Below are 144,179 nucleotides of genomic sequence, written 5' to 3' on the forward strand. Positions count from 1 at the left end.
TGCCTTTTATCACCACAAACTATGGAAAACGTGTTCGCAATTTTTATGTGCCTTCAACCTTCAATGACTTGCCAGAAACCATATATGGTGTGAACTCTTTAAAAGAACTCAAACAAGTGCTCCAAGATTTCAATTGAACAACACAACTATGCGTGAGTGTGTGTGCGCGTGTATGGTTTTTATTTTTACATATCCATCTATTGCATCACAGTGTAGTTATTGAACCTATGTGTATGTTGTTTTTTTTTCATCATATTTTATTTCATTCGAGAGTAGATACTGTATGATGAGCTTGATACTGTTTGTGTGTGGGGATATTTTGACTATGACCTGTAGGGTGCTGTCCCACAAGCCTTTACTGGCTTTGACAGGCCCGTGCCTCGATTTGAAGAAATATCTACCCAAATAAATTATTATTATTATTATTATTATTATTATTATAAAAATCCTGTTTTCGGCTCACAAGTACTTTGTGCAAAACAGAATAATATTGCATTTTAGTTCGCGTCATTTTTTTATATTCATGTATCTGCATAAAACTAAACACAGAACTATCATGCTCGACGTTGCAAATCCAACATTCCTAACAATCCCCATCTTCCTAAACATCCGTGTGTGTCCTAACACCAGAAACCGGAATCCGTGTGTGTCCTAACACCAGAAACCAGAAACCCAACACCGGAAACCAGAAACCGGAACGCACACTTTCATGCAAAGCTGACGTCAAGTGACTCAAATCGAAAAAACAAGCATATTTACACTATTGCTATCTCTTCTGGTGAAGGCTCAGCAATCGTTGCATTCGTTTTTGCGCACGAAATCGTGAGTCCCAGAGAAAGTAAGAACGCAGTGATTGCTTTTATTTTAGCAATGTAAATACACTTGCAGGCGTGCGCTGATGAAGCCTCAAAATCAAAACTCCCGTAGCGTGATTCGTGACTGCGCCGGCTGCTACCCAACCTCGTTGCACGCAACTTTCTGCAAGCAAACACTAAAATTGCCAGTAAACACACAAAAGCGACATCGATCGAATTATATTGTAGAATATCACCTTATTTAGTCATAACTGTTTCAATAGGCACTACATGTTGTATTTATTTTAAGAAGAAAAAACAAAAGTTTTTTCGTTAGAAAAAAAACTAAATATCAATGTTAAGTCTGGTAACATTGTATTTTTGCCAGATCATTGCCAAATGTTTAGAAAAGTTCGGCAAAAGTTCCACCGAATTTTCTAATTGGCACAAGTTCGGCCCATCAGTAGTAAAACTATGCGACCCAGGGGGGGAGCGTCTGGTTTGCACCCGATTCAAAAACAAGTTGGTACGCCACTGTCTGTCGCAACCCAAGGTTAGTCCTTGCCGCCAAAGGAGTTGAAAAAGGAAATAAGAGAAATGAGAAGAGTGAAAAGAAGAAGACAGGGGTGAAAGAAGGGAGGGGATAGTAGAAGTGGCGACTGACTGAATCATCCTGGTCGGGCCAAGCCAGGACACCCTTCTACGGGAAGCGGGGGCCGAAGTGGTGTATTGCCTCGCCCGGTTGGCCTCGAAGGGTCCAAACCTACCCCGGGCTTGGCTCAACCACCAGGATGCCCTTTTCCCCGGACACGGGAAAGCCACGCACAGCCATACGTGGGCGGGCGAACCCGCGCATGGCTCGGGGTCCGTGGAGATGCCACTCTCCAAACACCTGCTTTCACTGGTGCCCTCTGCGGGGGCCGTAGGGACCAACACAATTGCCATCGCATGTGTTTTACGAGGTATGCGTAATTGAAGAGAAAATGTTGAAGCCGTGCCTCATCAGGTTTTCACATTTAAGTTCCGTGTGCGACCTAAGCTATCCAGATGTTCTAACTTAAGTCATTTCGGAAAAAAAACAAAAAAACACACAAAACAGCCCTTCCCCCACGTCGTTCGCGTTCGTATTTCTATTGTTGATTCATGCGTCTGGAGCGTTGATTTCTGAGAGATGAAAAAAGAAACACATAAAACTGACGATGACGTCATCACGGGATCATGCTTGATTTTTCTTCCTGAGACTATTTCCCTCACATTAAAAAAGCAACGAACGATCGACTGAAAAAAGGCAACTCATTTTTTTTTTATAAGATATGAACAAACTTATACTTCTTGGAGACACCTCTCGACTTCCGCCTCTTCACATCACATGTAAACCTTAAAGAAGAAAAAAAAATCAATCCAAGTACTGTTAGAATTTAATAGTGAAAACACTTACTAAGTGCCTAACTCACTATTATCACAGACGCATTAAGAAAAAAGTTAGAATACAAAACGAGCTGAAGGTATGTGTTACTGTTTGTTAACTTTAATGTGGTGTCGTACTTACCCAAGATGAAAACACTTGCCTAATTCACTATTATCAGAGACTCATTAAGAAAACGTTAGTATACAAAACGCGCTGAAGGCATGTCTTACTGTTTGTTAACTTTAATGTGGTGTCGTACTTACCCAATTGTTCTTTGTACTTGTTGTCAATTCGAGCTGTAAACAACTTAGTCTTCAACCAGCAGTAAACATATGCTGATTCCACGACTTTAAAATGCCGCGAAAAATAGCTGTTGGCAATATATCACTTTTTCGGTAACGAATATGTAACGCATCACTCTAAATCTAAAGATTTCGTGCCACTGAAATATTCCCCAAGACTAAACCTTTAAAAATTTCAGAAATATTAAGCCTGCTAATTGACCAATGCGGGAGTTAGATTAAACATATGGTTGGTGTTAATTACATCATAAAACAACTTCACCTGAACAAAAACCCCTTAAAGGAGCTGTGCAACAATTTCAGTGGTTTGCTTAAATAATTTGGGGGTTGGTGCCTCGACCTTTCCGAAGTAAAGGGCAAAAAGCCGCTTTTGCCTGCATGTCCTAGTTTGTATTTTATAAATAGACAAAGAGTGAGATTTTTGGCACCTCTCAACTCCTTCACCATCTTCCGAATCACGTGCGCTGTGACGTCAGAGGGGGCCGTACGGGGCTCCGGTGAAGCTCTCTCTTTAGAGCCATCAGTGAGCAGCGAGAACTCATCCGCTCCCGACCGCGTGACCGCGCGCTGGCGCAGCGCGAACAATGTGGTGAAAGAACGAAAGTCTTATCTGGGTTCGGCCACCCTCTTCCGGCTCTGTCACCCTTCCACTCCGGCTCCTGGCGGCTGTTCGCGGTAGCAGAGAGAGCAGACGTTTCGTGGACCTAGGATACATAACGCCACTAAAACTCCTTATAATAAAAGTTTTGTCAATGATACCAGATTTTTGACGCATTTATATTTATGTTGGAACAACAAGATTTATAGAAGATTTACCTTTTATCGAGCAGGTGTTTACACAACTTTCCATCTTTCTGCAAGACCCCCATCGACGTCATGCCGCGTGGTTCTCACGGCCGCCGCTAGCGGGAACGCGACAGAACAGCACACGACAAAACAGCACGCGACAAAACAGCACGGTCAAAACAGCACGCGTCAAAACAGCACAGCGTCAAAACAGCACGGCGACAAAACAGCACGCGTCAAAATAGCACGCGTCAAAACAGCACAGCGTCAAAACGGCACAGCGACAGAAGAGCACGTGCCAAAACAGCACGGCGTCAAAAGAGCACAACGACAAAACAGCACGCATGTAAAAAGGCTGTAATAGGTAGCGTTTTATGAAAACAAAACAACGGAAAGAAAAAGGGTTGGACATTGCATGGCATTATTTAACAGCTAGTGGAAAAACAATAAAAAAAAGTACGCTGGCGGCGACGTGATCGCACTCAAGTCAGTGTCCCGAGTGCTGCTGCTGTGTGATTGCTAAATACAAATAAAGTTAGCAGTAGTTACTACTACTTAACTGCGCTGATCCCTGAAGAGATGAGGTAGTTAGAGGGGGTACTTTCGCGCCGATGTTGGTTGCGTTGTCTGTTTTTTTTTTTTTTTTTTTTTTTTTTTTTTTTTGAAGTATCAGGGAAAGAGGAAAAGTTATTTGGAAAAAGATATCCATAAGTTCAAGGTATGAAATGCCTGGTTTGTGGCGGTCCGTTGAGCTTCCGTAGAACTCCTTGTTTCGTAACTACCACCTAAATGTAGAACGTCCCCTTTTTCCCCTCTCCCCCCCCCCCCCCCAAAAGAAAAAGGAATATCGGGAGATGCGTCGATTATACAGATGCATTGATAGAAACGGTAAGATAAGGTGACTTTAATGTGGAGCGTATTCAAGGTGTACCATGGGCACCGATTCTGCGGGGTATATTCGTCGTGAATAAAATCTCGAAACACGCGGCTGAAACTTGCAGGCGAGAAGTACGTTTTGAGTTAAATTCACAGATTATTGCCGGCGAAGGCCTTGAACGTGTGGTAACCGGTGAAGCAGTAACATGCCGCAGCCTCAATGCTGTGGCCTTACACTCCAGCATGGGCTGAACACACCGTTGCCGCACAAGCTTTCTGTTTTTTTTTTTTGTTTAATAACTAATGACAGCACATTGCCGTGCGATTGAATTGTTTAACGTAGACGATATCACCAGCAAACTTGAACGTCAAAATGAGCAAAACTCCTCAAAAAAATTGCGGTGGCTTAGCTTGGCTATGCCAGGATATACGTAGTGTGAGCTTATGCGCACAAAATGAGAGGCGCTATCAAGCGGCTCCGGTGCAGCATCCGACTTGGCTACTGCGCAATAGAGGCACACAGCTGGGCACGCGGTGGCGCCAGTGCGTCTGCCGCGGCTATGACGTCACTCCTCTGGAATGCGCAGACCGGCGAGCCGGGCGCGGCCACCGTTACTAGACCAACTCAGTCATGGAACTTCCCATAGACGCTGTACATTGGAGGAAGTCCAAAACCGTCTCCGATTTTTTTTTTTTTTTTTTTTGCAGCTAGGTGGCGCTGCCGGCGCATGATTCCACTCGTTTTCGACTGCTACTGCTCCGCGGCTGCTTGCGAGTCCCGACTCCCCTCGAGGTTCAGCATGGTTTTTGGTTAGTTTTTGCCCTTTCGCCAGTAAAAATTACAATTTGAGCATGAAAAGCGCTACGACCACTTTGGCATACGCTTTGCATTATTGTAAAATGCTGCTGCCTTAGCTATGCTGACAGCGCGAAGCGTTTCGAACAACCCAAATTCGTCGGCGCCACAATCCGGTGGCTACAATCAGGGCAAGTTTGTACATACTGTAATAGTAGATGTGCCGATGGCTACCAACTGCAGCAGAAACAATTTGAAAGTCGTCTGCTACTGTCAGTAAAAGCGCCACGAACATCCGTAAGGTCAGACGGCCAAATGCAACGGCCATGTACGATCTCTATGGCAACGGCCACAAGCGCGCCGTCAATGATGATGATAGCAAGTATTAATGGGGATCGCGCGCCCTCTAACAGGCGCCACGCAAAAGGACCCCCCTTCGGAGCGGAGTTCCAGAACTGAGTTGGTTCTAATAACGTTGGGCGCGGCGGCTCCGGCGCACCAGCTGTGCGCCGTGTGACGTCACTGCTCCTGCGCATGCGCAGCACGGAGCACGGATCATTATGCGAGCCACGCGAAACTGCTCAACCTCGGCCCCAGTGTAGCTTACGCTACAAACTAGCCAGAATAAGCACCAGCGGGGGCTTCGCCACTGCCCAGGGAACCCTCATGCGCACATCGAGTATACTCCGCACTCCGAACTTGCTTCCAAAAGAACAGATTCAAAGAATTGGCCGTCGACGAGTTGGCTTTCAACAAATTGGCTTAGAACCTCAATTCCTTTACAGTGCATTATTTGAGACGTGCATTTGTTTAACTTCTAACGCTATGTTTAGGGTTCAGCGTTTTGGGGGTAAACCGAATATAACTGGTAAATGTGCGCCGAATTCATTTTTCCAAATTCGGTCTTAACTGAAAAAGTTCAGTATTTTCGAGGGCGTGTGTTTGTGGGGGGGGGGGGGGGGGGGGGGGGGGGAGAGAGAATGTGACTCATAACCAGGGTTTTGTGTTACCCGCCGGTAAAAGTTTCGTCTATTCGGATTTATCTGATAAACTCTGAATTTTGACGTTCCAATCACCTCCCCCCCCCCCCCCTCCACACACACACACACACGCATATATATTTCACAATTATTGGTTTAATCAGTGCATAGAGTAAATGATCCTGGGAAAATGCCACCACACATATCTTTCAAATTTCAGTCAGGACAACAGGTCATTGTACTATCGGGTCAAGACAAAAGTCACTGTTTATGTTTCCGGTTTGGGTCATACTATTTGTGCCTGAGAGGAAGGAGAGGTTGTGTTTGTGTAACCGTGAAAGCTATGTACCATAGAAATTACATAAAGTGGGGAAGAGGACAGTTGAAACTTCTCCATTTCATCCTTTTCCAGTATGTCTCTTGCGGCCGCGCGGTAGGTTGATGGAATAGAATGGAATAAATACAGGCTTCCCAGCAACTACCTCCAGCAGGATATCGATTTTAAGGTATCGACATGTATCGAAATAACACTTGTGTGCCACTTTTGCTCTAGGACAAATTAGTATTGCCAGTAGAAATGGCACCAACATAAAATCCAACTGAAGAAAATATTAATTATTATAATCACGTTTTTTTTTTTTTGTTTTTTTTTGTCCAGCTTACGTTTACATTTAGATATTATTTGTTTCTTTTTAATAAGAAACACTGCGAAATTGAGCTCCGAATTTCGGAGAATTCGGAATCAAACAAAAATAAACTCCGATAAACTACGAATTTTCGGCAAAAAATAAACTGAGAAAGACACACTCCGAACTTGACGAAAACTAATCACCGAAAACACGGAACTCTACTCATTACTGACTTTATGATCATTTTCTTTCAAAGTTTTCAGCTTGTCTGCGACGTCAGTTCAACTTTCAACATAAGCTCCGGGGGCGCAGGGGTCTTCAGGACGAAATCTTGGCTTTTCACCTGATAGGGATTTGCACCGAATTTTTTGTTAAGAGAAGGTAGTTTAATCGTGAAATCAAAAACGGAAATCAAGAGCGTCTGTAAATGCCGCGTATTTTTTAACACCCCTAACTTCCGTTTACTAGAGGAGGGCATAAATACGAGTGTTTTATTGTAATTTCTGCCGTCAGCGCTAATTTATCACCTCTCGCAGTAGTGAAAATGGGGGAAAGCGCACCGAGTACAATGCTTGCTAATTTCTCCATTTTTATATTTGCCTCTCCGACGGAAATGGTACTGAAGCTCATGATCGTCCTGTGTACAAATGCGAGCACACGACGATAATGTCAGATCACGATAAGGCCCCAGTGCGTCTTACAGAACAGGTCGCGTGGCCTGCCAAAGACGGCAACAAATAAGAAGACCAGTACCTGGTACTCACTATATATTTTACACAACCGCTTTTAATTATTGCATTTCGTTAGTGTACTGGTTTTTGTCAATAAACCTAATATAACAGAGAACTTTATGAGTCTTCTAAAATCCACCGCAATAAACCGAAAACTTTTGTTTGGAATAAAAACCGAAAAAAGTGGGGGGATTTCAATTAATACAAACAGAGAACGCCGAACTCTAGTTATATTGTCAATGTCATGTTTTGACGCTGTGCTATTTTGCCGCAGTGCTGTTTTGACGTCGTGCTGTTTTGACGCCGTGCTGTTTTGGCACGTGCTCTTCTGTCGCTGTGCCGTTTTGACGCTGTGCTGTTTTGTCGCGTGCTATTTTGACGCGTGCTGTTTTGTCGCCGTGCTGTTTTGACGCTGTGCTGTTTTGACGCGTGCTGTTTTGACCGTGCTGTTTTGTCGCGTGCTGTTTTGTCGTATGCTGTTATGTCATGGTGCCGCCGCTAGCGGCTGCAGGTCGGGGAATATTCTAATTTTCGCCTCGCGATTACGCGGCCGAATCGCAACATTTCGAAGGAAGGAGGTGTGTTTGCTGTCCTTTGTGACAAGACAAACAATGTCAAAAGTAGAAGATGCCAATTCTTTCAACTTTAAAATCGTTGCACAGCTCCTTTAAGCGTTGAACCGTGACGAGCAGGGCTGCCGCTCATTAGTGCTGACAAGTCACACACAAGGTAGAATGTGTTCTGGGCTAGCGGACGCATGCGTTGTATCCAGACAGTCAGCGGTAACAAGAGAGCTAATGAAGTCATGTGCATGCCTAACCTTTTTTTTTAAATAAAGCGTAACCTAACCCAGATTTTCAGGGCGTTATTTAGCAGAACGTCGGCGCAATTATATGTAACGGGTGAGCACGCAGTCGGTAATAAAGGAGATATATGATTTTTGACAACCTAACATCTAAGAAATCACGAGTTGCAGTGAGACAACCCATAAAAAGGAAAAAGACATCACTGGTTTCAACGAGCAAGAAAAAAAGAATGCTATGTGAACTGTCATGTCTAGGGACATATAGTTACATGGCATATTCGATGTTCGAGCTAATCCAGAATATTGCGTTAGGAAACTTTATGTTTATACGACTCAGCATCCATTTGTTTACTCGGTCATCTACAATTTAGCGGGTAACAAACAGCGCAGGAACACGGAAAGAGTAGAAGACGGAACACAAACACAACGCTGATTTACAACTGAGCTTTAATAGATCTGACAACGCGTATAAATACAAAATTTGTCCGAACCAAACGCAAAGAGGGGGGAAAATATTTAAGGAAAACTACGCGTATTTCTGGAGTCATCTGCGCACACTGCTGCTCTCCAACCTGCAAAGAAACTTGCACAATTTTACCGACAAGGCAAGCGACGGGGCACTTAACACATTTCGACCCCGTTTGTGCGATAGCGCCACTTCTATAATGTCACTCGTGAGCTTATCCCTTTTGTCTACCGATAACCGTTCATCTTTTAAAGGCTGGAGCACATCCGCAGTCACGGCAGTGCACACCAAGATGTCCCGACAACACCTGTGATATATTGTACCTCTGCTCACTTAACCGCTCATTAAGACAGCGTCCTGACTGTCCTATGCATCTGGAGGCGCAAGATGGGGATTAGAAAAAACAACGTCCAAAGCGCCTGTCACAAACTGGTTTTAATGTTCCTTAGTGCACGCGCGCATTTTTTTTTTTTTTTTACATGCAAATTTACTTTCTTGCACATTCTAGAAAGTTTGTCCGGAGCCGAGAAGACCACATGAGCAGCGACTCGACGTCCCGCTTTCTTCAGATTGTCGGTAACCTAGTGTAGGCGCGGTAGTATGGTGATATTTCTGTCATTTTCTGTTAACATGTTCATCGTTCTAGATGCGTCTTCTCTTTACCAGAGTCTCTGGGAGACCAGTTTGGAGGTGCGATGGGTAGCCTGCTGCCATGAATCATATTACCTGATATTTAAAACTGTACTTGACATATTGAAAGCAGAATTCATGTGGTGCATTCTTAAAACAAATGCTGATTATTTCCCTTTCCATCAGCTTACAATGGGCTGAAGAAAACGGTAAGACGGATTTGTTCCCTCTAGGCTCTTGAAGACAGCACATTTGTGAGGGATGACAATGGTGCTGCAGGTCTAGAAGTCTTACGTAACCGTTCACTAGGAATTTGTGCGTGAGAATGAATGGTTCCAAGCATCCACTAAAAGAGGAAGAAGAACGGATATTTTATTATCAGAACGCTTTGAATCACAGTCTAGAAGTACCGAGACGTCATCTACAAAACTAAATATATTCTTTGCCCTGGAACCTTTAGTTTCGTAGATAAATGTCTGTCATAAAACGCGAGGTAGATGTTGTTTAAAGCGGGAGCTAATCAGGAGCCGGTACACGCGCCGTTCCTTTCAATGAAAGTTTCTTCATTCCAACTAAAAAACGTCGACTTCACCTAAAATGTTAAAGGCTATATGAAATCGCTCACCCTTAGACCACAGACATTTTGAGAAGCTACGTATCCGCAGTTGTCGACACGATCTTTAACGCACACTAAAAACTCCGAGTGCGGAATCGAATAGTAGAGATCCTTAATGTATACAGAACAGGCCATAACCCTGTGGTCCTGGCATCGTTTTAGAAAGTCTACATCGGTTCTGAATTTTTCACCTGAAAAGGATTGTCATTAGATAAAACGTTCAGTTCTGTCTGCAAAAATAGTGCCTCCGATCTTTGCTAGGTACCATTTTCCGATTCTATTACGCGTCGCGGACGGTTGTTTTTGTGTGTTTTGGCTGATAAGAATAAATCTAGATTTTGGCCTTTCCCCCCATCAACAGCCAGGGCGCCTTTATCTAGATTCAGCCTTTTGCATAGTTTGCATGCTTCGGTTTTCCCCTTCAACAACATATATGTTCGGTGCTCACTCCATTTCTCGTCCCAACACTTGTCTGAGCGGTTTCCTTGGCTCGACGGCTAACACGAGCACATTGCTTAATTAAGACGTGTTCCATTCGCTTCCAAAGGGAGACGCCTCCCAACTTGTGGACCTTGTTTTTCGTAGCTGCAGGCGGTGTCTTAGGGATGCCTGCTCGAAGCTGAGGCAGTGTTAGATGCAATATGAAGCCAACCGTTCTGTCGATGGTAGGGAGAGCTCACGGCACCGTGATCAACAGCAAGGCGAACGGTCACCAGAGAGCAGACGTGGGTTGTGGACACCCTCGATAAAGTTGTATCTGCCGCAGGCGTTCACTGCGTAGAAATATTTTGTATTTATACGCGCTGTCAGTTCCATTAAAACTGCGGTGTAAGTCAGCGCCTTGATTGTCTTCAGTCGTCTTCTCTGACCGTGTCCCTGTGCTGTTTGTTACCCGTTAAAATAAACTACCATTCGCAAACGCTAATAGACTTCATTCCTAACCCATCGGGCCCTACCCCTTCTCACCTCCTCGCTTCTTTTTATCTGTGACGTCAAAAATTACCAAATTTAGAAGCTTTGAAAGCGTCATTTCTTTAATACTTCATTCGTAAAACATGTTTTTTTTTTTTTTTAACGCAATTCCGAACACACTACGTCCCTTATTTTAGTAACACCGAAAATCGGAGTCCTAAGTGATGTCGCGTCCTCACTTTTCATCCTCGCTCGGAAAACATGGCGGCGCTGACGGAGCTCGGCACATGTAGCACTGAGGATGATCGGTGATTCGGGGAATCTGACGAAGTTCTCGTTTTTAGGTGCCCGAAGAACTCTCAGACTTCTAAAAGTAAATCGTCAAACGGTCAAAACAAAATGGCTTTGTTGTCTGTGTACAGTAGTTTGAATTGTGACTCTTCCGGCGCAGCCTTTCACGCAGAACCGGTGCGACGTGGACCCTCACGTCTCTGACAAGAGTTCTCTGCACGCTCTCTTCGACCTCACACCGTTTCAAGGAATTTTAAATAACTGAAAGGGCCCTAAAATAACTTGAAACCCGAAAGCGACGCGTCGTCTCCTTAGAGCGAAAAGTGGCAGGCACGGATTAGAGCGTGATGGCGGGACGCGGGCGATCACAAAACTTCGGGTCTGCAGGGTTCGGAGGCATGAGAGAGACTTGAGTTGCAAAAGGACTCAATCTTTGATGCCACTGCACTGGCGCGGATTTGGCAGGAACTTCAAAATCGGCGTAGGGAAATTCTTTTACAAATACCTGTTTCCAAAGTTTCGAAATTTGTGAGTAATATCGATGCATCGTTTTCACCCGTTTCGGATAATAAAAAAATATGATTTTCACGTGTCAGAGCCTCTTTACGTACGACAATTTTTCAGACATGAACCAGCTGTCAAAGAATGGCTGTCCCTCTGAGGCCATAAGGATCTTTCTTTTCAGGTATATCCTCTTGTACACACATATAGCTATAGCTGTACGCGCTGGAACTTGGATTAATAAGTCGCATTTAGTCCTTTCGGCACTTCTATTCTCGGGAAAACTTTCCGAGGAAGTTCTACAATAAAGAAAACATATATAGGTGCTTCAATGATGTGTGCATGCAAAGTGAGTCGTGCAACAACTTTGTGCTTTCAGTAAGTACCACTAAGAACGAATCCCTGATATTCGTAACTTGCAGAAACACCAATTAGTTTTCCTCTCCGCGCAATGGCAGACGCAGAAAAAAGAAAAACAGCCGTCCCCTCTCCAACTCGCAATTAGAGCAAGCGGCCACGTGATCTGACGCTAATTATATACGGTCAGTGTTCATCATAATCATGCGCTGTGACTGGCAAAGCATATGGCATGTGCTGAGTTTTATACATAGTAAGAGTTCAGCTCTTGACAGTTGAGCGTGTCATGGTGCGAAGTCGTGATGTCCGGTTACGTCAAAGTACGAATAAAGGTAATACATATTATGACACTATCAAATTATATTGCCTTGACACAGTGAGTCCTGTGACTACGTGACGTGACGTGACGGGTCATGTGACATGGCATTACTTGAAAACACGCCTTGGCATCATGACGTCACGTGACACATGATGAATCTGTGCCACTACTGAAGCGCCACCAAACATCCAGTTTCTCGAACATTTCAACTCTGCATACGTAGATTTGATCAATGCATAGAAATACGAATTCCTTTATTTTCAAATATATATTTCGTGATACCAAGAAAAAACTTAATAAAAAAAATTAAAAAAAAACAGTGAACACCTGTGAACCGGTTACCGTTATAGTTGTTTTCCGGTTAAGCTCCAGTTCAGTTCCAAGATAGCGGCGAAGATTTCTGTATCGGTTCAGTTCTGGTGCGGCTAAAAATAACGGTTCGGTTACGGCTCCTGGTTCGGTTCGCTTCCGGTTCGAGCGCATTTCGCGGGCCGCACCCCTTGTTTCAGAACAAAGCGGCCGTGATTGTAGGCTTGGTCGAGAGCACGGCGGCCGCGGCTGTGTTTGTGCGTCTGCAGCGCAACATGTTGCCCTGTCATTGGCTGGACCATCACTCGTTAGTCATAATCCATTTGAGTTACGACTCTACGTTTTGTTATTTCACTTCAGACTGCTGCGTAACAAAATTAAACTTCCAGGTTTTTTTGGTTTTTTCCCAGAACAAACTACGCTTCATCGAACACTGATTCTCCGCCCAGATGTAGCGCTAAGGGCCCGATTTAAATGTCAAAGTTTCAGGATTAACCGTTTCCTTATTGAAAAGTTGTAACTCCTTTTCTAGAATTTTCAATGTGAAAATGGCAGCCGACGTTGTCTACGAATACATGGAGCTAAATGGTGACACTTACAAAAAAAAAAAAAAAAAAAAAAACAGATCCCGTCTTTTTATTAGAACTTTTAAGAAATCACCTAACTTCTAAATAAGATAACGACTAATTCTCAAATTTTGGCATCTTGTTTAGATTGCTAACGATAATTTTCGGTAGAGGCTCAGCATTAGCTAATCTGTCGTTTATTTTTGCAATATAAAAATGAAAAACGTCGTCAATTTTCTTTGGGACAGATTGCACATCCACTTGAACAAATGGCAAAAAGGAGACGTCAGGGTGAATTTCAATGCTTATGTCTGGAATGAATACCAAAAGAGAGGGTGAATGCTGTCTCCCAACAGTTTAAAAAAACGAGTTGGCGGGACTTAGACTTAGCTGTTGTGACTATCGCCAGCCTATTTTTGGGTAGGTGAGCATGTTCGTTGGGCAAGTCGTAGATGCCGATCTTGCGCTCTTTAAAACTCCATTCGGAATATAAGCTACATTCTTAGAGGAAATGAGTGTTGTTAGAAAATTTAAGAAAGCTAAGTTCAAACTAAGGTTGAGCAAGGTTGTAATTGGTTGTTTACATTTATAACGAGGCAGTTGCACGAGTAATTTTACTAGTTTGAAAGTCCTTTATTAATATGTAAACCTTACTTATTTATCATACTGTCCCCGTCTACTGCCAACACGAGGTATAAATCTCTTTTGCCACCGAAGTTCTTACTCTAAGGAAAGCGCGGGTCGTATATTCATATGTTGAAAAAAGAATCACCAGAATTGTAAACAAATGGAAATTGCATCTGAGAAAGTGTCTAGTCAGAAGCCGCGAGGAAAATCAGACGAAACTACATGGTTCCAATTGGAAGGCATACCATCTGTCCTCAATCTACCATTTGTAGCCTTTCTGTCACAAATAAAGCTTAACTTTGGAGTAATCAGTGGGTCGTGAAAATAGTTCAAGCCTAGACTATCAAGGAAGGAATTGCGCTTGTTGAAAATAAAAGTGCACCCTCCCGTTAATGCACCCTTTTCAGTAACGAGCACCGTCTACGGAGTTGTCTTCGAACTACAAATGAACAGAATACACTGGAAACATGCGGTTGTATTGAACTTAATTGCCTTTTCTGCCCCCAATTCTTGCACTCACACAAAAATGGCCAAAAAAAAAAAAAAAGAAATACGCGAAAAGATAGGTGCTAAATATGTTAGTTGACCGTAAATTTGCCCTGCGAAAATGGCGACAGCGGGAAGCGAAGCCAGGGGAGGGGGTGTAGGCATGCGCAGAAGCTTAGTGGAAAACGGTCAATTCCATCGCCAAAAGAATTCCGAAAAAATATATCCGTATGACTCATAATAAAATGATGTGTCTTTTTTTAGGTAATAAATTGGGCGTTAACTGAAACAATGACCAGAAGTGAATAAGGAATTTTAACAAACAAGCCTTGCATAACGAACAATTCTGTTAGTAATGTATCCACGTCACCGCTCGTACTCTGCTGCGGCCTGAACGAATTTAGCATAACCTTTGGTACTTCCTCCTTTCCTCATCTGACACCTTATGCTTTCGGGAGTTTTACTTGCCCGTTAAAGGGATACTTCAACGAAATTTGAAATACGTCCGTCGTGTTCAAAAATAGGTTTGATAAGATCCACAATATTCGTAAATGACAATCGCTCGTTTGTATTTTGAGCCTGGCGGCTGTATTTTTGGTTATAAACGGCCCCCTCTGGGCAAGCGCTCGCAGAAGGCCCAGCTTAGAGCACGTGACATCCGACGCAGTCATGACGTAGGTCGTCCACCTAATTGATAAAAACATTTTTTTGTAGATCATAAATTGGGCGGTAACTAGCGCCACCCAGCCTAGCTACTTGCAATTACTCTGCTTGACCCTGCCATCTGGTGGCAAGCAATTTAACCTTTTATCACGCTACGCGATAATTTCTGGTTATCGTGCAACAGCGGTTTCGAGTATGTTCTTTTGAGAGCGGCTTTTGGTATCGCGGACTGGTTTACCATTCCTCCGTGATATGCGGTTGACGAATGAATTGACTCGAGGAATAGCAAAGGTAAGACGTAAAGTGCCTGACATAACTGGGTATTCGGTGCCTCCGTTCAGCATCGAAGTGATGATCACGAGAAGACTGAGTAACTGCTTTTGAAACGCAAGTGTCTTTACCTGCGGTAGGAAGCTGACCTCGGAAATAAACACAGTTCTCGGAAAGCTCGTGTTACGCTTTTATTTGGCTCTCCTCTCGTCCCGTACAAGACACGAAGCGGCCCTGTTAAAGGGGTACTCCGGCGATTTCTTCATGGTCCCCGATTTGCTTGAAATTTTGCTAAACTCGCCAAACAACATCGCTAAAGTAGTATTCCAAATATTAGGTAAAATAATTTTTTTTCACGAAGTTATTGAATTTACAATTTTGGTCCTCACCGTGTTTTTCAAACCGAAAGTCTCTACTGGCAACAACAAAATGTGACGTCAGTGGAAGTGCAGTGGTTCACTCTTTGGACCGTAGAATTTGTTTCCAACTGATTCGAAGCAGTTTCATGGTGTCAAATGAATGCTTTGGAAGCTCGCTCCAGAACCCGCTCTTCAGCACGGAACAAATGATTGGCATATTCCATTTTTTAGACTGCTCGCTCGACTGGAAAGCCTGCCCGCCACTGACGTCACGGCACTGAAAAGTGCGGGTATATTTGAATGTTGGTTTTCGCATCATTTTCATTTGCCGATTTGACGATAACTATTATGAATGTCGCGATACTAAATATTATACCGGGAAGGGTAAAGCCTGGGGAGTCAGAAAATATACTTAGTTGAGGTAGCTCAAAAAATCGCCGAGTATCCCTTTGAGCCTTATTGAGCTCAATTTGCTCGACTCGGGGCCGCCATAATGAGTATATGGCGACGGAGGAACTTTGTTCCCCTGCTTAAAGGGCGAAAGCTTCCTCCTTTCTAGAACAACATAAGTTACCAGACCGTTCCTCCCCTTAGGGAGGACTACCGATACCCGTTTTTTCTGAGAGTGTACGCGGGATGAGGAAGAGACTTCGAAGATGGCGGCCGTGGCGGTCGATGCCAGCGCACCTAGAAAATGACGTTATGTGAATAGCACCTAAAGTGAAATTTCTGCAGTAATCGCAACGTGGCGCTAAAGAAAGCAATAAAAGTGTTACGAGTTGGGACACGATCATTATTGATCAAACATTAAAAAAGTCCATCCATTTTTTTTTTTTTGGGGGGGGGGGGGGGGGGAATAAGTGCCTTCTGTACAAAAGCATATTAAAGTAAATTTCAGGCTGTCCGTGAGAAAATTCACATTCGCGTGGATTTAACTCACGGTTTTTAAAAACGGTTAGAAACCAAAGCATTCGTTTTCTAAAGAGTACAGATGTAAGGTGACAATAGTTCAAGGCAATTAAGTTCGCGCTAAGAGCACACGTAAAAGCGACATTGTCTTCCTTACTTCATTATTAAGACATGCCAATCCTATCATTTAGTAGCAGGAAGTAGTTAGAATGGTTTCTTGCGTTGTCAGAATCTCACAACTGGGAGATGTGCGTACGTTGGAAGCTTCTTGACGTGATAGGTTGCGTAGTCTGTGAGCTGCAACTCCTTGTGTATTTCCCTTCGTTTAATGAATGTGGCGTTTCCTAAATGTTAAATGTTGATCACAGCAGTTCATTTTTGGTTTTTTGCTCCTGCCTTATCACCCAACGAACGGTGTGCGAATAGAAACACGAAACCACATTTAAAAATGATAAATCAAAAGAAAAAAAATTAACTGGGAAATAATGGCATAAAAAGAGTTTAAAGTGTACTTCGAGCCACGCTCCTCTCGAGAGAAGTCGTAAAATGAAAACCGACATATTGGTTTTGATTATTTTCTACCTAAAACACAACTCCGCATCTTCTCCTCGCCTAACCGGTATGTATCTCACATACGTTAATGTTGTGTATTTGAGATATAGCGCGTTTTCCCCACTAGAAGGACGGAAACCATTGTAAAGTTCAAGATTATACAGCTGGCAGATTTCAGATAATAATAATAATAATAATCTTTATTTTGGGGTGCCCAAAAACAACCACATTGGTCTTCTTATTGGTGCACCAATACAACAAGCAAAATGAGCAAGCAAGTACATAGGCTCTAGACATTTACTAAAAAAATAAAATGAAATAAAACATCCAAGACAAACATAATGCTAAGGGGCTAGAATAATATCATTTAAATCGCCACGGTACATAGAAACTGAATCAGATATATCAAGGTGGGGTGGAGCGAAGGTATTATATAATGACTGAATCCGTAAGAGAGGTGAGGTGTTACACGGCGAGCGAACATCAAAACATACAAAGTGTCTAGTTACTCGGAATGGAATATGAAAGTTCAGTTTTGCAAGGAGTTGAGCCGAATCAACAGCACCATTCGCAACCTTGTGCAGAAAAATTGAATCACGAACAAGATCGACGAAAGGGTGGCTGGTCGACATCTTTAAATCAACTGATGTTTTTATATGCCCTTGTTTAGTGTCTGGTATAAACAAATTGACACTAAGTTTTGACCAGAAAAAAAGTTGGGGACAGGAAGAGTCGGAAGGCATTGATAGGTGAACAGTTGCGTCAACGCCCACTGATGGAGGCGGCAGGTTTGACAGTGAATAACTAAAATGATAAAATTAGGAAACTTCTAATACTTTTTGGAAACAAACTATGGCTACAGCTTTCTTGTTAGATATAGTAATAATATTTATTTAATTTAAATTTTTTTCTTAAAAAATGCCAAACATGCCTGATCGAACGAAAAATGTCAAACTTTGCAGGCCTGTATCTCATGAAATAATTTAATCCCATCATATATGTTTTGGATAGTATTCTACTTATATACGGCTGATACTTAAAATATACGTATATTAGGTACCTGAGTCAAAAGGGCTGATTTCCATCAGCCCTTTTCACTTGAAGAGGCTAGCTCCCTGTTGAAAAACGCTAAAGGGAGGGAGAGGAAGACTGAATTCGACAAAAACATGAATCGTGGTCACCCCCTATCTTTATCAGGTTTCCCATAACCCAAAACAGGTCGCAGGTCGCTATGGTGTCCCGACTGTGTTCTCTGCCATACAAAAAAATGGGTCAGATACGTGCAAAGGTGGGTGCTATTGCCGAAAGCTGTTAAAAAACCAAGGCACCAAAAGCACGCAGTGCCGTTTGTGGCCTGTGTGTCTGGCGTGGTCTATAAGATCCCCCCGTCTTGTGGCAAGGTGTACGTTGGACAGACGGGCCGATGCCTAAATGATAGACTTAAGGAGCATTCGTATTCACTCAGGGCTACCAGTCGGGGTTTCGCTACCTTTACACTGCAGGGACTGCATGTACCAGCCTAATTTTAGTGAAGCCACTGTTTTGGACAGATATAGAGACAAGGTGACAAGGGAGATGGTCGAGGGCTTTTTTGTCTCAGAACATGGCGGGAGATGCGTCAGCGAATCGTCAGTGGCGCTATCTGACAAAGAGTTCGGGTACCTGCGATCGACTATGACGGGCATTACGTAGCAACTTATTGGACTTATCGCGACATAATATGCTGGTTGGTTCGCACGTTTGTCTGTGTCTACATAATTTTATTCGATTAAGATGATTCTTGTTTTCTTCCTTCCAATCTTGGGTAATGAAGAACAGTTGTTAGTTCAGCGCCGTCGTGTCGTGTTTGTTCCTTTACTATTGGCCGAGTTTCTTTGCTGCTGGTTCTTCCCAAGATGTTCATTTTAAACCAACTAGCCCAACACGTCAAATTGCCGTATCTGAGTGATACGATAGCCGTAATATATTTACCCAAATATGAAAAAAAAAATCAAACGACGAAACATTTCGATGCTCATAAAAGAAAAAACACCAGCTTCGATTTTTTTTTAATTTGAGTACCCTGTCATACTCTATTTCGGAATTTATTTCTATAAAAAAAACAGGCTGCAATATTTGATTGAGAAAGAAGACATAACTTCCCAAAGTAGGGTCCTTTTTCAAAGCCTATACTTAACAGTGTCCTATACGAGAAGTGACTCTGAGTTCGAGTTTCCTGAATCTAACACACATCTTTCATATATTTTTATTCAAATGGGGTCATTAATAACTATATCAATCGTTCACACAGTACAAGAGAGGAGAAACTACCGTGTACAAAAAGCTACCCTATTACGAACTAGTGATCCGAGAAAAGATCCTGCAGCCATCGGCCACTGGGAACTTTGTTTGCCTTATTGTCTAACGACACTATATGCTCCTCTTTCTTTCTCTCTATCTCAGTCTTTCTCTCTGAAATACATCCCTGACGTGTATCTAGAATAAAAACGCAGTAAAGCAGCTCCTTTCTCCGTGACGGTGTTCTGTGGTTAGCAAGAATCATTTCCTCACGAAGATCGCTATTATGGCGCTTTAGTTAATAAAGTATCAGACCACACTCCTCGCTAGTTCTGGCAAAATGGCCGATACAATTTATTTCGCATTTGCCCGCTCGATGTAAAGGATAAGATGGTTCGCTTCAACCAGCAAAATATTGCTTGTTTACTGAGCAGTCGTGAAAGTCGCCATCCCACTCGTTGGCCTCACGCGAGTGAACATTGATTCCTTTTTGGTGCTGATAAGGCGTTATCTGACCGCTACAGTATTTTCAGATAAAGGCCATACATATTTACAGAGAAGTAAAGTATGCATTGGATCTCGGATAGCTCCTCACCTCTGCGATGTAAATTTGGTAGCTTGTGGCAAGATCATTGAAAGCAAACTAAAAGATAGCAGGATCAAGGCCACCTTCCGATATGTGGATGATTTTTTGTTATTCTGTGTAACACTGAAGTGAACGAAGAAGAGGATGGGTGCAAAGCAAAAGTTTTGCCGTGTTTCCAAGAATGTTCTTCCGAATTAGATTTCACATATGAATTACCCGCTGCAAAATCCGCCAGGTTCCTTAACCTGGTGTTTCAGTTGGAAGAAGGCCACGCAGGCTGCAGATATGAGCCGCGCTCGTGCCACGGGTTTCTTCCATACAACTCGGGGAATTCGAAAATTATCAAAAGGAGTGTTTCCACAACTGCTCTTATTTCCACCCTATATAGGTCATGTCACCATCAACTAGAACCAAGTTGTGAAAACCAGATAAGGCGTCTTCGTGAGTCTGGTTATCCGGAGTCTCTCCTGGTGGCCGTTCCTGAAACCATTAGCCAGAAATTGAAATGCCAGCATGCAGGGAATGTGGCTTCATCGGAAGCTACAAATCGAAGAAACTTTGTGGTTATACCCTACACACACAGCGAAAAAGTACACCCCTGAACGTGTAAACCGTTGTCCCAGAGCGGACTCCCCAAATAGTGTTCGTTTTACACGCGAGGCTCGGTGTATTTCGTTTGCACCCGAGGTCTCGTGTAAAATGAACATCTTTGAACGTGTACTTCGTTCAGCGATCACACGTCTAGGGGTGTTTTTTTACAATGGCGGCCGTTTGACGCAAGACGGGTTCTACGAGCGAGGCCCAGCGCTTTACACGGCTTTTCGCCGCAGCAAAAGCGTAGTTTGCAGGTGTTAGTTCGTAGTCGTCCATACGTGCTGAACTACCGCAAGCATTCACCCCCAAGCGCCGACGCCGTATCCATTAAGGCGATTACGCGACAGTGGGAGCGACCATCGACTGCATCCAGCAGCGTGTTTCCCCATCGAGCAGGTCTCGTTCGCGTGGCGGTTCAGCTGATCGCCGAGGCCTCAAGCCGGTTGCATTGTCACCGACGCCGGGTAATTTCCACAGCAGTTATCTTTTCGCGACCACAGACATGAACTTTATTGAAAAAGCCCGTTTGCCGTGAGCGACGACGAATAGCTCCAACACCGACCCGACCCGACCCTACCCGATCGGCGTTACCGACGTCCCGCTCACCTCTTTACCGCGAGCAAAGTTGTACGCGACGTTTCGACGTATCCACTCATATCTAGTGTGTACGCAAATTTTGCGGCTTTCCGGGTACGAATCGGCTACCGAAACGGCCAGCGAACGAAGACGAACTGAATGCCGGCGCTATGCGCTATTTAAACACGCGCTTACTTTTCTACTAGACTGTAGCTATGTGGTGTGGTTCCTTACACATAAATGGACTATGTACAAACAAAGCTAAAATAAAATTGGGCGGCTGCTTGCGCCACCTAGTGAGTATGCGGAAAACTACAAAAAATGAAGAACATTTCGGCATTTGTGGAAGTGACACGCTCGAACACGGACGGCAGCATACCAACACATACATCACAGCACAAACCACAAGATCAACGTACAAGCATCTACATACACAAACAGCGAACAGAGGCACTAGCAACCCGTCACTAATACTCAATTATTACAGAAACCCGCTCGGTATATATAGCAGACTTTTTGTTTCAGACGAAGGTCCGGTGACACCCCCCGTATTTTATATGAACGTAACGATATTACACAATTATTACTTATATAGTACGGCGACATAAATATAATTTGGGAAGGTACATATTTCTCTTAGTCTAGATTATAGCTAAAAGACACCCTATATTTAAAAAAAAAATGTTTCGAGCTAGCCAAAATGTAGCAAAATCTGGTTTCGTCTTCGGAAGTTCGAGCGCTCAAGGCTGGAATGCGCTAGCGAAGTGTGTGCTTGCTTCTGTCAAACTATAATCCATTGTATGACGCTCTCAAAGCTGCTGGCTGCAGCCCCCGTCTTGGTTTAGGGTTTGATTTACACGCGCTCCCGTGGAAATGAAGTTATGCGCGCTCGAGTCGATATTATTGACAGCGTGAAGTATAAACCGAATGTAAACGATTTTGCGAGCGACGAGAAAAGCGACGGCGACCCGCTTCGCTGACGCTCGGTCACTCGCGCGACGACGCAAGCCGCATGAAAGCGGAACGATGTTTTCTAGAAATCCAAAAACCGAGTGACGCAACGAGCGATAGTAAGAAATCTTCGTAATACGTCGCTGACTCGTCGCTGTCGCCGTCGCTCGCTAAATCGCTTTATGCAGTTCAGTAGTAGTAAAAGTGTACCAGTTAGGCCAACTTGTAAACAAACCGTTGCTAGGGGCGTTGCCCGTTGCTAGGGGCGTTGCCCTGTGGGCGGGGCCCGATCCGACCAATCACAGCGCCGCAGGGCGGGGCCTACCCCAATCCGACCAATCACAGAGCAGTGGGGCGGGGCACCTGCCCCCTCTCCCGTCCCAGTGACCAATCGGAGCCCATCGAGGTCCCGCCCTCGAGTCACGTACGTGCTATAGGTGTGAGGTCACGTAGCCAATGTTAACACCTCGTTAAGGATGTTAACACATGCTTAACAAGGTGTTAACAGCCGATGTTATCAGTCACGTACGCGGCGCGTGTCAGAAGTGTGGGAAAGTCACGTACATAGATGTCGTCACCACCACTCACAACCACGTGATTTTCCCCGGGTTCGAGTTGCGTCCGACAGAGGGCGCTCACGTGATCTCACACATGGTTCGACTTGCGTCCGACAGAGGGCGCTCACGTGATTTCACACAGACAAAGACTGCTCTGGAAAGCTATAGATTAAACAAAAGAGTTATTGCCAAAGAAAGCATTTATGACAATTCTAGGGGAAGCTCATTGCTGTTTGAGGCAAGAACGGGTGTTCTGTGAACCAGAACATACAGAGTGAAGTACCAGGAAATGGATACAGTGTGTATTGCTTGTGGAGAGGAGGACGAGACGGCTGAGCACTTGATACTCTACTGTAAAGGGCTTCACCCTATGCCTACCGAAGACAACATAGATTTAATAAAGTCATTGGGTTTTAGAGACAGCGAAGGGAGAGTGGATTTCAAGACTGTAGAGATTACCAAGCAAAGATTAAGTGAATGGTGGCAGAAATCGAGAGAAAACTAGGTATTTTCTTATTCACTGATGGCAAGGGGGTTTCATAGCCTCACTTTCTTTGCACTGCGGAGTGAATATAGATTTCACATTTAAATATTCTAAGCTTAAATTGTAAAACAAAATGGCTAGGTGGCGTAAGCTACCGCCCGATCCAAAGGGCTCAGCCGTATTCATCCATCCATCCATCCATCCACAGGGTTTGAGTTGCGTCCGATAGAGGGCGCTCATGTGATGTCACATGACGGTCACGTGATATTATTTGAATCGCTGCGCGGTAAATGGCTTTTAATCGCTAAAAAAGGCTCTGCGGCGGCTGGGAATCGACCTCGCTACCTTGTGCACAGGAGCCCGACACTCTACCCCCTGAGCTAGAAGCACATTGCTTGACAGAGGGCTTAAAGGGCAACTCCGCTTCTTTTTTAGTAGTGCAAAACTATACAGTTCTCTTTGTTATCATCTACAAAACCCCCATGGCAAATATTACGACGGAATTCCGCCTAGAAGTCCATTAAAATCGCTGTCAAAGTTTGACAAGCACGAATCCGCTGGTTTTGGATGAGACGTGCGGGCCAGACAACACTGCCCGGCTGCATTTCCGCTTCCTCCAAATTCCTCCTCCCGGCACGTCCGCGACGTCATCAAACATGTACAGCTTCTTTTTTTTTTTTTTTCAATTTTGTTTTTTTTCCCGGGGAGAGCACGGGTGGCGCCAGCGCCGTGAAAGACGTGAGTGACGCGCTCGGCCGGCCCGGCGCTCGACTATTGATATTACTGATAAGCCGATCGCCTCGTTGAGCGCGGCTTGTGTTACATCGCATACTTTTGAACACCAAGTAAAAGGAGGAGAGGGAAGCTGCTTTTGTAAGAATTTTGAGTGACAGGTTAATCTTCTATAATCTTCTGGGAGGAGAATAGCGACGCCTGTGATGATCCAGGAGGCACAAAGGAGGATCCTGATAAGAGGGGAGCTCCTTCTTCCCCTTGTATATCACGTGGGTGTACATGCTTAGTGATGCCGAATATACAATGTTGTCCGGCTTTGTCACCGTTTCGGTTTCGTTTTGTGATCATGGGTAGAGTAAAATTACACGAAAAATATTTTATTTTTCGCGAAACAAAGGATTGGGGATTGTTTTTGAGTGCTTCAAAAAGCAAAATCGGCCACTATCTCAAAATTTTTGAAATTAAGCGGAGTTGCCCTTTAACTCGTCTTAGTTGTCCGTGTGTGTGTGCAAACCAGATCACGTGCTTTCCCGCTACCTGGCTTTTGTTGGGTCGATTGAAAAACAGGATACGACATTGCCGCAGGTCATGTGACGATGGTCGTGTAATATTATTTGCATCGCCGGGCTCTAGCGTTGCTCGTCTTCTTATCACGTGATTTCGCGCGATTCAAACGATGTTCGCGGACTCGTAGCCTCATGGCGCCCCCTTAGCTGATGCATTTGGGGTCTTCGACCCGCTAAATTTGGGCATCATGTGACGGTCCCAAATAGCAGCAGCTGGGTCCCGCTAAATGGTTGGGGGTTGAGGTGACGGTAAAATTTTGGAGCTCGCGGATCGTGATATATCTTGGTCCAGCGTAAAGCTTTAAAGTAGCCCTGCTAAAATTTGGGGCGAGGGGGTCACGGTAAAACTTTGAAGTTCACAGGCCGTGCTACATCTTCGCCCCAGCGTAAAGCATTCAAGTGGCCCTGCTAAATATTGGGTTCCAGCTTATGTCAGAAACGCCTCGCGTCCTGGAAATTGACAAGGAGAGAAACGTCAAGTTTGCCGGCTAAAATGGAAGAGCACGAATTTTACCCAATGTTCGCGGGAAATCATTGCACGCGTCCCTGGTTTCGTGGCACGTTCGCGTGCGACGAGATTGGTCAAGAGACAGCATCACCCGGTCTTTACGTTTGAATACGGCACCGAGGTCTTCGTTCGGTGAACACTGGGCTCTTCAAAACCTTCTCGGCGAGCGACTATACCGCCGGAACGACACACACACATTTCCATACTCGTGCGCAAGCAATTTTCCTCTCCCGCTTTGAAGCTCTCCTGCTGCTCCGCCCTGTAACCTGATCTCGAAATAAAGCCACAAAAAGGACACAAAGCGAGGATGGATCTTTTTCTTTTTATTCAATAGGCATATATCTAAGAAATTCTCGAGACACGGAGAAACAAAGGGAGCGCGACAGCTCTTTATACAAGCATCAAACACTCGGCGGGGGGGAAAAACCCTCGCGCTAAATGAAAATCACACAACAAAATGGCTCTTTACACAACCCTCTGTGTGTACACACGCGGACGCATCAGTCTGAAATGATGGAGATCAGAGAAAGCACTTCACTTAGAGGCTCCAATGTCCGAAAGGAAGGGTTGAAACGCCGTCGGTGTCGATGAAGCGCTTGTTGTCAAACGGGTTGAGTCCTATCTTCTCCACGGCAACAGTCTTGTTCTCGCACAACTTACGAGCGATAGTCCGCTGCGTGATCTTGTGCAGAGTTTGTTGCTCGAGAGTTTGAACGTAGAGCTCGTAGGTTAGCTTACGGGACTCGCACCTTTTCACTCCTTTCGCCCTCACATAGTGCTCTCGGGAGGCTAGTTCGAGCGAATAGAGTTTTGGTTTCAGACAAACAAATCCAAGAATGTGATCTTTTGGGAATTCATTTTTGAACACTCCTAGTTTCATTTTGTTTGCGGGAGAAAACAAGGGGTGATCGCCCGGGTACCCAGAAGTATCCAGGTGAGTTTCGGCAAGGGTCGCGAGCTTCGAGTCTACATCCGGGTCGGTGATTTGGAGAATGAACGAGTCCGTGTCGCTGTACGCTGCGCGAGCGTCGGGGAAAACGCGCCTGACCTGCTTGTAGAAAAATTCGTACATGACCAGTTTGGACATCTCTAGGATAGAGAAACCCGCGTACACGGGTTTGTTCAAGTGTAGCGTTCTCTGGGAAAACTGAAAGATCACCACGGTCGGGCTGATTGCCGCAAACTGCCTGAGGTTAGGCTTCTGCAGGTTTTTGAGCACTTCGTCCTCGTTCACGCTAATGACAACGTTATTGTACTGGCGTGGGTTTTCGATTGTCTTGCCATAAATTGAATTCATAATGAGTTTAGATAGGTTCTTTTGAAAAGCATTAGTCGCCTGTTTTCGCAGGTTGTGGTTAAAGTCGATGAAATCTTTAAGGAATGCACTCTGCGAAAACTTTAAAACGCGATGAATGGCCTTTAGCTGTAAGCCCAACTCCAGATACAGATTGAGATTTCGGTAGTGAATGATGTAATTCCGTTTCGGGTAAAAGGTGAGAAGCAGCTTTCGCTCAGACTCTCGCTGGGGTAGGTGAAATTTTTCGACGAGCGCCTTTTGATAGGGTGAGAGCCATTCGAGCGGGACTCCTCGTTTCTCGGGAGCCAGGGGAAAGTCCGCGTGCGAATCGTGTAGCTCCCGAGGATAGTCGAGGTCCACCTCTAAAATGTAACCCTCGGGCGCGTCGTCGGTAACCTGCTGGAAGTGGAGAGCGTCGATTTCCTCGCGGTCTAGCCAGCGAAAATCTGCGCATGGAAGGGCTTGCCGCATGGTGGAAGCGTACAGGCCGTTCACGTCGAGGTCTAAAATTTGAGAAACCGCCGTGTTCGGATCAAAACATGCGGTTCCTGGCACGTTAGCCCTCGTGTTACGAATGGCACATTGAACGATTCCTCCGCGCAGACCAGCTTCGATGAACAGATACACATCCACGTCGTCGAGCAGCTCCAGTTTTACCCCAGTCTGTTTAAGTGCGCAGGCAAGACTGAGCGCGGGCAGGGAAACGTAGTGTAACGGATCGAGCTCGTACGTGTCTAAAGTCCATTTCCTAAAATTTTGGAACACGTCGGCGAGAAGTAGGCAGTCGAGTTTCAGGTAGCAGTCACTGTATTCTCCTAGGCTTTTGAAATTGAATGTTTGAAAGACGGTGTGGGCGTGGCGGTAGTCCTCCTCCGAAATTTGGCTGTCGTTAAGCTTGTTGTAAAATGATTCGCGGGGCGGTAGCTCGGGCTCCCGGTAAGCCTCGAAACTGGTCACATAGTCGTAGGGAAATACGCCTTTCCGCGCCAGAAGCTCAACGTGCAGCGGAAAAGCCTGCTTTAGACAGCACAGGTTTTCTAGTCCCTTGGAACGGAGGTCCTGAACCAGCGCGTCCAAGCTGGCGGGGAGAAAGGCCAGACTGTCGAGAAACCACAGGTTACCCACGTCGAGTCGCTTAAATTGCTGGCAGCTAGTGGCGAGCACTTTAATATCTTTAGACTCGAATAAGTCGAGTTTGGGTAGTATAAAGGCCAGGTCATACGAATGGTTGTGCGCGAGCACTGGAATGACTTTCTTGTTTACTCTCAGATTTAAATTGCATCCCTGACACAACGACTGCCTGTACGATCCGCTAAAGTGATCGTGATCTCTGACTTTTCTCTTTCGATTTCCAAACGATTCGCCACAAATCGCGCAGTGAGAGGCCGACGCGTGAGCCTCTTCGTCCACGCTCACCATAGGCACTTCCTCACTTCGAATCCATTCGCCAATGAGCTTGGACAATTGATTAAGGATGGAAATGAACTTTTCCACGCAGTCCTCGCCCCGGTACAAAAACTGCTCGACGATACGCGAGTCCGTGGATCGGATTACGAGTATGCAAAAGGAACTGGGGACGTGCTTCTCGTAAGCCTGACCCATGTTTTCCGCTTCCAGAATGGCCTCGAAATCGTAGACGCAAAAGTAGGGGAAAGGTTCCATCGCCTGTGGGCTCCGGAAATACAGCGCGTCCCCCTTTGTAGGACACACCATTCGGACTGCCTTCTTTTCCTTACACAGCGATAAATGACTTCCCAGCGCAGTGCGAAAGCGAAAGCCCATCATACACCTTTTACAGCGAAAACGGTGAGTGCGCCTGTTCGCGAAAAGTCCGGCAAAGTTGGTGATTAGAACAAAGTGGTCGTCTATCAGAAGCAAATCCACGTGCTTCTCCCGCTCGCTATCGTTTACTTTGAGCGGGTAGACGAACCTTTGTTCTCGATCATAACCGTACACATTTACGGACACGGAGTTTTTTCTCTCGAAAGCCTGCACGTCTTGCGGAAACGTCACTGGATACGCGGTGGGGAACCAATACTTGCCAAAATGTTCTCGGTAGCAAGAAGCTCTCGATCGTTTAGAGGGTGCGGGATGGAGACCGGCGAGCACAGAAAACACAAAGCACATGTTTTTCTCCGACTCGTTCAGTTGCTCGTTCACATTCACTAGACACCTTCTGCTGGGTAGTTCCGCGGGTAACACAAAACGCGCACAACCGACCGTGGGCGGAATGAAACGTCCCACGGTGATGGTGCAGGTCTGAATGGCGACGACGACAAGCCCAGATCCTCGTTCTTGATACTGTTCGAGGCGAGCAGAGATCTCGGCGCATGCAGTCTGTAGAGCATCGCGAATGCTACCTTCGGCCCAAACCGTGTGGACTAAAGAATGAAAGTAGTGCACGCTGAATTCAAATTCGTCGTCACCGCTGAGACGAGTCATTTCCACGGTTAGCGTGATGAAAAAACGCAATGGCATTTCATAATGCCTAAAAACATTGGCCATTGCGTCGGACTGAAGCCGAAAAAGCGTGGATACATCGTGAGACTCGTCGTCGCGCTCGTGCAAATGCATATCATAACGCACGGTAAAGTTTCGAAAGGCGCACAGTGAGTTCATGAACGGAAGGCAATCTTGCGACGGGATATTGTGAACCTGGGCCAGATGAACTTGTAACGACTCCGCGCTGGAGTACTGCTGCCGCTCTCGCGCATCACACAAGTGGCAGGTTACCATTTTTTTTTTCTCAAGTTGTCCCGAGCGGCTTACAATTTTGTTTTAGTCAGAGCACGAGAAAGTGATGACCGGTGACCGCTCGTCACCACTGGTTTTCTCCATCGTGAGCCCCTTTATCGCCCTCATGCTCTGGAGATCTTCCTCATTCAGTTCGGCAAACCGCTTGGGTAAAAATACTTTTACCACATTGCTCTCCAGCTGCAGAGTCACACAAACGGATGGCCCGTAACGGGTGTCCATTCGCCTCACCTCCAGCACGGGTATCTTGACGTTGCACGGAATGGCGCCCATGCTGACAAACAAAGACGACGACGACGCTCGCAGTGACGACAGCTTGTTCAGGACCCCGTCCATTTTGGGTTGACCGGAGGGCGGCGGTGGCTCGAGGTGGGACGACAGTCTGGAAATAATGACACATTAGTATACGGCGGCCCTACAAAGCTTTTTCTTTTTCAGCATTACCTTTTTCTTCCGGAGAGAAAGCACTGAAGACACTTAGGGGACGATACCTCGGATTATATATACCGAGCGGATTGCGTAATGACGACTCGCTGTGCAAGCAACACGTGCGTAGGAAAAGAAAAAACCGAGCCTGAAAACAAAAGAGCTAGCGAGACAGCGTCAAAACAACGTATTCAACTTGCATATAAGAAAAAATCGCATTCCGAGCTTTCGAGACATGTCCAAACCTGCATATACTTCCTGCTAGACGACTTTGAAGCGAGCGGTCAACTCGGACCTTGGAGAGCCTCCGCTTATTTTTTATTTTCCTTCGTTGCTTAATCACTGTTAATCGCTGCTCGTGTACGCGCTGTCGCTATAAACCGCAGTGTTGCGACGCGTGTTTAAATTAGCATTTATCGCGAAGCTAAAGAGCGCCGCGCGGGAATGTGCTTCGCGCGAGTACTTAGAAACGTGTCTGCGATGCCATTTTTTTCCACTCGTCTACGAGCGTAGCACGCGAGGTCACCGACATGTCTTCGGATCTGGACAAGGTCAGGCGCGTTTTCCCCGACGCTCGCGCAGCGTATAGCGACACGGACTCGTTCATTCTCCAAATCACCGACCCGGATGTAGACTCGAAGCTCGCGACCTTTGCCGAAACTCACCTGGATACTTCTGGGTACCCGGGCGATCACCCCTTGTTTTCTCCCACAAACAAAATGAAACTAGGAGTGTTCAAAAATGAATTCCCAAAAGATCACATTCTTGGATTTGTTTGTCTGAAACCAAAACTCTATTCGCTCGAACTAGCCTCCCGAGAGCACTATGTGAGGGCGAAAGGAGTGAAAAGGTGCGAGTCCCGTAAGCTAACCTACGAGCTCTACGTTCAAACTCTCGAGCAACAAACTCTGCACAAGATCACGCAGCGGACTATCGCTCGTAAGTTGTGCGAGAACAAGACTGTTGCCGTGGAGAAGATAGGACTCAACCCGTTTGACAACAAGCGCTTCATCGACACCGACGGCGTTTCAACTCTTCCCTTCGGACATTGGAGCCTCTAAGTAAAGTGCTTTCTCTGATCTCCATCATTTCAGACTGATGCGTCCGCGTGTGTACACACAGAGGGTTGTGTAAAGAGCCATTTTGTTGTGTGATTTTCATGTAGCGCGAGGGTTTTTCCCCCCGCCGAGTGTTTGATGCTTGTATAAAGAGCTGTCGCGCTCCCTTTGTTTCTCCGTGTCTCGAGAATTTCTTAGATATATGCCTATTGAATAAAAAGAAAAAGATCCATCCTCGCTTTGTGTCCTTTTGTGGCTTTATTTCCAAATCAGGTTACAGGGCGGAGCAGCAGGAGAGCTTTAAAGCGGGAGAGGAAAATTGCTTGCGCACGAGTATGGAAATGTGTGTGTGTCGTTCCGTCGGTATAGTCGCTCGCCGAGAAGGTTTTGAAGAGCCCAGTGTTCACCGAACGAAGACTTCGGTGCCGTATTCAAACGTAAAGACCGGGTGATGCTGTCTCTTGACCAATCTCGTCGCACGCGAACGTGCCACGAAACCAGGGACGCGTGCAATGATTTCCCGCGAACATTGGGTAAAATTCGTGCTCTTCCATTTCAGCCGGCAAACTTGACGTTTCTCTCCTTGTCAATTTCCAGGACGCGAGGCTATTGCTGACATAAGCTGGAACCATGATATTTAGCAGGGCCACTTGAATGCTTTACGCTGGGGCGAAGATGTAGCACGGCCTGTGAACTTCAAAGTTTTACCGTGACCCCAGCTAAACATTTAGCGGCACCCAGCTGGTGCTAAGGGAATCTTCAGATGACGCCCAAATTTAGCGGGTCGAAGCTTTTACCACTAGATGTCAGCAATTTTAGCATTTAACTCTTCAAAGCTCTAACACTAGATGGTGCCTATCAAAAAATTAAAAAAAATCGCTGGGTCCGGCATGGTCTTTGAGCTTCAAGACTTTGCGCTGGCCCGCAAAATTACGCAGGCCCACTTCAAAGCTTTACGTTGGCCCAACAATTAACACGGTCCGCCAGCTTCAAAGTTTTAAAGTGACCTCACCCCCAATGCAGTGGCACCCAGCTGGTGCTAATTGGGACCTTCACACGACGCTAAAAATTTATAGCAGGTCCAAGCTTTTACCACCAGATGGCACTCAATTTTTAACGAGGACCACTTCACAGTTTGAACACTAGATGGCGCCTATTCCCGAAATTCGCTGGGTCTTTACAAAGTTTTACGAGCTCGCCCCAAATTTTAGCAGGGCTACTTTAAAGCTTTACGCTGGACCAAGATATATCACGATCCGCGAGCTCCAAAATTTTACCGTCACCTCAACCCCCTCATTTAGCGGGACCCAGCTGCTGCTATTTGGGACCGTCACATGATGCCCAAATATAGCGGGTCGAAGACCCCAAATGCATCATCTAAGGGGGCGCCATGAGGCTACGAGTCCGCGAACACCGTTTGAATCGCGCGAAATCACGTGATAAGAAGACGAGCAACGCTAGAGCCCGGCGATGCAAATAATATTACACGACCATCGTCACATGACCTGCGGCAATGTCGTATCCTGTTTTTCAATCGTATTACAAAAGCCAGGTAGCAGAAAAGCACGTGATCTGGTTTGCACACACACACGGACAACTAAGACGAGTTAAGCCCTCTGGGAAGCAATGTGCTTCTAGCTCAGGGGGTGGAGTGTCGGGCTCCTGTGCACAAGGTAGCGAGGTCGATTCCCAGCCGCCGCAGAGCCTTTTTTAGCGATTAAAAGCCATTTACCGCGCAGCGATTCAAATAATATCACGTGACCGTCATGTGACATCACATGAGCGCCCTCTATCGGACGCAACTCAAACTCAAATCACGTGAGCGCCCTCTGTCGGACGCAAGTCGAACCATGTGTGAGATCACGTGAGCGCCCTCTGTTGGACGCAACTCGAACCCGGGGAAAATCACGTGGTTGTGAGCGGTGGTGACGACATCTCTGTACGTGACTTTCCCACACTTCTGACACGCGCCGCGTACGTGACTGATAACATCGGCTGTTAACACCTTGTTAAGCATGTGTTAACATCCTTAACGAGGTGTTAACATTGGCTACGTGACCTCACACCTATACCACGTACGTGACTCGAGGGCGGGACCTCGATGGGCTCCGATTGGTCACTGGGATGGGAGAGGGGGCAGGTGCCCCGCCCCACTGCTCTGTGATTGGGTAGGCCCCGCCCTGCTGCGATGTGATTGGTCGGATCGGGCCCCGCCCACAGGGCAACGCCCCTAGCAACGGGCAACGCCCCTAGCAACGGTTTGTTTACAAGTTGGCCTAACTGGTACACTTTTACTACTACTCAGTTCAGCCTTTATACGCACGCTAGTGCCGACCTGCATTACCCGCTGAGCCCAAGCAAGCGATAAGGATATTCAAATATGTCACAACAGTGGCGTGCATTCGCTAAGAAAACATATATCTCAAATTCCTGCAGTTTGACGTCGGGATCCGTTACTTGTTCTGCTGTCACCTTGGCGAAACGGTCACTAAAGAGAAACTAGTCAGTTTGTTTTATCAGAGATTATAAAAACCTTATCTAGCCACTGTTATGCACAAAAGCACTCTGGAATTTCATATAAATAGTTTAGAATAAACTGAACACAATCGGTAACTTAATTTTCCAAGCATAACAATAAAGAAAAAATCTTAAAAAACAATGTATTTTTAAGGTGTTTCAAATAAAAAATAACTGAAAAAGGAGCCTTATTTCAGCTGCACTATCACGCAAATACTTTGGGAAAAAAATATCTATTGAGAAGTAGGTTTTGCAATCTCTAATTTGCTTCTTTCAACTTTCCAGTTACTTTATGCGTACATGCAGATTGTATCCTGACAAATCTAGACAAAATTGTATAAAAAGTAACAGTCTATATAAAATTTATAGCTTAATTAAATTTAAATTTGTTTGATAATGTTCAATCTTAAATATGAGTTTTAAATTTCACATCTATTATTACAAATGATTGAATTACATGCTGCTTGATGCATGCTATGCCGCCCCCCCCCCCCTTTTAAATATATATATCCTGTATATCTGCTGGTTAGTTGTTGTAAACCTCTTAATGTTGTGTTATTTGTTTGTTGTTGTAGGTGTGTGAATGCATATGTTGTACCCCACTCCTACTTGGGCCTTCAATGGCCAGTAGTATCCTCTAAATAAAATTAAAAAAAAACAAGTGAGCAGTAAAAATCTGGAAGACAAAAGTAAACACAGAACCGTGCAAAAAGGCATTCAGTATATGAAACAGATACAGATATGGGCCTCTGGCGGTCCATCGGTTCAGCCTCCACACCGCCTAAAGACGGCAGTGTTGCAATATTGCGAACCAGCGCACAGGTAGACAGTTACCCAAAATCCAAACACAAAAAACTCACATCAGCGCTGTGCGAGTGTATATTTTTGTGTATTTGGATTTTGAGTAACTGGTCTACCTGTGCGCTGGTTCGTAATTATGCCGTACCAACTCGCCCAATATGCCGTATTAATAGTGTTGCAAAATACTTAGATCAACTATAATGCTAATGACTGCAGTGTATAAAAGCAAGCTACTCGTCTGAACGAGCTTGACGGTACGAGAATAAAGAGAATGTTTTCACAATTAAACTCAGAGTCTGTTGTACCGTCTCTTCCGTCCTCAAGATCGAAAGTGCTACCGATTGGTGACCTGGACATCATGATTGACTCCGAGCACCTGCTATCCAGGGGAATGTTCTTCGTGGCCAAGGGCGCGGCAATGGCTCTGCCTTTTCGGACGAAAATGCAGTAGGCACATATTCAACTTTCTCAGCCTCCACATCTGCAGCGCCTCCGCAACCACCTCTGCTCTGTCGCATCTAGCACCGGCATCTCCCAGCAATGGGCTGTGACCACCTTGCTTGCCCCACCGGCTTGGCAAGTGAACATTCATCGACATCTTCACACTGTTCACAAGGCATGTTGCTAGCCGACCAGGGTCTCCTCATCGTTGCCATGTCAGGCATTCGCTCTCAGTTCGGTTCCTCATCTTAGGGGATGTTGCATCGGCCCCGCAGTCGGCCGGCATCCCCCTTTCAGTCCGAGGCTGTACACTCCAAACTGATCGAGCCGGACTGAAAGCACGACAGGGTCGATTTCCCCCGTCTGCTGCCTCATTTCCTGACCTCGGCGTCAACTACCATGCACGGCTTCCAAACGCTCTCTTTCCTGCTCTCTAGTATGTCATCCTGCTTGCGGTACATGTCAACAGCAACGACACCTCTCTGGAGCTGCAATCACTTCAACAAAATCGTGCCATTCCTCACAGTGCAGAGCTGAGGGCGATAGCTCTGCGGCAGTCTATCGGTTCAGCCTTGGCATCGCCAAAGATGACAGTGCTACTCATACTCGTCGCCACGAGCTCAACGACATGAGAATAAACAGAATGTTTTTATTGCTCCGAGTCGGTCGCAGCATCTTTTCCGTCCACAACATCGTATACTCTATAGGTAGTAAGCAAGAGACACACTTCAGATGAAAAGAACAAATGCTCAGATCACACATGCCGCGGGTGTCCAAAATTATCCATCATGTTGAATATTTTTTTTTTTAATTCTAACAGAAGACAAACATCATTATCGCGCAATCAAAATGAATACTTACGAAACACCTAAGTCGCAGTGTAAGTGCTCATCGCTGAGCTGCGGCTGTGGCATATATGTATTTATTTAAAAGTGCACCGATGATAAAACCTTCAGGTTTGGCAACAATACCGAGATTACAACGGTTGTTGTCCATTATAAAATACAAAAGAAATAAAAAATACCGGAAACAATGCAAGGTACAAATCTGCACAACAGGCTTCCGAATTCAACTACTTCGTCGTACTGGAGTTTGTTACAGTAATAACAGCTTTGGATGGGCTGTGAGGACAGCATTCACACTGAACTGGGTGCCTTGGTGACTATCACCAGTGTTGAGGAGTTGCCACTCCAGAGTTGGAACGATTCCGCACTTCCACAACCCTGGAATCGAATGCAAATAAAATGGTGGCAGCACTGGAATGGAATGGGAATGAAATTAGTAGTTACATTTTGCCCAGAATAGAGTAGGAATGGAATAGGCTTTGTTCTAATGCGAGCTGCTTAGATGCCGTCAAAGGGGCTTTCGAAACGGCATTATTGCACTTAGGTAACGGACGGTTTGGTTATCTGGCGGCTTATGTTCCTTCGAGGATGAAAGTGGCAACCCCAGTGAAGCAACCCCAACTGTAGAGTTGTAGGCTGACAAGGGCAATTTACTCGATCTTATTCCAGGGTAAGGGTTTTGTACCTCAGCGTTCCAAAAACTACCCGTGCCCAGCACTTTTCAATCTGTGTTGTCACGTGACACGACCCACCGGAGTAACTCGGATCTATTTGGGTAAGATTTGGAACACAGCCAAAGTGTCGTTCCTGGTGCTGCGAGATGCAACCATAAGGCTGTTGGGACCATGTGTGATTACAGCACCAGTTGCAGGCCACCAGGCAGGGACAATGTCGCACCGCCCGCACTTCGTTAATACACGTGACTCCTCACTTATTATGTATCTCGTAAAAGTGGAGGACATATACGGTTCTTTTGTGGAAAAGATGGGCGACTTAGTTTCCTCTCTGTTATGAGGCTTTTACACCTGGTGGTGCGATCAATATCTGCAGTGCCCCCATACCAATTGCCACTAGTGCTATGTGCGACCAAAGCTCAACTTAGTAAAATCAATGATTGCGGGTAGGGTTTTGAATTTTGCAGTTGTCTACGCATTTCACAACGACAGCTTTACGCCGACGTTATTTTCCGGTAACTTAGTACTAGCTGTCAAGTGCCATTTTCACAATTGGGAGGGATTGAGAGGAATGGAATGCAGCAGTTCAGCCATTCCAGGAGTGGGGATGGGCCCAGTTTTTCCTTTCCAGGAGTTCAAAGGAATGGAATTAGTATTAGAAAATTCCAAGTCTCTGCAATGGAGTTGGGTGGAATGGGGAATCTTTTGTTTGTTTGCACGCCTAGAATGTTTGAGATGACTCGAGAATCTTGTTTGTTCGAGCTCGGAACCTTCTAGATACCTACGGGCTTACAAAAAAAGCTTCGCATGGCTGCTCGAGTCAGTCGTCCTTTTGTCGCAGTCAAAGTATGTGCGGTCTTTGTTACTTTATGTTTCTCGGCACAAGTTCGCTGCATTTAACATTGATCTGAAGTTTTATTAATCAAGTTTGTTTTTGTTCATGACATATTGGTGGATGTGCAGGGTAACGCAGTCTATGCCCATAAAGCGTACCATCTGTGAACACGATAACTCTGAAGATGACGATCGTGAAGGCGACGTCCTTGAAATCATCCGAGGACGACTCCAACCATGACATCAACGACGACCTCAACTATGGCCTCGGAAGCGACCCGGACAATGAACTTGACAAAGCCCCTGGCTACCACACTTAGACGAAAACATCATGACGACTTCTACGCTGATGATGAAACGGACGACAACTCCAAAGACCAAACCCGGCTACAATGTCAACAACCAACCTGACAACGGCCTCGATGACAAACAGTCTTCAACCGTGGTGACGAGACTGATGACGACACTGATGATGACCCAGGCGAAGACTCAAACAATTTCATGGAAGACGATCCCGACTACGGCTTTGACAGTTATCCAAGGACAATCCGGACGATGACTTTAAAGGGCAACTCCGGCCAAAACTCGAAATTAAAGAAATTAGTGGTATCGCTGTAATGACACAAAATACGACCCCAGCCAAAATATTACGTCCGTGGGATGCCGCATTCTCAACTAATGCCGATAATAAAAATGTGAACCGCCGCGAGCCGTTGCACCTTAGCGGTCGGCTAGCGGGTTGCCGATCACTAAAGCAACATTGGGCCGTGACGTCAGTATCGTTCTTCTTTTCCTCCAAGCGTTACGCGGAGTGCGCTTCTTTGAGCCGCTACCACCGCTACTTCGACTTGTGATTGTCATGTTTAGCCATTGCTTTTATCTGTAGCCCGTGTAGCTTCGGTATAGCCTTTTGTTTATTTGCTTGTGAGGACTCAAAGACTGGTTTTAGCGAGCAACTCGTACCGCCCAAGACTGCCCAGCTGTTCCTCGAAGGATGCCGAGTAGAACTGGTAGTGCTGTGGGCTGCTCAAACAACCCGCTGCACAACCCGGAGGTGCCTTTTCACAAGTTTCCAACGTACCAGAAATTGAAGAAGGTGTGGGTAAACGCTGTTCGATGAGTGGACTTTGGCTTTTACGCGCCCAAGGAAAAAAGAATGCAAAAACAGACATGTACAGCCCTAACGCAGCACCCCGTGCCGGAAAGCCTCAAAGCTTCGTGTCTGTTACTGACCTGCAGCGCGAAAGCGAGAGGGCCCCCAGTACTGTACTTCACTGGCAGCGCGTCGTAGAGCAACGCCGCTCCATCCACGGAGCCCCGATGACAATTTAGGCCTAGCGACAGAGTACGGAAGACTGCACACACGGCGACAGCCGCTGAGTACGGTACTGAACGAGTTCACTCGTTTTCCAGTCGCTACCTTTTGGGTATACTAGCGACAAGTACGGCATGGCACACGCACGGCGGCAGCGGCCGCCGAGTACGGCACTGTACGAGTTTACGGGTTTTCCAGTCACTAGCTTTTGGGTATATGCACTAACTCTTCCTACATGTGCTGGATAACTACCACATATACAGAATTAAAATAAAATCAGCTTACCTCCTACCTTTAGACGGCTAGCGTAACAGAAGTAGCTGCTGATCAACCTGCGTACTCGTTGAACGAGAACGATCCTGACGTCACGTTCACATAGCGGCTGATTTCTAGTGCTGCCAGGGCCTCGAGCGGCTAGTTTCGGTTTTGTTGACCGTGCCCAAAACAAAACTTTGAGGCGCCCATATCTTTAAAACTACGCACAATAACGAGGAAAAAATTACACCTTGCAATTCAGGGACGCTGACTGCACTAAAAACAGTCATAATCCCAAAATTGAAAGTATGGTCCGGAGTTGCCCTTTAACGACAACCACGACTACAAACTTGACGACGACCTTGATGATGAACCCGATGACGATACCTACGGCAAGTGTGGTATCTGTCACGAAGACGAACAGGACGACGACGCCTGGTATGTCACTCAACGAACGGAGGAAGTTTGCCAGCTTGGTCGCATTCTGATGCAAGCCACAACTTCCTGACGATGACTGCTACAATCTTTGTCACCACGACGCCCAGTTTCAGCCTGGCTACCCACTGTGAATCTAAACACCAATTCATCGTCGCAGCAAGGAACTGTTAAAGTGGTGCTTCGACCTCAAGGTTATTCGCTGCATGAGACCTAAGTGGTAAGTCGTTGGCCAACGGCACATCAACATTGTCACGCTGCCCTCTGCGACCCGTAGGCGATTCACGTCTTCCGACTCAACTGAACTAGGTATGCTCGGTAGGACTGTGAAAATCTGCTATTTACGAGACTCTGTATTTTGACCTTGTCTTGTTTAAGCTGTTAATTTAATTTTGTGCTGCATAAAGATGATGAGTCTTTCACAAGAGGGGAGTAATGCCACGTGCAAATAGCCGAGTCAGCAGCGTGATCGACTCACATGCCGCTGACCCCGCCAGCGCATGTCCTTCTTTCTTTTGTTTGCGTGACTGGATTGATGAGACGACTCTAAATTTTTTTTGTTCGAGCTCAGAAACTTCTAGATACCCACGCGCTTACAAAAGTACCTTCGCTTGGCTGCTTGAGGCAGTTGTCCTTTCGACACCATCAAAAGTATTTGTTAATTTATGTTTCTCAGCACAAGTTCGGCACATTACACACTGATTTTAAGGTTAGTAAATAAGTATGTTTTTAACCGCGACAATATTTACATGAATTTTGATAATTCAATCTTCTGATATTTCAAACTAAAGTGTGTGGCTTCCAGGGCCCGTTTGCTCAAGCGCTAACCGCGGCTAAAGTTAACCGCAGTACCTAGGAGAGGGATTTTGAAATCACGTGACTGGCTCGGCAGGAATGCAGGGAAACATGGCGGTGCCCCGGTGAGTGAGCGCCGCTCGCTTTGAAACTAATATGTCGTTGTAGCTGCAATATTGGGCGCGTTAGTCGGCAACGAATGGTGCCAGAGGCTTTCGCTTTGCCTTACCTCATTTAAATCGCAAAGCATGAGCATATGACCTCGCCGCATTTTTTAGATAGTCTTTCGATTCTGGCCATTCCTAAGCCTAAATGAACGCGATAAATGTTAGCATGGCAATGTCATTGGAAAGTGGATTGCCTTGACTCAATCGGCCGGGTATTAATAGCACACAAAAGCAGACAGCGTCCCAATAGACCATATTAGACCTTTCTCTAAATTTCCCAAGCACCGAGGTGCATGCTACAAGTGTAGTTACACGCGTTGCACGTGCTGGCGTCTGAAGTAGTAACTGTTCTAAAGCAAAAAGTCTAAAACAAATTTTGTCTTGCACGTGCGTTGGTCAAATATTTATTATGATTATTTACTTCGAATCTTTTATAAGAGGAAGGCCAGTGCGCGCGGACCGCAGAATTATACTTCCAGCGTTCTTCTCGATGCTTGGGTAATTTAGAAAAAGGTCTATAGGGATGCTGTTTGCTTTTGTGTGCAATCAGTACCAGACCGATAGAGTCAAGACAATCCGCTTTCCAAAGATGTTGCTAAGCCGACAATTACCACATTCATTTAGGCTTAGGAATGGCCAGAGTCGAAAGACTATCTAAAAAATGTGGCGAGAGCCTTGCTCATGCTTTGTGATGAAGTGAGGTAAGGCAAAGCGAAAGCCTCCTGCACCATTCGTTGCTGACTAACGCGCCCGGTATTGCAGCTACAACGACATATTAGTTCCAAAGCGTGCGGCGCTCACTCACCGGGGCACCGCCACAGTTCCCCGCATCCCTACCGAGCCAGTCACGTGATTTGAAAATCCCTCTCCTAGGTACTGCGGCTAACTTCAGCCGCGGTTAGCGCTTCGAGCAAACGGGCCCTGGAGTTTGAAATAATGAGAGTCGACTGTAAAACACCATTTTTGCTACCCCGAGTAGCAATTTATTTTAGTGTAATTTCTGGAATCTTTTATTCAGACCGAACACTTCTTTTTCAATAAGCTTGTCGGCATAAAATTTAGACTATTTTTCATAGCCTAAACGTAGCAAGCGTTCAAAACAAATACAACCTAGTGCATCAGATACACAGAAAACACAATATTAGCAAATGCTATTTTTATTGAACACATCTGGAGTTTCTGAAAATAAGCTTCCCACCAGTGAAATTTCTCAAGTTGGATAGCCTTGTTGTAAGTCAGGCACGTTAAAGAGAAGCCTGCCAAAGTTTTCATAGACACCCTTACAAAGTTGTTTCATCCGTACAATAGCGACTTCAAGGTATATGTGTAGAAACTTCCCAAAGTGCAAACATTATGTGAAGAAACTGCATTTCAAAGTTGACGTCCTCGCAACCCCCCCCCCCTATCGGTAGCTGCTCTACCGGCAACAATGAAAAGAGCTATAGAAAGACCGCTGAGGCCACATAACGTAAGACATGGTGTCCAAGATTCGCCATGGACAGCTTTGTTGGTATTTGGACTTGTTTGTGCTCACTCTTTTACCCAGTCTGTCGATTGACAGCTATTAAGATTGCATGATAGGAACTATTTGTGCTGTAGACATAAAAACATGTACATGCTGCCCCCCCCCCCCCCCCCCCCCCCTTTGAATCTGGCAGGCGAGACCACTCGAAAATGTTTGAGAGTAGCTGTGTAGAACTGACATGTTCTAACATTCTGATGACACAATTATTCATATTAAAAGGTATGCTTAACCGAAATTCGAAGCTTGCAAAACAACACTGGGGCGGTAGGCGGGACGCTGCAAAACCCCCAAAACATCACACATAGAGCATTATTTCTAACGGATGGCCGTATTTTTGGAAACATGTGGGATTCAACAAGGCCGACGAGACATGTGATGTCGCGATTCTCATTCCCTCTCCTCTAGGCTTCATCCCCTTAAGCAGGTGAACCGAAGCGGGAATGAGAGAAGCGAGGCCGCTTCCCCTCATTCTAAAGTGTACCAGGAGAAGTATGATGTCACATTTCTTGTTTGATTGTGCTCTTTCCTTTCCAAGAATACGGCCATCCGTTTGAGATATTAATGTATGAGTGATGTTTCGGAGTTTGTAGAGCTCCCATTCAAAGCTTCCGCGGCCTTATTTTATGAAATCCAAATTTTGGTCCAGCACCCTTTTAAACAAGCTTTTTCAAATATTAGCATAATGAACATACAATTGGACAACTTGCTAACTTACAACAGCATCCTCCCGATGATGCCGTACAAAGGTTCTGTCACACGCACCAACCGAGGGGATTGCTACAAGTCCATCCACCCTCAACGTTTAGTCACCTTTGAGCCTGAAGAACTGCTGTATGAGGCCCGTCCAGCCACTGCGCACACAAGGAGAAACACGGGAAATAACACTCAGTGACGAGCAAAGTTTCTGGGCGGAAAGCCCTCCATGACAAATGAGCACTGTTGGGTTACGGCAACGGCGTAATACACAGGTTCTGCTTCTTCGATGCCTACACCGCTGCGGTGGGTGGTCTTAGCTAGTCGTAGCAGATAGTGTCACGTTTGTTGCTCGTACCAAAACACCAAAGCCGTGTAGTATTCTTGTTGCCGAAGTTCATAAGCCTACGTTCCCGGTCTACACACACTACACAAAGCCAGCCACGAGCAAAGCTAGCAAACCCCGTTTCTGCTTCGGCGATAAGCCGCCAGGGCGGTGACACCGCCGCTGAAACTTCTGCCTCAGCTCTTCAAACCAGGGCCCCTCAGTGCACAAGCATGACACTTGCTAGGCTGCTCTGCCTGTACCAAGTGACACGCGCCCGCATGTTCCCTCTCATAATTCTTCTGACTGTACGTGCCCCGTATTGTACACGGCCATACTGTGCACATGGCGAAAGTTCCCTTTTGAAAGTGCCCCACGGTCGGCCTACAATGCTGCGAACACATAGCACATGACCACTATAGGTGACGACACTTGGGACACTTGCCATCCGTCGTTGTGGCGCAAAGTCGCTTTCTTAGTCGTCCTCACAAGGGGCAAGGAAAGGCAGGCACTGCATAAAAAATCAATACATATTATAACACTGGCTGTGGCAAACTAGTTTCAAAGATGATACAGTCATGTCTTCTTAATATGGACATCTCCGTACTATAAAAAGATTTTTTTTCTATAATGTAAGGTGTTTATATGAGAAAATTAAACTTAAAACAAAAATTGGATAACAAGCATAACCAAACAAACAGTTTATTCTGCTAAAAGACAATGAGATGTGAGTTTGCTCTATCGCTTTAGAGCCGTTTAACATGTAGCACGACTGTCGTTTACAAGAACAGATACCCAGGCTGTAAAGTGATGATCGGCTGAATAGCAAAAGATGTTGCACTGTATGCACAAGCCGGATGTAATTGACACTTAGCTGCCGGCAGTTAGGATCCTACAATCTTATGAACGCAGACGGGAATTACATCTGGTGCCTACGGCTGGAATAATGTCTTGCTTCGTAATAGAAAAAGCACAAAAAAAACACAGGATGGAGAAACCGGGTGTCACAAATTCAGGCTTCTCTTCATTTTTTTAAATACTTTTATGATCTTTTTTTTGGACCACTATAAGTGTTGGTACGGTCAAAAAGGGGGAGTGTGGTGCCACTTTTAATCTCAATTCGTCCCGTCGTAGTTCCTTTCTAAGTCCCCAACGAATTTGCTCGTTTGCGGAATGGGTTTTTGTTAACGGGCGACGTAGATCATCCCAGGTCACAGTTTGTGGCTTTGACCTCGCGGACGGAGGGGTGCGTTTGCTGGCTTGCGTATGGTGCCGATTTGACATGCAGGGGCGCCGCCGGGATACAAAGATGTTTACGCTGGCTAGCGCGCTTTTTGAAGGCGGCGGCTTTGCTTAGTCTGCCGCCTGTTGTGTTCTATGTATCGGCGATAATTGATGTTTTTGGACTCGTACGGGGGAATGGATGGGCACATATGTTTGGTTGTCTGAAAAATGTAATAGGTTTTGCCATTTGGGTCGTTGCTGTGTAGCTTTGTTTTTCTTGAAAGTTGACTGACCCGAAAGGCGGGGAAACGGGAGGTTGGTCGGTAGACGAGCCTATAAAAGGGGGTTCGGGAACAAAGAAGGTAGTCCAACCCCAGAGCTGGCCGGGTCGCTGCTCAACGCGGTTACTCCCTGCAGATGAGTCTTGAAACGTGTAAGTTTTGGCTTCTGCCCTGCCTGTCGGGCAAGTGTTTGAGTTTGTTGTGCTGAAGCGTGTGTGGCTGTGTGGTGCGCGGTGTCGACCTCATCAAGCCTCTAATTGGACCGCTGGACTCCGAGACGCCGTTCTTCGGCCGACAACTCCAGACTACGGACTGCTCTGGACTCAGCACCTACCGGAAAGCTAAGCCTGGTTTTCTAGGACTTGTCTACTGCATTCTCTGGCTCTGAAGTACGAATTGTTGAATGTTGGGAAGATTTTTACACAGTGCTACTTTCTGTCGCGACTGTTTTGGGGGATTATCCCATGTGTGTAGCGGTAACGTTCGAGCTCCATCTCGGTTTGCTCTCGTTGTTAGTGTCGGGTTTTCGTCACTGTTTTGTTGGCTTATTCCGGTTTTATGAGCGTCGAGTCTTTTTAGTATTAGTTTCTGGCTCGCAAGGCTCCATAGCTTTGAGCTGGAGTGTTGTTTGTGTTGAGTGCTCTATTGCCGTATACAGCTTAGTTTTTCACTTTATTAAATCTAATCTTTTGTTTGCTTATCCTCCCTGTGTCATCATCTTTCTCTACTGAATATACACCAGGCGTGGACCTAGCGCTAGTCAATGGTCGAACTTAGCTCTCTTGTTCTTTTCCCGTAATTTCTCGTTTATCCTCAGAGTGGATTATTGAATTATTTTTATTAATTTGAACCCCACTCCGTGACGCCGAAACAGATGGGAAAGCACCACAACGTATTAAACTCGTCGAACATTAAATGTTCTTGAATTATGCCTCACCCATGCTTGCTACGTGATGAACCCCAAAGGTTAGTTCAATGCCAATCAATATTAAATGTCTTTAGATGGGCACCTGCTGCCCGATCATGGCCTTTATTGCAAAGCACTGTTCACACATTTGCGAGTCCTGCAGTGCCTTGCGGAATGGTGGGCAATACTTGCCGTTCCGCAAGGCACTGCAAGACAGATCAGGCTCAACTTTTGAATGTCGACGTGCTTACGGAATGCTGCAGCAAACCAGTCATTCGCCGAGGGAAAAAGAAAGGAAGCTGCATGCCTCCGTGTGCTCATTGCCAGTGTTTTCTGCTCTGCTATGTACCCTGCTTGTGTGCTGTGATTTGCAAGCCAGCGCGGGATATATTTCCTTGATTTGTTTGTCTGTTCAGCTGTGCGAGGTTGTGATTGAAACAACCAAGAAGTATAGACCGCCATTCTTTTCATCAAGCTAAGGCTTCGCTCATCCGAACCGGGGACGATGACTGCTGTTGTTTACACGATTTTCGACAGCTATGTGGAGTGGCTTCGTGTTTAAAATTGCAATCCCAAGTGCAAAAAGAAGTTACCGCAGACTAAATTGTTAAAGGTTGATTTCAACTGGCAGGCTCTGGCTACAACCACCTTAATATTCATTCAACATTGTTTGCATTTCTACTTACCCGTGATCGCTTCATTTGCCAAACACGTTAGTGGCCGGTCACCTTACCAATGAAACTAATGTGCTGGTGTCTCCGGCGAAGAATTCCCTCAGGGCTACATGCAATGCACAACCCAGTTTGTAGCCCGTTGTGACTGAAAGCTTTCACACTGGGGAAACGTTGTTGTCACAAACGCAGTCAAAGAATGCGATAGGATTGAGGGAACAGGGGGATTGTCCAAGTTGACTGACTGCATGAGCATATGTTTCTATCGCCACCGTGTTTCCTCCACGCAGGCGACGGAGAAAACGATATAGAGACTCCTCGCGCTTGCCAAGTTTCTCTAAAACGTCGAAATACGAGACACCCAGCAGCGAAGTGTCGATATTGCCGGAGAGAGCGGCGGGACAACGATCAGCGCAGGATCGCGGCTTCGCCACTCTTATGCGACGGTGTCTTCGGTTTCCGCTCTCTGCAGCTTCCACCGGGACGCTAGCCGTGCCTAATTGTGCTAGCTTTGAGCACCACAGTTCATATGGTTCACAGCGCCCGAGCGAAAGCTCGCGCAAAAGAACCGGCGAGCAGTCGAGTCGTTTCCAATCGACGGGATGGCTAAACGCCGGTGGTGTGAATCGGGCTTAACGCCTGAGCCGGCTTGCTCAAAGTAATCTAACGTTCTTGAATGGCATGTAATAAAAATCTGAGACGTGCTACATTCTATACAAACTTGATAAAAAAAATCAAACACTCACCTTCGGCTGCTACGTCCGCCGTACCGCTTCAAGGCAGAAGCAACATGGCGCTCGACGTTTTGGGGTGTTGGGCTGGGGTGTTTTCAGTGTTGCTTACACGCCTAGTCGTGTAAACCGAAACCGAAACACCAATGTTTACTACCCCAAGTAATTTTTTGACGATTTATCACTAGCAGAGCGTGTAAGAATATGCTAACGAGTGAAAATGGGGTGTAAACAGGCGAAATATTACATTTTCGCTAACAGTGTACGTACATGGACTCACGCACAACCTAAAATGACTGCTGGAATTTATGATATTCGGTTGTGTTCTCGTTACCAAACGAGGCGTACTCCATGTGCCGCAGAACTAATGAAAGAACAAATCAAGAAAAGGAACTACGGCCTGTTGCTCACAGGACGCAGTATACCCCGTGCCAAATGGGCGTTGTGTACCACATACCACTTTCCTGTAGCAGGTGCTACATCGGGAAAACTGGGCGGTGTGTGAACGATCGAGCTAGGGAGCACGCGGCTTTTGTTAAAGGAACATTGGCGGGACATCTCTCCACAAACTGCCGCTCCTGCAATTGCACTCCTAATATTAACAACATTACCACTAGAGGGCTACACCGGAACGCATACGCACGCAAAGTAATTGAAGCCCCGGCCATTGAAAAATGTGGTCAAGTGCGCGTGAGCACCCAGTCTACCACGATCCAAACGAAAGAAAGACAACCCTTGAGGTGTGGCATGAGCCACTTGGCATCCTAATAGGTGCAGCACCCGGACATGGGGGATAGGCTTTTATCCCTAGCTGCAGTAGAAAAAAGAAAAGAAGAAGGCGAAGTATTAAAGGAAGCAAGCCGATAGTCAGCGGTGTGTATCTGTTTTCCTGTCTTGGTTTTTCTTATTTGTAACTGTTCAGCTTACCCTATTAATATGTACCAACTAGCTCAAGTCAAACCTGTAGTACGATAATATTAGGCACAAAGGGGCACACCGACAGACAGCAGAATCCCCAAATGCTCGAGCCCCGTCTAAATACAATGGAGCGTAAACACTGTCGCCATGTTAACCTAGAAAAGGTTAACATGGCGACAGTGTTTACGCTCTATATAGCATGGCGTGTGGTATCAGCTAAATCCTTACGCGAGGTGCAAGGAGAGCCCTGAGAACGTGTCTGCTGCCTACGCTCTAAAAAAACATGGAGGACAAAAGTAGCAACGGCTCGTCTCCCTCCCTTCTACTGACGCGCCCCCAAGCGGACACGAGAAGGGAGGAACGAGACATTTTTCTCCTTCTCCAGGCAGGCGGGACAAAGCTTTCGCCCTCTCGACTCATCTTTCGGTTTCGTTTTTTGAGCACGTCGCGGACATTGTTTAATAAATGTTTTTGACTTGACTGAGCTTCAGCGGCAGCGAAGGCCGCCTGTAATTCCGTCTTGTAGTCCAAACGTGCAGAACATTTCGGTTGCACTGACGTTTTTATCACTAATTTTATCAAACGAGCAAACGAAGCCGCTAGAAACAGCGAAGTTCCGGAGCAGTGCCAGCAGCGCTACGTGCACTGGGTAAGATGGCAGTCGCAGGATTGCGGGATCCATGCGGAACTACAGTAGCGGAACCACGCGGAGCTGTGCCGACTCTTTTGATGTTATGGAAATCGCAGGAACTGCATCCAAGACAGGCAGGTTTTGCTGCCGGCTGCCTTCCGTGCTGAGTTCGGTTCTGTTTTCCGATGCCGAGTGTCAACCGGCAATCAATGTGGCTCTGTATTTCTGCGTGTCCGCAACAGCAGCAACATCGTGATGGCAGTGCTGTGCGTCGTGAACAGATGACTGGAATTATCGTCGATGTGACCGTGTGTTCGCGTATTAGTACTGTAACAACACCATGAAATAACGTAAACTGTCGGGCATTGATGCCGCTGGTCGGGCCTTGATCGGAGGGGCGGGGTGTCGGAGTTTGACATTCCGCTTTGCATTAAAGAGTTTAAGACCACTTGAGGAATTAGGCGCAATCGATCGACGTGCGGATAGTCATGTTGGAACGCTGGTCTGAATGGTAAGCTACTATCGTACAGAAAGAAGCCAGTGGGACTGTCGGTTGTCTCCTCCCCGAGATTCGATTGCGCTCTGGGGAAAGGACAGAACAGTACGAAATTATAATAGAAAGTACGTGTATTCAGTGTGGAATGTTAGCATTAAAAAGAAAAGTAGCACGAAATAAAAAAAAATGTTACCCTTTATTTTGCTGTTTAAATATACTGCGGTTCCTGGAGAAACTGCCCTCCAAGTGGCGCGCTGGAATGAGCGCTATAAGTTTTTCAGCACGCCGCGGCGTAGCTCCGTACACTTAACACCTGCCGCAAGTCGCGGCTTTGACTGCATTCCAGTTGATCGAAAAGCAATTTCTCTGCCCGTGAAGCATCATTTCCAGCTGGTTGATTCTCCGTCCTACAGAGATTAATTCAAGACGGCAATTGCAGCCGTGCGCGAACAGCACAAATAGAAAAACAAACACTACAATAGAAATGCAGGCTACGACGTGCCGTGCGGGGAAACAAACTCATGGCTTCGAACCGCATTGGAGCGGCTTGATTTATTGGCTTTCAAATAATTACGGCATGATCGAGCGTTTACTTTTTAATAAGAGATTCATCCGCTGAGCCATTCAGAATACTCCCAGAGGTATGACATTGCTGGCAAAAAAAATCAACACGCTGGGAATATTTTTTATTGCTTACGCAGACACCGAAAATTCCGTACGTTCAAAACGACCAGTATAAAAGACGGAAACGCAGAGCTGGGGTGAAGTCTTCGGGTTTTAGTGTGCCGTTGTATTGATGTTCGTAAGTGCCATGCATGTGTATGCGCTCAATGTATGTCCACCTGATGCTTGTAGTGTGCGTATGTGTGTGCACATGTGTCAGTACAGGTTCCGCACACATTACAGGTACACATTTCGCGGAAAGCTCGTGTTACGCTTTTATTTGCTGCTCCTCTCGTCCCGTACAAGAAACATAGCGTCCTTGTTAAGCCTTATTGAGCTTGATTTGCTCGATTCAGCGCCGCCATAATGAGATGCAGGCGACGGAGGAACTATTTGCTCCCCTGCTTCAGAGACGAAGGTTTCTCCCTTTCCCTATCGATACCCTTTTTTCTAAGAGTGTATAGCACTTCACGAAAGACGAGGTACAATGTTCGCGCCAATGTGCCAACCAGAAGGACGTGATCTTTGTCATGCTCGACGGGGAGAAAACGCTCGTAAAATAGCGCTTCCTGACACGCACAAGCCGAGAGGCCTTTCGTGTATACGAAGGCAAGGATCCTGATTCCGGCGTTAGGCTAACGAAATTTTATTCCTTGCGCCCTAAATAGGTGAAATGTATTCCAAACCAGGAAGTGTGTGTTTGTGTGCGCTGCGCTAATTATTTCCCGTTATAGGCTCTGGAGAAGGGGAACAAGAGGGACAAAGGACAAACATAAATCTCCAAACACAGCTAGGTGACCGTGAGCGACCGAAAAAATCCGCCTGGTCCGGGTATCGAACCCGGGACCTCTCCATTACAAGTGGAGCGCTCTACCAACTGAGCTAACAGAGCGCTCCACTTGTAATGGAGAGGTCCCGGGTTCGATACCCGGACCAGGCGGATTTTTTCGGTCGCTCACCGGTCACCTAGCTGTGTTTGGAGATTTATGTTTGTCCTTTGTCCCTCTTGTTCCCCTTCTCCAGGGATTACCTTCGTCATTCTTGTCCAGCTCGCTTGCACCTTTGCATTTAATTGAATTATAGTTATAGGCTCAACATTCAACACTACGTAAATGAGCTCAGCATTTCTGTGCGACCCACTAACAGGTTTGCGTTTCTAAGTACACTGTGATCACTGCCCAAAAAGCCAGTCTCTTAGACTCGAGGAACTTCATATCCCGGAGGATGAAGAGATTGTGCTTACAACATGGGAGTCCGGCGTCCTTGTGAAAGCGACCTTGGATCGTGAGACTTTACTAACAGTTGTTCAAGTAACGGTTCAAAGTTGGATATTTCAAACCCCTACCCGACAAACACGTAATCTGCGATGAAAAGCAGTGCATGCAACGCAGAAGCATTGCCTTTCATTTTGACTTTCCTGAAAACTGGACCATTTTGCTTCCTGACATAATTCAAGCCTACCATTTGAAAAAAATAAGAGCAAATCACAATATTTCCATGTGTAGTGACGACAAGAAAATCTACAAAGAGCTTCGCTATCATCACTCGGGACCTATGTTACGACGACGCTCACACGCGCTTGGCTCTGAAAAAAGTGAAAGAGTGGGTTGAAGACAACGTTGCGGTACACTCGCACGTGACGTACGTAAGTCACGGGGTCGCCAGTCATTTTAAGAATCGCTAGCAGATTGACCAGTATGCACAGGGCAATGGCCCACTAGCCTAGTGGTTATTTTCTGCATCTGGACATAGGAAAATGCACGCGATGGAGTTGGCGGACTCGTGAAGCACCAGGCCACGCTGAAAAACCTAAGAGAACGTGCAGTAAGCCCAATTTAGACGGCCAGGACAATCGTGAACTTCCTATCCCAGAAACAGAAAGGCGTGCATCTTGTGTATTCGGACGAAAATGATTTTGTTCGGTATCGTAAACAACAACAACTACAACAAAAAGTGGCTGACGGTGCGCGTCTTTCCTGGCATTCAGTCTCGGGACGCGCGGCAGCTGTGAAAGACATCAGCAGAAGGGACCTGTGGCATATGCCAGCACGGACAGACAAATCTGGTTAGAAAAAAAAAACTTTATTAAATGGGTACAGCGGGGAAAGCCTTAAGCTCCGTTCACACTCTTGCAACCGAGTACGACCGACAGAGACGAGACCGGTTTTTAAGCCTTTTGCGACTTCTTACGACCGGATGCGATGCAGCGGAGTTGGTCCTAAGAAATCGCAAGAGGCTTAAAAACCGGACTGGTCTCTCTCGGTCGAAGTCGGTCGCAAGAGTGTGAACGGGCCTTTAGCGTAAAGTGGCGAATTCGATTCCCCAAGGACTGCTCATTTTGAATGCATGGACATCTTAGTTCTCACAGTTTTCTTCGCGGAGTATTTAACCTACTGTTTTACTTGGTGATAGCTTATAATCGTTATCTGATCAACCATACGAGAATCACAAAACGTTATCCTCTCGCAGGATAGAACATCTCGGCTTGCCACGATCCATTCGTACACCGAGAGTATCGAAGCTGCTACATTCAGGCGCGGTCGCACTCTTCACCTGAAATTGTTTGTACCTGGAAATGCATAGCCAACCTAAACCATTTTTATATTATATCTGTATTTTTGTGTGTGGATGTAAAGTAATTTTTTTTATTCTAACTGTAAAATATACCGGAAAGTAAAACTTCACACTCCCTCATCATTTCTCAAATCACTAGTCTTTAATACGATACCTCTTTGTACAGTGTATATATGTAAAACGCTGTAAATAGTTTCTCCCTACTTTTACTGTGTGACCTATTGCTCTAGTTGTCAGTGACCTCATCACAACAAACGATATGAAAGATATGCGTTAGTTTGATGAAGCTGGAACTCAGAGTCACTTCTTGTAAAGGGCACTGCTAAGTGAAGGCTTTGAAAAATGACCCTTCTTTGAAGAGTTATGTCGTCTTTCACAATAAAATAATGCGACATGTTTTTAATACAAATGAATGCCAAAAAAGTACATGACAAGGTACACAAACTAAAAAGAAAAAAATGTCGAAGGTGGTCTTTGTTATATTTGCATCGAAAATTTTCGTGGTTTGATTTTTTCCCTCGTCTCTCTAAATTTATCACGCCTACCGTATCACCGGATATATATATATATATATATATAAAAAGTCAGAGATCCGTACTTGCGGAGTTGCTATGCTCCTAGCATAGCAACTCCGCAAGTACGGATCTCTGACTTATTACATTTTCCCGGTTCATTGTTCTCAAGCTACTCTGCCTCACCTATATATATATATATATATATATACAGGGTGTTTTTTTTTATTCTTACACATTCGGTTAAAAAAAACGTGAAAGTTACAATAATCCGGTTTGTGCAGGTGGGCTATACGGCTTGGCGGAAGTTATGTGGGTGGGTAAACTTTGCGATAAGTTGACTAATTAATTAAAATTTCTTAATTAACTTTTTAATTAGTGGAAATAGACATATGGTTTCAATTAGAAACTTGTATAGATCATCATTGAAAAACACTAAATCAATTATTTTTGGAAGGATATAACGTCGGGGAAGCATTTAACAGCGTTCTGTAAAAACGCTCCATTTGGACGCGTTTCTCGATTTCGGTTTCTTATCGGAGCGCATCACCGCGCCCGCGATTTTGCACCCCAGTGGCTGAGACGCGCAACACACGTGCGCCGCACTTCCCTACGAGGGAGGCGAGGAGGTGGCTTCGCGTCGCGACCGCCGGGGAGCAGGATCGCCGGCGCCTAGATGCGCTCCGATAAGAAACCGAAATCTAGAAATGCGCCCAAATGGAGCGTTTCTACAAAACGCCGTAAAGTGATGCCCTGGCGTTATATCCTGCTAAAAATGGTTGATTTAGGGGTTTTCGATGATGCTCAGCAATTTTCTAATTCAAATCATACGTTTATTTTCAGTAATTAAAAATATTATTAACGAATTTTAATTAATTAGCCGACTTATCGCAAAGATTAGCCGCCCACATAATGTCCGCCTGGCCGTATAACCCACCTGCACAAAACGCATTACTGTAGCTTTCACGTTTTTTTTAAACAAATGTGTAAAAATAAAAAACAACCTTTATATATATATATATATATATATATATATATATATATATATATATATATATATATATATATATATATATATATATATAATAAGTCAGAGATCCGTACTTGCGGAGTTGCTATGCTAGGAGTTTATTGCATGTATTTCGACAGTTTCGCCGAGAGGCTCGGCTTCGTCAGGAGATGGCCATCTCCTGACGAAGTCGAGCCTCTCGGCGAAACTGTCGAAATACATGCAATAAACTCCTAGCATAGCAACTCCGCAAGTACGGATCTCTGACTTATTACATTTTTCCGGTCCATTGTTCTCAAGCTACTCTGCCTCACCAATAAATATATATATATATATATACCCGTTATTATAATTTGAGTGAGCCGACCGCAAGCACTGAAAGTAGACCTTTAGTATACTTGAGTGCACTTCTTGTATACTGATTTTGAACTACTTCTTACCGTGGGCACTACGATTCTACTACATATACTAGTTTTGAGTCCCACCCCTGCCCGTTTCGATCTGGATGAGCATCGTACCGGCGTGCGGTCGTGTATCACTACTGCGTGGTGCACGTTAAAGACCCCAGGCTAGCGGTTGTACTGCACTGGCTAAATTGCTCATCTACAGCGTGTGACTCGTCGCAACTTTAATGGCAGACCAACTACACACTGTATAAACATCCCCACAACCCAATTATTATTATTATTTTACTAGTTTTGTACGGACGAGTATACTTTCAGTCCACAACAATTTTTACTGGAAGTATACTTTAAGTACACTTAAGGTATACAAGCAGTACAAAGACCGCACTGAAAGTATACTTTTAGTATACTTCAGTACACTTCGAGTATACTGATTTTGAACGACTTTTCACTAAGGGAAGCGCTTGAATATCTTTATGCATTCACAATTCCGATCAAACATATTTTTCGTCATTCAAATTGGTTTGCAAAGACATTATTGTTCTATACTTCACTTAAAAAAAGTTAATGCAAGGGTGCAGGCGAGCTCGTTAAGAGCTGAGAGTTTTAACCTTGGTGAGTGGGGTGACTGCTGTCCCCTCCTGTTTCCCCGGTCTGGTTAAAAATGTGAATGCATCCCTTGCTTTCAATTCTGTTTGTGCACTAACGTTTTGCGGAATCATTGTAGCCATAGGGTACTGACAGGATCTCGCCTGTTCAAATTCTGACACTATAGTTCCATGCTTGCAGTTTGTATTACTAAGTTTAGTTCTTCATGAAGAGCCAAGAACATTCATCGAAAAACCATTCTGCTAGTTCTCTGACTTATATACCGGAACTTAATTAAATGTATTGCACTGCTATTCTTTTTCTACAAAGCATAACCTCCTAATGATTGCACATAACCATTACCAATAAGACATGTCTAATTCGTTTCGTTCAGAGAATTGCGGACTTGTTACAACAACGCCAGACTCTGTGATAAGTGAACGCATTTTGAACGGCACAAACGCGATTCCTGGAGCTTGGCCATGGATGGTTGAAATTTTACAAGGAAACAAACACCACTGCGGTGGAGCCCTGATAAGCTCCCGACATGTGCTAACGAGTGCTCACTGTCTAACGTAAGCAATTTTAGATCTATTAGTCGGTAACGTTCTGATAGAATAAATCCCAAAGCGATCTAAAATATTTCCTCTATATATAACACTAGTCAACAGTTTTACGAAGCTCAAGAGAAACAAATTTTCGGTGATCCTTTCCTTGAAAGCACTGTCGTATTTTCCGGACTGTGGTGTGCAGCCGGTTCATATTTCGCGCCTTGTGCCTAGAAGGCGATGTCAGTTGCGAATTTAAACTGCAATCCGCATGTAAGAGATTTGGCAAGCTACGAGACAACCGACTGCGACCCGCTTCGCTGTCGCTCGGTCAGTCGAGCGACGAGGCAAACTGCATGGAAACGACGAGAGCTAGCGGAAAATTTGATCAGCGACTATTCTCGGAATACAAAAGCCAAGCGATCCGACGATTGACTGTGAAGCGCGAGACACATGCGCGTTAAAACTGTCCGATCCGGCGTGCGAACTGTCGGGAAGATGGCTGCTCGGATTCGCCGCACAGGACGGTTCGCGACACATGGTTTCCGACGCGTCGTTGCTTCCAGTTGCGTCGCTCCGCTCAGCTCCGCCCAGTTTCGGGTGTCCCTCTACCAAATTGATGGATGCATGCTAATGGCTATATCTATAACGGGCGGTAGCCCGCGCCACCTAGCCTAGAAAACTAAAATACTTACCTCGCCCTTGTTGGTTTTCTGACTTTAAAACAAACATAATATTTTTATTACATTCTAATAAAGTGTGCGTGTGTGAAGATTTTCCGTGAGGCTACTTTTCTGCTCAACATCACTTAATCGTGAAGGACCGCAGCGGACCTTAGGAGCCATCCCAGCGAAACGAGCACTGCGTACAAATCACGTGACTGCGTACCGCGCGCATGGCTGCGTCTCTCCCGAAGCTCACATGACACTCACATGACATTGGAATGGCTCGTAACGTCCGCTGCTGTCCGTCCTAAGGTGAAACCGAGTATATTCGGGTTTCGAGATCGGTCCCACAAGGCCGGCTGGCTTTGGCGCGCGAAAACAGCAGCTCGTTTTGTTCGCGCGGGAAAACTCGATATGGTTTCCAGTGATGGCGTCCGTTCCCTTCACAACCACGACTCGCGTCGCTTGACGCACCGCGCACCGCAACATCCGCTTCCCATAGCACGTAGCGCCTCCTCGCCCGATCGGTCCGAAAGTCACGTGACAACATGACCTTCGCGCCATCCGTACTCATTGGCTGCGGCCCTCCGAAAATCGGACCGTGCGTGCGGCGATATCTGGCAAGTTGGTCGCATGCCGGCGCCGGACGGAGCCCCCGTCCGACGCTCCGGTGCGACGAAAACCCTCTCCCTCGGACGTCGTTCCGGCGGTTCGCACGTCGGATGGGATGCATTTTCCACGCATGTGTCTCGCGCTTGAGAAAAAGTCGTCGCACGTCGCTGACTCATCGCTGTCGCCACGCTCGTCTCGTCGATCGCTTAATCGCTTACATGCAATTCAGCCCTAAAAGTTCAGGTGTGGGTTAAACATCGGTAGTGAGCTAAACTTCAGTTGTGAGTGAAACGTCTGTTTTGAGATAAGCGACAGTTGTGAGTAAAGCATTTGTCCTCTACGTCTTTAGCTCTTCCTCGGCGTTTCAGTGTTCGTATATTGCGTTGTATACTTACAGACAGAGTTCTTCTAACAGCACACCTTGAATAAACCCTGCTTCATTAGCTCACAGAGGAGCTTATGTTTTAAACAAATTATCAGTGAAAATTTCTGGGATGCACGAAATCCGTCATGTCAAGTCAGAATGAAGGATTTAGAAAAAACGAATCTTTGTGTTGTACACCGCAACTGGAGATACTCTGACCCACGTAAAACTTAAACTTCTGAATGTGTATAGTCCGCGGACTCTAGCTCGGGGTAAACTGTACGGTATAAGAAATGGGGCGCCTTATTTAGAAATTGATCGTTTAAACTTTTTTGGAAATATGTGAACGTGTCGCTTTCGGGGCGCAGGAACACAGTGTTTATTTGTTTCTCCATGCACCCTTACAACATCACCACACACTACGGAGAACGTAAGCATACCGTAATAGACCCCTTTCCAAAGTCCGCGCCATCGCCTGTCCGATATTGCTCGCTCACAAACTCTGAGCGTGTAATGGACAAAAAGACTGCGTCATCGTTCGGCGAGTACTCGGATCCAATCACGCGCTTCGTGTCCCAGCAATGGCGACCGCCAATGTTGCTCGGAGAACTTCTCAAAAAGGTCTATTGTGGTCGGAGACGTGGGCATGCTCTTCAGTCATTACAAGTGGAAAGTCGTTCAGCTCGCCCGGAGGTGGAGCAGAGGGTGGTGGGCGAAGATCTAGGGGTTTGATTTCTGGTTGGCGTGTATATGTGTTTGTTTAACTTTATCTGTTTCAGTACATCGTCTTAATTCTGCTGTCATGGTAACCAAACCGGTTATTTTGACATTTCCTGACCCGGGGTATGTGTGGTCCGCGGTTCAAGATATATATGGTGTGCACACCGCGCGCGCCGCAGCATACAAATAAAGCCCACTCCTCGTCTTGGTTGCATTCGGTGCCCCCAGATGGCTCTTCGATAAGCGGCTAATGAAAGCTAATGGGAGCCCGTCCCGGGCTAGGGTTCCTATGGTTCTTTATGGCAGGTACGCTTCTTAAATTTGCCTCCTGGGTGAGCCACGGCATGTAGAACTTGCAACTTGTGCTACTCGTGTTCCTTAGACATTGCTTCGTCATTGACTCTGGTTTGGCACCTCAACTATGGTGCCTGGAACGCGCGTCTCCGACTGGGTTGTTTACCGCGTACAAAAAGTAGTCCCTCGGGTCCTGCCCAATGACGTCATAGCAGTGTGCTTCTGTCGCCTGTCTCGATCCTGGCGGCGTTCCAGCAGCGGTGGTGTATCTGGCAAGCGCCGCTCCTGCTGCAGGTCCCTCTCAAGCTTGACAGTTCACCGAGGTTTCTGCAGCGAGCAGTTCGGACACCGTGACGAGAGCGACATTCGCGTTCGCTCGTGCATTTTGCCAGCATTTCTACGACCAACCGCCAGGATAGTGACATGCAACAGCACGGCACTCCAGGTTTGTGACATATTTTTTTTTTTATACGAGGACTACTTTTGATGCACGGGCAAGATAGGACGCTAAAGACACCAATCAGAGACGCGTTTCAAACACCATATCTCAAAGGCGTCAATGTCAGTTTTACAAAGGCCATGAAGTGGGCAGATATCTGGCGCGGTGTTCAAGGGAGCGTTCGTCAAGATCAAAGCATGCAGACGCTCTGAGCGGCAAGACCGCACGCCCAGGTGCCATGGGAACGGTACATGTTTAGTCCCTTTCTCTCTTGCTTAGTTGCGCCGCATGGGCGGCGCAACTTAGCAAGAAACTCCAGCAACCTTAACCGATAACACCATCCCGGTCCCTGGTTTCTACGGGCTTAATTCTTGACAAACTCTCTATTTACTATTAGTTTCGAATTCATTTAACTTGTAGACGACAGCCGTTGCTGATTTGAGGCCCGAGCTAGTTCCGAATTGCGGCAGAGACGTCGAGCGTCATCTCAGCTTGCAAACGTCAGAAAGGGTTGCGCGAAGACAGCGCAGTAGAGGTTGGTTGCACTATTTCTCTACGGAGTGCGGTGCCGTCGGGGCCGAGAAGCGCTACGATTGCAAACCGAAACTTAAAAACCCGTCAAAATTGTGCTGTTCTTTAGAAAGCCGTCTAATACCACGCGTGCCTTCTATCATTCTGCAATATGTGGACGTAGTGTTTTTCGATGATGCTCAGCGATATTCTAAATCAAATCATTCCCTTAAACTAAATATTTAAAAAAAATTAAGGGAAAATATTTAACACTTTAATTATCCCGATCTTCAATAATTTTTCTAAATAGGCCGCTGCCCTAGGACCAACACAACACAAGCCTTTTTTTGTTGCGATGCGTAGTTTTCGCAATGTCAAATTTGTCCATCTTTCGTGATAGGGTGTTTCTGCGAAAGCTTTAAAAAAACTAAAAATATGCGGTTTAAAATTAAAAAAAAATACCTGCAGAAACAAAATAGAGGCCTTAGAGGACGTCCAGAACTGCAAAAATATACTAATTCGAGCGATGATTTACTAACATTTAGTAATTAATGGTTTAGTTATTGAAAACAAACATGTGGTTCCACAGAAAAACTTGCCCAGCATCATCGGAAACCACTGAACGAACTTTTTTTACAAAGATATAAAGCAGCTGCGAGGACAGCATTTTACGGCGCTCTGAAAAAATGTTACGTTTACACGCGTTTCTATGCTCCAGCCTCTTATAGAAGCGCACTTTTGCTTTCCGGCCGCGCTCCCCACTGCACTAAGACGCGCAACACACGTGCGCCCTACTTCCCTCCACCCTACAAAAGAGGCGAGGGGGTGGCTTTGCGTAGCGACCACCAGGGACCGTATTCGCCCATATTCGCCTTATCGGGGCGTAAAGATGCGCCCCGAAAAGAAACCGAAACCTACAAACTTAACCAAATTAAGAGGTTTTTTTTTTTTTTTTTTTTTTTTTTTCAGAACGCCGGGAAATGTTGCTCCTGTCTAATATCTTCGAAAAATAGTTGATATAGTGATCTTCGGTAATTCTTAGCAGGTTTCTAGTTAGAACCCTATCTTTATTTTCCCTAATTAAAATGTTCATTATCAAATTATACATAATTAGCTGACTGATTGTTACGATTATCCACCTGTACTATGCCCCCTGGCTGTACAACTCACCTGCACAAAGCGCGCAAGTGCAGGTTACGAGCAAGTAAAGCCAAAAAAAACACCCTGTATAGATTTCGCAGTGATTTCGCTACATGGGCGAACGGACAAATGTCTGAAACTATGTGATTGTGTTATAGAGCATTTCATGCTTTAAAGGTAGAGGCTGCACCATCGGGTCACCCCAGTTATGAAACAAGTATAACTACAAGGTGAAACAAGGAGACGCGAGGCTCTTTATATCGACCGGAAAATTCGGTTTCTTAAAGGGCAACTCCGGTCCATACTTTCGATTTTGGGATTATGACTGTTTTTAGTGCAGTCAGCGTCTCTGAATTGCAAGGTGTAATTTTTTTTCTCCTTATTGTGCATAGTTTTAAAGATATCGACGTTTCAAAGTTTTGCTTGGGGCGCGGCCAACAAAACCGAAACTAGCCGCTCGAGGCCCCGGCAACACTGGGAATCGGCTGCTATGTGAACGTGACGTCAAGATCGTTCTCAATCAACGAGTACGCAGGCCGAGCGGCACCTACCTCTGTTGCGCTAGCCGTCTAAAGATAGGAGGTAAGCTGATTTTGTTTTAATTCTGTATACGTGGTAGTTATCCAGCCCATGTAGCAAGAGCTAGTGCCATTACCCAAAAAGCTAGCGACTGAAAAACCCTTGAACTCGTGCGGTGCCATACTCGGCGGCCGCTGCCGTGCGTGCGTTATGCCGTACTCGTCGCTTGTATACCCAAAAGCTAGCGACTGGAAAACGAGTGAACTCGTTCGCTGCCGTGCTCGGCGGCTGTCGCCGTATTTGCGATCTTCCGTGCTCGTCGCTAGGCCTAAATTGTCATTGGGGCTCCGTGGATGGAGCGGCGTTGCTCTACGCCGCGCTGCCAGTGACGTATAGTACTGGGGGCCCTCTCGCTTTCGCGCTGTTGGTCAGTCCCAGACACGAAGCTTTGAGGCTCTCCGGCGCGGGCCGCGGCGCCCGAACACACGTGTGCTGAACTGTACACGTCTGTTTTTTCGTTCTTTTTTCCTCTCGCGCGTAAAAGCCGATGTCCAAAGTCCACTCGTCGAACAGCGTTCACCCACACATTCTCCAATTTCCGGTCCGTTGGAAACTTGTGAAAAAGCACCTCCGTGTTGCGCAGCGGGTTGTTTGAGCTGCCCACAGCGCTACAAGTTGCACTCGGCATCTTTCGAAGAACAGCTGGGCAGTCTTAGGCACACCGAGTTGCTCGCTAAAACGAGTCTTAGGGTCCTCACAAGCAAATAAACAAAAGTCTATACCGAAGCTACACGGGCTATAGATAAAAGCAAAGACTAAACACGCCAATCACAAGCCGAAGTAGCGGTGGTAGCGTCTCAAAGAAGCGCACTCCGCGCAACGCCCGGACCGGAAGAAAAAAAGAGAACGATACGGACGTCACGGCCCAATGTTGCTTTAGCGATCGGCAACCCGCTGGCCGCCCGCTAAGGAGCAGCGGCTCGCGGCGGGTCGCATTTTTATTATTGGCATTCGTTGAGAATGCGGCGTCCGACGGACGTGATATTTTGGCTGGGGTCGTATTTTGTGTCACTACATTGATACCAGTAATTTATTTCATTTTGAGTTTTGGCCGGAGTTGCCCTTTAACCTATCGCGCTACGACTTTGTGCAGCGTTAACCACAGATGGCGCTTCTTTTTTTTTTTTTGTAAAATTTGCGAAGAGCGAACTTACCTGAGGAAAAAGTAAAGAAAGAAAAAGGCTTAGCTCCTATGGAAACGCAGCGACGCCACCGGTCTGCAAACAACACGGCGCCGTTTCGCACGGGGGACAAGAGATGGCGCAACAACCGCCGCCAACGAACGAGCATACGGCATAAGGGTGGCGATGTGGGTTAGTTGGTTCATACTGACGAAAAGGCAAACAGCACGCAGAAAACGGGGACTAGAGGAAGTGCAGACAGGACAAGGTGGGAGTTGTTTACATTTGCAAGGTGGGAGTTGTTTACACGATTCCACTAACGTGCGGGAAAGCCTACGTCGGGCAGACGGGCAGATGTGTTAATCACAGATTGCGGGAGCATGACTTGTCGTTGCGATCTGTGGTTGGAGCAGTAGGGGGGCATTTGCCATTGCATTGTCATAGTTGTGGGTGCAAACCTATCTTCAGTAAGACTAGTATCATTGGCAATGGTAGGGAAAGAGTGAATAGAGAAATTTTAGAGGCGCATGCAATCATCAAAGCCGGCGCGAACTGCGTAAGCCAAACGTCACTGGGCCTGAGTAGCAAAGAGATGCTTTTTTTGGACACGTGGTGAATTTGTCATGTGACGTGGGCGGAGTTGCTGTTTTCTTTGTTTTTCTTTGTTTTGTTTCCTTGTGATTCAATTTCAGTTGAGAGTCAGCGCTTGTCCTGTCTGCACTTCCTCTAGTCCCCGTTTTCTGCGCGCTGTTTGCCTTTTCGTGAGCATACGGCGCCGAGAGCAGGCCTTTTTCGCAGACGATCTTTTTGACTCAAAAGCGGCGCCCGTTCCGCAGGCGGCGACAGTCGCAGAAACAGTAAAGACAGGCGTGGTAACAGCAATGAACTGCAGCTCCTTGTCTGCAAAAGGGCCGGCTCTCGGCGTCGTCTGCTCGTTCGTTGGCGGCAGTTGGCGTCGCGACCGCTCGCGCCATCTCTTGTCTCCCCTGCGAAACGGCGCCGTGTTGTTTGCAGACCGGTGGCGTCGTTGCGTTTCCATAGGAGCTAAGCCTTTTGCTTTCTTTACTTTTTCCTCGGGTAAGTTGGCTCTTTGCATATTTTACAAAAAAAATGCACCATCTGTGGGCAACGCTGCACAAAGTCGTAGCGCGATAGGTTAAGAAACCAAATTTTCCGGTCGATTTAAAGAGCCTGCCGTCTCCTTGTTTCACCCTGTATATGCAACGTGTAAGTCTTCGGCAGAGCACTATGTAGTATTTTTCAAATGTTTGTACTGAAGCTCTCTTTAGTGAATTATTTCAACCAGGAGGATGCACTAGGTCTCACATCGTGTTCATGTAACGTTGAAGCTCTCGTTAGAGAATTATTTCAACCAGGAAGATGCACTAGGTCTCACATCGTGTTCATGTAACGTTCCTTTAAAGTAGAAAGTAAGCTCAGGTATAGTAATGTCACGTATAATTAAATTACAGCAACGAACCCAAGAAATTATTTACAGTTTTGCTCGGGAGCTATTCAAGCCGCAATAAAGGGGGAGGAGGAAGGAAGCAAAACATTAAGACCATCTGCATGTACTCTCAATTTGTGAACGGCGAATTCCAGGCAAGTGACCGCATGAATGCTCTAAAGAAGACTTTACATTACCAGGATGTTGTGAATGCAAATATTATTATTCAAGCTTGATTAAATTAAGTGAACTGCTGAGTTACTAATTCTCCATAAAAAAAGAACTTTGTAATAAATATCCATATGATCTGGCTCTTTCAGCATATACTATGTATTGGTTTCAGTTTCACTTCATTTCTCGACTACATCACATACATTATGTACTTTCGGGGAAGTCAATGTGCTGATGCTATATATTATTATAAAATACTTTTGAGCTGTTACAGCTAAAGGGACGGTTAAATATTCCAGTTTCCTAACAGCTCAAACAGTTTTCAAGAGGCTATAGTATACAATAATTCAAACCTGTATTGATATTCGAATGCCTCATTTCGAGAAGGGATGCTCAATCGAGTTCGGTGGGCCATATATTAAAGCATTTAATATCTGTGCTGCAACGCGAGACGATAATGCCAGTTCTATGAGTGACTATGAGTAACCTGTATTAACCAGGTGGCGCTGGAAGTCTTTCCTCGAAGCATCATCTCCCGCCAATATTTTTATGCTCTTTCGTGTGGTAAGAGATTAACCGCCCCTCGGCGACACCGGTATCCTGAAGCATTTAGTGTGCCTGAATTTGAAGTGCTTCAAACTGGTTAAAATCTGTCACGTGATTTGTGTTATGAGTTACGTTCAGCAGTACAAGGAGCAAGAAGTTGACGAGAGCGTTCTTGCTCTTCGCCCGCGATCTTGCTCTTCGCATTGAAAACGCTGACGTGCAACGAACCTGCACAGGAATTGTCCGCCACTAAACTGAGAGCGTTCTCCATGGTTCAAGTTCCTCCCTTTCTCAAATCTATGTTTTCTGGAAGATCTTATTCTGAAAGCAAAGCGACGAATTTACTTTGGTTTTACGGCAGCTGGGGCTCTGTTTGGACATTCTTATCTCTATTGTGCCACTTACTAAATTCTTGGAACGCGGCGCAAATTCCATTGGCTGGTTTCCACACTTGCGTATGACTGCACCCAAGTGTTTTAAACAACATTGTGCACCCAATTGTGGTCGCGTACGACGAAAGAACACAATTACCAGTGACATCATCAATTGGGTATCCCTGAACATTTAAAATGTTCGCACATTTTCTTTCCCTGTACATTTTTTTTTGTTTCACCATGTACTTAAGAAACGTTTAATGATGCTATTAACGACCATAACCAATATATGGGAGAATCAATTGATATCGCAAATATTGAGAAACATTCAGACTAGTTAAATGCAGTTTTAATGCTACCTCAGTAATGGCGCCAGAGTACAAGGCAGCGTGTTATCTCGTTACACGGGAGCGCAAGTCTGCAACACGCCCTTGGTTGTAGAAAAACAAAACTCAAGGATGTGTACCAGCCTTGTGACGAAACTTTTGTGAGGGGAGCCCACAATTATAATCGATCACCAAATTTTTACTGCGCCCACTACACTATGACGATATCACCAATCCCAATAAAAGCCAGCAGCCTTCACATATAACAAAAAGCTAATATTACAATCTAATTTATTGGGTAAAAATCATGAAAACACTTTCATGACGGCTAAAATATGAAGAAGCGTTTGACACAAATAAACACTTGTGACTTTTTAATTACGTAGGCTCAGAACTTGTTAGAATAACCTATCCATTAATGAATCCATCCACTAATTAACATTGACGTTCAAATTAATTACGGCTTACAATTACGGCTCATCGCAGTTCGGTTTCAGAAATAACTTTTCCACTGAAACTGCACTTCTTTATCAAAAAGAGTATATTATGGAAAATTTTGAGAACAAAAAATTTGTTTTGGGGGTCTTTTTAGACTTTACAAAGGCGTTTGACTGCCTTAGTCATGTGGTTTTACTTAAAAAGCTTGAAGCGTATGGCATTCGCGGACAAGCTTTACTACTTTTACAGTCCTACCTAGAATATCGCCAACAGTATGTATATGTAAACGGTTATTCATCCACTGTAAGGCTCATCACGTCAGGGGTCCCTCAGGGGAGCAAATTGGGACCTTTTCTATTTAATTTATACATTAATGATATCGTTAACGTAAATATGCACGCAAAATTAGTGATGTACGCGGATAATACGAGCGTATTTGTTTCTTCCGATACTGGCGACGATTTAATCGATATGGCAAATCTCACCATATCAAAAATAAAAAGTTGGGAAGATAGCAACTCCTTGAAAATCAATATTCATAACACAAAAACTGTGATTTTTCGTCCAAAAAACAAGCCTGTGGTGCTGTCTAAAGTGCTCACTTTTAGCTCTACTTCAATCGAAATTGTTAGTTGTTTTAAAACTCTTGGAGTCATTTTTAGTGAGGGTATGTCTTGGGATGGCCATATAAATTATCTTATCCCAAAGTTAGCTCGAGTAGTGGGAATTATAAATTGATACAGATCTGTGTTACCAACAAATGTTAAATTATTGCTTTATAAATCATCGTTTTTCTCCCACTTAGCTTATTGCCACCTTGTTTGGGGAACGTGAAAATTTACCAATATTGAAAAACTCTTTATGTTCCAAAAGAAAATATTGAGATATAAATGTAACGCGCCACGCGACTTCCATACCGCTGATTTATTTAAGAACTTTCAAATAATCACTATTCACAAGTTATATCAGTATCGGCTTTCTACTAGTTATAAAAGTGAAAAAATAAGAGGTACACTTTTGGAAAACATTGCGTCGCTGAGGAAAACTTCTCCTCTGTATCTTACCCGTAACCCTGAGAAATGGAAGATAGTCACGCAGCGAACAAATTATGGCTCTCAAATGTTAAGCTCCACACTCCCCGCATTTGTTAAACAGCCTTAACAGCAATAACATTGATCTAGAAAGTCTAACCTTTAGAGTCTTGCGCTTATTATATCCTTGTACGTGATCCTTTTCTTTCTTAACATTTGCAAAAGGTGCTTTTAGCTTTGTGTACTGAATTCTAACATCATTGCCTCTAGCACGCTATTATGTTGCTTTTTGTTTGTTTTCCCGCATGGTTCCTGCTGTCCATTGTAGGGGCCCAGGGACTCGTCAAGCTGCTTACTGCAGCTTTTTTTTCTTGGGCCCCACCATCATTAAGAATAGAAATAAAGAAAAAACGAAAAAAAAACAATTATTCTGTCAAAAGTGGTCTGGGAAAGGGCTTGACAACCCTTCCCTAGGGTTGCCAAGCTAAACATCAATAACCTAATTACTGGCTAGAATTTTTTTCGTCCGGCACCAAGAGTGATAGCGCACCTAGACTTGTTGCCGAACGTAAATAATTTATTTTGTGTGCGCAGCTTGCAAAGAGAGAGAATCTGACGTACAGCTGAAATTAATATCACGCGTGTGCTTGCTAAAACGTATTGCCTTCATGTGGAAAACTATTCTGAGTACATTGTGTTATGATTATTTTAATATTTTCAGTATAACTTTGTTTCGTACTTCACAGTTCTCAATTGCTCAAATAGCGCTTGGTAGCTGTCAACTTGACGGCACTAAAAAAGTATATACATCTTTTTTATTTGTTTTTATCCTCTACTCCCAACATCGTCCCGTGGCATTTAAATCAATGCGGCACTAAAAAGAACAATAATTGTGTTTCTTTATTAAACCATATGCGGTTCTTTCATACTTAGGGCTATAAACGAATTCCCGAAAATGTTTTTCCCTTATTGCATTTATACATTCATAATTACGAAGTTTTATCCTCCTCCAGAATAGACCAATGAACGCTGTTATTATTCTGAATGCCACCGAATAGGTCATGCAAAGGGCTAATAATTGAATCATATTGTTGATTCTATCGCAAGATACTAATCTGAAAGAATATATTATTGTTCCCACTCAAATCAGAATTATAAAAAACCTCCCGTACCTTTCTTCTTTTAGAAAGACATTGCCATTATAACACTGGAAAGACCTGTGAAATGTTCAGAAACCATTAAAACAGTTTGTCTGCCCGACATCAATGACAATCCAGATTGTGACGTTCCCATGTATGTTGCTGGATGGGGATACACTGAACGTAAGAGCGACTAATAAAGTTGTCATTCAAAACACCCAAGGCTAATATTGCAAAAAAACGGAACGTATATTTTAAAAGTTTCTGTCTATCCACATCGAGTTAAGCTGCTGGCGTGTACCGCAAGTTCCGAAAAAACGCCCACCCAAAATGAAGAGATATATGATGAAAAACATGTGGGTGGGCTATCTTTGGGGATACCACAGCAAAACTTTAAAACGAATAAACGTTAAACACCCTGGAACCGACTGCAAACTAGGTGACGCGGGAACTGACAGCGCAGTCCGCGGACACGGCGAATTCGCATTTCACGATGCGATAAACACGCACAAATATGCTACGGACTCCTCTGCCACGGGAAGGCACCCCCACAGCCTGAGGACGCAGCAGACAAGTGTTTAAAAGTGGGAAGGACCCGCAGAAATCCTCCGATAACTCGCACGTCGCGGGAACGAGTACTGCAAATAGCGTACGCAGCACAATCAATTTTTACGGTGCAATAAACACGCGGTAACCCGCTACAAATTTGTCTGTAACGGGAACCAATATCACGCGAGCAGATCGCGGAAAAAAATACGGGAATCCACGACAAATTGGTATGCTACAGGATCGCGAACGCAACAAAATCGTATTTCACAATAAAAAATACAAGCGGGACCAACTCGCGTGGAATCAAGATCGCGCGCGCACATCCAGGACAAAAACGCGAGAATCCGCTACAAAGTTTATGTCACGGAAACGGATACTGGAGATTGCGGACGCAGGAGATTTTTATTTCATGGTGTAACTTACACGCCGGAAGAACTCGTGTGTTAGGGAGCCGATATCGCGCGTGCAGATCGCGGAAGAAAAAACGCGGGAACACGGTACGAGCTCGCCTGTCGGAAATGCCGGTACAGGAATTTGCGCGGTTGATGGGATTCCCGTAAGACAGCGCGTGATGTCCGACGGGAATCGGGTGGTGGGCGATGATTCGGAGTTTTATATTACAGATAATTATACAGAAAATGGGACAGGCGATCTCTCGGGGGCGTGCGCTCTCTTGGAAATTTACGGTTGCTATAATTAAAGGAAGGAAATCACAAATAGTTGATGCCACCTCGGGTATTTGCTGGGGTTGCCGTTTTACTCATGAAAAAAACAGAACCTTCATTTTTGGGACCTTGGTTGTTTTATATCCTTACTAATGAACTCGAAAATGATGTATTTCTTAAACGTGCGATTATATGCCCATGACTGGGTAGTTTAGTGAAATATTGGCATTTATTCAAAATACACCATTATGCGAGGTGACCTTTATCGTATTCTCAGTTGGTGTAATAACTGGAACATGGAGGAGGAAGTTTAAAAGTGCCACCATGTACGGTTTAACAGATAACACCTTCCACTCCTTTGATCTAAATATACTGCGCGGCCCAAGAAGCGGTCAGGCTCTTTAAATCAACCGCGAAATTCGGTTTCTTAACCTATCGCGCTACGATTTTGTGCAGCGTTGCCCACAAATGCTGCATTTCTTTCTCTTTTTTTTTTTTTTTTTTGTAAAATTTGCAAAGAGCGAACTTACCTGAGGAAGACGTAAAGAAAGTAAAAAGCTTAGCTCCTAAGGAAACGCAGCGAAGCAACAACACGGCGCCGATTCGCACGGGAGACGAGAGATGCGGTCGCAACGCCAAGTGCTGCCAACGAACGAGCATAGGGCGTCGACAGCCGGCGTCTTTAGGAGACGATCTTTCCGACCCGAAAGCGAAGCGAGCCTTTCTAATATCAGTTGCCAATGCATTATTTCATCAATCCTTACTAATAAAACATAGTGAATGGACTCATAACTGATTTAAAAAAAGATCTGTTTAGTTATTTGGACCGTTTTTGTTTTTTTTGTTTTTTTTTGTGGTACTTAAGTCGTCTGCTTTGCAGTTCCTTATTGTTACTGCGCCTGTGTTTGGTTCTGCGACTGTTACCGCCTGCGGAACGTGCGCCGCTTTTGAGTCGAAAAGATCGCCTGCTAAAGACGCAGGCTCTCGGCGCCGTATGCTCGTTCGTCGGCGGCAGTTGGCGTCGCGACCGCTTGCGCCATCTCTTGTCTCCCACGCGAAACGGCACCATATCGTTTCAAGACCGGGTGCTTCGCTGCGTTTCAAAAGGAGTTCAGCCTTTTTCTCTCTACTTTTCCTCAGGTAAGATCGCTCTTCGCAAAATTTAAGCCATAAAAAATGCACCACCTGTGGGCAACGCTGCACCGAATCGTGGCGAGCTAGGTTATGAAACCGAATTTTGCGCTCGATTTAAAGAGCCTGGCCGCTCCTTAGGTCACCCAGTATAACAAATGAACTTGCACCTCTAAGTGACCGAATGTAGTCTTTTGGCGTATATTCCACTGAAAATCTTTCATGACGAACCGACCTAGGATTAACACAGTGCTCAAAAAAGCTCCACTCTTGTTTTTTGCGTTTTTTTTATATACGTCTACTACGAGAGCATCAGTAGATTTCTGTTACGCCAGGGTATTTTTGTTTTCAAAACTGTCTTTTGCTAATACTCAAACAAAACGAAAATCGACAAGAGTAGGTTTGGAACGATATTACGTGTTACCCTGCGATGGACTAGGTTCCGAAGTCCGTCGTGTGGAGCACTACCTGAGAAAAGTGGGCATTCACATTGCAAAAAAATGCTCAAGAGAAATTCCACCGCGCAGTGTACGAAGAGCAGTAATTTTACGCAAACGATTGTCTGTTTTGGTAGGCCGCTCTTTTGTATAGGTGAAGTAAAGCTAGACGGTATTTAGTCTCATAATCATTCATGCCATATTTCGTAAACATGTCAATTGTTTGGAGAAGTTGGAGGGCACGCAGGCGACACTAACATTAAGTCGCTTAGCTAATCGAATCCAATCTGTTTGTACGAAACCAGACCCGTATCTGCCTTCCGCACGTGGTCCACACATACGCTCTCCCATGTTGAACACTCGATTCGGCTCATCTTCATTTCTTGATGGCCACTGGTTTTGAACCCAGGATTTCTTCGCCCCATCTCATCAAGATGGTATTTAGGCCCTTCAGTAGTCTTTCACAAGTAGCAAGCAGACGGAGCCGCTGCCAGGGCTCGATAAGCAGACGAGAAACTCGCCTCCGCATGATGCGTCTTGGCGCACTGATGCGAACGACGGAGCAAATATACAGCGTGGTTTCTAAGAGGCTTGTTATTGCACCCGGCGGCCTGTAGCACTGGGCTTTAGTCCATTGCAGGATGATACGGAGCATAGTCATACATTATTTCGCAAATGTCCGATCAAACTTGGAATTTTAAAGTTGAACGTTCTACCTAATTGATGCTTCAAGCAATTCTTTTATCGACTAATAGTTCAAAAAAAGAAATCGGATTTACAGTTACATGGCGTGAATGATTTCTAATTTTTTGTTTGCTTTACTTGTTAAACGTACCTAAATACTGCTCGTTTTTTCCATGCTTTGCAGGGTAACATGCGGTTTGCTTTTCCCTGATACTCCAGTTTGTTCATGCTTCTATTTTCGTGTGTTTGTTGGATATGCCTTTCTTCCAAAGTTTTAATATATTGTAACGATTCCTGTGATGATGCCCTTTGGGCGCTGCAGTATACCCCTGTATAAACACATTAGACTACACCTAATTAACAGTCAGAGTAAGTTTATTGCATGAAATTACGACACAGCTGTGTATTTGGGATACAACAGCATATTACATTTTTCAGACGTTACTAAAAGCGCTTTTCCCGTACACTGTTACGCTTCCACCGAGAGACAATCAAATTATAATTTTAATGCACACATGAAATCTGCATATAAAAGACATTGTTTCTTTGAAGGGACATTTTTACAACAATAGAAATTTAATGTGCCGTTGACTAGCAACTATATTAGTTTTCCTAAGAATTTAAGTCAACAATTTATCTTTAAAAAAATTCACAATTTAATACCCGCTCCTAAGGAAATCTTTAAAAAGTTACATGAACCGTTAACACTTTTTTTTCTCGCAAGATACCCTCTTGAAACGCGTTTTCTTCACATCACGTACGCTTACTTGCTGTTTTGTATGTGCGTGACAGTTCAGAATGGCAAAGTTCGTAAGGAACTACTTCATTAAAGCACTTTTTAGGAATGATACCAGATAATAGATACAGTAAACATGAGCGCGTCCACGTCAGCTGCCGTGATTATAACGTCAATAAACAAAAACAAAGGTTTTGGCAGCAAATCAAAGTTGAGGCTGCTAAATTTCTGTCAAACTAATTTATGGCTTTATTATTCAATTAAATAAACATATAAATAAAAATACTGTATTTCATGAGAAACCACAAGGCAATTATTTCGGGAGAATAATTTTGGCATGCATGTAAATTCCGTAGGAATCTTACCCTTTTATAAAATATCAAGAATGCAAACAACACGTAATTTTAAGAGTTTCTTGGTCACTGGCAAAATCCACATGGCATTATGAAGGGCAGTCGCGATGGGAAGGCATTAAGTTAATAACAAAACTGAATTCTCGCCTGCTGGTCTCACAAAACCAAATTTGCAAAACTGTTCTTAAAAAAACGTCTGTATTGGCTCAAAAAACGCCTAAATACATTGCCGTTATAGTGTGAATTCTAAAGTCCTCACCATGTGTATCAAACCTCAATTTAGCAATTGTGATGTACGGTGCCAAAAAACAATAAAATCGTCTTCGCTACGAAGGCGTACACGGCACACCGTTTTGCCAATGCTTTGATGACTTGTAATCACACATTAGTTTATAATTGTTCATACTTATTCCCTTGGGCTATACTCGCAACAATTTGTTGATGCACTCTTAAATGTGAGCTCATAGGGAATCGAGCTATATTAATTAATCCCTCTATTTTATTTTCTACTCCCTTTTGCAGTGGTCATAAAAAATAACCAGTCTCGGTCTAAAGATGTGGACGTGTTTCAAGTCGAAGAAACTTTGATGACAGTAAACTCCGGCTCTGAGAAAAAATCCCAAGAAGTAACTGAAGGTGGGGTATACCAGTGCGCTCAGATGTCCTTACAGGGGCATTGAAAGGTTAAAATAATATTTTTTCTGCAATCCGAAAAGATTAAAAACGAACACATAAAGAAAAGACCATTCACACCGCTGGACTAACAACTGATTTTCTTTTTCCTCCTCTTCTACTACAAGCCACACTTGAGGGAACATTCCCTTTTCCTCTTTTTTGCTTTCTAATCCACCTTCAATTTTTTTTTTCTTAATTTCTTTTAAGATGCTAACCCCGAAGAAATCTTTTTTCTTTCTCGTGAAGCACGAGCGAAGGTGCGCTAACGCAGTCATCGCCTTTTTTCTCAATGGCAACTGCCTCTAGGATTTCACGTCCCCGTTTTGTTTTGTTCCTTGCCACGATGTTTACGTCGTAGAACAGTGCGGAACATTGACACGCACGACAATGGGTTGGCAAGTGTCCTCCCGCTGACAGGGTTCTCACTGATGCAGCGTGCTCCCTCGTCCGATTGTTAATGCATCGGCCGGTTTGTCCGATGTAACTTCGGCCGCATGTCAGCGGAATGTGGTACACCACCTCCTTTTCACACAGGGCGTATGGAGACTTGTGAACTGTGCCACACCTCTTCTCGTTGTTACTTCGCTCCTGGTTAACCCGGCGACACATGGAATAGGCTTTGTTTGGGGCTGAACATACCACCTGAACGCCTTGCCGTCCAGCTACCTTCTTCAACTTGTGGGTCATCCCGTGAACATAGGGTGCTACCACCACCGCATGTCGAGTCTTTTTCTTTTCCTTTGTGCTTTTATTCGTGCACCCTTATCCGCGCTTGATGGTCCTGCACACCTGTTCGCAGATCGCTACCAGGAGCGGTTTTGGGTACCCAGCTTCCTGTAGTCTCGAGACCTGAGTTTTAAAACTTCGCTCAACTTGATGGTGACAGGTCTTCTTTAGGGCGGATATCAGGGCTGTGGTGGCCACCCCTCGTTTGACATTCTTGGAGTGCCCCGAGTCAAAAGGTAGAAAGCCTTTGCACGACCTGGCTTGGTATCTCCAGCACACGTGGTTACTTTTGAATTCCAATGCCAGGTCCAGGAACCTGATGGAATTATCCACGGGGAGTTCATGGGTGAATTTGAGTCCCAAGCAGCTCTGTTCAAAGCATCGCATCACTGTGTCTCGGCACCCGTCTCTTTCTTCATCTACCTTTGTGTTGCATAGAATTAAAAAATCATCGACGTACCTGAAGATGCCTTCAATCCTTGGATCTTTCAATCTTTCTTGAATGGCACTTCCGCAAGCCGCGAGGAAAACATCGCTGAGGTACGGAGCCACGCGTGAGCCAATGCATACTCCACTTCTTTGTACATATGACGAATTCTCGTACGACACTACTGTTGCCGTGAGGTACACACGTAGGAGCTCTAAGAAACTGTCCAGGTTCATGCCGGCTGCGTTCTGGAAAGCTATGACACCCTGCTGTTCGATGGTCTTTCGAATAATTGATAGCAGGCTTGCTTGTGGTATGGAGTAATATAAGTCCTGAATGTCGATAGAAAACCCGGAAACAATGTCAGACCCCTTCTCCCGAATAAAGGCGATCACACTTTCGGAGTTGGGAATCCTGAAAGGATCTTGCGTCGTACACTGGGACAATTGCTTTGCCAGATAGATCGACACCTGTCCTTGCCATGTGTTTCTTTCGGAGACTATAGCCCGAAAAGGAACGCCATCCTTGTGTGTTTTTGCTGAAAAAACACCGACAGGTGGGTCTCCTTTGTTCCTTTGATTTTCGTTACGAGGCTTCCTTGACGGTTGTCTTCGAATATTTCCAGGATGGCCTTTTTTGCTGATTTAGTTCTTTTTTCTTCCACTGGAATGAAATTCTTAGCCACGGCTTGAGTGGCCTTTTGTTCATACTTTTCAGAATCCAGCACCACAAACCCTCCCTCTTTATCCGATACACAAAGCCTGAGGCCTTTGGTCCGCAATTCATGTACTGTTGAATCAAAGCTAAACTTTTGATGCGCTTGGCCCCTTAGGTTTTCTAGGCAGTCAATCCCTTCATTAATGATCTGCGAAACTTTCTCTTCGGGAGCTTTTGACGCAATGGACCGTACTAGAGCCACCTTGTCCACGGCTTCCATCCTTGGGGGAATTGCGAACTTTGGTCCTTTTTCAAGCACATGTTCCGCCTGCGCCGAAAGACGAACATCTCCAATTACTTGGATAGGGGACATTTTTGGACAAGCCTTGCTCTTTCTTGCCATGTGAACCTTCCATGTAGGAAGAAAGCATTCTTTCCATAAACGCTCTGTCAGGCATCTTGTCTGCGTCATTTGGTTGAGGAATATGTTGTAGCTGAGACATTTCACTCGCAGGAAATCTGTGAGTAAGCGTACTTGGCGCCACGACTCTGACCTGAGAATTTTCGAGACTCACTGGGCATGTCCCTGAGAGGGTTCAAATATCCCAAAGCATTGTTATACCTCATCCACGAGGATCTTCTTTTTGATGCACCTTGATAACAGCCTTGCTCGGCAGGTGATGGTGGCGATTAAGAGGATAAGCGTCTGTGGGTCGAGGAGGTCAAAACTTACGAATGGAGTGCTCAGAGAACTAGAAAGGTAATCTGTAACAGGCTTGAGCTGAGCTAGTTGGTTCATAGTTCACTTAAGGCCAGCTGAACTAGAAAAAACGAACACATAAAGAAAAGACCATTCACACCGCTGGACTAACAACTGATTTTCTTTTTCCTCCTCTTCTACTACAAGCCACACTTGAGGGAACATTCCCTTTTCCTCTTTTTTGCTTTCCAATTCACCTTCAATTTTTTTTCTTAATTTCTTTTAAGATGCTAACCCCGAAGAAATCTTTTTTCTTTCTCGTGAAGCACGAGCGAAGGTGCACTAACGCAGTCATCGCCTTTTTCCTCAATGGCAAGTGCCTCTAGGATTTCACGTCCCAGTTTTGTTTTGTTCCTTGCCACGATGTTTACGTCGTAGAACAGTGCCGAACATTGACACGCACGACAAGTGAACGGCCTTAAGTGAACTATGAACCAACTAGCTCAGCTCAAGCCTGTTAAAAACGATGCATGGACATTATCCACGAACTTCGAAACTTGGAAACTCAGCATTTGCGAAGTAAAAAAAACACGATTTCCCAAAGCCGAATTTGAAGTTCGCGCCCGAACCGCGTTAGTGCCGTGACGTCGAAGATACAGTCGTCCAGCAACTCAAGTTCCTCTTACGCTTCCGAGCCATCCCGACCCGAAGCGTCGCGGTCGCCCACGTCCAGCGATCAAACGCTCTTCTCCGTGCCCGCCGCCTGTTACTGTAAGCAGATGACGCTTCACTTGCGAGTTTGAAGTTATTTTAGGGCCCATTTAGTGATCTCAAATTCTTTCGAAAAGTGTGAGCTCGACGAGGACGCGCAGTTGACTTTTGTCAGCGACGTGAGGGGCCACGTCGCGCCGGTTCTGCTTGAAAGGCTGCCCCGGCGGAGTTACCACCGAAACTACGGTCAAACAGACACCAAACCCAGGTGTCTTGATTATTTGACGATTTCCTTTCCGAAGTCTCAGAGGCCACCGGGTACATAAAAAAGAGAACTTGGTCCGATTCCCCGACTGACCGATCATCCTCAGTGCTATATGTGCCGTGCGCCGTCAGCGGCGCGATGTTCTCCGAGGGAGGATAAAAAACCAGGAGGCGACGTCACTCCGGACTCAGAATTTCGGTATCTCAAAAAGAAGGGCGTTAACAAACATGTCTTACCAATGTCGTTATTAAATTTTCTAGTAATGTCGCTTACCAAGCTTCTAAATTTTATATTTTTGAGGTCACAAATAAAAAGATACAGGAAGGTGGCAAGAGGAAGGCAAGAACGCCAAAATAAAAAGGCGTGCCCGCTTGTGGGGAACTTTTTTTTTGCGTTGTGGTATTTCTTTTTTTTTTTTTTTTTTTTGTCTATGTTACCACTTGCATCGTTTTAACCAACAAACAAAAATGCGACGTTTGGGGTGTCAGTGCCCCTTTAAAGGGTAACCGCAAAGAAAAAAACTGTTTTTTTTTTGTTTTTTTTTTAACAGGCACTAATTGGGACAAGCATATTTCAAAACAAATCTTCCGCAATATTTACGCCACAGGACGTAATTTAGTCGGAGTCACAACCTCTCCACTTTTGAAACTCCCGCTTTTTCGGCCGGCGCGGAGGAGAAGTACGCCCCGCCCGTCGCTCTTAGATTTGCTTTTGATTGACTTGGCTGCGAAGCTGAACGACGTACGCAGCGTCTCGGCTTCCGGTGCGTCTTGTCGAAATATACGCCGCGGACACGGTGGAAGAAATGCATTTAGGTGATGGCTCTCTGTCTCACGCGGCGGCCACATTATGTTCGGCGCACCGAGCGCGCTTCGCTGGCACGGGGATAGATGGCGCCCCCGTATAGAGGGGCTTGTGAAGGCTTGTTTATAGGGCTTGTGAAGGAAATTATGCATTCTTTACTCGGTCCCTGTGTACTGTGTAGTGAAATGATGGATTTATGTTGGCGCACTGGCACTGATTGCATTTTTCCCCGTGCGGTTCCTGCTTTATTTTTTAAACGAGAACATTCCGATGATGACTCAACGTGACAAAAATACTGGTATAAATATAAAACTTCTCCGCATAATCTACTGGGCCTTCAATATTTTGAGCAGTGGTTCTCAACCGCTGATGTTTCGCGAACTCCTTGTAGATCGGCGGAGATGATGGAAGACCCCGTTCGTGGTGAGAGGAGAGGAACGTTATAGGTTAAATATAAGAATTATTTAATAAATGGATATAACTAAGGGCTAGTGTGAAGTAGAAATCTCTTATTGACATACACACGAGGAAACTCACCCCAAAATTAAAACGCCTATTCTCAATCTTTAAAAAAGACAACTTTTATTGCCGGGAGGCAGGACTTCGAGGACCCTTAGGATGCCTTCACGGATACCAAAAGGTCCGCGGACCTCAATTTGAGTAGAGTCGATTGTTGGGCTAGTTGGTTTTGGAATTTGGAATACATTTTAGCGCTGAAAAAACAGGGACAAAAAGGCGAGAAACAGACAGCACAGTGCGCTCAGTGAGCGCACTGTGCTGTTTGTTTCTCGCCTCTTTGTCCCTGTTTTTTCAGCGCTAAAATGTATTCCAAACTCAATTTGAGAACCACTGATTTAGAGTAAACAGCTGGGTCGTGCTGGCATGTTTTGTCAAACATCATGTTTGGTATCAGTTCCGTAAATTGTTTACACACATCGCGTGGCTTTATATGAGGTGGGGTAATTTTTCCACCCTGCTCCTGCCTTATTGAAAAACAAAATTCTAATAATGTTACATAGTGGGGCCTAAATAATTCTTTACATGCGCATAACGGTGTTAGCATTACAAATGGTTTGTACATACAATGTCAGCTTGTACTGTGGAATATACAAACCTTGTGAGCAGAAAAAATTCCTATTTATAATGACATAGTGACTGAAACGATCACAGTGTATGACGACATACTGACTGATATGATGACAGTGTGACTAAAAGTCAAAAAATAGTAGCGGTTATAATACATAAATCACTTTTCATCTATGCTCGCACAATATGGTGTCACCCCGTCTTACATGTGAAAAGAATACCTGACAAATATTTTTGCTTTAAAATGTACATAAAAGCTGAATTCACTGCATACTACCAAAAAACGCCATCTCCTACATCCTGTGTTTCTTGCCCAAGCCCCTAAACTAAGACGAGCGCTACTTTGCTGATTTCTTTATCTCTTGAGCTTGTTTGTTCCTACTCATCGTAATATGCTTACAGTGTTGTCGCATTCCCATGCTGAAGTAGTAGTGGAGCAACTGGGCGATTGTTTCTTCTTTGTGTTCGGCGCATGGAAACCTTATTGTGCATCTATCAAGAACACTGTCGATTGTGTCCCAGTAGAGTCTTGTGGCTATTATTTTGCACGAAGAACTGCTCCGCTTTCGTCAGTAGCTGGAAAAGGTTCTTCTTGAGGTGTATAGAGCCTCCTCTGTTCTTCACGTTTGTCAGTGCTGCTTCAGAAGAAGCATTCTTGTCGATGCTGAAAGCAGATCGGCATGCAGGGCAGTGTGTAGCTTTTTTTTAGAGCGCAGCTCTTAGGCGCCCGTTCCCGGCTTGAGCGGCGTCGCCGTCGCCGTCGCCGTCGGCGTCGCCTTCGGCGTCGGCGTAACCGCGGAATGCATTATGGGTAAATTTCCCCGCTAAACCTAGCAAAAAAATTTCCCCGCTAAATCTAGCGGAAAAACTTCCCCGCTAAATCTAGCGGAAAATTTTCCCCGCTAAATCTAGCAGAAAAATTTCCCCGCTAAATTTAGCGGAAAAAAATTCCTTGCTAAATATAGCGGAAAAACTTCCCCGCTAATTCTGGCGGAAAAGTTTCCCCGCTAAATCTAGCGGAAAAATTTCCCCGCTAAATCTAGCGGAAGAACTTCCCCGCCAGATTTAGCGGAAAATTTTCCCCGATAAATCTAGCGGAAAAATTTCCCCGCTAAATCTAGCGGAAAATTTTCCCCGCTAAATCTAGCGGAAAAATTTTCCCGCTAAATTTAGCGGAAAAATTTCCCCGCTATATCTAGCTAAAAACTTTCCCGCTAGATCTAGCGGAAAAATTTCCCGCTAAATCTAGCGGAAAAATTTCCCCGCTAAATCTAGCGGAAAAACTTCCCCGCTAAATCTAGCGGAAACATTTCCCCGCTAGATCTAGCGCAAAAATTTACCCGCTAAATCTAGCGGAAAAAATTTCCCCGCTAGTGGAAAAATTTCCCCGCTAAATCTAGCGGGGAAATATTGGTCACGTGACCTGGGGGGTCACGTGACCCCTCCCCTAGGTCACGTGACCCCCATCCGAGGTCACGTGACCTTGGCGGGGCACTGACTCCCCCTCCACGTGGACCCCCTCCCCTGAGGTCACGTGACCCCAACAAGGTCACGTGCTCTCGGGGGGTCATGTGTGACCCTTTCCCCTATGTCACGTGACCCCCGAGAAACCGTGGCCCTCAGTACACTTCCCTCCTACTCCTCAAGAGCTGCGCTCCAATTCGGCGTTACAGGGAGTGGTAAACGGCTTTCACTTTTTTTTTTCACGCTCAAAAACCCAGTTACATAATATAGCATGCAGTACACAGCCTTGGTTTCATCAGCCTTTCTGTCCAGACAACTTCGCATTCCCAGTCTTCGACAGAAATTAGACTGTCAAGCTCGGTCTTCCCTTGGTCATCGAGATTAGGAAACTAGGTAGTGTTAGGGTCTAGAAGTTTATTCTACACAAATTCACTGCACCGAGCTATTTTCCAACCGTTTTAGTCCTAACTTCCTTCTTCTCGCTCGTGTCCGGCCTGGCGCACGCTCTGCTGTCCCATCGCATTGTCCCCCGTGAGCAACAATGCCTTGATGTGCCACCCGTTGGGCAGGGCATGAACTCCGTGCCCAGCACGGTAAGTGGCGCGCGAGCGCCTATGTTCTGTGCATAGCCGTCGCACGCATAGCCCGCACCCCTCACAACACCCCCCTCCTTATTCTGTGAACGGGACCCAAGGCTTGTGGAAGAGGGCAAGTTGGTCTGCATTAGCCAAACCGCATGCTCTTCCTGTGGATGTGTTCTTCAGCTTATAGACATTCTGGCCGACTCGAGCTGTAAGAGTGAAGGGTCTAGATCGCTTAGGAGCAAGCTTTGCGGCAATTCCCTTGCTAGCATTGCTCAGAGTATGCAAGTCTTTTAGGACCAAATCACCCACATCAAAGGGGCCTGGTTGTCGGGTCGAGTTGTATTGTCGTCGCTGAACTTCCTGGGCTTTGTTTTGGTGCGCTCTCGCAAAGGCCAGGGCATCCTGTAGGCGCTGGTCCAGCTCCGCTGCAAAGGCGTGGGGTGCAGAGGACGAGGCCTCTGTGTTCTGGGCAGATGTTGAGTCCCACGGAGTGCGGAGCTCTCGACCATTGCATAAGAAGGCTGGCGTGTAACCTGTCACTACACTTTCGCTGGTTCTCATGGCAAAAGCTATTTCGGGAAGTCGTTTATCCCAGTCACGATGTGCCGCACAGTATGCCATTATGGCTTGCTTGACGGTGGCATTGTGGCGTTCTACCAATTGTCCAGATGGTCGGTATGGCGTTGTGTGCCGGTCAACGATACCCCAGTGACGTAAAACACCTTTCCACGGGGTGCTCACGAAGTTTGCCGTTGTCACTCGAGATGCTCTGTAGAACTCCGTGCCGACAAAAAACTTCCACCATTTTGTCTACTATAGTGCTCGACGTTGGGGCACGGATGGGGAATAACTCTATGTACTTCGTAAATTTGTCGATCACAACTAGAATATGCCTGATTTGCTTCGCAGTTGTTGGTAGGGGTCCGATCAGGTCAACACTGAGTTGCTGCATGCGCTCTGTAGCCCAAGTACTGTCCATTAGTACTTTCGGTTTTTGTCGCCGTGGCTTCAGAGTTTGGCATTGGCGGCAGGAGCGAACGTACCGAGAGATATCTGCTCTCATACCCAACCAGAAAAATTGGTCTCTGGCACGTCGCATTGTTTTAAAGAAGCCGGCGTGGGCGCTTAGAGGATGGTCATGAGATAACGTTAAAACCAGATTACGCAAATGCGTAGGAAGCCATAGAACTCTCTTTTCTCCTTTGATGTACATGAGTACCCCGGTGTTGTCGATCTCACTGTCACCAGCAAGGTCTTGCACCTGACGTGCTTCAAATGCATCAGCCGGTAAACACTTGTTTTTCAGGTACAAGAGTATGTTACTCAATAACGGGTCTTGCATTTGCTCTGCAACCAATCTGGTGCCGTCACTTAGTTGGGAGATGTCATCCACCTGTGTCACTGCAGTCTCTTCGAAATGGATCGAATGCTCCGGTTCTTCTGCGTCGATAGGAAAGCAGTCTTTGGCGACACACTGGGAGGACGAACTGGCGGTCACCACTGGGAATCGGCTCAGTGCATCGGCAGGAATATTGGCCTTTCCTCGACGGTGCTTGATGCTGCAGTTAAAACCCTGGAGCCGAAGAACCCATCTTCTCACCCGACTAGATGTCTGCTCAGTGCTGAACATCCATGAAAGTGATGCGTGATCGCAGTAAATCTCGAAGTGGGTGAACTCTATATATTGACGAAGCATATCGAGTGCCCAGACGACTGCTAAGCACTCCCACTCTTGGACTGTGTAGTTTTGCTCTGCAGGGGTCAAAGTCCGGCTAATGAATGAGACGGGTCTGAGCTGTCCTTCGGTTTCTTGAAGTAACACAGCGCCAATTTCCACACTACTGGCATCTGTCTCAATCACAAAAGGCTTGTTCAGGTCTGGAAGGGCAACCACTGCATTGGCTGTCAGCTGGGCTCTTAGGCAGTCAAAGGCGGCCTGTTGAGGGAGTTTTCAACTCCACCGGACATCCTCTCTCAGCAGCATCGTAAGGGGCTTGGCCGCATCCGAGAATCGAGGAATAAATGTCCGGTAACATCCCACCAGTCCGAGAAAGGCCTGAAGCTGCTTCACTGAAGTTGGTTCTGGGAATGCTGTCACAGCTTTTACCTTTTCGGGATCTGGGCGACACTCCCCGGGAGCAATGATGTGGCCTAGAAACTTCAGGGAACGCTTACACAGCTGTACTTTGGTGGGGTTGATTGTGAGGCCTGCATTAGAGATTCGGTTCAGAACCTCTCTCATGTGCTCGATATGTTCATCAAAGGACTCGGAGCAGATGAGGACGTCGTCTAGAAAGGCCATGCAGTATGTGTGCTTTATCCCTTCCAGCACCTTGTCCATTAAGGCCTCGAATGTGGCCGGACCTCCTGCCACGCCAAAGGGCATACGCTTGAACTGGAACATACCTTTATGGCAAATAAATGCCGTTTTGTGGATGTCTTCTTTTGCCACTGGGATTTGAAAGAACCCTTGCGATAAATCCAAGCTAGTGAACCACCTAGCCTTGCCCAGCTGAGCCAGTACCCAGTCCGTCTGAGGCATGGGATATACTGGGATGTCTGTCCGAGAGTTCAAAGGTCGATAATCAATGGCTAAGCGATACCCTCCGGTTTTTTTGGCCACCAGTACAGGTGCACCGGCCCACGAGCTTTGACATGGTTCTAACAGGCCTTGGCTTAGAAGATCGTCTACACATTGATCGATTATCGCTCTCTTCTGAGCATTCGTCGGCCTCAGTTTACAGCGAACTGGAAAGTTAATGCCAGTGATTATTTTGTGCTCCGTCAAGGAAGTGCAACCAGGCTCTGCACAAAAAATGTGCTTATAACTATAGAGCAAGCTTGCTATGCGTGGGTCACTTTCAGACATATTCCCAGGTGTGTCTATGACGGAGACTGTAGTCATGTCTAAAGTGTTGCTGTCAGGTGGTTCGGCAAACAGGGCCTCCGACGAATAGACGGGTCCGTCGTTTGTCTTGTTCAATAGGTTCTTTCGTGCACCCTGTCGAATCGAACAACCTCTTGTCGTTCCACTCCTACTGTCCAGCCACCCAAGCCCACATGAACAGAGATGCCCGTAGCCGTCAGAAAGTCCCGGCCCAGTACAACGTCTCGGCACAAACCCGACATGTGCAGGAAGCGCTGTTTGCGCGACCCACCAGACCAGCGTACTCTGCATCTCACAGACGCGGTTGTTTGTGACCATCCTGTGGCCAGCCGAAGGGAATGCGTCGCTTCACGTGTTGAAACCCCTTTTGATTTGGCAGCTTCCATTGCTGTATCTCCCAGCAGACTAATTCTAGACCGAGTATCCAGGAGGGCGTAAAACACCTTGTCACCGATGGTGACTTCGAGCAGTGGCTCCTTCCCTCCGGCGGTTGCTGCCACTTGCAGCGTGGTTTGGTAGAGATTGGCCGGGGCAACCTCTACGATTGTCCGTTTCCCGGATAGTTGGCTTGTATGTGGCCCATCTGGTTACATCTGTAGCACCGGCGCTGGTTACGAGGTCTTTCTGTGGCGCAGTGACGTGCGGCATGCCCGACACCGCCGCAGCGCTGGCATCCTTGCCCGGCGGAATGTGGCCACGTGGGTACTGGCTCCACCGGCGGGGACCACGGAGTTGACCACGGGCTTAATGTCGGGGCTGTCAGTACTGCCTGATCTCGGTATGATCCGGGTACTACTGTGGGGTGGAGGGGCCATTCTTGTTGGGCACCCGGTGTTGCGGTTACAGCAGTCTGTGTACAGTGTACTGCTGAAACTTTGGTGGAAGGGTCATGGTGTTCTACGAAAGCCAGGTCCTTGGCAGCCTGATCTCCATTGGTTGGTGGCGGAGCGTACCGGAGGCGATGCCAAGCGCGCTCCATGATAGATCCTGCCGCTTTTGCCATTTCTTGGAGATTTGCGAAGACCATGTGTTCCGAGAGATCTTGAAACTTCGGATGCATTTGTCTGCGTACTCTTTGCACCTTTTCATAATCGGGCACTGGCTCTCCAGTGCGGTCATAAAATACTGCAATCACGTGATTGAAGTGCTTCAGATTTTCTTGCAGGTGTTGGGTTCGCCTCTCAAGCTCTTCTTTCAGTCTGTGTTTGTAGTCCACTGAAGCGAACTCCGACTGGAACTCTTGAACAAAAGACTCCCAGTCGTCGAATCCCCCCGTGAATTTCCACCATAACTTGGCAGTTCCTTCGAGTGCAGCGGGCAGCACTTGGCGCAAGCGCATGTCCTGAGGTACCCCAGTTAACGAACAAAACATCTCCAGCTTCTCCAGGAATTCTTTAGGCGTTTGCGGATCTTCGTAGCCGATGAATTTCGGGAGTGATAAATTTAGGCACTTCCACGGCATGGATCCTTGCTGGGAAGCACGATCTTCTAGAGATGCTACCGGCGTGTTCATGAGCAAGTCCCGTACTTGTACAGCCATCCCTTCGCGGTCCATTGTGGACCCGCTTGTCAGGGCTAGGAGTTCCTGAACAACATTGCCTGGCGTCGTTTGTCCGGAAGGCGCGCTTGCATTTCCGTTGGCTTCCATGTCGACTCGTAATTCCTTAGGACGGGCCCCCACTTGTTAGGGTCTAGGGGTTTATTTTACACAAATTCACTGCACCGAGCTATTTTCCAACCGTTTTAGTCCTAACTTCCTTCTTCTCGCTCGTGTCCGGCCTGGCGCACGCTCTGCTGTCCCATCGTGGCTGTGTTCCAAAATTTACTGGATCCGACGCCGGAGTAAAAGTTTCGTACCGTGGCGTTCCAAAACTTACTCGAGCTTACTCGATGACGTCAGAACTCGCGTTCCAGAAGCGGGTTGTTTACTCCGGAGTAATTACTCGCGCTACCCTCCTCGATCCGGGGGTAAAGTCGGATCAAATCGAGTAAATACGTCACGTGATCTGTTCGTCGTCTGCTTTCTGCGCCGACAGCCGTCAAAGCTCGCTTGTTCCGTTGGTTTTGGTGGCGGACGTTCGGAATGACAAAGAATTAGCTGCAGCATGTGTGGTTATTGCGATTTGCAGTTTTCAACGCAGGAATTGACTCCATTACATCCAGACCGTCCACCTTCCCCGGGAAAGTATAATTGTTATTGTCCGAGTGCGAGCGTAAACAGGAGCTTCTCCGCATCCTCGTCCTCGGCGTTGGGGGAATGCCGTATTCTCACGTTCAAGGCCGAAAATGCTTGAACTCAGTATATGATAATGTAGTATTTTTTGTTTTCTCCAGAGTGTGTGTAATGAGAGGATAACGTTTGTAAAGCAGTAAAGGCTTCGAAAATTTCACTCTAATCACATTCGCGTCAAAGCGAACGTCAGTTTCATATCATTCTGCAGAAAGCACCCTCGCGCTGTACCGCTACACCGTGTGGAATATATTTCTACAAAACATAATCGGTGAAAATTACAATGCGTGGAATATATGCGCTTAGGGCACCGTGATTAGAATTGCAGCGATCGCGCTGATTAATAAAAACACTTTTTTTTATGTCTAGCTGTAAGCAGTAAGTAATTTTGATCTCAATATACAGCTCAAAACGAAGGTGAATAAAAGGAGCTGGTGGATCCACCTCAAAAAACACCGCGTCGTCATTAATATTACCGTTCTTCGGGTGCTTTCTCCATGATCAAAAAGATCGTCTGCTATTTTCTGCCATCGCTGCTGTGTTTTCTTTTTGCCGTCGCCCAAGACGAAGCCAATCCGCGTAGTATCCAGGTGATTATCCTGGCCATTCCAAAATCGAGTCGCGGATCCTTTACTCGCGATGTCACGTGGTATTACCCGCTGACGTAGGAGGCAGGTTACTCGGGTAAGATTTGGAACATAGCCCGTATTGTCCCCCGTGAGCAACAATGCCTTGATGTGCCACCCGTTGGGCAGGGCATGAACTCCGTGCCCAGCACGGTGTGTGGCGCGCGAGCGCCTATGTTCTGTGCATAGCCGTCACACACATAGCCCGCACCCCTCACAGTAGTAACTTGCGATCGGCCCTCGGGGTTGCACGACGCCACTGCTCCAGGCGAGCGTCATTCGACGGAGCTTTAAACAAGGACGCTCGCTCTGCGCAGTTCCGGTACCCCGAATTGCAGTTGGGAACGAAGCACGTCTTTCCCATCCTTATAGCATAACCTCTTCTTCGGGTTAATGCTCATCTTCGTGCACGATGGTGGCACCGGTGATTGACACAACACCAAAGCAAAACATGAGGCCAGCCACTGACCGCACACCACCACCACACCGCGAAAAAGGCGACCAAGCTACGCCCCTGACTCTGTGGCCGCCGAGGACAGACCTCATACCCACGGTGCTCACACCTCAGCGCCCTCACCGGCGGCACGGAACGGCTGCACTTCGTTTCACCCTATGCTGTACCGCAGCGAAGGCTAGAAGCGCGAGCTCATAGCGTTGGCAGCTGCTCTTAAGTCACGAGAGCTTGTGCCGCCGGGATGTGCCCCAAAGCAAGGAGCTCGCGCTTGTAGCCTTTCCTGCGGTACATCATAAGGTGAAACAGAGTATACTTTTTGTTCAAGGCTAGCTAGGGGGACCGGTGGCCGAGTGGTCTAGCGCACACCAGCTCGGAGCACGTGGAGCGAAAGCTCGCGCTGCAGAACCCAGGGATCCTGGGTTAGAGCAATACCACCTAGAACACAAGGCCTGCGCGTTTCCTCCTCTAAACGTCATCACTAGTAGATCCCCTCAGCGCCCCCTAGCTAGCCCGGATGAGTAACATCGTCTGCTACATCGTCTGCTCCATCGCCTGCTTCAGTGGTTTGTGTAACAGATAATGAAACAGATGCTCACGCCGAGTGTCTCTTGCAAATAGCATACGATGAAGTTAGACGTTGACGTGGAGCGTCAAATGCATGAGCGAAATTGCCTTACTGCTGCGCGAAGTGCTGAAAAGCCCTTCGTTGGACGCTGGACGCTGACACTGGACGCCATTTTCGAGGGCGCAGTTTATACCTCGGGTAGCTGCTTCGAAGCGTTCTACCGCAGAACGAGCGCGCGCGCTAGAAATGCGCGTCTCAAAGCCAGGAGCGCGTGCTAGCTCGCGCTCCTGGCCGAGGGAGCGTTCGCGTGCACGTCGCAAATGCACTGGAAGCTCACTATCAGCTCCCGCTCAGCAGTCACGCACACAGCTGCGGCCGCAAGTGAATGCGACGTAGTTGCGACGCTGCCCCTACTCTCGTCAAGCTTCGGGGTGTTTGCCGCTTGGGGCGGGTCGGGGATCTACTAACGAAACGTCATGCGCAGGCCTTGTCTTCTAGGTGGTATTGGTTAGAGCCCCACCCCTGCCCGTTTCGATCTGCATGAGCATCGTACCGGCGTGCGGTCGTGTATCCCTACTGCGTGATGCACGTTAAAGACCCCAGGCTAGCGGCTGTACCGCACTGGCTAAATTTCTCATCTACAGCTGGGAGACTCGTCGCCCCTGTGAGGCAGACCAAGTTCTAGGCTGTATAAACACACTCACAACCCAATTTTTTTCAAGGCTAGCTCCGAACGCGATCTGGTCGCTCGCTCCACGCGGGATGAGCGGCCAGAGTCACCACCTAAATGCATTTCTTCCACCGTGGCCGCGGAGGACGGCTGCCAGCAATGAAGACTAAACGAAGACGGCGCGCCACCTGACCATCCAGAGCCTTCGGAGCGGTTGGACGACACCCGCTGGTAATTGAACTTCAGCTGTTCTTTGTTAGGCGGGACAAAGGACTGCGTCACTTCTACCTTCTCGCGCGAGACGCCGCATGCTTCGACGAATTGGCCACTTAATGGGTCGGGTGTTACCGAACTGCCTCGATTTGCCAAGACTTAAATAAAGAAGTCAGCGTACTGTTGCTCTTGGCTCTTGCGATATTACGCAACCAGGTGCCGCTGCGGCCGCTGTCATGTAATGTCGACGGCCCGCAAGTGCGTCTGCTGCCTGGAGGTTCCGGAGGTTGCTTCCAAGGCTGTAGCTGCTGCATCACGAATCACGCCGACTTTTTCGGTGGCGTCCAAAGCCCAGTCGTGCTCCAGATCGCCTACCGGATGAGGGCGATGGAGCTAAACGACATGGAGCTGGTGTAAAACTTGTTTTATTGACAAAAAAGAAAAAAATCGGCGGCTTCATTTAATGAGAGCAATCAGCTGATTCTTGTTTCTTGCTTATCCTTTGGAAACTCGGACTTCTTGGACGATTATATTGATTAGGCCAGTGGGAACTTTGCTCGATGAAAAAGTGTGGCAAGTTTAATTCAGACAAGTGGTTTAAATATTTAGTTATCAACTAAAATAGAATAGCATGCTTCTCTCAAGGAATTTCGCTCTCTCTTGGGGGTCAGCTGTTTTGTGATACTCTGATTGTGCAATGTGCTCATTTTGGGCACCTCGCACATTTTGGCCGCCACCGTAACTTGACAGGAAACTTGTTATACCAAACAAAGGTGGCATAGGTATAAAAGGCGGAAATTTCTTTTGGCACCGTAAATCAAAGGAGAAAATTTTGGACGTCGCAGGCTCTAGAGAGAATAGCACTCGTCTTGGGAGGTTGGCACTTTACAGGTAAGAAGGGACCATTACGTTACATATTCAATTCAAAAGACCTTACGTAAGATGGTTCGGAAGCCGACAAAAAAAAGTGTCCAGTAACGCAGAAATTGGACGTCTGAACGCTTCTGCGGACAGCTGTTACGTAATAACCTGGCTGTGCCAGGGTTTTTTACGTAACAGCTATGTCTAAGTCGCAGACGTTCGGTGCACCCGCTGCGAATCTCGAAGGCCTCCGGAGCGAAATGACGCGAACGTACCTGGACACGTTTGTCGCAACGCGAATGTTCGATTGCCTCCAGCAAATTGCATTCAGCTTGTGATCCTTCGGGGCGACATGGCTGCTGGAAGACTCGCTATCGCGATCACTCATCTGGCAGCACTTTCCAAAGATGGCGCCGCTTCACAGAATTTCACAGCGCCAAGAAATTGACAATTTCGCGCGCAAGCAAAAACAAAAAAAAAAAGCACGCTATGAAAGCAAAGAGCAAAACAAAAGTAACAAACCGCGCAATGAAAGCCAAAATTCCGCGTCGCTTCCTGTCACTTAGCTGCTAAACACACACTACTTCATTTAAGCAAGTCTCACTCAAGCACCTGGGTCAACACGAAAGAGTGATCACTTAGGTGCAACGACTAGTTGAGGTAGGCGAAACCCCGCGAGACAGGCGGGCGCAGAGACTTCGGCGACCATGAAAAGAATGGCGAAGCATTTGGTTTGTATGGTATGAATCCAAATGGAAGTGCCTGTCTAATAACTCTATCCAAATGAATCCAAATGAAATCCAAATGCAAGTGCCCGTCTAATTCTAAAGAATAATAACTCTCATTAGATGGGTTATTTCTAAACGTAAGAATATGCAGATGAAAACAAAATTACAACATGTCACTAAGGTTTAACAACCAAGATCTAAGATGTCAATCAATCTTCTCTCAATCAATCTTTAGCCAATGAGAAGAGTTGCTATCCCACGTCCCTCTTTGACGTATAGCACCCACTCCGTGACGTATAATGCCAACTTTGTGGCGCGCGATTTAAAACGGACGAAATATCCGCAAACTAAAATCTGTCTCGCGCAAAAAAATATTGCTGTATTTTTTTTCCTTGCGCGGGAAAATTGTTTTGTGACATGCTTGTCCCAATTCGGCTGTTTAAAAAAAAAAACTTTTATTTTTCTTTGCACTTACTTTCTTTTAAAAATGCTATTGCGGTGCTGTCTTGCTGTAAAAGCGCCTAACAGGTTTGGTTCTAGTATCCATTTGGTCCAATGCATCTGGGGCATAAACGTTTTCAATGTATAAAACAAAAATAATTTTACCTTCACTAGCAACTCCTCTCACCCTATACTAACATTTTAGTACCATTGTTGAAAAATAACTCTTGATATAAGGATACACTACCTGTAGTGATACAATACTTAAAATAAAGCCCCACTAATACAAACTTAATTTCAAACTTCCAAATCACGGTTTTAAGCTCTTGCCTTGAACGCGTTGAGAATGGTGTTCCAGCACTGCAACTCTCGTAATCTATTCATTTAATTTCCAGGGGTTAAAATCCAGGCCCCCAATCTTCAACGCCGTCCAAAACGTATATTCTTAACCATAACTAACAAGATTCTTTTTGATGATAATGTAATTAATAAAAAAATTCAAGCGAGCTGGACAAGAATATTGATAATATTTCCTGGGAAGGGGAACAAAGGAAAAACACAAATCTCCAAACACAGCTAGGTGACTAGTGCGCTACTGCAAAAATCCTCCTGGTACTAGTATCGAACCTGGGACGTCTCAATTTCCAGTGGAGCGGTCTACCACCCGTACCGGGCGAATTTTTCAGTCGCGTACAAATAACTGAGCTGTGTTTGGACATTTGCCTTCGTCGTTTGTCTCACTTGCGTCCCTTCTCTAGGGATTTAATATCGTTAAGATTCCTTCATACCACAAACATTAAATACTTTTAGCTGGCGAGAAAGTACAGATATACTAAATTGAATTTCGCATTAAAAACGTTCTTGGACTCTCTAATTTTTCTCGAAATCCTACTCAAATAATAAAGATCAATCCAGCAAGATCGAGCTTATTTAGAACAGGTTTGACGGTTTCCAAACTCAGTTCAAATGACAAAAATGTTTCATGGGCAGCTTACGTCGTTCGGCCTTCATCTGGTTTCTTATTACAGACACAAGCGAGTATCCTGACGACTACTATGATCCTGCAGTGGCACCAGGGTCCGCGGTAAAAAATACAAATCCTGATATGCTCCAACAAGCCCGAGTTCAGTTAATCCCAAATGAGAAATGCGCAGAGCTGTATTCCCGACGGTCAGTTCATGAAAACCTCGTTTGCGCTATGCACGACTTTGGATCATCTATATGCACGGTGAGGACAAACATTTTTAGTAACATCTTCACCATTATATTCTAATAAGGCAGTCTGAAAAAACTAAAAATACCGATTTTCATTCCAAAGGCATTTGAAAACATTCTGATTCAAAAACTCTGCAGCCAATCTCAATATCTTACGTAGGTTTTCGCATGCGCTCAACGGCCCTCAAAACAGCTGGCAGCCCAAGGAAGACGGAGTGCAGCCAGTCCCAGTAATATTACTACTGGATAAACGCAGAATCCAACATTTTCTATCGGCAGCAATCAAGAACGCTCTCAATTGTGCTCAATGAGAGAATGAGAATGACAGGGCGATTCTTCAGAACGCCCATCTGCTAGAAAACTCCCAATGCCTTCCACCGTGCTTTGGTAGCGCACGCGCCCTTGAGGTGCACGAAACGTCAAAGCGTCGTCAAATGTCGGAAGCTCACTCTGGAGGCGGGACAACTGAAGCTCTTCCCGCCGTCATTCTGTAGCTTCATCCCTACAACCACTACTTTCCTCGATATATTTATTTTTGAATCGGAAATCACGTGACTTGTCTGTTTTCTAGTTATTATTTTGTCCGTAATAATAGTCCTTCTCCAACGCTATTATCTAGGCATACCAACAAACTCCAAATGTTATCTTCAGCATTTTGTCCATACTTCGTTCACTCAAGCTGACAGTGCGATGGGAGCTTCGTGCTCACCGGGTCAATCAACCGCCTTCCTTTGTCAACTGACTCCACTCTCTGCGTGCTAGTATGGGCGAGAGAGCGATCGTGTGGAGAAAGATAGACGCATAACTGGTCCAAAAAGCACGTTGATTCCACCGCAATGTTTGTTTAAGAATGAAGTCGGTGTAGAACAAGCCCCAACAAATAGGAGCCAAGGTGTACTCAAACTTCCTTTATGACCCCCAACAGTAGCACTTCGATGCAGTGTTTTCTGTGGTGAGCTCGGAAGTTTGATAGATAATTTTAGAACTGATTGTTACAACTGCTAGAGATTCAGAGTATCTGACAGGAACGTTTTAGTCAAACGAGACAGACAGCAATAAGCATTTACGTCGGCCTTTTGGTGTTTATATTCGTTCGCCTATACTGTTTTTAGTATTATTGAGAATAGTAACTAAACCAATGCCACTCCTCAAATATTCGTTAATGTCAAACTGATCCTGTTTTGAATTACAACACGAATTAAACGTGCGTCGCCGCGCAGACACGGTGAATTTCAAGTACTTTTCAATGAGAATACATGCATTAGTAAATACAAGCCACAGGTTTCTATGACACAAAAATGGAAGGCGTCAAGCTAAAAACGATGACTGACCCACACTGCGTTATCTCTTAAGCGTGAACGAATGTAAATTAGCTTTCTCGTGGGTTCCCTCTATTTAACCCGCTTAATTTCATCTGACTCGCCTTCTATTTCTTAAACAGGGCGACAGTGGAGGCCCGTTGGTGTACAAGAGAAATGATGGCCGCTGGACCTTGATGGGACTAATAACTGCTACCGCGATGCCATGCAACGTCACCGAACTCCCGATGTACTTCGTTAGAATTAAGCCCTTCATGGACGAGTTTATTCTTCCGTGTGTTCAAAATTATAGTAATTGTACATGCAAGGCAGCAAACAATACGGAATCCGGCATTTATAACTAGTATCATTTAGAAAAATCTAAAGGCCGTTCAGATCTGTATATCATTAAAAATAAAAAAAATACTGCTATCATCCGTGTAACTTCAAACCAAATCACTTGTGTCGCATTGATGTTTAAAGGTCTGCAGCAAAAAAAACGAATCTGCTTATTTACATCTGCTTACCCAGTATGTCCGCGCTAAAATTCTATTTTAAGCACAGACTCAATTACCATATTAATTAAAATAGCAACAGCAGAAATATGCTTCTTCTGCATGAGGCTTAAAGCCGCAAAGCTAGCCAATGCCGGACATGCCACAAAGCTAACCGTGATCACGGTCGACCACGACGATGACGGGATTGTGTTGAGTGCTGATGTCGCAGGCATGTAATAAAGCGTGCTGCTTTCATGTTCATCTTGACTTCCCACGGCATGGTGAGAAAAACAGTGTGATTTTGAACCCGGCATACAAAAATTCGAACTGGGCAAAATGGAAATCGAACTGGCTAAACTGGTGATAGAGGAAAACAAGCTGGCCGAATGTAAACATTAACATGCCAAAACTGGCACCTTAACATTCCGAACAGACAGCTGAACTTGCGAAACAGGCTGAACTGAGTGCTAGGCAGGTAAACGTGGTAGCAAAACTGGTCCTGGTGTTCGAGCTGTTTAAAATCGTGACTGAACTGGGTACACTGATAATAAACTGTTCTTCATACTTGTAGCATAGCTTCAAATTGTGGTGGAATTGTTCAAACTGGTAGCTAACTGCTCAAACTAGTCACCGAACTGTTCAAATTGATAATTGAACAACTGTAACAGGCAGTTCAGCTGTTCAAAATGATGAATAATACCAAAAAATGCTTAGGAATTATATAATCTTCTTAGCAGCATAGTTTAGTCAATTACTTTGTAAATGTAATTTAATCATAGTAACAACGTTTGTCGCCTTGTGCTCTAGCATCCCAGACATGTTTTCTAAATAAAGAACGAACAAACTACCTTAGCCCGGAATAAGGTATTTACAATTATAACTACTGCTGGAAAAAAGTAATTCATTGCATTTTAGGTTCCTTTTAGAAAGTAATGCAATTATTTCACAATTAGTTTCCTTTGAGCTACCCGACATCAATATTTTTTTTATATAACAGCATACCATTTATTGCTCTGAAATTCAATTTTGTCCAATGTTTTCCTTTGGGCATTTGTTTTGCTGATTTTAATTTACATGATATAATGCCAAATTCGAAGTCGAATACAAGCAATTGGTCTTGAAACGAAACTATTTAGGGTTCTTAGTGTTTGTATCACTAACAAAAACTATATCTTACCCTTTGAAAAATTTTGCAAACTGGGCCAGTTGAAACAGGATTATTGCCACTGGTTATCCTGGTTGAACTGGACAAACTGAAACTGTGCAGGCCAATCTTACTGTGAAAATATGTATACTGGTAATACTGTACAACTGTGTATACTGGTCCAATCCATGCAGTCAACTAGGTTAACTGGCCATGTTGACAACAAAGGTCGTAAGCAGGTAAAATTTACTTTACAGCCGCAAAAAAATACACATATTTCAGACCTTGTTACAATAAAAAAAATTTTAAAAACTTTCATGATAATATTTATGTCTCCCAGCCGGTTGGCGAGAACTGCACCTGAGTTCAGTGTTGTGCGAAACACAACACTTCCCTCATTCCGGATGCTCAGCCTGATGGCTGGCAGCCATATCGCTACAGTACCCAGGTCTGCCGATTTCTCGAACAAGAGACAGCTGAAGGACTAAAGAAAAAGGCAATTGTCCCTCCTTCTGGCCCTTGGGGACTTCCTGTGGTCATTGTAACACGAGAAACCAAGCGGCGATTTTGGATCCTTTCTACTTCGCTTGCCTTCTTGCTTGCTTTCTCCTAGTCCTGCACTTACAGTCCGAAGCCGCCCTTCGTAAGACTTTGTGATAGTCAAAGATGCGAACTGCAAGCAAGTTTCGTCTACCTGCCATGCCATAGTTGTTCCGGCTCTCTTGCGCCAAGGAGTGCTCGAACTGACTCGCAATAATAATAGTCACATGGACTTCACCCAAATGCTCAGAAAGTAACAAGATTGCTATGGTGGCCTGGAATGAGTACCGCGGTATCTATACCCGTTTTCACCTGAAGGAAAAATCAAGTTTTGCGCACTGTTCATACGCGGCGCGAAGTAGTTCTTGGGAGATTTGGTTGTTGGAGCAAAAAGCGATGCTCTTGGCGTTAGGAACGTGTACGTTTCGATAAGATAGCATACATCTATTCTAAAATTCACATATATACATCCTAATTATGCGCGTGAAGGGGGAAATTAGTAAGGCTCCGCGAGGAGACGGACTTGTTTTACTACTGTTCTTGATGTGAAAACGAGTATAGATACGTCAAAACATGTTCGGTAAATAAAAAAAAACGGTAGAACCACATCAAAATCAGTTGGAAAAATGGGCCTGGTATCAACAACGGATACACCGTTCAGTGTCATTGCCCTGGACCACACCATGATGTCAGAGGTCCGCAGTGCTCGGTACATTTTGAATGTCATCAATTTTGCAACTCGGTTCATCACGCCGCAAGCGGTATTGTCAATGTCGGCATAAAAAGTGGTCGCGCACTTGTACAAAGTGTTCCATCGATACGGAACACCCGACTACTGCCCGACAGATCACGGCAAATAGAGTCGCGGGACTTCCGTCGTTTGTAGGCCCTACATGGAGTGAAACTTCTTTATTCTGTAGCCTACCGTTCCGCAAACAACCCACTTGCGAACACAGCAACGGACCGTTAGTAGCTGTTCCAAGGAGACTTTGTGAGGCCACTAACGCCGAGTGCGACAAGAAGCTAATGAGGGCTGCATTTACAGTTAACTTCCTCACGGATAGCCTCCAAAACTTCCTCTACATGAAGTGTGCCATATTGATGCAAGACTAATCTAAGAACGTCTGTTGCAGGTGCACTCTAAGAAAAAAGGTGGCGAAAGGGGAGGAAATTTTCGAGTTCCTCCTTTTGACCAGCTAGTTTCTCCTTTTTATCGATTTTATGTGGTGCGCCCTCTATCGGTCAATGGAGTGGGAGGAAGTTCTCTCCATCGCGTTCGGCATCCGCTCATGGACGGGCGGCCATAACGGGACGGCCAAGATAACTGCTCAGCTGTTTTACTTTCGCCAAACAATAGATGCATTTCGAACCCGGTTTCGAGCTAACCTGCAAAACTTACTTAGCAGCAATAATAAACAATCAACCCCTGGCCGGTCGCCGAATCGAAATCCAGTGGACAGGAGCGGACCGCAGTTCGGAGTGTTTACGGTGTTGCGTCGTGTCGCTTAGCTGCATTGCTTTGCTTGTCCGGCGTTCTTCCTGTCACCGCGGACTGGAAAAGAATATCTAGCTCTAGCAGATAAGTGACGGAAGTGCGTAGGCCTTCCCTATAAGGCGGTCAGGCACGGATCGCCGCGTGAAACGAGGTTGCATGAGCTTTTCGTCGACGCATATGTTGGTGGTACCCCCGTCGCTGAGGGAACACTACTCACAAAAAAGGCAAGTGCTTTCTTTTTTATGCGCGGCATTATGTCATTGCCTCGGCCAGCTCTTTTTATATCACTGTGCAACAATCTTATAACAGCAGTCGTTTAGTTTGATTGCCTGTGGTGTGGATTCATCAGCCGATCGGGACATCCCCCAGCGTAAGTTTTGCGTTGGGCGAAGCTTACGCCAGCCGTAGCTATGTTAGACAACGTCGATAATTACGGCCGGGTAACTCTTGCTTTTTGCTTGTACCCTGCCATGGACGCTACGAGCCTGTTCCCGGGGCGCTGAAGAGTGCCACGACATCTTGAATGTCCAGGAAATCGCCTGAAATTAGAAGAGAGTTTTCGAGCCTGTGCCGACGGCTGCTTGTCTTCTGCACGAGAAAAAATATAATGTTTTGTTCATGTGTGACGCGCTTTAAATTCATTATGCGATAGCGGTTTGTCATATTCCTCACAAATATACGCCTTAAACTTAATAAAACCGCCGTCGCACTGGGATCACTGCTTGTCATTGTAGATGCAAAAAAAGCGTTTTCACCTCTCGGGACTCTCCCGGAGGCTGCATTGCAACGGGGTATTTGCAATTTCATTTGCACAGAAAACACCCATTTCCACTGCACGTCTGCTGTAGCTTTGACGTGGGCCTGTCTGAGCAATATGCAAATCCTTTGATTGTATTTTAGCACATTCAGATCATATAGCTTTATTATAAAGGGTGTCGTCTACTAAAGGAAATGCAGCTGTTAAAATATCTCAACAATCGGCACGGGTAGAATTAGAATTTTGGTCTATGTAACCTACTGCACCACAACTTGGCAGTGGACGGTGTTGGCGTCTCAATGCCCTTGCAGCAGGTTTTGACTTTCTGATATTTAGCCGCTGTGCACAAACTGACTCGGGTGCCAATCCATCCGCATTCAGGCTTGGTGTAACCATGACGACTGTTCAGTTATCGGCAAGTCTGGAAATGAGCAGACTGGGACCAAAACTAAGTGTTATCTTACACGGAAGTATTTTAGTTCTGAGTTGAGGAGACCACATGAATGAAAAGTGCTGCCGAAGTTGCTTAAATTCGTCTGGTTGTAGATAGTGAATAGTTTAATATCAGAAACTGCTCTGCTTTCCACTATTCCATCACTGTTTGCTTTATGCATGTTCCAGAACCTATGCCTCACACGAGAGCAAGCAAGGGACGTTGAGAGGAACACGGGGCAGCAGGCAAGGAGCCCTACATGGCACAAGCTACAGTCGACAGATTCATGCTTTAGTACATCCTTCCAAAGGGTAAGGTGGACTGTCAACGCCCTAGATGTCTAACCGTCCTGAGGGACATCTGAAGCAAGGGCCTCAGGAGTTATGTGAGCTGTTCGGAATGCTGCAAATGTTGAGGTCGCTCTATATTGGTCAGGATGCCTCTAATTCTTTGCTGCAGTGTATGTTCAGGGTGAAAAGTACTTAAAGAACTCAGTGCCAATTCATGCTTAAATGGTATGTTTCATCGAAAATAAAATATTTTCGTACAATTTTGCTTTTACCGTTATCGCAAACCGAAACTTTGACAAAGACCGACAACGTCGTACATTCGGCATCCCACACTCGTGCACCCACGTGATATACAAGGGTCCACAGGATCTGCCACACCGAATACGGGCTGCACAAACATTGTCACGCCGTCTGCACAACACGCGTCATTGCTGTATCCGACGGCTTTCGTGAGAAACGAAAGCACACAAATACGTGTTTTCCCAAAGCCTATTTTGTAGGAATTCATACAAGGTCAAGTGTGGTAAAGTGTATGTAAGTACGCTGCAAACTGGTATATTGAGCAGCAAGTGACACAACACCGAGAATTTTCGCCTTTACGCATTGTCCCGGACATCACACTTAAATATAAAACGAAACACGCGGCTTAGTGCAACGAAGCCTTCACCGAGCCCACAGTGTTTTAAGCTGAGCGCAAGGCGCCGCGTAGAAATCTTGACGATAGGAAACGTGGCGACGTCCCGCAGTAGCTTCGGCCGCACCGCTGATCTTTCGGCTTCTCCTCCTTGTGCATGAAAATATCAAACAGCACGGGGAGCCTCTCGATAAGGTAAATTTCACACCGTAGCTACTATTTCGTTGTACGCCAACTACGAAAAGCGCACCGCGTCGTAGATAAACTAGAGAAGTCAAAAAGAGTCACGATATCGTTTTCTTCGTCGTCTGTGCGGAGAAAACACGGTAGCGATATCAACAGACAGTCACTTGTTCGACATTCTCTCTCTTGTCCGATGTCCGACATTCGTGTCACATTCCTTGAATAATAGCACTTCATCGATGGCAAAAACAATGCTTCCGCAGTGTGAAGCTTCCTGTCGAAACGACCACCAAAGTTTGCGGTTGCGCCTTGTTTCGGCATGTACTTAGACATGCATGGCTTAATCTTTCAGACAAGCGTATGACTACTGCCAGGATCAATCAGGTAATAATTATGTGGTTCTCCTTAATGGAAGAGGGCTCGGTGGCACCGCGTCAAGCAGGATGGCTAATCCTTTCTTGCTGTATATGCAGATTCTGCTGTGGCTGCCAACCCTCGCAACACCACTTGGAGAAAAGCATTATGACTTGGCCGGCTCAACACGCGTTCAAAGATTCGAGCAAGTAATCTGCTCGGCGACTCACGATCCACCAGTTCATCATGGACGACAAGATTACGGCAGTGAACGCACGCCAACAGCGCGACATCTGGCGTCCAAGTTTCCTTCCGGACCGCTGGTGACGAGAGCAACACCGTCGGCTGCCTACAAATACCGGCAGCTTCACGACACCTACTTCAGTGGGCTCGGTGGCACCGCGTCAAGCAGGATGGCTAATCCTTTCTTGCTGTATATGCAGATTCTGCTGTGGCTGCCAACCCTCGCAACACCACTTGGAGAAAAGCATTATGACTTGGCCGGCTCAACACGCGTTCAAAGATTCGAGCAAGTAATCTGCTCGGCGACTCACGATCCACCAGTTCATCATGGACGACAAGATTACGGCAGTGAACGCACGCCAACAGCGCGACATCTGGCGTCCAAGTTTCCTTCCGGACCGCTGGTGACGAGAGCAACACCGTCGGCTGCCTACAAATACCGGCAGCTTCACGACACCTACTTCAGTGGGCTCGGTGGCACCGCGTCAAGCAGGATGGCTAATCCTTTCTTGCTGTATATGCAGATTCTGCTGTGGCTGCCAACCCTCGCAACACCACTTGGAGAAAAGCATTATGACTTGGCCGGCTCAACACGCGTTCAAAGATTCGAGCAAGTAATCTGCTCGGCGACTCACGATCCACCAGTTCATCATGGACGACAAGATTATGGCAGTGAACGCACGCCAACAGCGCGACATCTGGCGTCCAAGTTTCCTTCCGGACCGCTGGTGACGAGAGCAACACCGTCGGCTGCCTACAAATACCGGCAGCTTCACGACACCTACTTCAGTGGGCTCGGTGGCACCGCGTCAAGCAGGATGGCTAATCCTTTCTTGCTGTATATGCAGATTCTGCTGTGGCTGCCAACCCTCGCAACACCACTTGGAGAAAAGCATTATGACTTGGCCGGCTCAACACGCGTTCAAAGATTCGAGCAAGTAATCTGCTCGGCGACTCACGATCCACCAGTTCATCATGGACGACAAGATTACGGCAGTGAACGCACGCCAACAGCGCGACATCTGGCGTCCAAGTTTCCTTCCGGACCGCTGGTGACGAGAGCAACACCGTCGGCTGCCTACAAATACCGGCAGCTTCACGACACCTACTTCAGTGGGCTCGGTGGCACCGCGTCAAGCAGGATGGCTAATCCTTTCTTGCTGTATATGCAGATTCTGCTGTGGCTGCCAACCCTCGCAACACCACTTGGAGAAAAGCATTATGACTTGGCCGGCTCAACACGCGTTCAAAGATTCGAGCAAGTAATCTGCTCGGCGACTCACGATCCACCAGTTCATCATGGACGACAAGATTACGGCAGTGAACGCACGCCAACAGCGCGACATCTGGCGTCCAAGTTTCCTTCCGGACCGCTGGTGACGAGAGCAACACCGTCGGCTGCCTACAAATACCGGCAGCTTCACGACACCTACTTCAGTGGGCTCGGTGGCACCGCGTCAAGCAGGATGGCTAATCCTTTCTTGCTGTATATGCAGATTCTGCTGTGGCTGCCAACCCTCGCAACACCACTTGGAGAAAAGCATTATGACTTGGCCGGCTCAACACGCGTTCAAAGATTCGAGCAAGTAATCTGCTCGGCGACTCACGATCCACCAGTTCATCATGGAAGACAAGATTACGGCAGTGAACGCACCCCGACAGCGCGACATCTGGCGTCCAAGTTTCCTTCCGGACCGCTGGTGACGAGAGCAACACCGTCGGCTGCCTACAAATACCGGCAGCTTCACGACACCTACTTCAGTGGGCTCGGTGGCACCGCGTCAAGCAGGATGGCTAATCCTTTCTTGCTGTATATGCAGATTCTGCTGTGGCTGCCAACCCTCGCAACACCACTTGGAGAAAAGCATTATGACTTGGCCGGCTCAACGCGCGTTCAAAGATTCGAGCAAGTAATCTGCTCGGCGACTCACGATCCACCAGTTCATCATGGAAGACAAGATTACGGCAGTGAACGCACCCCGACAGCGCGACATCTGGCGTCCAAGTTTCCTTCCGGACCGCTGGTGACGAGAGCAACACCGTCGGCTGCCTACAAATACCGGCAGCTTCACGACACCTACTTCAGTGGGCTCGGTGGCACCGCGTCAAGCAGGATGGCTAATCCTTTCTTGCTGTATATGCAGATTCTGCTGTGGCTGCCAACCCTCGCAACACCACTTGGAGAAAAGCATTATGACTTGGCCGGCTCAACACGCGTTCAAAGATTCGAGCAAGTAATCTGCTCGGCGACTCACGATCCACCAGTTCATCATGGAAGACAAGATTACGGCAGTGAACGCACCCCGACAGCGCGACATCTGGCGTCCAAGTTTCCTTCCGGACCGCTGGTGACGAGAGCAACACCGTCGGCTGCCTACAAATACCGGCAGCTTCACGACACCTACTTCAGTGGGCTCGGTGGCACCGCGTCAAGCAGGATGGCTAATCCTTTCTTGCTGTATATGCAGATTCTGCTGTGGCTGCCAACCCTCGCAACACCACTTGGAGAAAAGCATTATGACTTGGCCGGCTCAACGCGCGTTCAAAGATTCGAGCAAGTAATCTGCTCGGCGACTCACGATCCACCAGTTCATCATGGAAGACAAGATTACGGCAGTGAACGCACCCCGACAGCGCGACATCTGGCGTCCAAGTTTCCTTCCGGACCGCTGGTGACGAGAGCAACACCGTCGGCTGCCTACAAATACCGGCAGCTTCACGACACCTACTTCAGTGGGCTCGGTGGCACCGCGTCAAGCAGGATGGCTAATCCTTTCTTGCTGTATATGCAGATTCTGCTGTGGCTGCCAACCCTCGCAACACCACTTGGAGAAAAGCATTATGACTTGGCCGGCTCAACACGCGTTCAAAGATTCGAGCAAGTAATCTGCTCGGCGACTCACGATCCACCAGTTCATCATGGAAGACAAGATTACGGCAGTGAACGCACCCCGACAGCGCGACATCTGGCGTCCAAGTTTCCTTCCGGACCGCTGGTGACGAGAGCAATACCGTCGGCTGCCTACAAATACCGGCAGCTTCACGACACCTACTTCAGTGGGCTCGGTGGCACCGCGTCAAGCAGGATGGCTAATCCTTTCTTGCTGTATATGCAGATTCTGCTGTGGCTGCCAACCCTCGCAACACCACTTGGAGAAAAGCATTATGACTTGGCCGGCTCAACGCGCGTTCAAAGATTCGAGCAAGTAATCTGCTCGGCGACTCACGATCCACCAGTTCATCATGGAAGACAAGATTACGGCAGTGAACGCACCCCGACAGCGCGACATCTGGCGTCCAAGTTTCCTTCCGGACCGCTGGTGACGAGAGCAACACCGTCGGCTGCCTACAAATACCGGCAGCTTCACGACACCTACTTCAGTGGGCTCGGTGGCACCGCGTCAAGCAGGATGGCTAATCCTTTCTTGCTGTATATGCAGATTCTGCTGTGGCTGCCAACCCTCGCAACACCACTTGGAGAAAAGCATTATGACTTGGCCGGCTCAACACGCGTTCAAAGATTCGAGCAAGTAATCTGCTCGGCGACTCACGATCCACCAGTTCATCATGGAAGACAAGATTACGGCAGTGAACGCACCCCGACAGCGCGACATCTGGCGTCCAAGTTTCCTTCCGGACCGCTGGTGACGAGAGCAACACCGTCGGCTGCCTACAAATACCGGCAGCTTCACGACACCTACTTCAGTGGGCTCGGTGGCACCGCGTCAAGCAGGATGGCTAATCCTTTCTTGCTGTATATGCAGATTCTGCTGTGGCTGCCAACCCTCGCAACACCACTTGGAGAAAAGCATTATGACTTGGCCGGCTCAACGCGCGTTCAAAGATTCGAGCAAGTAATCTGCTCGGCGACTCACGATCCACCAGTTCATCATGGAAGACAAGATTACGGCAGTGAACGCACCCCGACAGCGCGACATCTGGCGTCCAAGTTTCCTTCCGGACCGCTGGTGACGAGAGCAATACCGTCGGCTGCCTACAAATACCGGCAGCTTCACGACACCTACTTCAGTGGGCTCGGTGGCACCGCGTCAAGCAGGATGGCTAATCCTTTCTTGCTGTATATGCAGATTCTGCTGTGGCTGCCAACCCTCGCAACACCACTTGGAGAAAAGCATTATGACTTGGCCGGCTCAACACGCGTTCAAAGATTCGAGCAAGTAATCTGCTCGGCGACTCACGATCCACCAGTTCATCATGGAAGACAAGATTACGGCAGTGAACGCACCCCGACAGCGCGACATCTGGCGTCCAAGTTTCCTTCCGGACCGCTGGTGACGAGAGCAACACCGTCGGCTGCCTACAAATACCGGCAGCTTCACGACACCTACTTCAGTGGGCTCGGTGGCACCGCGTCAAGCAGGATGGCTAATCCTTTCTTGCTGTATATGCAGATTCTGCTGTGGCTGCCAACCCTCGCAACACCACTTGGAGAAAAGCATTATGACTTGGCCGGCTCAACGCGCGTTCAAAGATTCGAGCAAGTAATCTGCTCGGCGACTCACGATCCACCAGTTCATCATGGAAGACAAGATTACGGCAGTGAACGCACCCCGACAGCGCGACATCTGGCGTCCAAGTTTCCTTCCGGACCGCTGGTGACGAGAGCAACACCGTCGGCTGCCTACAAATACCGGCAGCTTCACGACACCTACTTCAGTGGGCTCGGTGGCACCGCGTCAAGCAGGATGGCTAATCCTTTCTTGCTGTATATGCAGATTCTGCTGTGGCTGCCAACCCTCGCAACACCACTTGGAGAAAAGCATTATGACTTGGCCGGCTCAACGCGCGTTCAAAGATTCGAGCAAGTAATCTGCTCGGCGACTCACGATCCACCAGTTCATCATGGAAGACAAGATTACGGCAGTGAACGCACCCCGACAGCGCGACATCTGGCGTCCAAGTTTCCTTCCGGACCGCTGGTGACGAGAGCAACACCGTCGGCTGCCTACAAATACCGGCAGCTTCACGACACCTACTTCAGTGGGCTCGGTGGCACCGCGTCAAGCAGGATGGCTAATCCTTTCTTGCTGTATATGCAGATTCTGCTGTGGCTGCCAACCCTCGCAACACCACTTGGAGAAAAGCATTATGACTTGGCCGGCTCAACGCGCGTTCAAAGATTCGAGCAAGTAATCTGCTCGGCGACTCACGATCCACCAGTTCATCATGGAAGACAAGATTACGGCAGTGAACGCACCCCGACAGCGCGACATCTGGCGTCCAAGTTTCCTTCCGGACCGCTGGTGACGAGAGCAACACCGTCGGCTGCCTACAAATACCGGCAGCTTCACGACACCTACTTCAGTGGGCTCGGTGGCACCGCGTCAAGCAGGATGGCTAATCCTTTCTTGCTGTATATGCAGATTCTGCTGTGGCTGCCAACCCTCGCAACACCACTTGGAGAAAAGCATTATGACTTGGCCGGCTCAACGCGCGTTCAAAGATTCGAGCAAGTAATCTGCTCGGCGACTCACGATCCACCAGTTCATCATGGAAGACAAGATTACGGCAGTGAACGCACCCCGACAGCGCGACATCTGGCGTCCAAGTTTCCTTCCGGACCGCTGGTGACGAGAGCAATACCGTCGGCTGCCTACAAATACCGGCAGCTTCACGACACCTACTTCAGTGGGCTCGGTGGCACCGCGTCAAGCAGGATGGCTAATCCTTTCTTGCTGTATATGCAGATTCTGCTGTGGCTGCCAACCCTCGCAACACCACTTGGAGAAAAGCATTATGACTTGGCCGGCTCAACGCGCGTTCAAAGATTCGAGCAAGTAATCTGCTCGGCGACTCACGATCCACCAGTTCATCATGGAAGACAAGATTACGGCAGTGAACGCACCCCGACAGCGCGACATCTGGCGTCCAAGTTTCCTTCCGGACCGCTGGTGACGAGAGCAACACCGTCGGCTGCCTACAAATACCGGCAGCTTCACGACACCTACTTCAGTGGGCTCGGTGGCACCGCGTCAAGCAGGATGGCTAATCCTTTCTTGCTGTATATGCAGATTCTGCTGTGGCTGCCAACCCTCGCAACACCACTTGGAGAAAAGCATTATGACTTGGCCGGCTCAACGCGCGTTCAAAGATTCGAGCAAGTAATCTGCTCGGCGACTCACGATCCACCAGTTCATCATGGAAGACAAGATTACGGCAGTGAACGCACCCCGACAGCGCGACATCTGGCGTCCAAGTTTCCTTCCGGACCGCTGGTGACGAGAGCAACACCGTCGGCTGCCTACAAATACCGGCAGCTTCACGACACCTACTTCAGTGGGCTCGGTGGCACCGCGTCAAGCAGGATGGCTAATCCTTTCTTGCTGTATATGCAGATTCTGCTGTGGCTGCCAACCCTCGCAACACCACTTGGAGAAAAGCATTATGACTTGGCCGGCTCAACGCGCGTTCAAAGATTCGAGCAAGTAATCTGCTCGGCGACTCACGATCCACCAGTTCATCATGGAAGACAAGATTACGGCAGTGAACGCACCCCGACAGCGCGACATCTGGCGTCCAAGTTTCCTTCCGGACCGCTGGTGACGAGAGCAACACCGTCGGCTGCCTACAAATACCGGCAGCTTCACGACACCTACTTCAGTGGGCTCGGTGGCACCGCGTCAAGCAGGATGGCTAATCCTTTCTTGCTGTATATGCAGATTCTGCTGTGGCTGCCAACCCTCGCAACACCACTTGGAGAAAAGCATTATGACTTGGCCGGCTCAACGCGCGTTCAAAGATTCGAGCAAGTAATCTGCTCGGCGACTCACGATCCACCAGTTCATCATGGAAGACAAGATTACGGCAGTGAACGCACCCCGACAGCGCGACATCTGGCGTCCAAGTTTCCTTCCGGACCGCTGGTGACGAGAGCAACACCGTCGGCTGCCTACAAATACCGGCAGCTTCACGACACCTACTTCAGTGGGCTCGGTGGCACCGCGTCAAGCAGGATGGCTAATCCTTTCTTGCTGTATATGCAGATTCTGCTGTGGCTGCCAACCCTCGCAACACCACTTGGAGAAAAGCATTATGACTTGGCCGGCTCAACGCGCGTTCAAAGATTCGAGCAAGTAATCTGCTCGGCGACTCACGATCCACCAGTTCATCATGGAAGACAAGATTACGGCAGTGAACGCACCCCGACAGCGCGACATCTGGCGTCCAAGTTTCCTTCCGGACCGCTGGTGACGAGAGCAACACCGTCGGCTGCCTACAAATACCGGCAGCTTCACGACACCTACTTCAGTGGGCTCGGTGGCACCGCGTCAAGCAGGATGGCTAATCCTTTCTTGCTGTATATGCAGATTCTGCTGTGGCTGCCAACCCTCGCAACACCACTTGGAGAAAAGCATTATGACTTGGCCGGCTCAACGCGCGTTCAAAGATTCGAGCAAGTAATCTGCTCGGCGACTCACGATCCACCAGTTCATCATGGAAGACAAGATTACGGCAGTGAACGCACCCCGACAGCGCGACATCTGGCGTCCAAGTTTCCTTCCGGACCGCTGGTGACGAGAGCAACACCGTCGGCTGCCTACAAATACCGGCAGCTTCACGACACCTACTTCAGTGGGCTCGGTGGCACCGCGTCAAGCAGGATGGCTAATCCTTTCTTGCTGTATATGCAGATTCTGCTGTGGCTGCCAACCCTCGCAACACCACTTGGAGAAAAGCATTATGACTTGGCCGGCTCAACGCGCGTTCAAAGATTCGAGCAAGTAATCTGCTCGGCGACTCACGATCCACCAGTTCATCATGGAAGACAAGATTACGGCAGTGAACGCACCCCGACAGCGCGACATCTGGCGTCCAAGTTTCCTTCCGGACCGCTGGTGACGAGAGCAATACCGTCGGCTGCCTACAAATACCGGCAGCTTCACGACACCTACTTCAGTGGGCTCGGTGGCACCGCGTCAAGCAGGATGGCTAATCCTTTCTTGCTGTATATGCAGATTCTGCTGTGGCTGCCAACCCTCGCAACACCACTTGGAGAAAAGCATTATGACTTGGCCGGCTCAACGCGCGTTCAAAGATTCGAGCAAGTAATCTGCTCGGCGACTCACGATCCACCAGTTCATCATGGAAGACAAGATTACGGCAGTGAACGCACCCCGACAGCGCGACATCTGGCGTCCAAGTTTCCTTCCGGACCGCTGGTGACGAGAGCAACACCGTCGGCTGCCTACAAATACCGGCAGCTTCACGACACCTACTTCAGTGGGCTCGGTGGCACCGCGTCAAGCAGGATGGCTAATCCTTTCTTGCTGTATATGCAGATTCTGCTGTGGCTGCCAACCCTCGCAACACCACTTGGAGAAAAGCATTATGACTTGGCCGGCTCAACGCGCGTTCAAAGATTCGAGCAAGTAATCTGCTCGGCGACTCACGATCCACCAGTTCATCATGGAAGACAAGATTACGGCAGTGAACGCACCCCGACAGCGCGACATCTGGCGTCCAAGTTTCCTTCCGGACCGCTGGTGACGAGAGCAACACCGTCGGCTGCCTACAAATACCGGCAGCTTCACGACACCTACTTCAGTGGCCTCGGTGGCATCGCGTCAAGCAGGATGGCTAATCCTTTCTTGCTGTATATGCAGATTCTGCTGTGGCTGCCAACCCTCGCAACACCACTTGGAGAAAAGCATTATGACTTGGCCGGCTCAACGCGCGTTCAAAGATTCGAGCAAGTAATCTGCTCGGCGACTCACGATCCACCAGTTCATCATGGAAGACAAGATTACGGCAGTGAACGCACCCCGACAGCGCGACATCTGGCGTCCAAGTTTCCTTCCGGACCGCTGGTGACGAGAGCAACACCGTCGGCTGCCTACAAATACCGGCAGCTTCACGACACCTACTTCAGTGGGCTCGGTGGCACCGCGTCAAGCAGGATGGCTAATCCTTTCTTGCTGTATATGCAGATTCTGCTGTGGCTGCCAACCCTCGCAACACCACTTGGAGAAAAGCATTATGACTTGGCCGGCTCAACGCGCGTTCAAAGATTCGAGCAAGTAATCTGCTCGGCGACTCACGATCCACCAGTTCATCATGGAAGACAAGATTACGGCAGTGAACGCACCCCGACAGCGCGACATCTGGCGTCCAAGTTTCCTTCCGGACCGCTGGTGACGAGAGCAACACCGTCGGCTGCCTACAAATACCGGCAGCTTCACGACACCTACTTCAGTGGGCTCGGTGGCACCGCGTCAAGCAGGATGGCTAATCCTTTCTTGCTGTATATGCAGATTCTGCTGTGGCTGCCAACCCTCGCAACACCACTTGGAGAAAAGCATTATGACTTGGCCGGCTCAACGCGCGTTCAAAGATTCGAGCAAGTAATCTGCTCGGCGACTCACGATCCACCAGTTCATCATGGAAGACAAGATTACGGCAGTGAACGCACCCCGACAGCGCGACATCTGGCGTCCAAGTTTCCTTCCGGACCGCTGGTGACGAGAGCAACACCGTCGGCTGCCTACAAATACCGGCAGCTTCACGACACCTACTTCAGTGGGCTCGGTGGCACCGCGTCAAGCAGGATGGCTAATCCTTTCTTGCTGTATATGCAGATTCTGCTGTGGCTGCCAACCCTCGCAACACCACTTGGAGAAAAGCATTATGACTTGGCCGGCTCAACGCGCGTTCAAAGATTCGAGCAAGTAATCTGCTCGGCGACTCACGATCCACCAGTTCATCATGGAAGACAAGATTACGGCAGTGAACGCACCCCGACAGCGCGACATCTGGCGTCCAAGTTTCCTTCCGGACCGCTGGTGACGAGAGCAACACCGTCGGCTGCCTACAAATACCGGCAGCTTCACGACACCTACTTCAGTGGGCTCGGTGGCACCGCGTCAAGCAGGATGGCTAATCCTTTCTTGCTGTATATGCAGATTCTGCTGTGGCTGCCAACCCTCGCAACACCACTTGGAGAAAAGCATTATGACTTGGCCGGCTCAACGCGCGTTCAAAGATTCGAGCAAGTAATCTGCTCGGCGACTCACGATCCACCAGTTCATCATGGAAGACAAGATTACGGCAGTGAACGCACCCCGACAGCGCGACATCTGGCGTCCAAGTTTCCTTCCGGACCGCTGGTGACGAGAGCAACACCGTCGGCTGCCTACAAATACCGGCAGCTTCACGACACCTACTTCAGTGGGCTCGGTGGCATCGCGTCAAGCAGGATGGCTAATCCTTTCTTGCTGTATATGCAGATTCTGCTGTGGCTGCCAACCCTCGCAACACCACTTGGAGAAAAGCATTATGACTTGGCCGGCTCAACGCGCGTTCAAAGATTCGAGCAAGTAATCTGCTCGGCGACTCACGATCCACCAGTTCATCATGGAAGACAAGATTACGGCAGTGAACGCACCCCGACAGCGCGACATCTGGCGTCCAAGTTTCCTTCCGGACCGCTGGTGACGAGAGCAACACCGTCGGCTGCCTACAAATACCGGCAGCTTCACGACACCTACTTCAGTGGGCTCGGTGGCACCGCGTCAAGCAGGATGGCTAATCCTTTCTTGCTGTATATGCAGATTCTGCTGTGGCTGCCAACCCTCGCAACACCACTTGGAGAAAAGCATTATGACTTGGCCGGCTCAACGCGCGTTCAAAGATTCGAGCAAGTAATCTGCTCGGCGACTCACGATCCACCAGTTCATCATGGAAGACAAGATTACGGCAGTGAACGCACCCCGACAGCGCGACATCTGGCGTCCAAGTTTCCTTCCGGACCGCTGGTGACGAGAGCAACACCGTCGGCTGCCTACAAATACCGGCAGCTTCACGACACCTACTTCAGTGGGCTCGGTGGCACCGCGTCAAGCAGGATGGCTAATCCTTTCTTGCTGTATATGCAGATTCTGCTGTGGCTGCCAACCCTCGCAACACCACTTGGAGAAAAGCATTATGACTTGGCCGGCTCAACGCGCGTTCAAAGATTCGAGCAAGTAATCTGCTCGGCGACTCACGATCCACCAGTTCATCATGGAAGACAAGATTACGGCAGTGAACGCACCCCGACAGCGCGACATCTGGCGTCCAAGTTTCCTTCCGGACCGCTGGTGACGAGAGCAACACCGTCGGCTGCCTACAAATACCGGCAGCTTCACGACACCTACTTCAGTGGGCTCGGTGGCACCGCGTCAAGCAGGATGGCTAATCCTTTCTTGCTGTATATGCAGATTCTGCTGTGGCTGCCAACCCTCGCAACACCACTTGGAGAAAAGCATTATGACTTGGCCGGCTCAACGCGCGTTCAAAGATTCGAGCAAGTAATCTGCTCGGCGACTCACGATCCACCAGTTCATCATGGAAGACAAGATTACGGCAGTGAACGCACCCCGACAGCGCGACATCTGGCGTCCAAGTTTCCTTCCGGACCGCTGGTGACGAGAGCAATACCGTCGGCTGCCTACAAATACCGGCAGCTTCACGACACCTACTTCAGTGGGCTCGGTGGCACCGCGTCAAGCAGGATGGCTAATCCTTTCTTGCTGTATATGCAGGTCAGTAATAAGTATCGTTCTTGCAAATGCTTAAGGGATGACTCTGTATCGCTCATTGTGCTGCCGAGCCCCGGCTACTTTCTTGTTATGATGACTGGGTGCTGGGATGTCGTTCTTCTGCTCCTTCAACTCTGTGGTGATGTTGAACTAAATCCCGGACCGCTGCAGAGAATTTTGGAAGGTCAGAACAAAATAGCGGAAGATATTGCTCAACTGAAAAGCCATTTTGGCACTATAGAAACACGCTTGGGAGCGATTGAGGCGTCAAACCTAGAATTGTGCGTGCAAAAACTGGAAAAAAAAATAGATGAACTGGAAAATAGAAGTAGACGTAATTACCTTATAGTTTATGGAATCCGAGAGATGAACAACGAGACTGAAGACAATTTAATTAACAGTGTAGTCAATGAAGTGTTCTGCGATAGGTTAGCAGATCACGTAAAAAGTGTTGAAAGAATTCATAGACTTGGTAAATGCTCTTCTAACCGAACGCGTCCCGTTATCCTCAAATTTAGTGACTTAATGGAAAAAAAGAAGTACTTAGAAACGCCCGGAAGTTAAAAGGATCAGCCATTTTTATTAACGAGCACTTTTCCCTACTCGTCAGGAACGTACGGAAAAGGTTGAGGGACAGTGCTAAGGAGAACAGAGATAAGGGGGAGAGGGCGACATTAGTGTACGACAAATTAAAGATCGGGGACGTAATGTACGCCTGGGATGAAGAGAAGGATGAGAGAGTACAATCGCCCCCACGTGCCCCATACGAGCAACATAATTCCGCTAGGAAATGACCAGTCATGTCGAACGGCAATAAAGATTTCGTAGTCCTCAATGTGAATGCCAGAAGCGTGGTAAATAAAGTCGTTGAACTTGAACATATCTTGATTGAACATAATCCGCATGCTGTCATTATCACTGAAAGCTGGCTGAACTCCTCAGTTTTAAATTGTGAAATCATCCCACCCGGATATAAACTTTACAGAAAGGATCGGGAAAGTAAAGGGGGTGGCGTCGCCATAGTTATCAAGGGTTGTTTAGACTGTACGGAATTAGAAGGCGCCCCCGACATTGAAAATAAATGGTGCAAGATTAAGTTTGGCCACGTTGAATATATTTTAGGTGCTGTTTATCGCCCGCCCGGAACGGGACTAGAATTTGTGAATAAGCTGAATGGCTTTCTAGATAAGCTTCGTGCGCACTCTCGTAAAGTTATTATGGCCGGCGATTTTAGTCTTGCTGATATCGATTGGGATGGAATGGTTCCGACCTCTCGTGAAACTTTGTTTTCTTCCGCTCTCCTCGAAATGGTTTTTTCGCACAATCTGACTCAAGTTGTCAGAGAACCCACAAAAATTCAAGGTTCGTCCAGTTCACTTCTGGATTCGTTTATTGTTTCTGACGGCTTGCTATCAACCACTTATGAGTGTAGCGTGTTGCCCGGTATCTCAGATCATTGCATGGTCCTTTTATCTCTTCCAAACTTAACAACCCCTTGTAAAAAGTCTACATATCCCGTATACCAGCATTTCAATCAGGCCGACGATGAGGCCATCCTGAACGAACTACTTTCGGCACAAGGAACTTTCCAGGAAATGGCTGATACTCCAGCACTTTCAGTCAACGACTTGTGGCTTTATTTAAAAGAAGTCATAATTAAGTGTATGACTAAGTATGTACCCACAAGGACAAAGAAGAAGGCAACGCACAATCCCTGGATCAATAGAAATATTATTCATTTAAAAAGAAAGATATCACGATGTCGGGCTCAAATTCGCAGAACAGCCACTCGCAGTGCGCGTGAAAAAATCAGGTCGCTAAGTCATAATCTCAAAACGTCAATTGGAGACGCGAAACACAGATATTATAACCAAACGATGCCGGCGTTTTTAATCTCGTCTCCCCGCAAATTTTGGCAGCACCTTTCACCGACAAAAGAGGGCGTGGAAAAACTTGATGTCGATGGACACACGATCGAAGATAACTACGAAATAGCAAATTGCTTTAATAATTTTTTTTCCTTCTGTGTTTTCATCTGATGACGGAACGACGCCTGTGTTTAACCGATTGGAAGACGTTCCGCCATTCCTGATGTACAGTTGTTTCGGGAAGGAATTGTAGATCTGTTACTTCACCTAGACTGTAAAAAACCAACCGGATACGATAAAATTCCGAATGCGTTTCTTCAACGATATGCCGAGTCTCTGTCCCATTATATTATTATCGTTTTTGAGAGATCCCTGTCTTCAGGTTCGTTACTCAATCACTGGAAGATTGGTAAAGTTGTGCCTGTTTTGAAGTCTGGGAAAGCTACCTCCGTTAACAATTACAGACCAATCTCACTAACATCAACATGTGGGAAACGTTTAGAGCATATACTTTCGAGCCATATTTACTCGTTCTTAAGTCATTACAACTTATTAAACAGCTCTCAGCACGGCTTTCGTAAAGGGGTATCTACTATTACTCAGCTGGTTGAAGTCACGCATGATTTTTCTGAAGTACTGAACCGTAAAGGCCAAGTTGATGTTATCTTTTTAGATTTAAAAAAAGTATTTGATAAGGTTAACCATGGGAAATTATTACTCAAATTAAAATATATTTTGAAAACCCCAGGTCCCATCAGATGGATAGAGATGTTTTTGTACGGAAGAAGACAATTTGTAGAAATTAAAGATAAACATTCCGATTTGATCGATGTAAAATCAGGTGTACCTCAAGGAACAGTGCTCGGTCCTTTGTTTTTTTTTAAATATTTATTAATGACATTCTCTTCAATTTAACTGTTAAGGCTAGGCTCTTTGCCGACGACTGTATCTTGTATACACAGGTTAAGGAGCCCACCGATCAACTTAATCTTAACACGTGCTTAGCACGCGTTGGTCAGTGGTGCAATACTTGTCAAATGTCACTAAACTTAAATAAAACCGTTTGTATGACTATCACACATAAAACACAGCCCATTGAATTCGCGTACGCCATCGAAGGGTATCCGCTAGAAAGGGTAAGCAGTTACAAATATCTGGGTGTCATTATTTCTCACGATCTCCGTTGGAGTGCTCATATTGATAGTATTGTAAAATAAGCGAATTATAAACTGTGGTATTTAAGGCGGTCTTTGAAACTAAGTTGAATGAACACAAAACTTTTGGCTTATAAAACGCTCATTTGTCCGTTGATGGAATACCCATGCGAAATTTGGGATCCTCATTTTGTTAAAGATGTGCTAAAGCTAGAAAAGGTGCAACGACTTGCTTTACGTTTTATTTTTTCCAAATATCATCGACTGCATTCACCTACGGCACTGTATTCAAAAGCTAACATTCAATTACTTAAGATGAAGCGTAAAGAAAAAAGATTGAAATTTTTATATATGATTAATAATGGCTTATTGCAGATAGATAAAACAGCCTACCTAGTTCCTGACCGAGTAGAGAATAACTCGGAACAAACACAGTCGCGCACTTCATCAGCCCCAGTTCTTCAAGGACTGTTTCAGATACTCATTCTTTCCACAAACCATTAGTGACTGAAATCTTCTTTCGGAGGAAGCTGTGGTATGCCAATCACTTGAAGCTTTTTCTTCTTGTATAGCATATTGCAAAATGTGAAATAAAATGTTGTTGTTTTTTTTGTGTTGTTTTTCCGCCAGCGCATTATAGCGCATGACGGATCTAAATTTTTTTTTTTTTATCTTTCATTGTCAAAGCGTTTTTTTGTGATTATTGGTGATATCTTTTATAGTACCTTTTCAAGTGTGTACTGCTCTTGTTGTTGTTATTTTCTTTGTACGCTTGTATACCCAACCTATCATAGTCTCAATAGAGACTGACAGTATTTTGAAATAAATAAATAAATAAAAAAGAGCCAACACGCGGACTACTCCGTGCCGTGTATCTCCGTGTGAATCACCAAAAGCCCAAGGCTATGCTGTCATCGGGGCTAACAATGCTTGGATTTCGGTTAGTTGCTTTGACATTACGAGGTATATTGCGCTGCGAAGTTACACTTAACATATAAACACGTAATCTATGAAACAATATGGAAGCCTGCGCTTTCACAAGTACGTCGTGTTGTTATCTGTCTTCCATATCGTCTCATAGATTGCGTATTTATGTGTTAAGTGTAACTTCGCAGCGCAATATACCGCATAATGTCATCGGGAGCAACAACAGCTGCGCTATGCACGATCGCTCCATCCCTCACAACTCTCAGACCTCCAGGCAAAGTCTCTAGGCGGGAGAACTCCCTGTTAGGGTACAGTCACTGAACGACGGCGTTAACCGGCACTACGAGCGTGGCGGCTTAAAATGAAATTAAATAGATCTTTTCACCTCCGCTCGGGTTTGGTTGCGCCACGTGCACCTTTCTCCGTTCTGTGTACGGATAGTGTACTGCACAATACTCTTGCCTAGCTAAGCCGGTCACTGTTCTTTCCCTCGAATCATTTGCCGTTGGAAGCGCCATCTGGTTTTGGCGCTAGAAAACACGAGTGGTTTGTACTATTTCACACTAAGTACACTAAATGCCGGAGGTTATCACCCAATTCACAGCGCTTGTTGTGTCTTATTTATCCATTCATTCGAGAGGGAAATAATGATAGACTGTAGGCGCGTTCGATTTACCTACACCTCCTGCACAGGTGCAGAAGTATAGCCCCGAGCGCATTCGATTTGAGGGTGCAGCCCTGGGGGTCTCTACACCGCGCTGTTCGATTTACAAAAGTGTCGCGCCATTTCTACCCCTGGCGTACACTTCCTGCTGTCGCACGTTTTTGGCGGTGTAGGCGGATGCATGATAGCAGACGACACTGCAGACGACACAATGAACTCCCAAACCATCCACCCCACCATCGGCAACAAAGACACTGTTCCGTCTCGCGTTTACAAGGAGGATGGCGAGCCTGCACTTGACGGCGGCTTGCCACTTTTTTGTCACGGAAGGTAAGTGACAGGTACTGTTGTCAACCCATGCAAAAAGTAAACTGTCTCGTGCGTTTTCTAGACGGGGTCTGGGTCCGAGTTGCGCCCTCAGAACTCTTCACGGACGTGACCGAAGAAGACGACAAAAGCGGAGGAAAATTTTGGGAGGACAACATGGCGAAATATCTGCTAGAATTGTACAAAATTCGAAAGGCCCTGGAGCCAAAACTAAAACGCAATTGTGGCGGAAGTTAGCCGGACGCAGTTGAAAACAAATGGAAAACGTTGGAGCGGGCTTACAAGCAAACGAAAAGCGAAACGCGACGTCTGGAAGTGACCGGTTGAAGTGCAAATTCGAGAGGTAATGAGCTTTGGGCTCAGGCGACCGGGGATCATGACGTGTGCACGCTTGCGAGCGCGGGTTTCTCAAAAATAACCGCTGCATCCATATTTCCGTAGGAAAGTCGCGACTGTTCTAAAGTGCTGTATCAAAAAAAAAACTCGTTGTATTTAAAAAAAAAACATTTTTACACGTATTATTATGTAACAATTTTCGGAAATTTATCAACTTACGTTGCAACGAAAAACAAGGAGGACACATTTGTAACGCTAAGTATGCGTGCCGTCGTTAATCTTTTTTTCGACGTCCAAGTTATATTAGTCAATTAAAGAGGCTGTGTTTATGGTCAGGTAATTATTTCCCGTCGTACCAATTTATTTGAGAATCTTTGTGCGATATTCGAAAGTTCTTTTTTTTTTTGGGGGGGGGGGGGGGGGCATTGCAAGCATCTGAACCAAGGCCTGCTGCCTGACAAATATATGTTTCTCTTTAGCAAAAATGTAAGGAAATGATAGTGCACTATATTAAGACTTGCAATTATTTTATTTTATTCGTCTTCACCATTAAATCCCAATGGGAACCTTTAAATAATAGAAAAGGCGCAAACTAAAAAAGTAGGTCAGTTTTAAATGAGCACTACAATTTTTTAACACATGTGAACCTGATATTATCCAGCAATGTGGACAGTGGTGATACGGCAGATCTAAAGTATCTACTTTTGTTATTTCAGAATGATGTGCTTAGGACGACTAGTTGAGTCTTGAGAGGACGGTGTGTGCAAAGATAGATAGGAACAGCCAGCAGAGAGTATGTGCTTTTTTGTAAGAAAACTAATACATTTATGTTCGCAGGCATATAAAACGTAGTTTTCAAAGAGAAGGGCTTATTTGATCTCTTCATGCAACACTACTAGTAGCATCCTAATCAGGAAGGTTGAAACGATCAGCCTGGTTTTGTGAGGCATCCAGATATATCTCCAAACCAGTGATGCATATTTTATCTGAGGACTAATGAACGTATTTTACACTAAGGGTTTAGTTGTTTTATTTCTCCCTATACAGACGATAAAGATCTTTTGGCTACTTTTCGCAATGGTGCATATATCTGAGATTCCTATGATATGCTGTAAATAATTTTTGTCAACATATTTGTATATTGTGACAGCTTCAAATGATATGCTAAACAGTGATGCTTAAACCGGGTACTTGTGTAATAAACTGCAAAATTTAGTTTTGCTGTTGTTGATGTTCATCTGCCATTCTCAACCCCATGACCAAACACACAACAACTCACTTCGTAACAGGGCACCCAGATACATTAAATCTTTTTTATTAGTCACATGGTCCTCCGCATATAAGAGAAAAGTGGTGTTAGAAAGTATAGGAGGTCGTTTATATGGATTGGAAATAGTAACTGGCCCAGCTCTGTTTTCTAGAGTGGCCAGTGTGTAAATTTTCATGTCACGTGATGCACATACTTGGTTTTACCAGCAGCTCTTATAGTATAAACGATACACCATTTCTCAAATCGAAATTTTATTTCTCAGATTTTTTTTTAATAAAATGTTATCATGATTCATGATCTGCTCTATCGAGGAATGAAATTAATGGTCTCTCAGATACGCAGGTAAAAACTTAGTCTTCATTCTTGTGCATCTTTATTTCAAGTGACCTTGAAGAAGTGCTCGAAAAGGAGCACAGTGTCAACCCGGTATTCCTGCTTGGCTCTGGACAAGCTCAGGAACCATGGCCAGTGAGTGACGGTACACTTATTATTAATTCACATACAAACCTGCCTCAAAACAAGAGGGACATACTGGGGGGTAAAGGGAAGCCTAGGTTGGGGGATGGTAACACTTCCGGAGACAATAAAAAATAGTGTCTTTTCAAGGCTCTTAGGAAACATTTGGATTGGATAAAGGGGTGTAGCAGAGCCGACAGCTGCCACAACCACACGGGTTGTAGAAAACACCCGAGTGAAAGTTGTTCTAGATTAAACAACCGAGGCTCCACTGCGCCGGGCGCAGTGCCGGTGAGCGCGCGCCCAAGATGTTGGCGAGGGCCTTGAAAAACGCGCATTCAAATTGTGGGCCACGGTCGGTCGTAATGATAGATGGACAACCGAACCGTGAGATCCAAGTGGTTATAAATGTGTGGGCGACGGTCTCTGCTGTGATGTCCGCGAGTGGAACAGCTTCAGGCCATCGCGTGAATCTGTCTACACATGTCAAGATGTAGCGAAATCCGTTGGATGATGGTAGCGGGCCCACGATGTCTATATGTACATGATCAAATCTGGCATCCGGCGGTCGAAATGGGTGGAGCGGTGTCTTTGTGTGTCGAGACACCTTTGAGCGTTGGCATTTGCAGCAAGTCTTCGCCCATAGACGGATGTCTGCGTTGATCCGGGGCCAGATGTATCTTGATGTAACTAGGCGTTGTGTGGCCCGAATTCCCGGATGACTGAGGTCATGCAGAGCGTGGAAAATGGCCTGACAAAATTTCGGAGGGATGTAGGGTCTGGGTGTGCCAGTCGACATGTCGCAAATAATCTCACAAGTGGCGAGTGGCAATGTAATGGACTGCAGCTTGAGAGATGTTGATGACGTGCGTAGCTTTTGCAGTTCGGCGTCTTCCTGCTGGGCCAAGGCCAATTCCGAAAACATTGACAACGGGAGACGGGGATACATTTCCAATGCGAGATAGCGCGTCTGCTGGCGTGTTGGCAATACCGGCGACATGGCGTAGATCTGTAGTATATTCTGCAATGTAAGCAAGGTGGCGAATTTCTCTTGCAGAATAAGAGTTGTGGTTTCCGGCGAATGAGTAGGTGAGAGGCTTGTGGTCGGTCATCACGTGAAACACTCGGCCTTCCAAGAAGTACTGGAAGCGGCGAACTGTTGCGTAAACTGCAAATAGTTCGCGTCCGAACGTGCTATAGCGTGTCTCCGCCGGGGTGAGTTTCTGAGAGAAAAATGCCAGTGGGAGCCACTCATTGTTGTTTTGTTGTTGCAACACTGCTCCTACTGCAACTTCCGAAGCATCAACCATGATGCTTCGGAATATATTCTGTTATTTCGCGCGGCTCCCGAGGCCACGCGGTAGCGTGAGCTGGCGCGCTCACCGGCACTGCGCCCGGCGCAGTGGAGCCTCGGTTGTTTAATCTAGAACAACGTTCACTCGGGTGTTTTCTACAACCCGTGTGGTTGTGGCAGCTGTCGGCTCTGCTACAGGGGCATGTTGGTACTTTCTAATTAGGTTTCCAGCATCATTTTAAAAATATCAAATAAATCCTTGCCATCATATATTATTTTAAAACATTGATAAGTTTGAAATGCAGGTTCAATGAAATGCCAATAAATCTACGGAACATTGATTGGTTCGCACTTGAATCTACTTTCAGTCATAACTACTGAAACATTTAAGTGCACTAAATATTGTGAACACTTCAAAGATTGTGACTACCAGCTAAAAAAGATGCTTCTAATATTAAAATGGCTACTGGGCTACTTCATTGTTGGTAAGGACTAAGCTTCTAAAGTAAGTATGGAAAGAGTTAGGTAGGTAAAGTTATATTGGTAATAAAAGATCACGACAGGCATTGTTGATAAGTCTGCGCATAGCAAAAAAAAACCAGAGGCCGATTTATTTGCATGGCACCTCATGTGAAGCAACTTGAGGCAGTGGATTAGTATAGGCATAAGAATGTTCAGGTTTCACTCCCACCTCCTTTTCTAGATAAGGATGTGTTCAAACATAAAACATTGAAGGTGGATATAATCTCATCATCCTCACATTGTCGTAACATTCTATTTTTGTCAAAGAGCGATTTCAAAAACTTGCATTAAATTATATTTCTGTAGCGAAACTTTACTGAGAAAAAGGCAGAGACAACGAAAATTAAAAAATCGCAAAAGACAAGGACAAGAGGGAGACAACACAGGACAAGCGCTTACTCGCAACTGACGTTTTAATTCGGAAGATGAGGAAGATGAGGAACCCTAACGTTAAATGTTAGAAATATTTATGAGAAAGGAGTGAAAGGATCTAAAAAGACTGGGAATTGAAAAAGAAAAAAAATTAGTAAGAACAATAGGAAATGGTGGGCATGATTAAAGTAACCGTGAAAGAAATGACAGTGAATATATTAAGAAAAAAGAAAGAGGAAGGTAAAACAAATTAAGAATATCTAAAGAAAATATTTCATGTACTCTAATTCTTTTGATGACAAAGTCACCGAAGGAGCACTGATGCAGGCATCTCCTTTGGTCGCAATCACTTCAGCCTCAAGGATTTCTCGAGTTCGCTTTTCTGGACACCTCTTCAGGATCCTTGTACTGAACAGTAGCGGGGCGCATCTACAGTCCCTCACATGTAGAGCGAGATGTCCCGACGGAGAGGATTTTAAAGATAGCGCGTGTTCTCTGAGCCTTACGTTGATGCATCTTCCCGACTGTCCCACATATATCTTCCCACAGGTGAACGGGATCAAATATACTACCCCGCTGCAACAGTTGACGTATTTGTTGCCGTGCCTAACACTGCATTTGTCAGGCTTTGTGCGCGGGGTGTTGACTTTGGGGCAGAGCTTTTTAAGCTTGTCGGGGGCTGAAAACAGAACTGGCACTTCGTATTTAGAGGCGATTCTCTTGAATCGCCTCTAAATATTAGAGGCGATTCAATTTGATTCGATTAGAGGCGATTCGATTCTCTTACTCGCAACGTCAGTTGCGAGTAAGCGCTTGTCCTGTGTTGTCTCCCTCTTGTCCTTGTCTTTTGCGCTTTTTTAATTTTCGTAATGTTTAACCAACTAGGCCAACAAATCATTTTGCTGCAGAGACAACGAATTGATGTGAAGTGCATTCATTGATTTTGCAAGAGCATTTTACTTCATAAATCATAACATTTATGCTTCCAGTCGGCAACCTTGTATATCAGTTCTGAGCTACTTCTGGAACTTCCTAAATCATATCTCAGCTGTCATACTCAATATGATCATAGTAACCAAAACTATTGCCTTTAAACAAGACTCGTCCAGGGTGAGTCTTATAGGAAAGTAAACTTTAGCCGTTTTTGGTCCATATGGGTATTTCAAACATCATTTGCTTAGCAAAGTATATTGTATGATGTGAAGATGCCAGCGTATTCATCACAGCTGGTAGCCATAATGACCTGATTAATAGAGCTAACTTGACTTTGACTGTTCTGGGTACAAGGAACCAGAGCGTTCATGAATTAATATGCTCTTGAGGATGCTTGGGCCTCCATTCAGTTTTGGTGGCCGTTTAGCACGCTGTACCACAATGCAATTATGTACTGCAGAGCAGCACACGAAGGAATGTGAAGGAGCCAAAAGAAACAACTAAGGGTCTGCATGTGGCAAACCCTTTAGCAATTGTAGTCAGAGTAAATAAATCTATTGTTCATAAAATAATTAAGCTCACACTCTCTCACAGTACCATTACGTGAAATCTGAAGCAACCATTTTAGATATCAGGAAGTCTTTTTATTCGAGAACAATGCTTGAATCTCTTCTCACAAAATGCATCATGTTGTTCCTTCGGTACTACCTCATGTTTCTTCATAGTTTAATTTCTGTTTTAAAAGAATGGATATATTTTGTGCTGTCCGAAGTGTGTTACTTGTGGACTGAAGTGCAAATATGTACTAACAGTTGGCTTGTAAAATTTGCCTACATTGGTTCACATCTGTTCTTTGCACGAAAGTGCATTTGTGAAACGGTACAAGAACAGTTGAGCACTGTGCTTTCAGTATCGGTTTTATAATGGACTACCCGCCACTTTAAACAAGGCAACGGGGACTTAGTGTGGAATGATGCAAGAGCTAAAGATAAATCAAAATAAGTTTACTAACATCTGACAGTTGCATACAATATACAAGGTGAAAGCAAACCCGTCATGCCGGAAACTTCTCGCCTGCATCTGTTCATACCTTTGGGTGTCACTGGTGTATACTAAAACACCACTGCTGTTTACTTTTTTTTGACTCGCGTGCTACACGAAGATATGTTTTTCACTTCAATGACATTGATGGGGCTCAAACTTGTATGAATGATTTGTTTTTGCAGGAAACCTGCAGATAAAGGAGCTGGCACAAGCCATGACGGCGCAGACGCTGGCTTAGTGCCGTCACCGGTTTCGGAGCGCCAGCAAGGCCAGAAAAAGGTCCGGAAGAACACCGCCCAGGAGCCCGTCACAGAGTTTCTTGCCAATAATAAAATAAATTTGTATTATCATCAATGGATTTTACTGTATGAAGTTCCCACAACCGCTTGAGGCCGACACGAGAAAATGATATTCGAAATTACACCAGCTCTTGAGTCTCCCGAAACATGCTATTTTGTTCGCTCTTTGGCAGTGTGAAACAGCGGGTCGTGTGGTATACTTCCGATATGTCGACGATTACCTGGTGCTCCTCCCTTTTCGTCCCGATGAATGTGACAGTCATCTGATTGACAGTGTGCGTGCCACATTTCTGGAACAAGCTGAACAGCTCAACTTCACCATTGAGGTACCAACGGACGGCATCCTACAGTTTTTAGACCTGCAGATTACTTTCAACATGAACCAGACCTGTTGGATGCACCACCCACGTCCTAAAAACGGCTATTGCGCTATGACTCATCTCATTCCAAACTTGTAAAGCAAGGCATTGTGCCTAATTGCTTAAGCATGGCGTTAAACAAGTCATGTGAGCACAGAGCGAAATCAAGTTTCGAATTACAAGTGGCTCGTTTGAAAGCTTTGGGTTACCCCTTTCCAATACTGACTGACATCGCCGAGAAGTTATTGACAAAGAACAAAAGAAGAGAAAAAATTGAAGAGAAGAGACGCCGCCCGGCTGTGGTGCCTTACATCCACAAGATTTTTCACAACATAAAGAAGATAGCATCCACGTTTGATGTCCAAGTCGTCCTATCGGCACCGGATAAATTAAAAAGAATATGCCCAAAAATCAACAATGTCAAGCAACAACATCATGAATGCGACATAAACCACAAGCACCGGTATTTCGACTGCAACACCGGAGTGGTGTATGAAATCCCTTTCACATCTGGGAAAGTGTATATAGGACAGACTGGACGCTGCATAAATCTACGACTGAGAAAACATGCTCGGACCTTGAAGTCTACACCATCTGGACATTTAGCTATGCATGTGCGAGATTGCTCCTGCACACCTTTGCTTTCGGATACAAAAGTGGTCAGACGTTTTAAAGACAAGAGGAACAGGGAAATCTTTGAAGCACAGACCATACAAGCCAATGGAGAAAATGCCTCTCCGCACCATCTTTGGCGTTGACTGACAAGGAGGTCCAGTACTTGAACCACTATACGTGGCTTGCACACGACGTCATTTTCATTGCCCTCCAGAGAAGAGGGGAAGAAGGAGCTCCCCTCTTATCAGGATCATCCTTTGTGCCTCCCGGATTTGCACAGGCGTCGCCATTCTCCTCCCAGAAGATCATAGAAGATTAAGCTGTCACTCAAAATTCTTACAAAAGCAGCTTCCCTCTCCTCCTTTTACTTGGTGTTCAAATGTGTGCGATGTGACGTCAGTGCAAGGAGCCTATACATAATCACGTTTGCACGTGAGCGCGTGAGGTGGTGCACCGGGTCTTTGCCTCGCGACGGTATAGCTTTGGCTGTGGTGCCTGTTGGATGTAAAAAGGAAAATAGGCTGTACGAGGCACTGATCGGCGGCCTATGGACGATCACTTATTCATTTTTTATTCATTTTTTATCAATTTTTTTTTCATTTTTTATTCTCATTTTGTCTCCCACGGTCCAGGGGTTATTTTCTAAGCCTTCAGAATAGTATCGTATAGAGTTCAAAATCATTACCTTTGTTTAATGTTTACTGTTTTCGTTTTGGTCTACTGAGCTTTAGTCTTTTTAATCTAACGATCTTCTTAGAGTGCCCCGGTTAGAAAAAGACCCATTTCTTCCTTTTTCAACTCCAGGCACTTCTTTCACCTTCTTCTTTAACGTTGTATATAAAACCGTCAGTTGTGAGTTAGCGCCTGTCCTGTCCACTTCTTCGTTTATCCTCGTCCTAGCGCTATTTTTAATTTAGTATGTATAACCAACTAGCCCGCCAGAATATTTTAATCCCAAAATGTCTTTGCGCTCAAATGATAGACCTGAAGGCAAACACTCGAAATATAGAGAAATAAAAGCATAATAAATGGTATGCTTAAAAAAAAAGATCATGGTGGCGCAAAAAAAAAAAATATTCACAGAGATGTAATGATATTCACAATCACGCATAAATACTGCGAAGTGCAGACAAAGATTCTTACATAAACCGCATTTAGGCATCACCTTGCAGCAGCTCGAAATTTTGCGAAATACTGTCTTGTGAGGCTAATATTTTATTTGGTTTTGCGTACACTTGTTTTGGGCCTTCACAATACACCTCTGTCCTTTATCACAGATGCGCTCTAGCATTTGCTTATGCTGTCGCATACCATCGCGAGACTGCTAGGAAGAGTTTTTGTTTTATTTTGTTTTATTGATTGCACACTTTTCTAAGCAAAAACCGATAAAGTTAATAAAAATCTACAGAAATGCGGTCTACGCGAGTGAGTTACACGGCCAGACAGACATTATGTTAAAACGAAATAGATGACTGACTAACAACCATTCACTAAATTACTTTTTTAATTGGATTCCTTTGGGCAGGTGTTTATATTTAAAATATGGAAGCAATGAATGTTGAAGGCCTGCCGAGTTGTAAAACGAAATCCTGCATCGAGCACGTAGTTGGATTAAGGCTAAACCTCATGTAAGCGATTGAGCGAGAGACGAGACGAGCGACGGCGACAGCGGCGGGAGTCAGCGACGAGCGAATGAGATTTCTCACTGTCGCTCGTCGCGTGCCTTGGTTTTCGAATTTCTACAAAACGTCGCTGATCGCCTTGGTTGCTTGCTCCCGTCGGTTTCGTGCGGCTTGCCTCGTCGCACGACTGACCGAGCGACAGCGAAGCGGGTTGTTGTCGCTTGTCTCGTCACACGCCAAATCACTTACATGACGTTCATACTTTGTTAATTGTTAAATTTTGCGCTGGAAATCTGTCGATACTGAAACTAAAGGCGCGATGCCCGCGGGAAGGACAACCCTAGTTTGTCGCCGGATAGTCACGTGTTAATGACAAAATTTGCATCACTTTGCGTCACAGCGCTTCAAAGCATTCACTCTTCGCTGAGTATTTTATGTTGCGGTTCCGTTTTTAGATGCGAAAGCATTAACTGCCTTATGAAGCGAGCCGACGTCATCAGTTTGAAGCGCGCCAAACGGCGCCTTAAAACCTTTTGTAGGTGAAGAAAGCTGCCAGCTATGAAACCACGCGAAAAGCCTAGACAAGGGCACCTAGTTTACCCGAACCTAAAGAAGCGGAGTTAAGCTGATGAATTTCGGCTTCGGTCCCATTGCCGGGCACGCGTCGACGAGGCTCCCACTGGCCACTGCGCGTCAGTTTCAACGACTGCTCACCCCACGGCGCAGCGTGTCCGTCAGCGCGCCGGTAACACGGAGCGACACCTCCTAGAAGACAAGGCCGTAGTGCTCTTCTCGTGACGTCGCAAAGGAAGGCCATCGGGGGCGCGCGTCGAAGCGAATGCAACGCGCGTAGATCGACCGTCGTAACGCGTTTTTAGTCACATACGCGTGTCATATTAGCTAAAATGAAAGCTGCAGATAGCAACGGGTCTAGAAAACATTTTATTACACGAGCAAAATATTACACCGCTAAATAATCGGTACGAAATGGCACGAGGTATGCGTACAAGACGTCTATCGAAAAATGTGATTGTTTTAAGTCGAAAACATTGAGTCATGCAATTATTGTTGTAGGAATGCATATTTTATACAGATATACTTTGACAAAATGGCGAGACACGCAGTGATTTTAAAACAGCAAAACAGAGCAGTTCAAAATCAGGTAGACATAGTCAACGCGGACAAGGCAAGACAAGCGTTTCTCACGATCATGTGAGCGACGTTATTGCGTGCAGTCACTGAATTCTTGCATCATACTCCGGCCACATGGCAAAATAATGTAATTTCGATCGAATGACATTATAGGGTCGACAAATCCGCTTGCGGCGCTCGTATAATCACTCAAGACCGCGAGGTGATTAAATCCTATATCACTGAATGAAAATATATTAACGTTTTCCTGTGGCAGGGGTACTAAACTTACTACTTAGTCTACTAATTTACTTCTCCCTATGGGCTCGAGCTGCCTTAGAACAAAACATAACTTATTTTGTATATAATAATACTATCACCTTAATACAGTTAAGATTCTAGTATAAACGCGGAAAAGGCAATAAAATAACTTTAGTATAAATAAACACAGAACCACAAACAACTCACTTTCAATAATCACACGAACTTGATTTTCATCTTCCAGTGAAAACTAGATTAGCGCGCATATTTACAGATGTCGACGCAACTGCATACGAATAATGACAAGGAACAAAATTGCAATTTATCATGCGATTAAAAAAAAAACGATTGCAGCATCTTACTTGCGTCCTACATGAGCAAGAAAGCCCGTAAATAAGTTGTTTCTCACCTGTCCATCGTATCCATTCGTCCCACAATATCCGTGACGAACTCCAAGAAGCCTCTCTTTGTCGAGAGAGAGGTCTATCGATTAGTCGACCACAGCCTTCGTTGGCTAGTTGTCACACGTCACTCAAACCGTAGCAGGACTTGTTTCACGAATGCACGTAAATGCCGTAGTATCAAGCGAACACAAAAAAAACTACCCGAGACTACGGTGATGACAGAAATACGACGGGAAACAAGTCTCAAAAGTACCACACACGAGAGCAGCGGCGACGAAAGGCTTAGCGTTGTCGACCCATCTCTTGCTGGTGTGCGCTCCCTGCGACAACGACTGGATTTCTTTTCGGTTTCCTTCCCTTCTGAGATGTCTCAGCGTTCCTTTTCAGACAGTCAGCAGCTCACACATAACGTAAATTTACCAGAATCGGAGCCATGTTGCATCAGCAGCATCGCAGCCGGTCCTTTCGGAAAGTGCGGTGCTGCGGAACTGCACGTAGTCCCGCGGTTACGGGAATACTCATAAATATAATTTTGGTACTCTCAACCTTGGTAGCGCGTTATATAATACGTTTATATTATATATATAATAAATTGTACAAGACTGCGCCTTTAAAACGTATATTAATGTCGGATAAACGCGCATGAACGAACACCACCGCGCCGCTTGTCAAGGGACATTGTTTTCACGTCGATAGCGTATTCTCACGTAGTTGCGCCATGGACTTCCTTCCTCCGCTATTGTGACGTAACCCCTCAGAGCGCTCTGGCCTTCTTCTCTAGGAGGTGTTGCACGGAGCGTCCAAGAGCGGCGAGAAGAGGGTGTTGGGAGAGGGCGCGCTCTGCGTTCGACGCAAATACGCTGCAGACGAAATGAGGAAGCGGAAGAATGGCCGTGCATGCTTTCGCATTCACAACTCATAAGAAGTGCTTAGCCGTACCTCGAGCCTCTGTTAACCTGACTCACACACATGAATGAAACGTTTTTCAGTGATATTGTAATGCGAAGCAAAGCAACTCGTCGCGGCCATTAAGGTAGCAAATAGCTTGAGTTAGCCAGCTACGGACCACCGACTGCAACCTGGTCCGGCGCGCTGTGACACAAAATAGTGACTCAAACTTCGTCATCAACACGTAACCCTCCGGTACAAAACAAAAGCTGTCCATCCGGAGCGCATCGCGATTTCTGGCTTCGGTATCGGCAGATTTCCAGAACAAATTTTGACAACGAATAACTCGAACTGAGTACTCGTTCGATGACTGAAAACAAAGCAAAAAACTGGGCTGGCCTTTAACATTAATTGCCTCCATTTCTTGAATATTCAAATGTGCCCTAACTTGTCTAATTGAAAGAGTAATTAGCATTTTTTGACTTTTTCGTTTATTAGTTGCATTCTTTCTTAAGCATAATGTCCGCTTGGCCGTAAAACTCACTTGCGCAGACCGCATTTGTGGAGCTCTCACCGTTTTCTTTTCCGCGTTAAACTTTGCAATTTCGACATCCACTTTTGCTTGTGTCGCAATCATTGTATTTCACCAGGAAACTGAACTGTTTAACATTTCTTGCTCGTGACGTCACCGGACTATATGCATGGTGGTCATTGCAATTTGTTCTTGTTGAGAAAATCAAATCCGGTGTTGCAAAATTCACGCTGCGAAGGTTTGCGCTCAGTGCAAAGCGTATATTTGGTAGACAGAAATTATTCTTGCCTGGTGTGGCCTTTTGAGAAACCGCGATACTGTGTATACCCCCCCAAAAAAAGACACGCTTTCTAGCAGAAGTGTTTTTACAACCCAAGTACTTCCTTGAGTAACGGTTTCTGATCTGTGCCGAAGATTCGGGACAGTATTCCAGCGGGGATAAATCTGCGCAGGGGATCTGCGTGGCGTTGACATCGGACACAATTTCCTCCTGAGCCTTCTCCCTCACTTTGACCAGGTGTCGGAGGGTGGGATGTCAGCGTATCAAGTCCAATTGAGCGGTTTCCACACTTGACAGAACAGTTGACGAATTACGCGAGCTCTCCTTTTGACAAAAAAAGGTTTAAGGAGAAAACAGTGCTGAAAACAAACTGAATCGCCGCCAAACCAAGATAGTTTGTGCGGCCCGAAATACCCTCCCGCCCTCTGCAACTGAGATTATAGCGCCGCACCGCAAAAGACTCACGTATTCGACACTTGACGCACGCGCCAGGGAGAAATCCCCGGGATTGTTCCTTCATGTGAATACCGCTTTACAACACAGTATGTTTTTGGAGCTCTAAAAATATTTATGACAAATTACAGTTACCTCCTAACCCCCCCCCCCTCCCCCTTTTCTTTTTTTTTCGTTGCCTCTTAAGGGAATATCTTTTATTCCATATGGGCTCCATCCTCCATTTGGGGGTGTTGATTCGGCAACTATATTTGTGTCACTTGTTAACAGTAATCCTCCAATGCTTTTATTTTGCACCCAAAAATGATGAAGCTTTAACAAAATACGGAGTTGGTCAAAACTTGGGAAAGAATTTAAGAACGACACTCCTGTGAGACTTGGATCGCCTGACAACGTTTCGCTGTCCCTCTGAGGCCACTATAGGATCTCTTTTTTTTGTATGTATCCCTCGCGTGCACACTTATAGTTTTACGTAACGTCAGATTAATAAGTCGCAGTTACTCCTTTCAGTAAATCTATTTTCGGGGACAACATTCTAAGGTAGTTCAAGAAGAAGAAAAACATTTATAGGTGCTTCAATGACGTGTACATGCAAAATGGGTCGAGCAACCAATGTTAGCACTTTCAGTAAATACCGCTCAGAACTAATCCCTGATATTGATGACTTGCAGAAACACCAATGAGTTTTCCTCTCCGCGCAATGGCAGGCGAAAAAAAAATTAAGAGAAAGAAACAGCCTTAGCTTCTCCAAATCGCAATTAAAACAAGCGGTTACGTGGTCTGACGCTAATTATATACGGTCAGTGTTCATTATAGTCATGCGCTAGGGCTGGCAAAGCATAGAGCATGTGCCAAACTTTCAACATTGTTCGAGTTCTCCTATTCTCATCTTAAATTAAACACGAGCCATTACTGGAATATTTGGAGATGGTGATTGTCATGAACCCGATCACTCGACAAGGGAGCCATGACAGAGAAGCACGTGATGATGCGAAGTTGTGATGTCATGTTATGTCAAAGTATAAATAAAACTAATAAAAATTATGACATTCTCAAATTATATTGACGCAGTGAGTCCCGTGACTACGTCACGTGACGTCACGGGTCACGTGACATAGCATTACTAGGCAGCACGTCTTGACATCACGACGTCTCGTGAGCACATGACACAGGATTACTCTGCTCCGATACAGAAGCGCCACCAAATCCCACAATTTCTCAAACATTGCAATTCTGCATACGAAGACTTGTTCACTATATAAAAATACAGCTTCCCTCTTTTCGAAATAGATATTTTGTGATATTAAGAGAAAACAATTACCGTGAACCGTTTCGAAACGTTTACTGTTATAGTTTTTTCAGGTTCCAAGATGGCGGCGAAGATTTCGCTTCGGTTCAGTTCCTGTTCGGCTAAAAATAAAGGTTCGGTTACGGTTTTTGGTTCCACATCTGGGGCGAACTAGGCGCGTCTCGCCGTTTGCGGCGCACCTCGCGGTCCGCGCCTCTTCCTTTCAGTTAGTTCAGAGCGGCCGTGATTGTAGGCTTGGTCGAAAGGAAGGCGCCCACGGCTGTGTATGTGCGCTGTTATGTGCGTCTGCAGTGCCACGTGTTGTCCTGTCATCGGCTTCACAATCGCTCGTTAGTGCTAATCCCTTTGAGTTACGACTGTGCGTTTTGTTATTTTACTTCAAACTGCTGCGTAACAAAATTATACTTACAAGTTTTCTTTCCATAACAAACTACGCATCATCAAACACTTATTGTCCGTTTAAATGTAGTGCTAGATGCCCGATCGGAATGTATAAGTTTCAAGAATAATTATTGTCTTATTAAAAAGTTCTAAATAATTTTCTAGAATTTTCAATGGGAAAATGGCAGCCGACATAGTCCTCGAATACATGGAGCTGAGTGGCGCGACTCACAAAAAATGGGTCCCGTTTACCCATTGAAATATTCAGGAAATCACGTAACGTTTAAATAGTCAGCTGTGAAGCCACGAATCAATGTAGTGCTAGTTGGAGACTAATTCCCACATAAACTGGTGGAATTTGATGAGCCCGTGCGCAGCGATACGTGTGACGACGTACTCTTAGGCGTGGTAACTTCTTCTGACCTGCACCAGGTCTGCCAGCAGCCGTCTTATACTCCACAGTACCGCACGTTTGGTCTCCTTGATCCTCTGTTTGTCCGTGACACTAGCAGGGTAACATCTCGTGAAGTGCACCCTGGTCTCTCTGGCAGTGACTATTCGGCCATTGAGACTTAGGCGACGACCCTACCACGCAAATGCCACTTTGCACCGATGCTCTGGATGTTTGGCAGAACTGACCAAGTCCACATAGCACGCATGGTTTCGTTAGGCGTATATCGAGGTACCTTGGTGCAGCCGCCTTCCGAGCACTGGACCCTGCTCTGGTGCTACCAAGGCTAGAATATTGTGCTTCAGTGTGGCATCCCCACCAAGTTCCGCTAGCAAGTAAGCTGAAGGAGGTTCAGCGCCCTGCTACTCGAACACTTTTCAGTCATCCTGGTCACAACGGGAACGCTCTTCCACCTAATGAGACATGGCTCCAGTGTCTCAAGTGGCAGACCCTTGAACACCGCAGCACTGTGGCTTGTGTCGGCCTCCTTTGCCGCATATTGAATGGATCCCTGGGAGACGCTGACATTTGTAAAGCGGTCCGGCTTAGTAAGCGAACCGGACAGCCAGAGCCGTTATATGCTAGAACTGCCCGCCATCAGTATTCTGTGGTACCAGGTGCTTTTCGAGATTTTCCCTCAGTCCCACTTAAGGGTCGAATGCCTCTCCCCGAATACCGTGCAGAGGCACGACTTCTTTGTCGCGAAATGTCAAAGAACTTATAATTAGCTTTGCCGCCACCAAAGGGACAGGACGGGGCTCTGATGCTGGTTTTCTTCCGTCACCTGGATGAGTGCAGTGCAGGCGCCGATTGGGTGTGCTTCCTGCGTCGCCGCTTGACTGGGGCTCGTGTTCAATTAGAACCCGAGTGCCGGCTGAGCGGCTCTCCCGTCAGGTCAGGCCGGTTAATGCCTGTGCTGGCCTACTTGGAGGTGGAAGGGACCTGGCACTGGAGCTTTGTCTAGTCTGGTAGGTTTTGGTTTTGTTGTAGTCTACAAAGTGATCTTGATGTATTTATGTTTTTGTGATTACTACGTTCCCCCCTTTCCCCTGGGGGACTGGCTAGCAGGCGCATCGCGTGCTAGTTTCCACCTATCTGCTCAGCCTAGCACGTCACCCAGAGTAGTTCCTTTTAACTGTAAATAAAATAATATTATTATTAATATTATTATAAGATAACGGAATATTTTGAAACGTTGGCATATGGTTGAGATCGTCAATGATACATTTGGGCGCTAGCACAGCATTCGGCAGTCCACTGTTCATTTTTGCAATAATAAGCTAAAAAAAAAGACCTGCAATTTTTTTTTTTGAACGAATTGCATATGGAATTGAGCAAATGGTATAAAGCCATATGCCAGAATACATATCCCGGCTTATGTCTGGAGCGACTACAAAATGAAAGGGCGAATGCTGTCTTCCAAGTCTAAAAAAACGAGTTGGCGCGACATAGCAGTTGCCGCTACCGCCAGCATATTATTAGGTAAGTGCGCATGTTCATTCAAAAAGTAGCAGACGCCGATCTTACACTACTGCAAAATGCAAGCGGAATACGAGGAAGAGGAGGAGGAAACTTTATTATTCTTCCGGGATCAGGTATTGGGGGGTGGTGGAGGCCCAGAGGGCCGCCGCGATAGCCAGGGCCCGGGAGGTGGTCAGGACCTGGGCTGACTCCTCCGGGTCGCGCAACATCTGCTCCCAGAGGTGAGGGGAAGGAAGAGGGGGGTATGGGTCTGCGGGGCATTCTCAAAGGGAATGGTAGTGAGTGTCGAGTGCCCCGCAGGCAGGACAGGCGGGGGTGGTAAAGAGGTGTGGGTGAGTGTGTATTAGTTGTGTTCGGTGGGGGAAAGTGTGTGTTTGTAAGAGGTGCAGCATGTGTGCTGCCTCTTGGGAGAGGTGGGGGTGCGGGGGTGGGTATTGGCGGCGGAGGAGGCGGTAGTGTAGGGTAATATCCCTGTATTGCAGGAGGGAGGTAGGCTTGTCTGCAGGGGCATCGCGTGTAGGCGCAGTTAAAACGGCGGCTCGGTCGATAAGTTCGCGAGCACGATCGTGCACCATCTCATTAGCGCCTACGCCTGTGTGGGCTGGTGTCCACAGCAGGGTCACGGTGTCGGATGGAGGGTTGTTGGTGAGATTTTGGAAGGCTATGGGGGAGATATTGCCCCGAATTAAATTGCGGATGGCCTGCTGTGAATCAGATAGGACGAAATGGGGGGCGGTGGGGCTCTGAGTGAGCGCAAGGGCAATATGGCCACTTCCTCCGCCGTGGTTGTGTTCGTAGTGAGGATGGTGGCCGCCGTGACGTTTGGTGGTGGATGTTGTCCGAGAACAGTTGCACAGTGTGCAGGTTTGTGAGGGTAGGGTGCGGCATCAGTGTATAGTGTGAATGGTGATGGTGGGTATAGTTTGGCGTGGATGTTGGCTCGTGCTAGTCGCCGGGCTTTATGGAAAGTTGGGTGCATGTGGCGAGAGATTGGGTGGACTCGGATGCGATTACGTATGTGCGGTGGAATGGGGCGTGGAGGGATTGGGATGGTGGGGGGGAGTATGTTTATAGTCTTAAGAATGTAGTGCCCTGTGGGCGAGGATGCGAGGCGGGTGAGTTGGGACATGTGGTGGGCGTCTAGGTGTTCGCGTATTGTGCTGTGTATGCTGAGGTCGAGCAGGCGGTGCGTTGGGGCGTGAGGGGGGAGTAGAAGAGCATGTCTATATGTCTTCCTGAGGAGCGCATCAAGGGAGTCGAGTTGGGTGGGTGTAAGGTTAAGGTAGGGTAGGTGGTATAGGATACGGTTGAGTAGAAAACTGTGGACGAGTCGGAGGCGGTCCTGTTCCTTGATACGTGGTGTTTAGTGCCGATCCTTCTAATGAGGTGCGAGGTTTGGGTAACATATTTCTTTACGTATTGGAGGGTCGGTGCGGGTGATCTGTTGTGTGTGAGGGTGAGGCCTAAAAGTCGAACTTGTTGTGTGTGTGGTATTGGGTCATTGTATATAAAAAGTTGGATGGGGAGCTTGGGGGGGGGGGGTTGTGACGAGGGGGCGTAAAGGTGAGGAGAGCGGATTTGTGGGGGGAGCATTGGAGCTCCAAAAGTTTGATGTGATGTAGGACTTGGTTGAGGCCGTGTTGAAGTGTTGCTTCAATCTGTTGGCCGGAGACAGAGTACACCCAAAGGGCAATGTCATCTGCGTACAGTGTGCTGCGTTGTGTGGGGATAGTGAGGAGAGTACTGGCAAGTGGGATTAGGGTGAGGTTAAAGAGCATGGGCGAGAGGACCGCTCCTTGTGGTCTGGAATGCGGAAAGAATCTGACTGGACATGGCCAAAACGGATTGGATTGGAGTCTGCTGTTCTCCCATTTGTATCGGGTGATCAACAGTAACGGATACTGGATCTAGCCTAGTCAGTCGCGCCTCCCGCGACTTCCGCTGCCGCTTGGTGTTCCGCTGATCGGTTGCACTCCCTCCGCCGATGCGTCTCCCTCCACCAGAGTTCCAGCCGCCTCCTCGTCACGTCTACCGCCGATCGAACGTTCTTTTGTTCTGCCTCTCCCTGTTCTGCACCGATTCGGAAACCCAGTGCTACTGGCAGCACCGTTGTACTAGGAACCGGTACAATCTGTCGTCACTGCAGCACCAGGTGCTCCGTCGCCTCGTCGGTCTGCCCGCAGAGTGTGCACGTCCTCTCCTGTCCCTCCGTGAACCTGGCCCTCCACACACGGGTCCGTAATGTACCCATGCAGGGTGGCCAGATGCGGCCGAGTGAACAAGCAGATAGTCGTCCCCAACCAAGAACAAAAAAAGTGGCGTGACCTTCGTGAAGAAGCCCAAAACAAGCGGAAGTTCAATAAAGGTACTCATTCTAGAAAATAGTTTCTTAATAATAAAATGAGAAAGATAACTTGCTCAAATACGAAGGCGAATACTCAGCGTGCCAGCTTGAGCTCCAGCTCTGGTATCGCTCTTGGAGGCGACGACTTTGTGAAGCCCATGGGAGTCAAACGTGCACTGGAAAGTGGCAACGAGTTCCTTACGTGTTCTTTTTTTTTTTCCTTGCGCTGAACGAGGTCGGCATGATGAGCGCGGATCTCGCACGTGCAGTACTTGCACGCTGCTTTTTTATCGTCTTCGGTGACTAATCGTAGCCAGTCCTTAAGCTGTGTTTCCTTTTCCCACCCTTTACAAATCTTTTGCCATACTTCGACCCATAGAGTTATTACAATAAACGCTAGAGGCTCAGCTGGCGCTAGTGTCTATGGGACTTCCGGTTGCAAATTGAAGCAGACAGCATGTAGTCTGCTTTTCCAGTCTTCCTGTGTATTCCTATGGGAAAACGCGCGTGAATTTTGTCTCGTCGCCGGAAAATAACATTTATAACTTTTGTTATTTCGGTTGTACCGGGTAGTATGTACCTTTAATTATATTGTGAAAGCGTAATTGCTTTAGTTACAGCATTTTTCATTTACCACTGAACGATGCTAAACTTCGCTATATTTCAGGCCCAAACCTCTGTTCCATGGCAGGTATGTAGAACCGAACGACGGTTCTAAGCAAAATAACGATCGAAAGGAATGTAGAGTGTGTTCAAAGTTCGCCAGCATTCCGTTGGTGCTTATATATTGGTAATATGCCTGTCTTCTCACTATATCAAAAGTGACCCCGTCGTGCATCTTTACGAGCGGTTAAAAAAAAAACGTTCGAAATGTAAAGAATAAAGTACGTGGGCTACGAAAGGTGTGTTTTCTTATTATTTCCTATGTTGGACAGTTTTTATCGCGCACCTGTCCTCTGGCTTCCCCCTATTTGCAAATATTTGGAGCGTGCGGGTGATGGTTTGAACACAGAAGAAGCATCTTCGCACATATTCATGAGCAGAAAGAATAAAGCAGTACGTATTTATTGCAAATCGGACTATATTACGTGACTTTCAACTTATTTTGATCGTCTGCAAGCACAAGGAGTTACTTACCCAGTGTTACTGCGTAGTTTTTGCCGTCTCTCTTGGTTTTCCACATGTTCGTTCGTTCGTTTGGCACGTATATCCCCCATGCTGGAAAGCGTCGACGCCGTGTTCGCGCTAACAGTGTCCGACAGTGCTCATAAATACACGTATGAAGCGGTTTCAACACTGTTTTTAATGCCGCGAATTTCAAATAAAAATGCTGTAACTGACCAATTATTTCGTCTGCGTGACTTAGAAATGTTCCAATGTGCCTAGTACGTACAAATTATTCGTGATATTTGCTCTTATATTCGAGCGCAGAGAGAAAATGCACTCGCTTTTTCCCATAGAAATGCATTACCGGAAGTCAATATTTGACTGCTTGCTGTCTGCTTTAATTTGCAACAGCACACTAGCGCCAGCTGAGCCTCTAGCGTTTATTGTAATAACTCTATGCTTCGACCACTTCGAAGCCATTTTGCGCAAAATAAAATGGCAACTAAACACGACGACCGCAACTGCCGACTGGCAAGATGGGCAAGGGGGCAAGGTGCCAAAACTTTGTGACGGACGGTAGCTCACGCCACCTAACCGCTGCGCCAAACGGTCATGCTGTTTTTCGCGTTTCTGACGATAAACCCGCTGTCAGTGAGCACGACGAGCACTAAAATAACAATATTTGAAGGGAGAAACTTTAATAAGCTTAAAGAACGCGCCAAGCGACTGGAAAAATCTGCCAGCGACTTAGTGAAAAAAGAAGCCCAAATCCGCTTATAATAAGCGGAACTGGCCACCCTGGGTACGTTGTGCGAGAAGTTATAGAGATAGTGGTAGAAGTGTAGGCCTAGGTCTTGGGATGAGATTGCCTGAAAGACGCTATGGTGTGAGATATTGTCAAAGGCTTTTTGGAGGTATAGTGAGAGTATAGAGGTGTGATCTCGTTGCGGGGGGTGTTGGTGGACTCTTTTTCATCGGCTATACTACATATTTTTAGTATGACGTATTTTTAAGTGAGAAAAATTATTGCAAATCTGCAGTCCACCTTTGACCATAATACAGAATTCTGATAAAGATAACAACAGGTGCCATCCGCCATTTTCCAAATAAGGGCTGCCGCCTGTCGGAACATCTACACATGTGGTGCGTGAGTGGGTTCAGGACTGGAGAGGCTAGGAAACGAAGCGCTCACAAGGCTTGTCTGGCCCTTTCAACCGTGCGGGTAAATTCGTCGCAAATCCCTGATTTCTAGCCAAATCATTTCGAATGAGCAAGTCTTGCCCACTCCCGACGTAGACCATTGAATCATGATTCCCTCATATAGTGCGAATCAATTGAACCATGGTTAAAAGCGCTAAAAAAAGACGCACACAAGATAGAAGACAAACACGGGCGCTAGTCACAACTGTATTGGGAAAGGAAGATGGAAGTACGTATATATATATCTGATACACTTATCGTCACCCAAGCTACTCATGCACGAGATACAAGAGCATAAAACCGTTTACATGTATTTATTGAAAAAACAAATCTCAGCTTTATACAATGCTATTGACGTGTCGCTGACGCAATGGGGTCCCCTCTTCTTGTGTACGTCTTTTTTAGCGTTTTTAACCATGGTTCAATTCAGTCAACACCAACTAGCCCAACAACAGGCTCTTTTATAGTGCGAATCCTCCTTCAAAATGCGGTACCTCCGGCAAATGAACTATGTTCTGCTGCTGCACGCGTTCGTGCTGCCTGCTTCAGAGAAAAACCACTGCTCGTGTTGAAGACGACAATCCACAATGTACGGGCAACAATGTTTAACAAACTAAAATAAAATTGATATCATTCAATAGACACAGATAGGCTCACAAATTGTCAACACTATGATTGTTGTTGTTGGTTTTACTCTTGCATACAAAGGAAAGTGACTTCCTCTTTTCTCCGATGTACAGTAAAAACCCCTTATTTTCGTGGCCCCTATTTCTTCTCGAATCGGTCACAGAGGACATAATCGCAGCCACTGAATTCTCCAAAATTAAAGGCCGTGAAAATGAAAGGCTCGCCAACATTAAGGGGTTTACTGCTCTTCCGTGTGTCACATGATGTTAACATTTCAAGGAGGCTAAAGGTTTTGGTTTAAGAAAAAATTGGCCTATGAAAAAACAAATGCCCTTCTTCAGTTTAGGCACGCGAGGTTCTTTTGCACCACCTATAAGGTGGCAAGTTTGTTTCGGCTAGATTCTTAGAAGAAATCAGGGTTGTTGAAATAATTAAAAAAGCTGATTTCAAGCCATGATTGAGTAACGATGTAATTGATTGTTCACTTTTATAAAGAAGCCGTTCCACGACCAATTTTATTATTTTGAAAGTATTTTTTAAAGTACATTTACTAATATATTATACTGTTTTCCTTTATTACCATCATAGCGCTACGAACCTTTTTTTAATCGAAGTTCTGACTGTAAGGAACGCGTCAGCAATATATTCATATGCCGTGAAAAGAATATCGAGAATAGTAAACAAATGGAAATTGCAACTAAGAAAGTGCCCAGCCAGAAGCCACGCGGAAAATCAAACGAAATTTCAAATAGCCAAGTGGAAGGCATACCATATCGCCCTCACTCTACCATTTGTGGCGCTTCTGTCGCAAACGAAGCTTAACTTTGGAGTAATCAGTTGGTTTATGACCATAATTTAAGCCTACCCTACCGAAAAACCCGGTATAAATTTTCGCTATCCGGATTATGGAACCGGAAATCTATCTGGATTCTATCCGGAATCTATCTGGAATTTAGGTTTTCAGAAAGTGTTCCTTTGTCTGCAATCTGGATTTCGAGTTTCCAGAAACAAATTTCTGGTTCCATAATCCGGATAGTTAAACGTTATACCGGATTTTTCGGTACGGTAGATTGTAAAGGAGGAATTGGGCTCCTTGACAATAAACGTCCACCCTCCCGCTAATGCACCTTTTCCCAGTAACGATCGGCTCCGCGGAATTGTTTTTACGACCCACAAGTGAAGGGCATCCCGACTTGAATCCGCCCGCAGAATGCACTGGAAATATGCCGTTGTTTTGATCTTCGAGGCCTTTTTAGCACTATACTAGAGAACACTAAAACGCGAATGGCCCAGAAAGTCGGAATACGTGGAAAGATAAGTGCTACTTTGGTCGACCGGAACTTTTCTCTGCGAAAATGTCGACAGCATGAAGCAAGGCAAAGGGACGGGATTTACTCGTACTCAGAAGCTTACTGGAAAAAGGTTCATTCCAACACCAAAGGAATTCCAAAAAATACATCCGCATGACTCATAATAAATTTAATATAATTTGGGACATTCTAAATTGGGCGTTGATAGAAACAACGACCAGGAAAAAAATGAATTTTCACAATTAAGCTTTGCCTAACGAACAATTCTGTTAGTAATATATATACGTCGCGACTTGTGCTCCGCTGCGGCCTGAACGAATCTATCTTTGATCTTTCCTCATTTCCTCATCTTTTACTCTATACCTACAGGAGTTTTACTTACCCGCTTATCCTTTAAGGTATCTCCCTTGTTCGTGTGAGATATTAAATTATTCTGGAAACTCAAAAACTGGCCTGCGCTTCATCGCTATGAGTCTACGGTTGAGTTCTGTTCACTCTTTCTTGGTCATTTATTATAAAGGGTACCTACCGTAAAATGCCGTATCAATATTCGATCAGTCAGCTTTCTTTCTTAAAACATTTATTTTACACAACCACAGGACTGGTGGCTGCCTTGTATCCTCCTGCAGCCTGATGATGGTGTTAATTGTGTCGTTCGTGTTCTCTTTTTTTTTTTTCCGGGATATTTTTTAACGCTGTTCAAAGTTTGATTAGGAAAATTTATTGCCAAAAATAAGTGACCAAACTAGCGATTTATGGGGACCAGGACCTTACTAAAGAACACTACTCTGTCGTACGATCGCATGAGACGCGGAACTAATCACCAGCCCTCCTCCCACACGTAAACTAATTCTGAATACATGGCATTTGAATTGATAATCAGAAATCAAGCAATTTGATACTTTCAAAATTACGTTTGGTAGAAATTAAAAAATAATAAAACAGTGGATATGTTTGATTGCCATGGACTAGCATCCATAAAAACTCAGTGTCACTTTTTCCCGTAACCAAAAACCAAGAAAATTCACTTTTGTTAAGCGGTGTTGTGTAGGGCGTCACAACTGGCGTTGATCAGACATATTTTCCATTACGCCAAATCACAAGTTTCCTTGATTCGTTTCATTACAAAAATGTACCGAGTATAAATTTAACTCGTATTTAAAAAAAAGGCCAAAATAAACGAGCCCCTGAAGCAGTAATGCAGTTACGGTTACTTTTTTCAGTGCTACCGAAATGTATTGGGGTCGAGTAATAAAATAACTAAATTTCTAACCTGTTAGCCAGAAGTATGTTGCTCAATTACCTTAGGGGAATAGTTACAACGTTATATAATATCAACAGATCGCACATAGAATCACTCCGTTAGGAAAGGGTAGCCTCACTTGAAAATGAAATTTATAGAAGAGCGCGCCTTCATTGTTTTTGATATTCAAACAAATATTCACTTTGAATCTAACATGGTGGAAAATGCCTAGCTTCCAAAGCGATATCGATAGCTTAATAGTTGTTTAGTGAATGTGAATAAAAAAAAAAGTCAAAACAACACAAATGGCACTCGGTTGCTTAGAATTTAAAAAAAAAATCATCATTAAAACAAAAGATATATTTCATTTAGATCAGATATTTTATTTAAGTCACTGTTGACATAAGTACTGCATTTCTTCATATATGAGTGTTCTTTTTCATGACTGGTTGATTTTGTCAGTCCTTCCAATCACTGGCAAAAATGCGGAAGAAAAAAAGTCTATAACTGTGTATTCATGTAAACCCAGTCACGCTAAAACGAAAATAGCTTGATATTCTTGGCCGCGCTAAAAGAAATCTAGCTTGATATACTTTGACGAAAAGCTTAATTTGCTTTCTCTTTCGTGTTCTAATTTTCTTGCAATAGGACGTTAAAGCAACTACCGAACGAGGAGGAAGGTAAAAAGAAGGTTGAACGCTCCAGTTCGCTCAGAAGAGCTCTGCTTTTCCTCGTGTTCTGTCTAATATAAATCCTTCTTGCTTGATGATTCTCTGGTATCAGTAAAAACAAAAGCACATAGAGAACATTAAATGGCAGAGAAACTTAGAATGAAAACTATTTCGGGGAATATTTTTAGTAGGAAAAGTTTTATTTTAATCATCTTAGTAGCAAGGGTCTGTTGTACATAACTACTTAGTCGATGTGAAGAGGAAGCTTCTGGTAAACCTCAGAACGGCGTTCATAACGCTGCACAGGCTTTTAGTGTTCGAGAGTGAAATGATTTAGTGACTCTCGATGATGTCAAGATAGTTTGCAATTAAATATATGTCTTTAAATTTATTAACTTATAAGGTTTTACATAAAATAATTATTACCCCCATTATGTGGAACGTTATTGTTTTCCTTAAGAGGCCCATTGACGGACACCCTTCAGGCATCCATTTTATGTCCTGTGTCCGTTGCGAAAATTTCTATTTATCTGGAACCGTTGTTATTTTTTTCCTGTTTTTTTATCTGCCGATTTACGACGACTGATGTCCACTCCCTTGGTGGACATCAGCGGTCATGAGTCGGCAGATAAAAAAAAAAGTGGCTCCAGGTAAAAAAAGGAAATTTTCGCATCGCACACAGGACATAAAATGGATGCCTGAAGGGTCTCCGTCAATGGGCCTCTTAAGAAAAACAATAACTTCACACATAATCGGGGTAATAATTGCTTCATGTAAAACCTCATAAGTTATTAAATTAATCATTAAGCAAACAGGTGTGAAGCCACCGGAAATGACCGGCTTCTCCCGGTAGGGAGTGCTTCGCAGGCTTTTCAACTCTTCCGAGTGCTGGATCGAACACCGTCCAGGGTGCTGGAATCTTTCTTGCCATCTCAAGAGAGCCTGCAATTTTCGGAGTAACAGCGCATGCAGATTACAGATGTTTCCTGGGAAGCCATTCGAAGTCAGATCTTCAAAATTCTGGTTGATCGAGCGTATATATACGTCCCACGTTGAAATGCCATATTCTCGAGATTTAATTCAAAACGGCATTATTAAAACCCACCCCAAGACACAAGAAACCATGGCTCCGAAATTCGACTGGGCGGTTTAGAAGAAGAACAGACGCACGACGTCCTGCATAAGCATCAAAGTTCAGGTGGCTTCACTTGCGTCAGGCTCGCAAAGCAGCTATGCTCTATCCAGCCCCCTGTTCGCCCTTGTTTTGATTGGCAACAAAATAAGTGGCGCCATCTATTGGAAAGCCCCGGCACTTTTCCGATTCAACTATATTTTCTATTTTTTTTTACTCTTCATGTTTTGATCATAAGAGTGAATTAAGTCTATCAGCGCTTTAAGGGGCCATTTCGCAAATATTGCAATGCCCTCCATCTAGTTCACAACCGGAAGTAATTCGCAGTCATTTGCGCACTGGTGCCACCCCGTTTTGACTCACTCAAGAAAGAGCGAATACTGCAAATCAGTGCTCGTGACTCTCTACAAAAATGGTTTCCTTTCATCACACGGCCGTGTCTTCACATGTTGGTTAAACGCGGTCCGTCGTCTTTCTATTTTTCTACTTTCAAATTCTTCCGAAATTAAGCGAGTAACCTAAGGTGAATGTTTCAACGCGAAGAGAAAATAAAAAGAATCACATATCTCCAATAAACGAAACAGTAACTCGAATGCAAGTCGAATATTTCTCTAGTAGTCGAGTTTTATTCACTAACACCGATTTAACCGAAACATAACTAGGAACCACAGACGCAACATCAGGAGCTATAGCGAAATAAAATGGTACATAAGTAGCGCCAAAAGCGCCAGCAGCCAGAGGCCTTTTCGTCTCCCGTTTGACTCCCGGTACCACGGCGTCCGACGCACACGAGCTGCTGGCGGGTTCATCGGAGGGAGAATTTTGACATGTACGAAACTGAAAACGGACACCACTCATACAGTTCCTTCCACTTTTTTTTGGACTAAAAACTGCTTGAAATTGTTAACAAACCCGAGGTTTGGCCAGCGGGCTGTGTCTTCCGTCCCTTTTAAGGCAGCTTGTCGCCTTCGCGGATCTTCGAAGAGTCTGACGTCACCCTAGCAACCACTCATGGCGTCCCGCAAAACTAGTTTATACTAGCAAAATAAGAGGGGCCTCAGGACAAAAAATGAGGCGTTTTTCGGTAGTGCTTACGTCTGCGTATATGGCGTCATTTGTTTGACCGAACCTTGGTTATATCCCTCCTGCACAAACCAGTAATACTTCTCTGGTCAGTGTTCCGTTTTTAAAAAAAGATCAGAATTACACAGAGACGGTTAAAGGGGGGGGGGGGGGAGGGGGCGGGTTACTCATAGCGTGCAAATTTTCATTTCGGGTAGTCAGGAGGAGAGACCTTGAGACCTACGAGGAATGCGTCTGGGTTGAGGTGCCAGCGTCAGACGGCTTGAATTGCCTCATCTGTTGCTATTACTTTCCTCCTAAATACGGGACCCTGGGTTTTACGGAGCATTTTGCAGACATCAAAAACAAGACAGCTTTCTCGAACTATGCAGGCATCAAAAAAAAAGGCAGCTTTCTCGAACTACAAAGTACATATATAAGTTGCCTTCCATCTTTCTAAGGTTTACTGGACAGCAGGCTTAATCCACAGTGGCTGCATTATCGCAGTACGTGCGAAAGCACAATGCCTATATGAGTTCATTCATTTTAATTAACTGTATAAGCTTAAAGTTAAAAAAAAACACTTGCCGGAAACGTTCTAGATTTGATATTAACTCATGTTCCTGTCTTTGATGATATTCATGCGTGCGACACGCTTGTACCAGTCGCCACGTAGCATCTGCCGTTTTTCCTGTCGTTTTTTCTTGTCAAAGCGAGAGTGAAAAGTGCAACAGTAATCGAAGTTTAGATATGCCTACGGCGATTACGTGGTTACATGGCTGTCGCGTAAACATGATTGGTCTGGTTTCTTCAGCGTCACGAACGTTGGCTCTTTTGTCGATATGCTGACGACCATTTATGCCTCAAGGTTGTCCGAAGAAGAAAAAAGTCCCTAGTTGGTTTTTAAATGATTTAAATATTATATATGCAAGAAACCACATTCCCACAGACTATATAAGGAGCTCAATTGCAAGTATTGGAACTACAGACTCGCTGTCTGTAGAACAATAGTTAAAAGCTTCTTGTCTGTGTCGAAGTACTTCCCCAGGATAGACTGGAACGGGACTTTCAAGAGCAGCCATATCGGTTTTGGCGTTATGCAAAAAACACAGGGTAAGGAGAATGTCAGAGCAACTTTACTGGAAGCAGATGGTAAACTTTGTTGCACACCGGAAAAGGTAGGTGAGGCGTTCGCTCGTCATTTCAGTTCTTCTTGTGGAAAATGTCAAAAACGTTGGGAAGTTTCCTAGAACTTCTACATTTCTATCTTAATTCCACTTTCGTAGGGTGGAAAAATGGGGCTTATTTACAAAAGTCGGGTGTGTGCATTCGCTCATGTGTAGTACCGGTTTTAAGCGATATTTTTCTTTCGGGTGTTGACCGTGTTATTGAGTCCTCCATTGATCTCACGACTGTCACAAAAGTGTTGAGGTATGTCAACGACTTCTTGCTGGTGTACAAAAAAACGGTCGATGATGATGTTGTCTGTAAGACAATGGACATTTTCCACAAATGTGGTTTGCGACTTGTCTTTACCTGTGAAACGCCAAAGGAAGGAATTTTGCAATTTCTGGACATTTCGCTTTCTCTGCTACCCAATCACCTGTGCCTGACCTTTTCCCATCGTTCCAAGAAAGGCATCCTAAACTACACGTCCTCTCACTCGAAACTCGTTAAAAGGGGTATAGCTATGTCATGCCTTACAAGCGCCTTAAATAAGTCGTTTTCATACCCTCCAATGTAGTTTTGAAGCACGAATTGAGAGGCTGACATCCTCGCGCTTTCCAATGCAGGTGCTGACTGAGGTAGTGGGAACACTGGTCAAGAGAGTGAAGGGAGCTCAAAAACCTAAGCCCGCTTTTGACAAAAAAAGAACTGTGGTCGTCCCGTATATGCATAAAATTTCCCACAATCTTAAAAAGGTGGCTAGCCGTTAAGGGGGTCCCTTTAGTGATGTCAGCCCCCAAAAAAATGGCTAAAATTTGTCAAAAAGTTCATGCTAAGGTAAACAATTAAACAAAAACATACGTGCCACAAGAACCACTCCCACTTTTATGTGCCCTGCTCCCTGAGTGTAGTATATAGTATCCCCCTTTCATGTGGTAAAAGCTACGTTGGACAGACCGGACGGTGTGTGAACGACCGGCTACGAGAGCACAATCTCTCTCTAAAGTCTACGGTGGGGGCCATCTACCCCTGCACTGTAAATCCTGTAATTGTACGCCATCCTTCGCGAAAACCAAGATAATAAGCAGGTACCGAGAAAAAAACACCAGAGAGATTTTTGAAGCTTTCATTATCCTAAGCATGGGCGAGCGATGTGTTAGCATTCCGTCTGTTTCATTAACAGAGGAGGAAATTCCCTTTTTAAAATCTTTTTCGTGTGGGTAATTTTACCAGTCCCCCTCGAGCCGTCGGGCCTGTGGTCCCTCGTGCCTGTGTGGCCAACGCTCGAGCGGGTTCCGCGTTCTGTACCACTTTCTTTCCTTCTTTCGTTAATACATGAGTTGTGAGTGTGCGCTTGTCTGTTCTGTACGTGTTCCTCTTCTCTGTCCTTGTCCCTGTGTGCGCAATGTCACTGTGTTCAATAACTACCAACTCGCCCAACTGTCTACTCTACTTTTAAACTTTCTGGTCCACAGAGGCACACACGGATCGCTGCACTGTGTTTTCATTCTGTGGTGAATTTCACCTCATTTAGCACCTTCACTACTTAAAAGAAGGCATCACGGACCGATGCTCTGACGCAGTGCACGTCTTCAGTGGGGCAGCTATCTTTGCACCGACGCTGCTTTCTTATTGTGTCAAAGCAACATGCTGCAACCGTTTGCCATTCTTTGAATCGTAAGGATAACTCCTGCCATTTACCGAATCACTCATAGATTTTTCGGAATTC

At 46.0% G+C, this 144,179-nt stretch overlaps 1 protein-coding gene across 1 annotated transcript; it reads left to right on the forward strand.

The window, feature by feature from the left end:
- Positions 1–16,934: 16,934 nt before the first annotated feature.
- On the forward strand, positions 16,935–91,211 carry LOC120843917 (brain-specific serine protease 4-like). The gene is made up of 7 exons (XM_042288017.1): positions 16,935–17,007; positions 53,935–54,115; positions 62,005–62,138; positions 66,056–66,187; positions 71,082–71,195; positions 89,362–89,561; positions 90,990–91,211. The coding sequence occupies exons 1-7, from the start codon at positions 16,935–16,937 to the stop codon at positions 91,209–91,211; spliced, it is 1,056 nt and encodes a 351-aa protein (XP_042143951.1).
- Positions 91,212–144,179: the final 52,968 nt, after the last annotated feature.

This window comes from Ixodes scapularis, unplaced genomic scaffold (genome assembly GCF_016920785.2).
Source record: "Ixodes scapularis isolate PalLabHiFi unplaced genomic scaffold, ASM1692078v2 ptg000890l_1___fragment_3__unscaffolded, whole genome shotgun sequence".
NCBI classification, from domain to species: domain Eukaryota; kingdom Metazoa; phylum Arthropoda; class Arachnida; order Ixodida; family Ixodidae; genus Ixodes; species Ixodes scapularis.

Coding starts and splice junctions, on each gene's coding strand:
- LOC120843917 (XM_042288017.1), top strand. CDS start 16,935: ATGAAAACCGACATATTGGTTTTGATTATTTTCTACCTAAAACACAAC. Junction 17,008..53,934: donor ATCTTCTCCTCGCCTAACCG/GTATGTATCTCA, acceptor CGTTTCGTTCAG/AGAATTGCGGACTTGTTACA. Junction 71,196..89,361: donor ATCCCAAGAAGTAACTGAAG/GTGGGGTATACC, acceptor TTCTTATTACAG/ACACAAGCGAGTATCCTGAC.